The sequence below is a fragment of the Aphelocoma coerulescens genome, chromosome 20, assembly GCF_041296385.1.
Source record: "Aphelocoma coerulescens isolate FSJ_1873_10779 chromosome 20, UR_Acoe_1.0, whole genome shotgun sequence".
Taxonomy (NCBI): domain Eukaryota; kingdom Metazoa; phylum Chordata; class Aves; order Passeriformes; family Corvidae; genus Aphelocoma; species Aphelocoma coerulescens.
In genome coordinates this window covers 8,260,896-8,395,814 of record NC_091033.1, presented here as the reverse complement: position 1 = coordinate 8,395,814, position 134,919 = coordinate 8,260,896, and the positions used below count along the sequence as shown (strand labels likewise).

At 53.4% G+C, this 134,919-nt stretch overlaps 5 protein-coding genes and 1 long non-coding RNA gene across 10 annotated transcripts; 4 read left to right on the top strand and 2 right to left on the bottom strand.

Moving 5' to 3' along the window:
- Positions 1 to 3,798: 3,798 nt before the first annotated feature.
- PLAGL2 (PLAG1 like zinc finger 2) lies at positions 3,799 to 11,498 on the bottom strand. 2 transcript variants are annotated; one of them, XM_069034013.1, is made up of 4 exons: positions 11,430 to 11,498; positions 10,859 to 10,968; positions 9,014 to 9,409; positions 3,799 to 8,192 (listed from the first exon to the last, which is right to left on the bottom strand). In XM_069034013.1, exons 3-4 carry the CDS (start codon positions 9,274 to 9,276, stop codon positions 6,971 to 6,973), a joined length of 1,485 nt encoding a protein of 494 aa, XP_068890114.1. In that variant the 5' UTR covers positions 9,277 to 9,409; positions 10,859 to 10,968; positions 11,430 to 11,498; the 3' UTR covers positions 3,799 to 6,970. The 2 variants fall into 2 exon arrangements, with proteins under 2 accessions (XP_068890114.1, XP_068890115.1); XM_069034014.1 differs by having other exon boundaries at positions 9,014 to 10,968.
- Positions 11,499 to 11,531: 33 nt separating this feature from the next.
- On the top strand, positions 11,532 to 16,938 carry POFUT1 (protein O-fucosyltransferase 1). The gene is made up of 7 exons (XM_069034015.1): positions 11,532 to 11,720; positions 11,984 to 12,105; positions 12,230 to 12,412; positions 12,966 to 13,078; positions 13,737 to 13,929; positions 14,450 to 14,692; positions 15,134 to 16,938. Exons 1-7 carry the CDS (start codon positions 11,561 to 11,563, stop codon positions 15,320 to 15,322), a joined length of 1,203 nt encoding a protein of 400 aa, XP_068890116.1. The 5' UTR covers positions 11,532 to 11,560; the 3' UTR covers positions 15,323 to 16,938.
- A 374-nt stretch (positions 16,939 to 17,312) lies between these two features.
- Positions 17,313 to 27,644, top strand: KIF3B (kinesin family member 3B). Its single transcript, XM_069034196.1, has 9 exons — positions 17,313 to 17,367; positions 20,636 to 22,074; positions 22,654 to 22,755; positions 23,418 to 23,540; positions 23,653 to 23,771; positions 24,002 to 24,115; positions 24,573 to 24,678; positions 24,887 to 25,065; positions 25,641 to 27,644. The coding sequence occupies exons 2-9, from the start codon at positions 20,692 to 20,694 to the stop codon at positions 25,735 to 25,737; spliced, it is 2,223 nt and encodes a 740-aa protein (XP_068890297.1). The 5' UTR covers positions 17,313 to 17,367; positions 20,636 to 20,691; the 3' UTR covers positions 25,738 to 27,644.
- A 2,931-nt stretch (positions 27,645 to 30,575) lies between these two features.
- ASXL1 (ASXL transcriptional regulator 1) lies at positions 30,576 to 49,073 on the top strand. Of its 2 annotated transcripts, none has more exons than XM_069034136.1 (12): positions 30,576 to 30,683; positions 35,265 to 35,347; positions 38,419 to 38,527; positions 39,649 to 39,754; positions 39,829 to 39,923; positions 40,260 to 40,353; positions 40,629 to 40,781; positions 41,178 to 41,341; positions 41,439 to 41,535; positions 41,983 to 42,088; positions 42,504 to 43,119; positions 43,828 to 49,073. In XM_069034136.1, the coding sequence occupies exons 1-12, from the start codon at positions 30,624 to 30,626 to the stop codon at positions 46,705 to 46,707; spliced, it is 4,563 nt and encodes a 1,520-aa protein (XP_068890237.1). In that variant the 5' UTR covers positions 30,576 to 30,623; the 3' UTR covers positions 46,708 to 49,073. The 2 variants fall into 2 exon arrangements, with proteins under 2 accessions (XP_068890237.1, XP_068890236.1); XM_069034135.1 differs by having other exon boundaries at positions 39,634 to 39,754; positions 43,828 to 49,072.
- Positions 49,074 to 54,666: 5,593 nt separating this feature from the next.
- Positions 54,667 to 114,550, bottom strand: NOL4L (nucleolar protein 4 like). Of its 3 annotated transcripts, XM_069034113.1 has the most exons (11): positions 114,242 to 114,550; positions 96,132 to 96,287; positions 92,423 to 92,534; positions 87,731 to 87,840; positions 71,407 to 71,548; positions 59,765 to 60,036; positions 59,164 to 59,349; positions 58,893 to 59,084; positions 58,688 to 58,810; positions 58,220 to 58,421; positions 54,667 to 55,407 (listed from the first exon to the last, which is right to left on the bottom strand). In XM_069034113.1, the coding sequence occupies exons 1-11, from the start codon at positions 114,548 to 114,550 to the stop codon at positions 55,208 to 55,210; spliced, it is 2,004 nt and encodes a 667-aa protein (XP_068890214.1). In that variant the 3' UTR covers positions 54,667 to 55,207. The 3 variants fall into 3 exon arrangements, with proteins under 3 accessions (XP_068890214.1, XP_068890216.1, XP_068890215.1); XM_069034115.1 differs by lacking the exons at positions 87,731 to 87,840; positions 92,423 to 92,534; positions 96,132 to 96,287; positions 114,242 to 114,550 and adding an exon at positions 77,533 to 77,613; XM_069034114.1 differs by lacking the exons at positions 87,731 to 87,840; positions 92,423 to 92,534; positions 96,132 to 96,287; positions 114,242 to 114,550 and adding an exon at positions 77,063 to 77,145.
- On the top strand, positions 76,801 to 79,110 carry LOC138120977 (uncharacterized). Its single transcript, XR_011156018.1, has 2 exons — positions 76,801 to 76,974; positions 78,811 to 79,110. It is a non-coding gene; the product is annotated as an uncharacterized lncRNA (long non-coding RNA).
- Positions 114,551 to 134,919: the final 20,369 nt, after the last annotated feature.

Genomic DNA, 134,919 nt, shown 5'->3' with positions numbered 1-134,919 from the left:
TCGTTTTTGGCAGATGAGTGTATTCATGTCCTGCCACAGCCCTCAGCTCCAGGGGAAAGCTGCTGAGGAAAGGGCACGTTGTAATGGTGGCTGAATTAGGAATGAAAACTAGAACTGAAAACTAGATCATTCTTAGACAAGCACTTAACACTGATCATGGCTGTCAGCTTTTAATCCATGTTCTGAAGGAGAATCCCAAGAGGGCACCGTGTGCTTTGCCCTGTTTTATCTTCAAATGCTGCCGGTGCCTGCAGCCAGTTGTAGCTTAAGCTGAGGTTTGGTCCTGGTTCTCCTGCCTGTGGGGAGCGGAGGATGTTGGGGTTATTTGGGAGGGGGAGTGGGCTGGACTTGTCTGAAATGCTGCCACATGGGCTGGAAATTTTAGTGAAACCAAGTGACCAGAACTTTCTGTCTAACAAACATTATTCTCCTTGACAGGGGATAATGGTGTCTGCTGTGGCTGCCTCCCCTGTGGGGTGCTGGGTCTTTTTCTTGTGGGTCTAATTCTTTGCTTGGAAGAAATTTAAAAACCTCAGTGACTTCATGTAGGGAACTGTGTCTTTGACCTGCCTTATGATTCTATCTTGTCTTAATCCAACCAAAACTCCCAACTCCCCCCCCATGAAGACACCCAGGGTAGATCATCCAAATGCTTTTAATAAACAGCTTCATTATAAAAGATGCTTTCAATTTGAACTTCATTTTGCAAGAGCTAATTTTAGTGATGAACCATACATTTCCTAATGGCACTTAATTACAATTTAAAAACCTTGTTTACAGTCCTCAAAATACTCCATTAAAAGAGGTTATTCACTCTGTATAAAAGTGCTAGAAAGTTTGTTTTTAGAAAACTAGTTGAGCTTTAACAATGGAAAGTTTCTGGCTTTGGCAGCTGTAGCTGCAGGGAGGGAGGTCAGGCACAGGGCCTGTCCAGAACCAGCGCAAGAAGGGACAGCGTGAATGGCAGCCCCAGGGAGGGACACTGTGGCTTTCCCACCCCCTCCCATGGCTAATCCCAAACCCTTCACCTTCCAATGGGATGTTTACTGGCTCCTGTGGGAGATGGCAGAGCTTGTGCTGGGAGAGGGTTCTGGGAGAGGCATGACTTGTGCCTGCAAAGACCACTCACTAGCTTTTATTCCAGCAGCAGTTTCAGAGTTTGGCTGCTCCCAGGGGTTCCACAGGTTCCTTTTTGTCCTTCCTGTACCCCCCCAGGTCTCAAGAGTACATCAGCAGACAGCTCTGTGTTCTTCAATATCCTTGTTTAAGGAAAACACTGGTTCAAATGTTACAAAACAATCTTTCTAAAAATTGCTCCTAGATATCAGGAATCACTAAAGTAGGAAAGCTCCACAAAGCATCAACGCTGAGGCACTCAGTAGGGTGAGGAGAACTCAAACTCCAGAGAGGTTTCTAGCAGAAATTCGGGGATGTGCTGGAGTGTGCAGGCTCCTGTACCCATGCGTGGCACCCTGAGTGGCTTGTGCTGCTGAGGGCTGTGAGCAAAGCTCATGTGTTGTTACCTTCAGGTGCAAGACACTACAGAGGGAGAAGGGCTGCAGGCAGGTCCCTGGCCTGTTCACCTGGACACTCAGCCAGCCTGGCCTGTGCCAGGTGCTGGAGGCTGTCCCTGTCCTGCAGGCCTTGGAGCTGTCCCCAGTCCACTCAGTACATTCCATGCTAGAGCTGGTTATTCCCTTGCACAGTAGTTTGAAACATGGAAACAGTTTCTGAACAGAGGGCGAGACTGAAGGTGAAGAGAGCTGTGAAAGTGAGGGATGGTTGCTTTGTAACGAGACACTTCAATGTTGAGGATTCTTCCCCCGACTGAAGAGCTGACCTATTTATAGTAATAAAATTAATTCCAAATTCCCTGGTTATCTTTTGCAATGCTTTTAACTTTCCTTGTCACTGTGATCTGATACAGAGAAGCTCCCTCTGTGTCATGTATGCTCTTACTTCCATGCTGGTATTTAGGCACTGGTGGAAAGGACCACACAGACCTGGTTTCAACCACAGCAGCGAGGAGGGTGCTTCAGGCTCCTCCTGCAGCCCACCTGTGCACGTGGAAATAAAATGTACTTTGAACAGGAAAGCCAAGCTCATCTCCTGGTGTGGATTTGTGAGAAGCAGAATGTGATCTGTTTTCTGGTCTCATTTCTGATCACCAGTTCTATTTTTGCTCCACCTGTTTGCATGCCAGTCTGAAGCATTTAGTGGTGTTTGGCCTGTGGGAAGATGAGAGCTGGCTCCAGGTAGAGATTGCAGACTGTACTCTGGGAGAAAACACCTTACCTGCAGCCACAAGAATAGCTGAAACGTGTAGGATTCCTAGAGGATCCCAGTTAGTCACTAGAAGGAAGCAAGTCCATCACTGGGAATAGCTAGAGGTGAGCCTAATGTGAGTGTGCCTGGATTGTGCAGCAGGGATAACAGAACCTGAGAGGTGGTGAGGAATAGGAACAGTGGTCCTGTAAGGCAGCTGGATCAGTGGTAATGGCACCTCCCTGGCAGCTTCCACCTGCTTTCCAAGAGAGGCTCAGTATGGCTGTGGCACTACAGGTAAACAGGCATGGAAAGGGTGAGAGGTGCCAGAGCTGGGGATTGGGGTGAAAAGAACCTGGGCTTCCCAGATCCAGCAGACCAGGCTAAACCAAACCACCTTCTCCTACCACACAGGGGTCGGCCAGGATGGGAATCAGAGCTTCAGATGGCAACTCCCATCTCTGGGAACTGGGAAAAAGACAAGAAATAAGTTATGGAAAAGACACAAATTTTGGGTGAGGATGGAAACTTGAAGTGGTTCTGTTTGAGCCATTCATCCACTTCACTGTTCAGTGGCAGAACAGCTCCAGGGCTTGGGCAGGCAATTAACTAAAAATAGGCACCTGAGGGAGAATTCAGTCAGCCTGACTAACTGGGATTAGAGGATAAGCAAGAAGGTAGGGTGATGGGAAGCACATCTTTGAAGATTTATTTGTGGAAATTTTAATTGCAGGCAGCAGAAAATGCCTCTGTGGTGTTGTTCTGTCCAGAGAGCAAAGGTGGTGCAATGGTAGAGAAAGGAAAAGGGGATTTTTTTCAGTGAACTGCAGGAAATCTTCCCAGCAGCTGCTATTCACCTGTCAGCAAGGAAGGAATTAAAGAACAAAGAGCTGAGCTCAACAAAAGTACTGAAATCATCAATCTACCAGAGGCGAAAAAAGGATTCCAGTTGAAGTGACACCGTTTTTCAACACTGAGGCTAAAGAGCAGCAATGTTGTGAGACAGAGAATGGGACCTGTCACAACGTGGTGTGTGGGTATTCTGTCATGAAATTCAGTGGAAGCAAATGCAAGGTAACATGTTGTTCCTTCCTACAAATGGATTTGGAGTGAGCTGTAATCCCAGGGGAAAAAAGATCTTCAGCCTTTCACAGGGTTCTGGCAATCTAAACCTGGAAGGATGGGCAAGAGTTAACCCTCTGCTGCCAGGGAGTGGCTTGGCTTGGCTATTTGTTAGTTCTTATTTCTAGGGGGACGTTAAGTCCCTGGCTTTCTGAGAATCCAGGGTCTGATTTATAAGGGCTGGCAAGATCATGTCCTGTCCTTTTGCTGACTGGAGGTCTCTGGGTTTATATCTTAGTTGACTGCACTGTTCCTATTGCTTTGGACACCCCCCAAGCCAGCCAATTTAAAATATTCCTTTATTTAACTAAACCCTCCTGACCAATTATGTGCTGTAGTTGCTGCCCTTGGGCTTGATCTGATGCCATCTTCCTGATACAGGTGTGCCAGGAACAGAGGGATCACAGTGGGATGGTTTGCTGGGCTCTGCCTGGCTGACTCACAGCTGTTTCCTGGACCTGCAGCCCCAAACTTGTGGTCCAAAAAAAAAAAAATCAAACTCAAACTCTTTCTGGGATGATTTTTTTTTTTAATCACATAAGCAGCACAGTGGCTGCCACAGCCCTGCACATACACCACAGAACAGATCGTAGGCTGGGCTGCAGCAATCACCCTCACAGCATGCCAAGGTTACCCTTGTCCCTTACCTCCAGCTGCATGAGCAGGAGCTTGGCTAAGCTGACTTCCACTGACTTGCCTAACAGCTTGGTGCACATGTCCTAACAGACTGGAATTCCCAAGTGCTGTAAGCTTGGATGCTCAAAGCTTTTTTCTTATGAACAGGTAAAAGTTGTTCACCATAATTTGTTCTGTGAATTGCACACTTGCTATTTCAAATGGAATTAGTCTCATTAGTTTTAGACTGATAAAATACTTTCAGATTAAAAACCGTTGTGGTAGAGGAACTTTGAATCCATTTTCCTGTGCAAACACCTGGAATCAGCTCCAATGCTGTCTCTGACCCAGCTGCCTTTGCTGGGTTAGATTTTCCTTGTACTGACAAAGGTTATTGCAGTTCTGCTTGCTAAAGTAGCTGTGGAAAGCAAATCACACGTGCAAATCATAGCAAAATGAATTCCATTTATTCTTTGACAGACTACTGGTAGGAAAAAGATGTCTGGCTCTAAGTTTAGCTACCACTGCTAAAGGAATTCCAGTGATGACATCTGTTCAGAGTACAATGCAGGCAGGAAGCAAGAAAGCTGAATGTTCCGCAGTGGGAGAAGGTGTGTGATGGCATTGCATAAATCTGATAATCCTCACTGGCAGTGAGTCATCAGTTCTGACCATTTATTTCTCAAAAAATAATAATCCTCTCAACTGAAGACAGGGATAAGGCTTGCATATAATTGATAACAGTGTGAAACTCTTTAATTTGCAAAGAGCAAAGCAATAGGAGACAGGCCTGAGGTATTCAATGCTGGTAAACAGACTGGCTGCAATGCCCTGTTTACCTTTGCTAGGTTAGAGAACAAGAAGGCACTCGTTGGACTTGGAAAGGCAACATTTTCCAGTGGAGAAAAGGAAAAAGTACTGCATTCAACTCAGGGAGATCATTGCCACAGGATATTGCTGAGGTAAATAAATCTTATATTACATTTTGATACAAAAGTCTTATTTGCAGCATTGCTGGCTAACCTAAAACAACCGATCTATGTTCTGGAGAATCAATGGATTGCTAAAGAGTCATTCTGGGAAGAATTACTACGCTAAATTAAAAATAAAATTCTGGAGTAAAATGGAAGGGGGACAAGCCTGTGACCAAAAGAGGCACAGCTGATGTCACACGGGGGGATCATGGCTCAGCAGGAAGGAATCTGCATCAACTGAGGTGGATGTGCTCTGGGGAGATGAGAGAGGAGTATCTGGCTTCACCCAAGGAGCTAACAGAGTAGAGGTAGGTTTTGCATTTCCTAGATTTATGGAGAACAATATTGACAGATTTCCTGGTTTATATTGGCCTACAATGGTTCCTCTTTGCTGAGGTATGAAGATCTGCCTGTCCATAGTCATAAACATGCACCAATGCAGAGTGAGTGACACCCATATGTCCTCATCTGCAGTGTAAGTGCCCAGGAAAACAGGAGCAGGAGACAATACAGGTGCTAAATGACACCAGCAGCTGGCTGCCACTTCCCAGTATAACCCTTCTGCCCTGGTAGGTAGACAGCCCATGGAAGAGTTTAAGAGGTAGGGCAGGGAGCAAGGGAAGCAGGACTTTAACTTCAGGAGGCAAGGCTTGAGAAGGAGAGAACAAAAAAGGCCAGTGGAACCAAAAAGTGAAAAGTTGACTGCAGGCCCCAAACCTCAGCATTTGTTAGGACTACTGGTGTTGGGGGAAATGCTTCCAATACACTGACAGAGTGTATATGAAGCTGGGACCAATTTTTCCTTGATTCTTGGATGTTACCACCATTGAGGTTAAATTACATCTTTGAGACTGCTTCCTGGATAAGCCAAAAAGGGTGCTGACCTCAATGAATGGCTGTGGTTAAAAAACCCCAAGACCCAGAAACTCATACTCTGTTCTGCATCCCAAGGGAACCTATGGAGCAGGGCCCTGCAGCCTGTTCTCACCCACACCTGGTACGCCAGTGCTCGATGTCCCGAGCTCCTCACCCAGCTCTCTCACGTGCTTTGGTTTCCAGATCTGTTTGCCTGAGGGAGATATTGAAAAGGGCTCTGTCCATACACCGCACACCAAGCTAAGCTGTGAGAGCTGCTCCATCCCCTTCACTCGGGATAGCCAGCAGGAAAAGGCAGGAAGCTGCTGCCTACAGGGGCAGAGGCTGAAGTGGTCCAAAAGCAATGTATTTCCCCATGGGGGAAGAACATGATAAGTGAAGAGAAATCAGTGCAACCTGACTTCGTTGTGTAAACAGTGTTCTAGCTACACCAGAGATGAACCCAGTGTATTCTGGTGCCTCCTATTTTTGCAATGGCAGAAACAGATTTGTGTTGTGTAAACAATGTTCACCATAATGAGTTTATCCTAATGGCTCCGAAGAGGTGATGCTGAATTCACTATGTAAACGGGCTTGTTGCTTAACACTGATGTGGAGTAAGCTGTGTTGGGTGATGGGATGAGAGGTAGCAGGGAAGGACAGCCTCTTCCCCATTGGCTTCATACAGAGCGGTATCCTGACTTCTTCTCCATGTGGAAGTGCTGGCTGGTTTGCCAGAATTGCAGTGTGGTAACATGAAATGGAAGCTGGACTCTTCAAAAGTTTAGCCCAGGATGAGAGTCTCAACTCCTTCTGAGGGACAGTCCTTTCCCAGAGAGGAACATAGCTCCAGCATTCTCAGGGAAGGTCAGTGCTAAGCGCGGCTCCTGATTCACAGATCAAAAATTAGATAAAATATATCCAGTCTATCAGCTGAAATCTTTCCGCTGTACAGGACTGGGACTCGCACGGGGTATCGGCTGTTCCAGTCTACAAGTGCTCCCTCTGAGATCAGAAACCTCCCGTCTGACCCAGCTCTGCCAGAGCTTTCACACCCCCAAGGAAGGAAGAGTTGTGCGTTTTTAAGGCTCTCCACCAAAGGGTGACCGAAAGATCTGTTCTCCAGTGCTATTTCCAGCTTATTGGAATGCCTGGTGGAACCGTGGCAGCGTGGTTGTGCTCAAGCTGGAGGTGAAGACGGGGGGCAACGAATGAAGGGGCCCAAAGTTCAGCGAGGCCCCGGCTCCGGGAGACTCTTGAGGTTGATGTTGCAAAGTGGTGAGCAGTGGCTGCGCCTCCCCCTGCGAGTAGCCCATGACCAATCCTCCCGATGAGACAGGTGGATTGCAAGGAGGAAGATTTAGGGGGAGGAAGCCAAGGAGATGAGAGAAGTCCATGTTAGCAGCACAGAGAGCCTCTGAGAGGTTAGCAGGGCTCTTGGAAAGCAAAGCCTCATCCAGGGCAGGTGGCTGAGGTGAAGAGGACTGAGGATCACCAGATGAGAGAGACAGGCTGCCAGGGAAGTCTGACAAAAAGCTGTCCACCTCTACTTTGGGTAGTTTCTCAGGCAAATATGAGGTAGATCCAAGCTGATACTTTGGAGGAGGTTGCGGTGGGGAGGAGATGGGAGAAGAAGACTCCAGAGGATAGCTCATTCCCATTGGAAGAGAATTAGGAACCAAAGAATGGGGCATCCCTGAGCTTGGCATGGTTTGGAGATGTGTGCTGTACATGCCCACAGGCAGCATGCCAGGGAAACTCTTACCACCCATCATGTCTCTGGATGCCATACACAGGACAGGACTCAGCTCTTCCTTCACTGCCACAGAGGAGCTGCAGCTGAGCAGACCCAACATGTCCACTGGCTCCGTCTTAATCTTCAGCAGTTCCTGGGAGTGGCTTTTCTTCATGTGCCTGGTCAGGTGGTCTTTCCTCCCAAACCTCTGAGCACAGTACTGGCACAAGAAGTCCTTCCGCCCCGTGTGCACTACCAAGTGTCTCCGCACGTCTTTCCGGGTGTAGAAGCGCCGATCGCAGTGGTCACACGGATGCTTCTTCTCCTTCGCCCCACCGGAAGCCCGCCTGGAATGAGCTTTGAGGTGCTCCAGCAGGACCTGGGTGCTCTCAAAGGTCTGGAGGCACACCTTGCAGCTGAGGTCACCGCTGGCAGCCGCATGCATGGCCAGGTGTCGCCTGAAGCCCAGTTTGGTGTTGTAGTTCTTGCCGCACTCGGGACAGTGCAGGGCCTCCTTGTTGGGATCATGGGTCTGCAGGTGGTTCCGAAGGTGATCCTTCCGGTGAAACATCTTCTCGCAGTACATGCACTGGTGAGGCTTCTGAGCAGAGTGCGTGGCCATATGCCTTAGGGGAGAAAAGCAGGAAAGGTCAGACAAACATCCAGCCCCTGAGGGAACACATGCTAGTTTTCCAAAATTCTCCTTGTGTCCTACACTTTACGGCACAAAAATCTCAGATGGCATTTTACCTCCACTAAACAAGGAGCACAGGAACACAATGCTTCAGGCAAAACCTACAGTCTGTCCCAGCAGCTGTCTCTCTCTCCTCAGCTCCTGCTCTCTGCTGAGGCTGCCAAAGGGAAGTTAGCAAAGAAAACCTCCCTAGTTTGTGACACTAGGTGAGAAAACTTCAGTTCATCAGGAGGGTCAGTCTGTGGCCAAGTCTGCTGACAGCTACTGTGCTCTGATTTCACCTTGGTATCTCAAATTCTCCTACAACGTGGTTCATCTGATTTCAAGTTCTCAGTCATCACTGTTTAATTAGTTTGTGTTGTACTTCACTACATAAATGCGAACTCTACTTCTCCATACTGGAGCAACAGCTGCCATGGAATTATCCCTGTGGTTAGAGGCAGGACTTAGGAATGTAAACGCTATTCTAGCTTTTCATTCTGTTTTTTAACCTCTGAACTTCACTTTCTGTTTCTATTTCCTCCTCAGTGAAACAAAAAACAGCCTGAGCTCAGGATAAAGCATGAGCTGAAGTTCTCTGGAAGGCGCCTTAAGAGATGCCAAGTATGGTAATGTCTGGGACTCAACTGCTTTGCAAGGTAAAAGGGCATTTCCCCTCCTCCAGCTTCTCAGAAATTCAACCAAAGACACACGAGGGAGGGGGTTTCCTCTCTCTCCTGGCACTGCTGGGCAGAGGCACTTGCAGATACCTACCTATAGAGCTTGTACTTGGAAGCAAAGGCCTTGCCACAGTGCAGCTGGGGGCAGTTGTAGGGCCTCTGCTCCGAATGGGAAAGTGTGTGAGTTCTCAGCTTGTCCACGTGAGGGAAGGAGGGCTCCGATAGTTCACACTGGCATTTTCCCTGACTTTCAGTCTCTTCACCTCTTGGTCTGGGGACTAATTTCCAGCCTGTCTCTTCCTCCTCCTGCTTTGCATCTTGAATCCAGTTGGGAACACTGGGAAAAAATGCCGTCATGGCAGGTCTAGTAGAACATGGCCATGTCAAGCAGAACTCGACCCTGTGGGCGTCTCGCTGTGATGTTGTCCCGGTGCAGTTTTCTGTTGGAGCCCCCTGTGACCAAACTGCTTTAATAGCAAAACTTCTTCATCTGAAATCACAGAAGGCTGGTGTTAAGACACTGCATCCTTCACCTATGCACACAATGACCATTTGAAGATGTGTGCTCCCAGACATGGGGAACTCCAATCTCCACAACGTTTTTTTGTCTTTATCCCCTTAACCGTTACCTGAATAAAATTAAGTTAAACTTTTTCTGAATTACATTTTTTGCAACTATTAAGAGCCAGTGTTACCTGTTGGATGTACTTTCTCCTGAAAGATCATCGAAAGGTGTCTATTTAAAAGCTCTCAATTCCTTTCACTGTGTGTTTTGTGGATCACTTCTCATCCCATTTTTTCATATTCTCACTTGCTTTTGGTCTCTGCTTACATGGAATTCCCTCCTAGAGGTTCTCAGAGAAACCAAGGTTCTCTTGTACTTTCTTTTCCCATCCTTTCTACTACCAATCTGGTACACTGGACAAGACCATCTCCAAAGCAAACTGACCTGAACCTCCACATGTGGCTGAACAGGGCTGAGGAAGAAAACTTGCAATTATCGTCAATATCACACCTTTTTCTGGAAGGCAACGGATGCTGCTCCTCTTCAGAGTGGGATTACTCATTGTATTTTCACTTTTCGATTGTGAGGCAGATTCTGCCTCTCTGGATTAGCAAGTTTTCTACTGTAATGAGCAATTTTTAACTCTTTTTTTTTTCTTTGACACTCTCATCCATTAATAATGGAAGCTCAGACTGTTTCCTGTTCAACAAAATACACCTCCTGTAAGCTCTTCTGGCTTTCATGTTGACGAGGTTCAACATTAATCTCTCTTAGCAGGTTGTTCTTGAGTTGTGTGGTGGTGAAGTACAGCATTTTTATAGGTTCTAGCGCCAGCTCGACTGGTAAACGGTCAGCTGAAATAAAACCGATCTCTTTCACTCAATTTGGCTGCCTGAGAAACTCTTCTTAAAATAGCATCAAACCCTCAAGCTCTTTCTCACTCCATGATTGCTTCAGAGGAGGAACTTCCTGCTGCACATCAACATGAGCGTGAGTTGTGGGCAGGATGTGCAACTGTGAGGGAACAAACCAACCCCCGGCAAGAAAGTGCTCAAGGAACGTTATGAAGAGCTGAAATAACAATTACTGTGACTACACCATCACCCCCAATACCATGGATGGTTCCCTCAGGGTGGAAAACACTGGGAAATGGGATCACTCCAAGAAAACATGTCACTGTGAGGTTTGGGAATGCCTGTTAAGAACAAAACTTGGTTTTGTGCAGGCTGAATCTACGTGGTCAGAGCAGAACAATAAAGGACCAGAACTGCTGAGGTGCCACTTTGGGACAAATCAGCGTGATGTGACAGCTGCTCTGACCCCTCAGGGTGCAGGAGGCCTGTGGTTCAGAGCAATCTGTCTTTTTGGGTGCTAAAACCATGAGTATTTCACCTCTCTATGAAATAGGTCCCAGAAAATATGAGCGTTCTCTACCTCTTGCTCCAGAGCTGTGCCGGTGTCCCGGGAGTCTCCGCCACTTTCACCAGGGAACTGCTCCTTTCCCTCCAAAAAAGCCCGGCCATCTGGGCCAGTTTCAAAGCTACCTGGAAGAAGACAAGAGTTTGGATTTGGATGTCTTTAATAGTAAGGCGGATACACGACCACACTGGAATTTTAGGGAATTCAGAGGTGCTGTTGCAACCGCCTTGCAAACGGCGGAGGTGCCGGGGGGTGGCCGCGAATTGCCCTCCGGGTAACTCGCTCCCCCACTCCGGCACCTCCACTGTTTGCCTCGGAAGCCAACCGGGAGATCTCCACCGCCGGGAGCGCTCCGTGGATAATGCAACCCCGGCGGAGCGGGACCACACATCCCACCCCCGCCCCACAGCCCGGAGGGGAGGGAGGCGGGCCCGGCCTACGCCCCCCCCCTCCGCCCCGCATCCTCCTCCTCCTCCTCACACGCCCCCCTGTCCCCTGAGGGAACCCCGCCACCGAGGGGAGGGTACGGCCGTGCCACCGCCCCTCCCTGCGGTGCCGCCCCCCTCCCTCGCCCCCCCGCGCTCACCCCGTTCCCCCGGGCCGCGCCAAGCGCGGCTCCGGTCCCGGCCCCGGCGGCGCCATTGCGCGGGGCCTTGTGGGAGTGACGTCACACCTCGGTGGTGGCCGCCAGAGCGGCGCGCCGCGGGGCATGACGGGATGGTGGCGTCGGGCTTTGGCCGCCGACGAGTCGCCATGGCGGTGCCGCCGGTCCCGGTGGTCCTCGTACTCCTCCTGCTCCTCCCGGTGATGGCGGCGGGAGGCGGCGTGGCGCCCGCCTGGGACGAGGCCGGATACCTGCTCTACTGTCCCTGCATGGGTGAGGCTCTCCCGGTGCGGGTCCCCTGTGCATCTCCCGGTTGCATCCCCCGGTGCGACCCCCGGCGCGTGCCCCGGTGTGGTTCCCGTTGCGGTTCCCGTTGCGGTTCCCGTTGCAGACCCTGGTGCAGACCCCGTTTCATCCCCCGGCGAGGTCCGCGGTCCGTCCCCCGCTGCAGTCCCCGGTCCATGTCCCGGCGCATCCCCCGGTCCATGCCCGGTCCATCCCCGGCGCGGTCCCCGCCTGAGCCCCGTCTCTCGCAGGCCGCTTCGGTAACCAAGCCGAGCACTTCCTGGGAGCCCTGGCCTTCGCCCGCGCCCTCAACCGGACCCTGGCCGTGCCGCCCTGGATCGAGTACCGGCACCACCGCCCGCCCTACACCAACGTGAGCCCCCGGCGGGCGCGGGGAGGGAGCGGGGGCGCGGCGGGCAGGGCTCGGACCTCTCCGGGGATGAGCTGCGGGCCCCGGGTGAGGGTACCCCCGGTTCAAGGGCTCTATTCCCCCACAGCTGCACGTCCCCTACTCGGAGCACTTCAGGCTGGAGCCGCTCCGGCGGTACCACCGCGTGATCAGCCTGGAGGAATTCATGGAGCACCTGGCGCCCCGGCACTGGCCGCCCGGCAGGAGAGTGGCTTATTGCTTCGAGGCTGCTGCCCAGAGAAGCGCGGACAAAAGCACGTGTCCCATGAAGGTGAGTTCCTCCCCAGCCCCGCGGGCACGGCTTAATTCCAAAGGCTACGACTGACTCATTCAGGTCGCCATTGATTTGCAAATTTGGGAGTTGCCCACCGCAAATCGGTCTGTGTGGCATTGCTTTCACCACTTGTGGAGTGGCTGCTGTGCCTTCATCAGTTGCCTTTGTCTTCAAGTGCTTGGGGATTGGGAATACAGTCTGTGCAAGTAGATATTATCACTTCAGATTTGCTGGTGACTGTAGCTTATCTCCTGCTCTTTGTTTCCCAGCTGTGGTAGTTTTCCATCTGGTGTTAAAGCAACCTCTCTAACTACAACTTTGGAAGCTGTGGTGTCCTTGTTCTTTAAGACAACCTTTGCAACCTTCTCAGTGAACTTCCCTTAATGTATTTCACTGTCTCCTTCCTGTGGAGCTGGTGTGTCAAACAGGCTGTTGTATTCCAGCTACTTCTGTCCTGGAACAGACTCCTGCTTTGCACCCCAGGATCTTGCTTAGATCATCTTTCAGTCTCTGTGTATGTACTGAATGAACACTTGTCTTTTCTTTGCAGGATGGAAATCCATTTGGTCCCTTCTGGGATCAGTTCCAAGTGGATTTTGATAAGTCTGAGCTCTTCAAGGGAATTTCCTTCAGTCCTGCATACAAGGACCACTGGATCCAAAGGTAGCAAGAAGATGGAAAAGTGCTGTGGGCATTTAGAGTCAGTTGTGAAAGCAGCTGTGACAGTGTATTGTGACTTTACATTCTGGGGGAGAAATTGAAGTGGTTAGTTAGGAATATAATTAAAAATATTAATGCTTTTTCCATTAAATATTTGCTGAGCCCTTCCTGTGGGCATTACTTTAGGTATGAACTCTGTTAGGCTGATTGACTTCTGAGCCGGAATATTTAACTAAAGTATTTATTGATTAAATATGTAATTAATCCTCAAAAAGAATTTGGTTGGTCAGTTGGTGATTATGAACTGTATTGTGCTGGTTACCTCGTGTTTTCAGAGCTACAAGTGACTTTAGTGGTTTTCAGTAAGTTTGGGTGACAGAATTGCTCTAGTCTGGGGTGGAAATGTAACATCTCACTGGTTGGTAGCTCCTTACTGTGTGTATGAGGTTCTTCTCTTTTCGTCTGTCAGATAAAAGGTCTGAGGTAAAATACAGTCCCTGAGATTTCTTCAGTTCAGATGGCAAAACAGCTAAAATTATCTAAATTTGGAGTGATAAATGCTGCATATTTTAGGGTGTTACTGGTTTCCACTCTAACTTTCACAGCAGTCTTTGTGCAGGTTAGGTCATGTTTCAGACTGCTGGGGTTTGGTTTTCCATAGGTTTCCACCCTCTGAGCACCCTGTCCTTGCCTTACCTGGAGCTCCAGCCCAATTTCCTGTCCTGGAGGAGCACCGGCCCCTGCAGAAATACATGGAGTGGTCTGATGCAATGGTGAAGAAGGGAGAAGCCTATATCCAGTCTCTGCTTGTCCGGCCCTACGTCGGCATTCACCTGAGGATCGGCTCGGACTGGGTACGGCAGCGGCTGTAGGCTGGTGACAGTGGGATGTGGACAAAGCTGCACAGAAAGGAGCTGTGCCGGGAGAGCCACCTGATCCCTGCTGGCATTCAGGAGCTCCCTGTGTGTTAGCAGTGCTGCTGGGATTCTTTCAGACAGGCAGATGTGGGGGGATGTAGTGGTGTTTTCTCACTCGAATGTGATACTTTGAAAAGGAAAAAAGGTTGTGGCGAGGTGGGGTTCAGCCTCTTCTCCCAGTGACAGGACAAGGGGAAATGGCCTCAGGTTGCACCAGGGGAGGTTCAGGTTGGACATTAGGGAAAAATTCTTCACTGAAAGAGTGATTGAGCACTGGCTCAGCCTGCCCAGGGCTGTGGTGGAATTGCCATTCCTGGAAGTGCCCACAACACAAGTAGGTGTGGTGCTTTCTGATAAGGTTTAGTGGACATGGGGTATCTGTTCAAAGTTTGGACTTGATGATCTTAGAGGTTTTCAACATTGATGATTCTGTGATTCTCTTTCCCTCTTCCAATAGAAAAATGCCTGCAACATGTTAAAGGACGGGACAGCTGGGCCGCACTTCATGGCTTCACCACAGTGTGTGGGCTACGACCGGAGTGCTGCAGTGCCTCTCACCATGGACATGTGCCTGCCAGACCTCAGAGAGATCAAACGAGCTCTCAAGCTCTGGGTGGCAAAGACTGAAGCTAAATCTGTTTATATTGCTACCGATTCCGAGCCCTACACAACGGAAATACAACAGTTCTTCCAGAAAAAGGTGAGTCTTCCAAAAACCTCTTCTGGCAGGAGGGCTTGGATAAAAACCTCCCTTGGATTCTGGCCTGAGGCTGTCACAGACAGGAGGCAGGCAGTTGTGGAATAGGTTATTCACAGCCAAATATTGGCATCTCAAAGTGAATTTGGCTAAAATTCACTTTGAGCAATAAAAATTATCCTGTAAAACTTTTTTTTTTCCAAGAGGTTGAAGAGCATTATCTGACATGGTAGTAAATATTTCCATGAAAAGGACTTAAATTAAATAAACCTAAGTGATTTTCAGAAATGCTCTGACATTGATCTAATCATAAATGAGTTATAGGGCAGAGAAAGACTAAACTCACTCTCTTTCTGTTGTGTATTCCATTTCTAATATTATGCCAAGACATTGGATTCTGATAATAGCTGACTGGATCCATCTGCTCTCCTCGTTTCTCTGCAGTTCAAGGTTGTCAGCTTGCAGCCAGAAGTGCCTCAGATTGATCTGTACATTCTTGGCCAGTCCGACCACTTCATCGGGAACTGTGTCTCTTCCTTCACTGCCTTTGTGAAAAGAGAGCGGGATGTCCATGGGAAACCCTCCTCGTTTTTTGGCATGGACCACCCACCGAGGCTGCGGGACGAGTTCTGACCGAAGGAGGAAGAGGCTTCGTGGTTCCAGGGCTCTGAGCTGGGTCCTTGGTGCTGCAGCATTCCCTCTGGGCAGTCATTGCTGGGCTGTGGGAGAGCTCCTGCCCTCCAATGCTCCTCACAATCCCTTCGAGACTGTTCTGTCTGATGTATCCTGTGTTTCCAATGTGAGCTCAGATAGAAATTTTAAATAATGTAGTTTATAGGAAACTATAAACTATATATAGTTCTTTAAGATGTAGCTTTTACAGCTCTCCATTCTCACTACTTCGGGTTCACCAGCAATCATGATGAAGCAGCTGCTCAGATTTCCTCCTCTTTTCTTTCTCTGTTAATTCTTAACTCTCACCTGGAGAAGTTTTGAAGCTTCGTATCCAAAACTGACCATAATTGCTTCTTTTTAAGTGCAAAAATATTGTCAGGCATATCAGGTTCCCTGGAAATGGTTTGCAAGGTGAAGCTCAGAACTGAAAAAGCTCTGGGTTTTATCAAGGACCGCTGTTGTCTTACCAGACCTGTGTCACCACAGTGCCTCAGTGTCCCTTCTCCTGTCCAAAGAGATTCCATACTCAGTGCTGTGGGGCCCTGGATCTCTGTGGTGGTGCTGGAGGAGTGCAATGGGACACAGTGTGACATGGCAGCTGCCTGTTCAGCCTCTCTGCATCAACCTGGGGCAACGGGTGTGCAGGGACATGGGAGGAGATCTGTCACAGCCAGTCCAGAGCTGGAGATTGAGGGCTCATAGCTTCTTAGCTGTTGATATCAGTGAGGTTTTTGTTAGGAGAGAAACTTTGAGCCAAGATTATTACAGTAGCTGTAGTGGGGTTGGGTAAGTCATACCTGTGTCTATGGTAGTGGGTTTTGTTTGGTTTTGTACTTTATAAAAGAGCCCCTCTGAGAGCATTACCCTTGTCTGGGGCAGCTCCCAGTGTAGGTAACTGGAAAATTTACTCATTGATAGGGAAGCAACAGCCCAAACCCCTCTGTTTGGCCTGGTACGGTTTGATGCTGGTAACACTGATGATCCCAATGTGGTGAGACTCAACTCGACCAACGCCTTTTGGTGCTTCTGTGACTTCATTTTCTGGTCCAAAGACTGAGTACAGAACTGTTCATTTTTCAAAAATGCCGCTTGGGTAAGTCTATGGTATCAGAGCTGCTGCCTCCAGTGCACTGCTGCAGTCCAGGCAAGGCTGTTATGAGTGGTTAACTCCAAGTGTCTCTTTTTATGGTGGTCTTTTCCTTCTTGAAATGTTTCTGAGCTCTGAAGGAGTTTGAAGGCTTAGGGGAGTGAGTAAAGAGAGCTAAATGAGAAGGTCCCCCAGGTGTCAAGGTGGCAAAAACTCATGTCTTGTTTCCTCAGTGCTGCAAAAATCATGGGATTTGGGGGAAAATACATCAGATTTGGTGCCTTTGGGAGTCAGGCTTTTGAAGACTTTGAACCTCCTTGTGTCATACAGTTTACTGATCTTGGCGATGCCCTTGGGGCTGCCTTGCATTTGCTGGGGAAGCTGTTCCCCCACCTGTTGGGAAGACAAAGTATTAAATATTAGGGTGGGTTGTTTGGGTTTTTTTAAAGGTATTTTTTGTACTAATAAAAACTTGATTTTGTATTCACTCATAGTGCACCGACATTCCTTCCTCCACTGCAGGAGTCTCTGGTACCAGAGCTGGACTGCACTGCTGCGCTCCAGACAGCTCTAGTTAAGGGGATTTAACTCTTTAAATGTCTTTTCTTTATAATGGTCTTTTTCTCGTTGGAAACATTCCCGAGCTTTGGAGCCTGGGAAATATTCCCAGCCCGGGTGCAGCAGAGCGGCGGGACGCGCCCGCCTGGCGCAAAACCCGGCACTTTCGGCGTTGGCGGAGCGCGGGGTGCCCGGTGCGGGGCGCGGCGGGGCCCCTTTGTCCCGGCTCCATCCGGGAGCGGCGGCGCGGGGCGGGCGCGCCCGTTGCCAGGGAAGCGCGTCACGGGCGGGCGGAGCGGCCGCGCCGCTTCCGGGGCCGCGGGAGGAGCGGCCGAGCGGCTCCATGGTGACGGCGCAGGTGAGTCCGGCCCGGCCCCGCGTCGCGCCCGCACCCCGCCCCGAGCATCCCCAAGCCCCCGGGCCGACGCGGCGCGGGCCGCTGACAGCCCGCTGTTCCCCCCGGCCGCCCCCGGTGCCTCGCGTGGGCACGGCCCGGACCGCGGTGGGGCGGCCGGGACAGCGAGCGCGGGAGGCGGCGGGACCCGCCCGCGGCCGGGCTGCGGGGGCGATGCCGCGGCCGGGTGGCCTCGTTCGCGTGGGTGTCCCCCGCTCCCGGTCCTTCTCCCTCGCGGTCCTTCCCCCTCTCCACGGGCCCGCTCCGCTGTCCCCGGGCCCCCTTCCCTGCAGCGCCCGGTGTCGCAGCCGCGAGGGCGGCGGGGGATGCTCGGGTGAATCCGGGAACGAGCCCGCGGTCCCGGCTCTCCGGGGGAAGGAACACCCGTGGGGTGCCGTGCTGAGGCAATAGCGGTGACCACAAGTGACCCCAGACGCTGAGTGAAATCAGGGCACACCGTGGCACAGGTGGCACACGGGGATGTCCTGCCCGGCCTGCGGAGCATTTGGCAGGGAGGCGAGAGGAGAACAGCAGCACAAAGGGTGGTTTGGCTTGGGAAGGACGGAAAGACACAATTCAACCGTGACATTACGAAACCACAAATATTTGAAAGATTTGAATGGCAAGAAGCAATGGAATGTTTCGAGTGGTACCTCGGGATGTGCAGAGACGCAAGGGAAGGGTTTGGGCAGTTCTGAGAAAATCTTTCAGAGATGTTTAAGCTTAAGGCAGGAAGCAGAGCGGCCTCAGGACATCACCTGTCAGGGCAAGTGGCGGGGCTGAGCACAATGCCTGGGACACTGCTGTCCAAGACAGCCCCTCCCAACCCTGGAAGTTTCTGAGGAAAAGTGGTTGCCTCAGTTTGTATTCAGGTTGTGGCATTGGTCATTTTTTCAGGCGCAACCTTGTGTTGACTGAAATAAATGAAAATGCTTCCGTTTCTGCCCATCCTTCCCTCTTGGTCACCAGGGGTACATTTGCAAGTGCCTCCATCTCGACCTTGACTTGTAGGGACCTGGCCCAGGTCACTTCAGGCTGAAGTAATTTCATAAAAAAATTCCCATCTTTGATGGAGGAGAGTGGATGGCACGGCAGCATTCCCAGCTTTCCTGCCATTCATGTCCAGACACTCTGGCAGCTCAAACATTGCCCTGGAGTTTCTGGGGAATACAAACACTGCTAACTAATTGGTTTTATTTTCCAGTTACACACTTGGATAAATCTGAGAAGAACCATAATTTGTTATGCTTCCAGTAAACTTCACCGCAGTAGCTAAAATAATTGGAGATGATTCGTGATGGGTTGTTATGAAAATAGCCCAAATCAGGGGTAAAATCAATTGTTTGTGACTATAAAAAGAGACTTGCAAGCGAAGTGGGGAAAGGTTTTAAAAGCTGATGGCGAGGAGGTACACCCAGATGAGCAGCAAATGTGCAACATAATTTTTGTTCAAGGTGTACCTCTGGCAAGACTAACTGAACTCCGATCATTTAATATTTGTCATAGTTGCTTACAAAAGCGACACTTCTCGTCAGAATGGTATTTTAGATATTCAATATATAAAATAAATCCATGCTCTCCTTGTCAGAACTTGTGCCTAATTCGAGTATTTGCCAGTGTGAACATGCAGATACGTGACACAGTGGTTGTCATGTGACCTTGTCAGAAAATTGTCTCTTGTGAACTTGAATTACAGGAATGTCTCTGGGAGCTGTGGAAGGAGATGCGTATATTAATGTATACAAGTCCTCGGGATGAGAAGAGGGAGGGTTGTTTTTTGTGATTCTGCCAAGATTTGTCCTCGTTTCACTTAGTCTTTCTGTGTTCATGCTCCAGAATTCGTGTTTGCTGTGGGTCAGACAGGAAGGTCACCTTTATCTGGAGCTGTCAGTTAGGAGGGAAATGGTTTCATTCAGTAGCTACCCAAAATTCCTGTAGCAGTTTGAACTCACTGTGCAGGGTGTAGAGTGAATTCTGAATGACTGTCCAGTTCAGTGCTTTTATGGGAAGAATGAGAAGCAAAGAGTTTCCCCCTGCAGATCCAAGGAAATTCCCAAGGCCATACTGAGGTTTTTGTACAGTTTTTAACTATATTTATCTGCTACTTCTGTTTTACTTTTTGCCAGTCTGACTGTCTGTATATTGGGCTAGAATTGTGCTTCCTTTCCCATCCACTAGCTCTGGTCCTGAAGTTCTCTGCCACCTTGTTGGAGAAGCTCTCCTGATTCATGCAATTATCGAGTAAAAAACAATTAGACAAAAATCCCTGTTTCCTGCTGATCCAGCTGGGAAGGGAACAGTGAACACATCCCAAGGAGGCCACACCTGGACATGTGCCAGCACTACCTGGGACTCCCTGTGTGTATTAGTTTTACACTTAGTTCCAGCTGGCAGAAGGACCTCAGGGCTCTTCTTGGAAGATATTTTGGAAATAAAAAGCGCTATTAGAAGCCACATGGCATTCCCCAAGCTGTGCCATTGAGATCTGCCATGTGAGGCTTTAGCAGTGACTGCTTTAGCAGGAACACAGGCTTTTTGCTCCATTTTCAGTGGCAGCTCATCTTGCTGATGACTGGAGGATGGACCAGTGTGTTCTGTCTACCCAGAGTCATGAACAGCTTGGATCCGTGATCTGGGTTTATGCAATGTGAGTTTAGGTTGATGGTGAGTCCTGTAAACCTGATGCAGTTGGAACACCAGAGCAGGAGTGATGTCAGTAGGTCAGCGTAGTTGAGCAGGGCTGGCTTTTGTGGGGAATCCTGATAAAAGTATATTGCCAAAAGAAATTATAATAGCAGACTTGTGCTCCAGAGAGAGCAAGGCTGTACTAGATTTTCAAACTGGGAGATTTAAAACAAAAGGCCTGACTGAAAAAAAAAAAAAAAAAAAAAAAGCATTCTTTTTATAAATAGTTTAAAAAGGTTTATTATTATTTTTGAGGGTCAAGAAAAGGATCTTTACCAACCGTAAAGATGTGATTCAGTGATGAATTTTTGCAGCAGAGCTTGTAAAAATGATACCATTTGATGCACAGCCTTTGGTAAAATTATTCTGTCTCAGTTCAGGCCTTTACAGGGGTTTCATGTTGTACGTTATTTTAGTTCTTCAAAATCCCTTGCAGCTTAATGAATGCAAAATGCTGCTCAAATCAATGAAGCAAGTCTTTGGCTTTGTGAAAAGCTGTCCTTGCAGTAAACTGCCTTCAGACATTCCTGCTTTGTTTTTGTTTCAGGTTTCTAGCACGGGATCATCCATCAGTCGGATCACACCAGCCGCAGCCCCGCTGTCATGTCTAAGTCAAAGAGCTCCGAGTCCGTGCGGGTGGTCGTGCGCTGCCGGCCCATGAACAGCAAAGAGAAAACCGCTTCCTATGAAAAAGTTGTCAATGTGGATGTCAAGTTAGGGCAGGTCTCAGTGAAGAATCCACGGGGATCATCTCATGAACTGCCTAAAACTTTCACCTTTGATGCTGTGTATGACTGGAATTCCAAACAGGTCGAACTCTACGATGAGACCTTCAGACCTCTCGTGGACTCTGTTCTGCAAGGGTTTAATGGGACAATCTTTGCCTATGGGCAGACTGGGACAGGGAAAACATATACAATGGAAGGGGTGCGTGGTGATCCTGAAAAGAGAGGGGTCATCCCCAATTCATTCGACCACATCTTCACCCACATCTCTAGATCTCAAAATCAGCAATACTTAGTTAGAGCGTCTTATTTGGAAATTTACCAAGAAGAAATCAGAGACTTGTTATCAAAGGATCAGTCCAAGCGGCTGGAGTTGAAGGAGAGACCAGACACGGGGGTTTTTGTTAAGGATTTGACCACCATTGTTACGAAAAGCGTCAAAGAGATAGAACACATCATGAATTTGGGAAACCAGAACCGCTCCGTTGGTGCCACCAACATGAACGAGCACAGCTCTCGATCTCACGCCATTTTCCAGATCACTATCGAGTGCAGCGAGTTGGGACTGGATGGAGAGAACCACATCCGTGTTGGGAAGCTCAACCTGGTTGACCTGGCAGGCAGCGAGCGGCAAGCAAAGACCGGAGCACAGGGGGAAAGGCTGAAGGAAGCCACTAAAATCAATCTCTCCCTCTCAGCTTTGGGCAACGTTATCTCTGCACTGGTAGATGGCAAAAGCACGCACATTCCGTACCGGGACTCCAAGCTGACCAGGCTACTCCAGGACTCATTAGGTGGCAACGCCAAAACTGTGATGGTGGCCAATATAGGCCCTGCCTCTTACAATGTAGAGGAGACACTGACCACACTGAGATATGCCAACCGTGCCAAAAACATCAAGAATAAGCCACAAGTGAACGAGGATCCTAAGGAGGCTCTGCTGCGGGAATTCCAGGAAGAGATTGCTCGGCTCAAGGCACAATTGGAAAAACGGTCTATTGGCAAAAGAAAGAGGAGAGAAAGGAGAAGGGAGGGTGGGGAAGAGGAGGAGGACACTGAAGAGGGTGAGGATGAAGGAGATGACAAAGACGATTATTGGAGGGAGCAACAAGAAAAGCTGGAGATTGAGAAGAAAGCTATAGTCGAGGATCACAGCTTGGTAGCAGAAGAAAAGATGAGGCTGCTGAAAGAGAAGGAAAAGAAAATGGAGGACCTGAAGCGAGAGAAGGAAGCAACAGAGATGCTAAGTGCAAAAATCAAGGTAGAATTGTCATTGTCTTCCTTGTCATACTCTTTGAAAGCAGTTTGTTTAGGCTGTGGGGAAAATAAAGGGTTTCCCAATTTGGAAAGATATTTCACAGGAAGTTTCCAGGACAGTGATTTGTGTTTAGTTTGGAAGATTTTAAAATAAACTATTTCTAGCCAGAAGCTGAAGTGTCCACTATTAATTACATGTTTCAATGTTCATGAGTTGTTTCATTGTTCTTATGTGCTGATCTTAAGCAATTGGCACGATAAAAGACAATGCATCTTTTCACAAGCTGTGGCACAGGAAAGGTTTCATCCTTTCACAGATCATTAGCAAGTTCTTTACAGGGGAGCACACATTTTGGTTCTCCAGCTTTGCCACACATTGCAGTGGGGACTTATTCTAAACAAGTTACTGTTGCATTAATCCCACAGTTTTATAGGAATTTTAAGAAATAGGGATTCTTGTAGCAGCTGCCTTGAAAGAGAAGGTTAAATGAGGGAGCTGCCCTGAAGAAGTTGTATCCATAGGAGAGAAAGTTACCTTCTGTGGTCACTGAGAGAAACTTCTGACCCTGGTTTTTCCTTTCAGACAATGGAAAGCAAGCTGCTGGTGGGAGGGAAAAATATTGTGGATCACACAAATGAACAGCAGAAAATCCTGGAACAGAAACGACAGGAAATTGCAGAACAGGTACAAGGAAGGAGATTTGTTATTTTGTATAAAAAGCCTTGCTGCGGAACTTTTGTAAAACATTGTGTTGGGGAAATTACCAGAAAAATTTTCCAGGATTAACCCTAAAATTGGTTTAATGGCAATCATTTATTGAAAAGAAGGGGGAAGGGCTTGTGTCAGATTAGTCATTATTTGAAATATGTAAAGAAGGTTTATCACAGTTTTGTTCTAGCTCTTCATGGTAAAGATTTGCCTCCTATCTTGACTGGAGCTGTTTGTAAGTGAAGAAATATTTCTAAGACATCTAAGAGTACCAGCTTGGCCTTTAGCTCAAGGGAGGGGTCTTTACTCTGCACTAAAAGTTCATTTTCTGCTATGCAAATTCCGTTGGTGATTCTTAAATACAGTAACCAGTACGAACTGATAAAAAGGAAAGAAAAAAACAATCTAAAAATGGCATTTTGTTCCTTTAGTTGAAGCTTGAGCCTTGTTCACACTGTCTGATTTTAACTGCAAAATAAGGACAAATAAGAGTTAATGCTTCTGGTATTTCTATGGCAAGAGATAGGAAGAACTGGAAGGCAGGGAAGGACACCCATCCTGAGCATTAGTATCGTGTGTGTCAGCTAGAGGTGACAAGGTAATTGTGGTCTTTAATGCCATCTTGTCACATTCTTCAGAAACGTCGGGAGCGAGAAATCCAGCAACAGATGGAAAGTCGGGATGAGGAAACACTAGAGCTGAAGGAGACCTATAGTTCTCTGCAGCAAGAGGTGGACATAAAGACCAAAAAACTCAAAAAGGTAAAAAGAAAATGATTCCCTGTCTACCAGGCTGGGAATAAAATCAACTTGTGTGTGAAAGTGAGAGGAGCATTGGCAAGTGACGGATTTTGGCTCTTGTTGTGTGCTTCAGTTATTTTCCAAGCTGCAAGCTGTGAAGGCAGAGATCCATGATCTCCAAGAAGAGCACATCAAGGGGCGCCAGGAAATGGAACAGACCCAGAATGAACTCACCAGGGAACTAAAGCTAAAGTAAGTCCCATCACTCCATTGCCTGCTAATAACTGTAACAGAGAGGGTTTCTCGGGATGGGGAGTGGAGGACTGCCTTGCACATACTTGTGGAATAAGATTTAAACATGAGAAAACTAAATCATTCCTCCTTTTCCAGGGTTGTATTACATCAGTGGGAGAGGAGCAGTGAGGAAAGTCATGTACTAATTATGTCTCTTGTATATCTCTTATTTCTGTGGTTGCATGTAGGCACCTGATTATTGAAAACTTTATTCCCTTGGAAGAAAAGAATAAGATCATGAACAGATCATTCCTTGATGAAGAGGAAGACAACTGGAAACTACATCCCATAACCCGTCTGGAGTGAGTGTACTTCTGCTCTTTTCTTGGGATGGAATTACAGGTCACAGGAAACCCTCTAGCTGTCAAGAACAAAAGAGGGATTGAATTGGGGATTTAAACTGGCCCTTTAGAGTTCACAGCTTCTTGATGCATAATAAAATAAACCAAAACAATTTATTCCTCTTAATAGGTGCTGTAAAACAGAAATGTACAGTTAGGAGAATTCTTGGAAGATTGTGATTTTTCTAATAAACAAACCCAATAATTATATGTAAAATATATGTAATAGTGCATTCACCATTAAAATAGCAGTGCATTCCTATCATATTTCTTTCCTGCTCCTACAAATGCAGCTTGGGTGGTTTCTGCTGTGTTGAAACAGATTTCTGCCTGGAATTTGCAGATGTTGTAGCTCATAAACTCCAAGAGGAGCCTTTGGTTTTAGGATATAACAGACTGAGTCTCTGTTTTCACCTAGTAACCAGCAGATGATGAAAAGACCAGTATCTGCTGTGGGGTACAAAAGGCCCCTGAGCCAACACGCCAGGACGTCCATGATGAGTCACACAGAGGCTCGGTACAGGGTAAGCCCACATGTGGTTGAACCTTTGTCTCTTCAACCTCCTGATCAGGGGAATGTGAATTCCAGAGGGGATTGTGTGTTCTTCTTTGAGATGTAAATTTGTAGTGTCCTGCATACATTTATAAAGTACTTCAGATTAAGTTTCTGGAGGGAAAAGTAGCAGTTAGTATGAAAACATGGAGATTTTGATTGTGCTTTTCCTATCTCAGGCAGAGAACATCGTGTTACTGGAACTGGACGGGCCCAGCCGAACAACAAGGAACTATGAAGGCCCAGCCATTGCTCCCAAGGTTCAGGCAGCTCTGGAAGCAGCTCTGCAGGAAGAAGATGAGATTCAAGTGGACGCCTCAACCTTTGAGAGCACTTCAAATAAAAAATCAAAACCCAGGTGAGTCAGACCTTCCCTGAGCAAACTGGCCCACAGGAGAGGTGCAAGTGCAGTTGCTGTTGGTCAGCACTTCTCATCAGTGAAGCTGAGCTTTGTAGATAAGCAGAGAAAGAAAGGAACATAGAATCATAGAGTCATTAAGGTTGGAAAAGACCTTTAAGATTTGAGGTCAGCCTTCAACCAAATCCCACCATGCCACTAAACCTTATCACAACAACTCATTTTTTGAACACTTCCAGGGATGGAGATTCCACCACTGCCCTGAGCAACCTGTGCCAGGGCTCAACCACTCTTGCAGTGAGGAAATTTTTCCTAATATCGAGCCTGAACCTCCCCTTGTAGGACTTGAGGCTGTTTTACCTTGGTCTGTCACTTGTTACTTAGAAAAGAGGCCAACCCCTGCCTCCCCACAACCTTCTTTCAGGGTGTAGGACATAAGACAGAAAAAAAGCTGAAACTGTTTATTAGAGAAAAACTCCAGTAAAAAAATCAGCTTTTTGAAGATTAATTGTGGAAAGTAATAGGTGACATTGTTAGATCTTTTCTTGTTTATATTTTAATTTTTGCTTCCTCAGACCGAAAACTGGAAGGAAATCGGCGGCATCCTCATCAGGATCAGGCACCCCCAGTTCTCAGCTCTACCCACAGTCACGAGGGCTGGTTCCAAAATAAAACCAGCAACTCCTCTCCAAGGAGGGAACAGCCTTTACCTTCTGGGAGCAGAGACAAGGACAAACCTGCAGAGAGAGCTCCTGGCCAGCCTCCAGCCCCTTTCCCTGGAGATGGCCTTGTTGCTGTTTAACTGACTCAGGCCAGTCCAGGGGCACTGAGCCATGGGAAGATCTGTGCTTGCAACTCAGCATTTGGCCTCTGTGGGAAATGGATTTTAGTTAGGAAATCAAAAATGCATGAGGTACGTTACAGTGTGTTAGGAGCAATGGGAAGCATGGGGATCACCTCACAGCATCACCGTCCTCCTCCTGCACCAGCCCTTCTGCTGCACGAGGCTTTTTGGCTGTTGGGCACTAAGAAGACAGAGTTGGAAGTCATCTCAGCAGAACCACCAATCTCCAGGTCCACAGTGAGAACCAAAAGAGGCTAAAAAGCAGAGGATCTATTCAAACTTGACAAGGTGCATGGTTCTTCCTCTTCCTGCTTGAGAGACTGGCATCATCACCTGGGGTACAGGCACTGGTCTGAACAGGCAGGATGGCAGTGGCCAGCGTGTCCTCACCGCCACACAGCTGTGCCTCCCCATAGGGCTGTAGGACAGAAAAGGGTCTTGAAAACAACTCTGTGGTCTCCAGAAAGGAAGCAGTAGAATCTGAAGTCCTTTCTTTGTTTACAGGCATAAGTGAGAGCTCCTCTAAGCTGACCTACAGACCTTACCCCTACCAACAGAAACCACCTTGTCAAAGAACACCTCTGCACGCCAGTGTCAGCTCCACAGCTTTGCTCCTCTCTCTTGCCTCCATCTTTACCCCTGGCATTTAAAACCAGTCTCCATATGACATCTTTAATGGCATATGGCCATTTTCTCATGCCTCCTACTGTTGATGGAAAACGTAGCATTAGCTCAGAGCTCTCCCTACCAGGCTCAGACTCTCAGCTGGGCAGAGAACTGGAACTTGGAGCTGCCTTTGAGTGTACTCCTGGGAGTTTGGTCCCTTCTCTTGGTGTCTAAGGAGGTTCAGCATTCAGTGCCTCTTGTGCCTCACCTGTTCCATGTTAAGCAGCTTTCTCTCTGCACCTCCCAGCCTACTCAGAGCCCACTCAGAGCCACCTAACCAAGGCTGGTGGTGGAAGCTGGTGTTAATTCCAGGGGTTTTACTTCGAAAACAAGGGAGGAAGAACTGCTTTTGACAGTCTCCTTGCAAAGCTGCCCTATGACTAAAGCAGGCTCGTGTAGCAGGGTAGAGGGAGGTGAACTCCATGCTAAGGACAGAGTAAGGTGTCCCTGTCTAGTGTCCCACAGCTCATTCGTAAGTTTTAGTTCACTGTATATTGAGACTTGGGATGTTACTTTTCCTGGTTGCTCTTGGCTGTCATCCTGTGAACGTTTTTACCCGTTTCCCTCACTGATGACTTCCTCCAGACTGACACGTGTGAGTGTGTGAGGACTTGCCTGGTTGTAGAAATGCTCTGATGTGTGGACTCTGCCTTGTGCTCGTTAAGTGTCCACGGAGTGACTTCACCCAGGCTGGAGAACTCCTTTCTACTGACCCCCTGAGCAGGAGGAACTGAGTGCTCAGCACAGCTCACCTGTGCATCCTGCAGGCACAGTGCCCAGGTGAGCCAGGTGGGCCCCTTGAACACCAACTGGGCTGCTGCAATCCATGGGCTACTTTCCTGGGCCACAGGGTTAATATATGTATACACATATATGCACACATATATATATATTAGTTTTGGTGGAGGAAGGAGGGATTTGCTTTTAATTGAGAGAGCAGGCATATGACCAATTTCTTTCAACCTGAACATGGAAACCCAGCATAATCTTCATTTTTACAAAGCACTGTTTATGTCCAGAGAGCCTTTTAACTGGCTCTTGTTGCATAATATAACATCACCTTCTCTTCCCTCTCCTCCCTCTTTCTCTCCAGCACATAATCTTCTGTACTAGGACATTTTAAAAGATGATTGTATGGTTTAAGTGCTCAGAGACTTGAAATTAAACAAGGCGGGGAGGGGGGGTGGGGGGAAGTGTTTAAAACCCTGAAATAGCAGCACAGTATATAACCACGTCTATGTACATACCTAAGTACACATGTTTTATGTGAATAATGCATACACAGACACATCCATGTCTGCACATGTGCACACTCTTCCTCAGTTGCTACTATTCCATAGGGAATTCTAGTCTATATTAAACTCATATGCTGGAAACTGCCCTCGTGGCAGGGCTGGTACCGTGGAACTCTGCAGTGCAAACCTGTTTTCATGTTGATGAGCCAGCTGGTGTCAGAAAGGCTCTGGTTTTAACTCTGTAGAAATTCATTAGCAAGGTGAAAGAAACTCAGTAGAGTGGAAAAGAAAAAATCTGCATATTTAGTCATTGTATGTAAATTGGGGCTTTGGGTGGTGATTTGGTCAGTGTGTTCATGGGCAATCTCGGCCTGTTACAGAAGCTTTTGGATTCTCATTCCAATGGACTTAACCCTCACCAGATGCTCAGTAGCACTGATATTAAGATACATTGTCTTAAGCTGTACAAAACATACTGAGCTCCGGTTTGAAGCTTTTAAGAAACATTCCTGCCGAGTTTGCCCTTTTCTGGTGTTATCTGAACCATCTGGGCTTCCTGCTGGTTAACCAAAGGCAGGAAATCCAGCTGGAGTCCTGGAAGAGGCCCTGGGACAGCCATGCGCCCGTCACCTTTTCTTCTTAGGAATGTTTAACATTCAACATAATTGTCTTTGCTCTGATCTGTATAATGGGATCTTTTTTTTGAAAAAGTGGCATGGAGCAGGAGTCGGCCCGTGGGAGCAAGCGCCACAAGACACTGAAGCATAGGAATTAAAGCACTTTGTTAAATCCTTAACTTAGGTCTAGCGCCTTTTAAAAAATATTTGCATGCTGCTTGAATCTTCTAAAACACATACCTCTGCCAGAGCACCTGGGGCTGCGCCGGTGCCTTATACAGATCAGAGCAGGCAGTGTTCAGTCAGTTTTAGGTGTGTGAGTCTGCCCTCGCTGAACACGCAGCGCTGGAGTCTCAGTGAGGCACCTGTGTACCTGGACCTGTCCTCTCTCCTGTCTGTGCTGGGCGATGTGCGCCAGTCTTTAAACAGTTCAGTGTAATTCCTGGGGGTCTGTTCCTGCTGTGCTCAAAGACAGATTGGAAAAGAGAACCTGCAAAAGCCATAATTAGCTACGGAGATGGAACTGAAATGAGAACACTGGTCCTGCCTGCTGCACTGTGCAGTGGGGGGTTGACTCTCGGGTCCAGGTGCTTACTGCCTTCTCCAGCCCCCTTTCTTTTTGAAGAGGTGACCCAGGATCCTTCTATGGGCACAGCTGTCGATGACAACTCAGCTCCTTGGAGATACACCCACCTGCGCCTTCTCTTAGGTGATCTGTAGAAAAAGAACCTGTCCATAGTTCTGTCCATAGTTTTACAGCTTATATTTATTTGTATCATCTCTTTTGTCTAGGAATGTAAAGTGATCCTAAAATACGTGTAATAAAGTCAATAAGATTTATTGCATCTATCAAAACGTGTGGTTTTCATTGTTACTTTGGGGCAGGGCTCGGTGATTTCATGTTTTATAAAGCGTCGTGTTATTTTTCTTTAATTAAAAAAAATAAGTGTCCAAAGTAAGTGGAAAAATGTAAATATGAGTAGAACTGCGATGAGCATTGTAAAGTGTGTGTATATAAATATATATATATATAAAATACGAGTAGAAGGTGCTGATGTCTCGCATGTGGCACCTTGGGAACGAGAAGTGCTGGTGAAACCCCGCCTGGATCCCAGTCCAGGGTGGGGCCCCGGCCTCGGTGGTTCATTGCTTGCTACGGCAACGGGTGGTGCCGATTTAAACCAGTCTTTTTCCGGCGCCGTGGGGAGAAAGAACCTCGGGGCATAAGGGAGGAGTATGTCCAGAGAAGGAAGTGTCTGTAGCACATGTCCTGTGAGGAGCGGCCGGAGGAGCTGGGAGTGTTTACCCTGGAGAAAAGGAGGCTCCAGGGTGACCTTATTACTCTCTACAACTCTGTGAAAGGAGGTTGGAGCCAGATGGGGGTCGAGCTCTTCTGCCGACCGGCGACAAGAGGACACAGTGTTAAACTGTGGCAGGGGAGATTTAGTTTGGACATCAGGAAGAATTTCTTAACACAAAGGGTCTTTAGATACTGGCATGCACTGCGGAGGTGTTTAAGGAGAGACTGGACGTGGCGCTCAGTGCCCTGGTCTGGTGGACATTGTGGTGTTGGGTCATAGGTTGGACTCGCTGATCTCAAAGGTCTTTTCCAGCCTAACTGATTCTGTGATAACCGGGATGCTGGAACACGAACAGCCGCAGCGGCTCAGCCTCGAGCGCTCTGCTCCAGCTCGGTCCCGCAGCCGCCCCCGGCCCGGGCGGTGCCGCTTCACCGCCGCGGCCATGCGGCGCCAGCGGCCTCTCCCGCCATGCGGCGCGGCGCCCGCCGGGACTTGTAGTCCGCGGGTCGGAGCGGGGCTGCGTTGGGGTCGCGCACGGGGACTACAACTCCCGGCGGTCTTTGCAGTTTGTTTTCCTTCAAACCAGCCCTAGGCCCGCCCCTCCGGCCCCTCCCCTCCGGTCCCTCCGTGTCCCGCCGCGGCCACCGTCGCCGGGCCCCGCCGCCCCGCCCCGCTCCCGGCCCTTTGACCCCGTTGTTATGCCGGGCCCGAGCCGCCGCCGCCGCCGCCGCCTCCCGTAGCGCCCGGAGCCGCCCCCGCCTCGCGCCCCGCCCGCCGCGCCCGCCGCGTCCACCCCGCCCCGGTCGCCGCCGCCCGCCTGCCGCCCGCGCGCCCAACGGTCCGCGCCCGCCGCGCCCGCCCGCGCGGGAGGAGGAGGAGGAGGAGGAGGAGGAGGATGAAGGAGATGAAGCAGAGGAGGAAGAAGGAGCGCACGTGGGCCGAGGCCGCCCGCCTGGTGAGGCCGGGGGGGCGTCCGGGGAGGGGGCGCGGGGACTCCGCCGTGCCCCAGGGCCTCCCCGCCGCGTCCGGCCCCTCCCCGAGTAACGGGGCCGGCGGCGCCGCCATCGCGTTTGAGGGGGTAAAAGCGGGGGCCGGGTCCGCCTGGAGGGCGCGGGCGATGTTGCCCGTTCCCCGCCCGGTCCCGCGGCTTCCCGCGGTTCCCCCACCGGCCGCTGTGGTCGGGGTCTCCTGCACGGTTGTTTTTCTTCCTCAGCCCGGTGGGAAGGAGATGCGCTCCGGGACGGTGCGAGCGCGGCCCCCGGCCCTCGGTGGCGAGCTGCCCGCCCGCCGGGGGTCCCAGCGGCCTCGGCCGCCTCCCGCCGGGCGGGGCTGCAGCGGGTCCCGGCATGGGACACGGGAGGTGCCGTCCCGCAGCGGTTCAGTGCGTGCCGGGCAGGGCTGCGGGAACGGTCCCGCTCATTCTCTTCCTTTCAAATGATTTAAAGCTCCGTGGGAGGAACCGGAGCCTCCGGAGAGGGCACGGCCGCTGTCAAAAGTTTCCGGTTTGATTACCGAGGGTACGGATTCCTTCTGTGCGCCGGCAGCGCCCGAGGGCCGGTGGCGTGTGTCGGGCTGCCTGAGCAGCAGCTAGACTGAACAACTCTGAATCAGCCCGTATTTGGTCACTTTAGGGTTTAGGAGTTATGGCCGTGGAGATGTCTTAGTCCTTTTGTCTTAAAAAATCTCCTTGTTGATGGCTTCAACTTCCAAGCCCAGCTCTGCTCTGGTGGTGTCTGTGGGAATGCCATTGTCATTGGACCGTTGCAGTGGGAGGAAGGTGACTTCCCTCTGTGAAGCTGGATCTGTCTTGAACCCCAGTTATGAAGTAGGAAATCTGAAAAGAAGAATAACTTCAGTGTCTGTCAGTGAGCTAGTCAGAGTTTGATTTAAGGGCTGTGTGCTGAGGTGTTTAGGCTGGCTGTTTGGCATTTGGGTGGAAGGAGCTGGTTCTCTCCTGGTGTCCCAGTGACACAGGTACAGCAGTGGAGGGATGAAGTAAGGGATGATCCAGCTGCCTGGATGTGAATGGATCCTGCGTTTTCTCCCTGTAGCCGTGTCAGTGGTGTACAACTCGTGAGGATACATGTGTTCCTCCTGTGTAGCCCATGGACTTCTGCAGAAATGGATTTACAGGGCTTGAGTGTGGCTTGTTTCCTTGTTTTGTCTGTTGTGTGTGTTTGTTTTGGTTTTGCCAGCCCAGGTTATGCACTGAAGCATGTAAACATTCAGAAGGAGCAGTGTGGGTGAGTCCAGTGAAGCTCATGTCTCGTACTGAGGATGTTCAGGATAAGTCTTGGTGCTTCTGAGTAAGATTTTTTTGGCTATTGGAGTGTTTTCTTACTGCTTGCCAGGAGGAAACCTAATCAGACAAGCATCTGACTTCCAGCAACTTGCATCATCTTTTGTGTGTAAATGATAATATTTTAGACCCATGTGGCTTTGCTTGAAAAACTGGAGAAGGGCATAAGGCAGCCACTGTGGAACTTCACTGCAGGAGCCTGCTGGTCTCCTTCTCCATCCTGCATTTCTCCTTGGGATCCATGTTCTGTGAACCAGGTGTGTCACTGCAGGTGGCAGGATGCTTTCCTGGTAGGTGACCCTGGGGGCAGAGGCTATGCTATGTGACCTTGCACAAAGTCAGCTCATTCAAACATCCTGGGCTCTGACAGGTAAAAAAAATCAATATTTATAGGCTGCCCAAAGCAGCACATGTGACTGTGACTCTAAAGCAGTCACCTAATACACCTCATCATCCTTGTGTGATGGGGAAGACATCTTTTCACACAGTTCTTCTCACCTGTCTTTTGGCCAGGACCTCAGGCACAGTGGTGCATGAGATGTGTAAGCCTCAACAGCATCTTAGAGCCATTGATGAACCAGAAATAGAACGATCTCATACTAGATTATCCACTTAGAGAGACCTAGAGTTGCGTAGCTGCACTTCCAGCTTGCGGACTGATTGTAAATCCACTAAAAATAGATCTTTATTTCACACTAGTCTTACACATGCTCCCTGTCAAAATGCTTTTAATTTCCCTCTCTGACGTGTGCTGTGTATTTTGTATTCCTCTCAACGTTTCTGAGAATCTTCAGTGTTGCTCCTCCTACAGAGCCAAAACTCTGCACGTTCCATAAAACAAACCTTTAAAGATTCATTTGGATGCCCAAAGCCATGGCAGGATCCCACAAGTGCCGTCAGAGCTAGTTGACCAGTAAACTGAGGAAGTGATGTAAACTTCCATGATTAGGGGCACAGGAACCCTCAGCTATCAGTGCTATAAATAGTGGAGGAGGGAAAATTCTGGTTTGGGGGTAAGGAATAGCCAGTGTTGAAGTTGTAGCTGTGGGTGTAAGGCTGATGTGGTGCTGGGAGTGTCAGGTTGGAGAGGGATAGAAGGGGCAGTGCTGGAGACTGGGGTTTGGTGTCTAAAGCTTGCAGGATCTTCTCTCCCCCAGTTCTTCCATTAAGTGCTCTGTACACTTAATACAGCTCTTGATTGGAAATTGTTCCCCTGAGCGTAGATTCTTTTATCTGTATGTAAATGCTCCTTTGTGCTCAGTTTTAGGCCACATACTTCACTTGCTGTGTCTGTCACTGGAGAGAGGTTTGAATAATTCCCTGATTTTTTGGAACAGACGTGTTGTATTTTGCAGATCTCACTGGGCTCAGGGGCAATGAGTTTCCCTGTGTCAGCTGTCTGCAGCCTTTGAGTGATGGGGTGACAGCTCAGGAGGGAGGCATGGAGACCTCATAACCTATGGAGAGAGGAAAAAGTGTGATGGAGCTGTATGGAATTTAATTAGTTTACTCTCTCTGAATATGGCTCATCACTTGCTTTGATTTTTCTTTACACTCTTCATGTTTTCATTGGGTTTTAACTCTAGTTAGTTCTTGAATTCCCTTCCCCATGAGGTTCTTACCTCATTCGCAGAAGCTTGTGAGCTTCAAGCATCTGCAAAATACCTGTTGGGTGGATGCGATTTAAGAAATTCCATTTGTAGAATCAAGATTTAGATTGGAAGGACCTTAAAGATCATCTCATTCCAACCTCCTGCCACATGCAGGGACAACTTCCACTAGTCCAGGCTGCTCCAAGCCCCATCCAACCTGGCCTTATCACAACATGCAGTTGAAGTGCAGAATTGCAGTTGGCTTTTTCATTACTTGTGGAGGGTGGAGATGGTTTGAGGTGCAAACGTTGCCCTGCACAGCTTTGCGATGATTTTGCACATGTCCGTTTGGCGTGGCTGCTGCAGTGACTCACTTCTAGATTTTGCTGATGGAAATGGGGCATCTGGGTCCTTCCTCTGGCTTCCCACACAAGTCAGACTGAGAGACAGCGCCGTGTTGCTGACTTTTAAAGTGTGGGGACAAATGACACCAGGGCTGTGCATTGTGTGGCCACAATGCTGGGGCAATTTAGACCACGGTTATGATCAAAAAGTTCCTGAGTGAATTCCTGTTGCTGCTTTCCATGCCTGTTCCAGGCCATGGCCTGTGCCTGTCTCACCCTCTTTTTGCTCGTGGCCCCAAGTCTGTGGAGCTGGGTGCCTTTGCATTCCAAGAGCAGCACTGTCTGCTGCCGGCAAAGGCGCAGGAGCTGGCGCATGGTCGGCAGCTGTAGGGTAATCTGCTCCCAAAGAAACTGCGTGGTTTACATCTACTGCTGCTTATTTTTGCTCATTGTTTCCTGTTTATGTGGATAATCTTCTTATCCACAGAAATGTCCGGTCCTCTCTTTGAATCCTTGAGTTCTTGCTTCCAGACATTTTGGAGCAGTAAGTTCCACAGGCTTTGAAAAAAAATAAAGTAATAACCTCTTTACTTCTTCATATATAAGTGGCAATTCTATTATTGATATAATATATGAAAGGATGTGTTGTTATTTTTTGTATTGCCTTTTAATATCTGATTTTCTTCATTTTATGTCAAAGGCAAGCACTCTTAAGTCTCTAGCCAGATTTTTTTTTCCAAATCCTTTACTGTTATTTTGTCCTTTTCTGAATTCTGTCTTTCTCTGACATGAATTCTGACTCTTAACTTGTGATTCCCTTCCTGGGATGAAGTGAAGATAAAATGAATGCAGTAATCTGGGGAAGGTACACTGTTGGATTGTATGGCTGCACAGTAATACTTTTAGTGACAAAAAAATACTGGATGCTTTGTGGAGAGGTAGGAGAAGGTTTTACATCGTTAGAGGTCACTAACCACTGTTCAGTTTGGAAGGTTGATATGGCAGCAGCTCCATCTAATGTATAGTGAAGTCTGGTAAAGCTTCCACTGGGGTCAAGGCCAAATTCTGCTGCTTTTTCTCCTCCATGTTTGTATTTTGGTTAATTAGGGAAGAGATGAAGGTAAAGCCTTTTGTGGCTTTGATCCATGTTCACCGGGATCTTGAGGTAGCCTGAAATTTTACTGTGTGTCTTTGAAGGTGAAGCAAGTTCGAAGAGGCACATTATTGGGTCTGGGCCACAGCTGATGCAGGAGTTTTGGGAATGCAGAAGCCAATGCTGTAATGTCTTTCTGTCTTTTCAGGTGCTGGAAAATTACTCAGATGCTCCTATGACCCCAAAACAGATTCTGCAGGTCATAGAGGCTGAAGGTCTAAAGGAAATGAGGTTAGTATTGATGATTTTGTCTAAACCAGTGTGGAGCATGGGGGAGGCAGTGTATGAAGGCTGGTGTTGCTTCATACAGTTCTGCCTCATCCCCAGCCCACTTTGCTTCCCTTTTTCTCTTTTCAGCCTAGTAATTTGAGATGACAGTACAGACATTTATATACAGATTGTGAGGGTTTTTTTTCTCTGATAATAACTGGAAGATGTTCTTGGATTTTTTGATAATTTACAGAGTCCCTTCATCCATCTATTGTGAAATAAATGCCTCTTGCAGATCAGGCCCCTGCATTGTACTGTACTTACCACTCAGTCACACAGTTCTCACATAAGTAGCTCCTAGCAGTTTCTGCTATTGTGACCTGAGTTTGAGAATAGTTTAAGTTTTGTCTCCTCTGATGCTTCATTTCTAGAGCAGACATTATGTTTTAGAAGAGACAGGCTTTTTCATGTCACTGGCTTATGCTCAGTTTCTTGAGCACCAGGAGAGCACAGTTCACATCACATAGTTGTGGCTCTTGACATTATAGGGAGGAGATGCCCAAGATGCCCATCCCCAGAGTGGGTTTCATGTGGAAAAGAACCTGATGTAGAGCCTTGGAAAGGGCAGAAGTGGGAGACTGCTTTCCTTGGTTAAGTTCCTGTGAGCTTCCCTCTGTTTCCATGACAGTAGTAGAAATACAAAGTGTCTTGCAGCTCAAAGAAAGTGGGTAACTGTGATAGTCAAATGCCTCAGTTACTGCTACCAGGCAAAAAAATAAAGAGGAAGTTTGACTACCAGAGACACGAAAAGCTGCTGTCCAGGGATGGACTTTGGGAAATCCAGATGCAAGGACTGTTTCTAGTCCTGCTTCTCTCTCCCTTTGTTTCTGTGGATGGTTTTTCACTGTGGTATTTGCATTTCCTGAACCTGTACTTTACCTAACTACTGAAGGTAAACTGATTTCTTCTGGGACCTAAATGTTAGCTTGTTTTTGCACCTTGTTTGTGTGAAATCAGGAAACAGCTGGGGTGTTTTGAATAGTCAAAATCTGTGACATGTACGAAGGTGTTGGGTGTGGGACCTGCTGTTGTTTGAAGAGGCATGAGGCTGGTTTGTGCTGCTGCATCGCATTTGGAACTGTTGGAACACCCACCTTCCCTGGGCTTACAAGAAGGCTGGGGAGGGACTTTTCACAGGGGCATGTAGTGATAGGACAAGGGACAATGGCCTTAAGGTGAAGGAGGGTAGATTTAGATTGGATATACGAAAGAAATTCTTCCCCGTGCAGGTGGTGAGATAATGGCACAGGGTGTCCAGAGAAGCTGTGGCCACTCCATCCTTGCAAGTTTCCAAGGCCAGGCTGGACATTGCTTGGTTCAGCCTGATCTGGTGGAAGGTGTCCCTGCCCATGGCAGGGGGTTTGGAACAAGATGGTCTTTAAGGTCCCTTCCAACCCAATTTCATGGTTTGGTGATGCTTGCTGAGATCTTCTCTGGTTTGGATGTGGGCAGTAGGGTCACAGCTCTGAGTAGAATTCAGACAGATTTTAATGAGGACCTTCACAGAGCTTTGCTTTAATCACTCTTCTACGACTCTCTCACATAAGTCCTGTTACCTAAGCAGGCAGTTGAAGATTTCTGTGCACAGGCTGTCCCCTGCCAAAGATAATATCAGGGCTCTTCACACACATAAATTATCCTGTGCTTTCCCAGTTTTTACAAGTGACCTGTCACAGTGTGTAAGTAAAGACCAGACTTTGGAACATGTGTCATGTTAAATCCCACAAAGCCAACTCATTCCTTTAAAGGTCGGTGGTTTCCCTTGGGATATCTGCTTTTCCTTCCCATGTCATTAATTCTCTGCTTTAAGAAAAGATTGTTTTCTTCAGAGCGTGATTGTTCGCAGAATAAAGGCAGTGAGCCTGCCTGGCCAAACGTGCAGCAGGCTTTGCTGGTGCTTGTATAGAAGCTCTTCCTGAAACTCCATTTCCTGAAGGAAATAGCTCAGTGCCTGGACATGTTTTTCCTTCTGAATCAATCCTGAGGTGGGGCTCCCTGGTTTGGGGGTCACGCTGCTCTCCTGGGAGGGCTGTGTTCCATACGGGGCACTGACGTTCCCAGGAGCCAGCACCATGCTGAGTTTAGCTCCTGGCAGAGTTTTAACTGCTTGGTTTTTTTTCTTGTTTCGGGGAAAATTACTTACTTTGCCATTTTAAGAGAGCTCTGTGGCTGGTGAGTGTGCTTGGAGTGTCTGGTAAACACAGAGGGGAAAGCACTGTCTAACAGGACAGAAGGCTGGAAATTTTGTTCACATGATCTAGAAGTGATACAGGGTAACTTTTCCTGTCGCTGTGACATGTGAAGAAATGTCCAAAACCCAAACACATACAGGGTGGAAACTGAAATTGTGCTGTTTTTGATTTCAGAATGATTTTCTTTGAAATATTTTATCTCAGTCCAGTTTTCAGTTTCACTTTTACTAAGAATGCAGTCGATAGTGCTGTAATGTGTCTTCCAGACAACTTTCTTACTGTACATGTGGGACTTGCTGGAAAACACCATATTACGTGGCACAGCAGTTCCATCAGTGTGAGCGTAGGATGGGGCTTTAACCAGGGAGTTATGTAGGACTTAACAAATGAGAACATGAGAGCCTTTGTATTGAGCTCTGCTCAAGCAGTTTGGTCTGTGACATATCAGGGAGACATTGCAGTAACGTGTGTGTACAGTTTGCTTACATCTTTCTACTACTGAATAAATCTCGGGGTTTTGTAAAATCAATCCAACACTGAAGGTTTCCAGGACAGAAGGGGAGGAAACAGGTAATAAAAGTTAGAAATGTCTGAAAACAGACGAGGGTAGCTTTAAAATTGGTCTCACGTTTCCTGTTCGCTGTGATGTGCAAGGCGGATGTACACGTCAAAATGAAATCAGTGACACTGTTCTGACTGAAGTGCCTGTCCCATAAAGTTAATGACATCACCTCTGTTCCCCTGATCAGCTAAAGGATGCCCATTTAACCAGATCTTTCAGGCTGGTTTTTTGATAATCCATTTCTTAAGCTATCTCCTTTCTTCCTTTCTCTGTTGCAGTGGCACGTCTCCCCTGGCCTGCCTCAATGCCATGCTCCACTCCAATTCCCGGGGAGGGGATGGGCTCTTTTACAAACTGCCTGGACGCATCAGCCTTTTCACACTCAAGGTAAATGCTGAGCTCTGCTCCCAGCTGAGGGCTTAGGGGTGAGTTCTGCTCCTTGTGCAGGACTGAGTGTTACTCTATCACTGAGCATCAGGAGCAGTGAGATCATCATGTGAGAGAGGGTCTGGAATTCATTATTTCCGTGGAGCTTGTACCTTTCAGCTATATTCAGCCATCTATGATAAATTCCCTAAAAAACCCCCAACTATTATTTCTTGAATTGCACAAGCAAGATGAATCCTCTTACTGCAGTGCCTGGTGTCCAGCTCAGGTGGCTGCTCATCAGAACAGACCCATGCACTCTCTTGCCACCAGCCACCAGGGAAAACAGCCAGCCAAGGAATTGGTCCAAGAGCTTGTAGTGACAAGTAAAATCTTGATAGGAAAATGTATATTCATTCTTCTTGCTGCTTGTTCTGTGTTCCACTACATTCCATGTTATTTAGCATCAGTATTTTCCTCAGGTCTTGAAATCTCTCTGGAATACTTTTTTTTTTATTTTATTGTTCCAGTAATGTTAAATATTGAAAATGTTTCTGGTCTTGGGCTTTTCTTTTGCATTGTTTTGTACTGTTGGATTCCCTGATAAATATCATCTTGATAGATCCCAGCTATTTCATTTCCATCATTTGTCTGCTGTTAGAAAATCTTGTTGAATTGACACATTTTGCTGAAAATAGATGGCATTGAAATGGCTTTTATTGTACAAGTAGGAAATACATCTCCTAAGCTTGCTGTCTTAGTGTTTGGCCACTCTGATGCTACTTATTCTTTCATAGTGAGGTGCTTCTCTTTAATAGGAACTCATTGCTTGCAGAAAATTGTGACGTATTATGAACCTTCTTATTAAATTATTTATTATTAACCTGATATTTTGGAGATGTATTACTTGTCTAGGAGGGGGCTATTAAGTGTTCTTCGTTTAGGTGACTTCTGTTCCACTGTGAGCCCAAATACACTTTAAAACAGCTTTCTGGATTAAATCAAGGATTAAAATAGGGAAAAAAATTTAGGTTAAAGTATGTATAGGTTAAAGTTAACTGTCTGCTCCCATTGGTGTAGGTTTGGGAGGGAGGGCTGTAGCCACCCCAGTTCTGTTTCCCCTCTAGAAAGATGCCTTGCAGTGGTCCCGGAACCTGTCAGTGCCAGAAGGGGAGGAGCTGGAGGACACAGCAGATGCAGAAAGCTGTGGGTCCAATGAAGCCAGCACTGTGAGTGGTGACAATGATGGTAAGTGTCTGGTGACATTAACCTTAAACTCCAGGACCTACTTCTGTGTCTGACTGAGAGCCCATCTCTTTCAGTGTCTCTTGATGAAACTTCTTCTAATGCCTCGTGTTCCACTGAATCTCAGAGCAAGGGACCTGCTACCAGGGAGAGCTACAGAACCGCTTCCCAGGTAGGAAAAAGTGGGACTAATGGGAAGGGTGAAGCCTCTCAAGGGGAGCTTTCATTACTGTTGGAGTGGTATGACAGGGACTATTTGTGTACAAGTGCCTCAGAGAGAGTTATGAGGCTGTCTCCTTGGGCAAGAAGTGGCAGACTGGGGAGGGATCATGTATGGGAAGGCAGTTTTGAATTCTCTGCTAGTCCTAAATGTAGTGTTGCCTGAAGATTCACCTAGGAGGAGCCAGGTAGCTCTTTAACTGAGGAACATGCTGCTTAGAATATTATTATACCCTTCCATAATGCCTTCATTCCTTTGTTTTGTTTTTGGTTTCTCTCTGGTCTGCAGACATCCAAACAGAAGAAAAAGACAGGTGTGATGCTGCCACGGGTGGTGTTAACCCCACTGAAAGTAAACGGGGCACACATGGAGTCTGCCTCGGGTGAGCATGGCTTTGGGGGGGTCCTAGTGACATCACAGATCTCTCTCAGTCAGTCCCCAGTCATCTGTGTTTGCCTGAGGATTTCTGTAACACCTGCTGAGACCGAGTGACGCTGCACTGTGTGTATGTTTAACTCACTCAACATAGTTGGTACCCGGGCAATACCCTATAATAGCAGATTTGTTACTAACGGAGAATTCCTGTATGTTAAACCACTCTCCCAGTTGGGCTTTGACTGTTCTTTGCATATTTTTATGAACTTGTTTTGCTTTTAGGCTTCACAGGACGGCACGCTGATGGGGAGAGCAGCAGCACATCCAGCAGCAGCAGCAGCTCCTTGGCCCTGTGCAAAACCAGCCTGCGCAGTAGGACAGAGATAAACAGGGATCCTCCACAGCTGCTGAGGGGCATCCGAAAGCCCACGGCAGGTATGTGCTCCTGGTTAAAGGCAGAAGGATAATTGGTGCTGGTGAAGTCCAGGTGTATCTGAGAAGAGCACCAGGAGGCATTCGATGACCTGGGGTCACAAGCCAGGCTTTCCATCTTGAGTGTTAGCGATACAATTGTTTAAAAGTTTGCCTGGTCTGAAGAGCAGCATTGTGAATTGTACCTGAATATGGCAGAACTGTGACCTCTTGTCAGAATTCCAGATGTGTGTCTGTTAATTACTGTGTTGGAGAGTCATTCTTCACACTTGAATACTGCAGTCTTTCTTGTCTCCCTAGCTCCTTTTGCTGTTGTAGTTTGACATAAATTTCAGCCCATAATGCTGAAATACTTCTATACAACAATGTTAATTTTATTTGCCTGTCCTTAAATTCCAGGGCAAATGAAACGGAACAGGGGTGAGGATATTGACTTTGAAACCCCGGGCTCCATCCTTGTCAACACAAACCTGCGAGCGCTGATCAACTCCAGGACCTTTAATGCGCTTCCATCACACTTCCAGCAGCAGCTGCTTTACCTCCTGCCTGAAGTTGATAGACAGGTACAAGCACTTGGGTGTTTTCCCTTCCCTGATTACCTCTTCAGTGTGGAACAGCTGGAGCAGATGAGTTCTGTTTGTCCTGGGTCTGTCCTGCTAGGTGGGGGCTGACGGGCTGATGCGCCTCAGCAGCAGCGCTCTGAACAACGAGTTCTTCACCCACGCTGCACAGAGCTGGAGGGAGCGGCTCGCTGACGGTGAGTGGCTTTGCTTTCCTGAGTGCCTGGGAAATAGGTGCTCATTTCGTAGGATTTTTGGTTTTGCTTTTACAGTTAATGAGCAGGAACTTAGTCCAGCTTTGTTGCATATCTATCTGTGTTGCCCCCAAATTTTTTTTTTTTTTTTTTGTTCTTTAAAATCAAAGATATGATTTCTTCTGGTGCCATGGGACCTTCAAAATTAAGTGATGAAGGTGTAAAGTAGTGTCAGACTTATTTTTCCTTAAATGGTGGCCTGTCTGTTAAAACATCATTTTTTCTGGAGCCACAGGCAGCACATGGATCCAGAGGCAGGATGGGGAGCAGGGTGTTAACAGCAGGTCTGTCTTTCAAATATGCAGCTGCTGTACTGTTCAAACACTAGAGATTGCATTTGCAGAATGAGTTTTGTTTGGAACTGAATTCCAGTCTCTTGCTTCCATGTAGGTGAATTCACCCATGAGATGCAAGTTCGAATCCGGCAGGAGATGGAGAAGGAAAAGAGAGTGGAGCAATGGAAAGAGAAGTTCTTTGAGGACTACTATGGACAAAAGTGAGAAATTTTACCATGTCTATACTGTTTTAGCCATGTTTATGCAGTTGGCAGAGTGTGTTTCTGTTTGTGGATACCTGAGCAGATGCAGCATAAACTCCTTGAAAAACACAGGTTGTGGGGTGAATCGTTCCAACTGTTGGTCTTGGAAAATCCTTAGTGGAATTGGCTGGATTCAGCAGAATTTTGTAGCCCATCTCTTTTGCTTCCAAGAAAAGTTGATAGTGTTTTGTATCACAAATCTTTGGGCATTTTTTCTCATTCCATGTGATAGCAATGTGGGATATGTGGGTTCTCCCCTTGCAGGGTGAGTTAATGAGGCTTTGATGACTCTCTGCCCATGTTGGTGCTATTCGGTAACACTGAAATTGGGCTGAGCTATAGCTTTTAGCTGGCTTTTGTGTTTGCCTTAAAGGTTGGGCTTGACCCAGGAAGAATCCCAGGCGCAGAATTCGGTGCAGGAGGATGCTGAGAACAGGACAGAGCTGTCTGTTAAAGGAGAAGCGAGGCTGCCGCGCGGGCCGACCACGCGCCAGAGGGACGGGCGCTTCCGGAAACGCTCCCGGGCCGACCTGCGGTGCCGGGCCAGGAGGAGCCTGTACAGACTGCGGGAACCCGAGCACACGGAGGCTCCCAAAGAGCCTGCTCCCGTGGGGCCAGATCCCTCTCTTCATAAAGAGCCAAAGCCTGAGACAGACCTGAAGAAAGATGATCTGAGCAGCCCCTCGGCTGCAGGATTGAAGGCAGAGAGTAGCGAGCTGCACCTCTCTCCAGAGACTTCCAAATCAAACAGCAAATCAGAAGATCCATCATTGGCAGCTGCCAGCAGAATTCCCAGTTTGCCCCAGGAGAATTCTGCTCAGGAGTCCAAGGAGCAGAAGAGGAAAAGCTTTGAGGAGGCTGCCTCTGCATCCTTCCCCGAAAAGAAGCCCCGGCTTGAAGATCGTCAGTCCTTTCGTAACACAATTGAAAGTGTTCACCCAGAAAAGCCACAGCCTACTAAAGAGGAGCCCAAAGTCCCACCCATCCGGGTAAGAAAGAGCTTTAGAGCTGCTGTGTCTCAGGGCTGCTGTGCTCAGTAGTATCAAAACATTATTAAAATGTCAGGTGTTGCCATCTTAAGTGAAGGAGTCAAAGGGTTTCATTGGTAGAGCTGGTGAAGTGCCTCTGACTGCCACAGTTTGCTGTCATGTTTAGACAGGCAGAGAATGGAAAATCATCCCAAGGTCTTTGCACAAGAGCACAGGGTAACCTTGACTTACTCCCTTCATTTGCATTTCTGTGGATACAGAAAACACTGCCTGAAATGAGCTGACTTACTGCAAAAGACCTTGAAATTGTGTTCTTTGTCCTGTGTAGTTTCTCAGTTCTTTTCCTTGCAGACAGAATCTCAGTGTTCCTCCTGACTTTTCCCATTTTGACCAGGATACCCATTTTGGTAGCTTCAGGGCAGTCATCCTGGTGTAGAGGAGACCAGTTTGATCTCTGAAGACATGAATATAAATAATTTATTTCATATTTGCCTGCAGGCTCTGGTAAAACAATATTAGTGTGAACTGAGCTTTACAGATCACAGAGCAGAGGTTGTGGGACCATGCTGCTTCTCTGCCTAAATTAGTTTCTAAGTTGGAACTTTTGTTGAATTTTTGTGCTAAGAATTGTGACGAGCGCTTGCCAGTAAAACGCATTTCGCTGGACATGGTCAGCGTTAGAACTTACCGCATTTCCCTTTCTTTCAGATTCAACTTTCACGTATTAAACCACCCTGGGTGGTTAAAGGTCAGCCCACTTACCAGATCTGCCCCCGGATCATCCCCAGCACGGAGCCCTCCGGCCGGGGCCGCCCCGGGGCCCGAACCCTCGCAGACATTAAGGCCCGTGCTCTGCAAGCCCGAGCCCAGCGCGAAGCCGCCACCGCCGCCATTGGAGGAGGGGGCGGCCCCGGCGGGGGGAGAAGCACCGATGAAGGAGGCGGTGGAGGAGAATCCAGCGGCCGTTCCCAGCACAGGAGATCCAAGAGAGCTCATGGAAAACGTGCATCAGATCTACAGCGAGCACAACTACAGCCGTCTGTTCATCTGAGCGGCGGGAAGGCTGACTCCAAAGGGGCTGCTGAGGAAGCCAACGTGAATTCCTGCCTCTCTTCCAGACAAGATCACTCTTCCTCAAAAAGCGAAAGGAGTGGCATTCCGGGCTGTGCCACAGGGTCGGGGGACACTCAGCCTGCTGATGGGTCACCCAGGAGGCTGTTCTGTGTTGCTCTGACTGCGTCATCCTTGGACAATGTGACTCCTGAGAGGCAGGAGGAGAGTCCTGAGCAGCTCCTCCATGACCCAAGGACCAAACTCCCATCTTGTGCTGCATCACAGGAGAGCACAAAGCTGGGATGTGTGGTTCCTGTGGTGACCAGTCTGCCATGTTCTGGGGGGCAGGGAGCTGGGGTCAGTCCCATGGGAGACAAGGGTGTGGTGGAACTTGGAGATGTTGGTGCTCCCACCATACAGCTGGATTATCCTTCTGATGTAAAGCAAAATTCCTCCAGTTGTTCTTTTCCACCAGAATTGTCATCAGGTGGCACAGAACACCATGATCCAGAGAAGGTGTCTGGTTTTAGATATAACAGCTCCAAAACATTTCTGGAAAAATGTGTTGCTGATAGTAATACCTCCAAAACGGTGACTGCTGGAGTGAAGAAAGTGATCCCTGCGGAGGGTGACACTGCACAGCTGCAGGCAGGGAAAGGCAGCGATGGCAAACTGAGCAGTGAGGAACAAAATGCAGAGGCTCTAGTGCAGCCCTCTGTGCATGGTGACTGTATTTCTCAGAATAGGATTGATACCTCTGAAAAACTCCTGCAGCCAAGGCAGAGGTGCCCCAGAACCGAACCAGAAAACGCACATCAGCCCCTGGGAGAGACGCAGGAGTTGAAGAGAAGTGGAGATGAAGAAATACAGAGTACGCACAGTGAAACAACAGACACTGCTTCCGACTGGGAAGGGGACATGGCTGATGAGAATGTGGAGGTGGAGATGTGTTTCAGAAGTGTCAGCTGTAGGGAGGTGGCTGGGAAAGGCTCTTCCTGTCACAGCAGCAGTGAGAAGCGCAATGGGATTAGGTCAAAATTCTCTGTGGAGACAGAGAGTCCAGCCTGTTCTGGGGACTTGGTTGCACCCCCACCTCAGAGGTGGGGACCCCAGAAAGCCGAGCGTCCGGCCGGCTCTGCTCGGCCCGTGTCCTCCATTGAGACCAGCAACCCTTTGGTGATGCAGCTGCTGAAGGGGAAGCTTCCACTGGAAGAAGTTCTCCCAGTGTCTCACGTCAACATCAAGCTGGAAATTGCACAGCCAGTGCTGGAGAAACAGTCAGAAAGCCTCTTCCTGCAACTGGACAGAGGCAGCAGTCACTATTTTGGCAAAGAATCTTCTCCAGATGTAGGAATAAAGATGAGTGCCCAAAGCAGGAGCGAGGATGTTCACTCACTGAGATCTTCCATAGATCCCCAGGAAAAAACCTGTGTACCAGGGGCAGCATTGCCTAGAGCAGAGGGTGAAGAGGATCAGGCTGTCCCAGAAAAACATTCCAAAGTTGGCTCGACTTTAAGCTGCCAAGACCAACTGGCAAACGTGGCAAGTGCCTCTCCGAAGCCTGAAGATGTGGACCCTCGGGAAAGAACATTTTCTTCCTGTAGCTTTGAGGAGCAGAAGGAATTGCCCAAGGTCCACCGGATGCCACAGCACAACCCATTAACGAGTGTCATGGCAAGTAAAAGCCCAGAGAAGCTGAATGCCTCTGCAGAGCCTCGGTTTTTATCTCCAGCTGTAACTTCTCTTGGACCAAACCAGACAGGAGGTGCATTGGTCAATAAAAACTACGGTGGGGTTCAAGGCAAAAAGCTCTTTGGTTCTGGTTTTCCTTCCAACCCCAGCGTGAGGCTGCATCACTCGAGGGCTTTGGATCATGGTTCAGCCATGGGAACCTTGTCCCCCAGCAAACAGATTCCCTTGGACAAGGGCTGTGCATTGGGAGAAGGAATCCCAGCTGCTAGGGAGGAATGGACTTCAAAGCAGCACAGCAGCACCCCAGGAGGGATCAGAAATGAGAAGGTGCTGGTGTGTGGCAGCCCAGCCAAGAGTAATGCAGAGAACCGGGGGGATGCAGCCCAGCAGCCCACAGAACTGGCCGGGCACACGCAGAGAGAGCCACTGGTCATGGACTGGCCCTTCTTTAAGTTTTCAAGGGATCCGGGAAAAGGACAGAGTCACCCTTTGGAGCCTTCGTCCATCCCCTCTCAGCTCAATATCAAGCAAGCATTTTATGGGAAGCTTTCAAAGCTGCAGCTTAATTCCACCAGCTTTAATTATTCATCCAACACTCCAGCTTTCCCCCGAGGCCTTGCTGGGAGCGTGGTGCAGCTCACCCACAAAGCGAACTTTGCTGCGAGCCGGAACACGGCCCTGGCTGTGCAGATGTTTGCTGACAGCAGCAGCGTCGACGAGATCTCGTTCCAGTGCTCGTGCAGCCTCAAAGCCATGATCATGTGCAAAGGCTGCGGCGCCTTCTGCCACGACGACTGTATAGGACCCTCTAAGCTCTGTGTATTGTGCCTTGTGGTGAGATAATAAATTATGGCCATGGGACAGGTTGTATATTCAGTGTGTGTATTTTGATAACGACTGATCCTAACGCCTGTACACAAAAGTACACAAAGTACTCTCTGTTCATAGTAGAAACGCTGTTACACTTCTTTTTGGTGAGGAACGTTGAGCTGCCTTCCCATGGAGATCGACAGTGCAGAGCCTGTTCCTGCTGACGGGGACACCCCGATCCGGGTGGGCTGTGCCCCACCGGAGCGATCCTGCTGCTTCCTGCTATCGTGGAAATTCCAGCTGTGCTCTGGTACCGCGCTGAGGCCGACGCCGGGGGGAGAGGCGGTTCGCTGTGGCAATCCCTGGACCTTCTGTGGAGGAAATCCTTACATCCAAAGGAACTGGAAGATGGTGTTTGCTATTTCAGGGCTGCACAAAGTGAGGCCCTACAGTCTTCCACTCTCCCCTTTTGCCATCTCCATTCCCAGTTTGTGTGGGAAGTGCTGCTGTGCAGCGAGTGTAAGCAGAGAGCTGCCCTGCAGGGATGGTCCCGTGCGGTCTTTGGATGCTACAACAGGATGTGGTGCCCAGGGACGTGCTCTCCAGGGTTGTGGAGCCGTGTACAGCCCACCGTGTGCCACATGGAGCCCACGTGGAGGATGCAAGAAGAGGAAAAAAAATTCGGGGCAAGTGCCAAGCAAATGCCTTCTGCTGGCCTGCAGGAAGCTGTGTGGCTGGGGAACTGTTCCTGGTTGAACTGGCCCAGTGGCTGTGCCTGCCTCCTTTGGCCAACTTCCACAAACTGCTGTGGAATGCTGGAGGTTCCCTGGAGCTCAGTGGTAGGGGCAGTGAGTTCTGCACTGCAGCTCTGTGGTGAGGACCTGAAACCTCAAAGCAGCTGAGCACCTGCGAGCATCGAGCTGTGCATCTGTGTGACCATCACCTAACATTTAAAGCAGTGTTCTTTCCTTTTTTTTTTTTTCCTTTTTTTTATACTTTCGTTCTTGGATGTATAAAGTGAATTATTTGGCTCCTGTAAGTATCCTCTCTGCATCTGTTTGATCATATATTTATATGTTGTACACAGTACTGGCCAACTGTAAATGGATGTAATGTACATAGAGCATAAAGGGGTCTCCTTTTTTTTCCTTGGATTACCAGGCTCTACAGCAGTATTGCATTAAAGTGGTGTTAGTTATTGTCAGAGCCACTGTATTCTGTCTTGCCTGACGTGAGGCTCACCACACTGGGGTCTGAGTTCCGACAGCCTCCCTGTGCCTGTGGTGCCTGGGTGGACTGTGCTATGCAGGCTCAAGGATGTCGAGGTGGGATTTTCTGAGCCAAGCTCACTCCCGGTTGCTCATTTAAGCTCCTGCCAGTTGTTGCTGCACCTGAGCTCCCAGGGCATGGCTGTACCTGCACTGCAGGGAGGTGAACAAACATCCGTGTGCGTCCAGAGAGGGAGAGCAAAACTGCAGTTCTCTTTCTCTTTGGAGCAATTCCTAATCAAGAGTTAATTGCTTCAGTGAGGGGGAGAAGCCGCTGGTTTATTCAAGCGGGCAGTAGCAAGAATTTTAGGGGGTTTATTTTCATTTTGTTTCTTCTCGTCCCTTTTCCAGCTCCATCCTACCTCCCTTCACCATGCACTTTTTTTCAGCCGTGCAAGTTCCTCTTTCAGCCACAATCGTGAGGGGTGCAAGAAGTTCATTCCCTGAGATGGTTTCATCTTCAATGCATCCACCAGCCTCATCCCATGGGAATGAGAGAGCCCGGTGCAGCAGCACCCCGACCTGGGCAGGGCTGCGGTGCCAGTGGGGGCGAGCGGAGGTGTGGAACCTGCTTACCAAAGATGGGGAGCGGAGCAGGGGGCTGCCTCTGCCTCCTGGGGGGCCACTGCAGTGTTCAGCTCGGACTGGTCTGGGGGGCAGAGCCCTCGGGGGGGCCTGCTCGTGTCTGTCCCTTGTGCTATTGGAAAAATAAACACTGTAAAATCTGCTTGTGTGGTTTCAGTCCTTTTTCTGAACTCCTCTTCCTTTCTAAGGCAATGTGGCTTTTCCTTTCCTCTCTTTTAACTGCAGCAGTTCCAGAGTTCTGCTGTGCTCACCAAGGGGAGGGGCTGTGTTGCTGGTTGGCTTTGTTAAATCTGGTTTTATGCACTTGGAGAGCACTGAAGATGGTGCAGCTCCTGCAAAAGTGCCGTGTGGCTCTTGGGGAATGGACACCCTGAAGACTGAGAGCCACAGGGGGGTAGTGGGACACTGCAGGGGCCCCCCACAGTCACAGGGAATCCCTGCCCTGCTGGGGTGATGCCTGTGAGAGCAGCACTGAGACTCTTCCCAGCATCAGGGCAGGTCCTGCTGTTACTGCCCTCATTGTTGGATAAATGGATCTAAAAATGTTTCTCAAGAGCGTAAATGTGATAGCAATTACAGTTTATTGAAGCTACTTGAAAACTCACTTTATGGCCAAGTCCTTTCTCTTTTCTAGGCAGTAAAGAAATAAGATGAACTGTGATGTTACGTGTCTGGGTTCTCACTGCGTGGACATTCTGAAGGGTGAGCAGGGATCTCCTGCCTGGGGCTGTGGGAGTGCCGAGATCCGTGTGGTGACACAGTCCCCGACTTCCTGGCATTCCACAGCGCTGCCGTTGCAGAACAGCAGCGATGGCCTCGTACGGGGAGCCAGGGCTGGGGCAGCGGATGGTCTGGCACCAGCTTTTTGGGGAGAAAAAAGGCTTTTGTGGTTTTTGATGTTCTGACTCTGGCAGGCTGCACACAGTGTAGTTAAACATACCTGGATAATCTAAGTAAACTAAATAAGGGGAATGCAAAAAATGAGTTGTTACTTAGCCAAGCTTTAACATGCAGTAATTAATCCTTCCCTGTTTTATTGGGATGGGAGGTGATGGCATCAGGATTAGCTACCTCTGGAACAAGGGAGCTTGGGGGTTTCAAGAGTAAAACCCATTAACATCAGAATTTCACAAAGAGCAAGTTACCCTTTTTTCTTTTTTTTTTTTTTTTTTTTCCTCTCTGTGATATTTGTGTGCCAAGTAACAGATTTTCTCTCTCCCAGCCCAGCTGCTGTTTGGCTCTGGCTCTGCCGTGCTCGGCGGGGCCATCTGCAGGCATGGGGACATCCTGAGTCAGTCCGGCCACGGGGCTGTGGAGTCCTCAGCAGGTGATGCCAACTGGTTTGCAGCTGGTGGGGCCCGGCACTGCTTCTCCCCGTGGCTTGCAGCCCTCTTCCTTGCTCCCTTGGAAATCTGGAACCAAAGCTCAGCCCGAGGCTCGGTCATAGACCCGACGGTGTCAGGGACACAGGGCCACCGGTGCTGTGCTGCCAGACATTAATGAATTCTGCGGATGCTCCATTTGGGATGTGCTGTCCCAGGTGATCGTTTACAAGCACGAACACTCAGGTGGGTCCTCCTGGCCTCGGTCCCGGCTGCAGCCGCAGCAAATCCCAGGAAGGGGCAGCCCACCCGCCTGGCCAGCCGGCAGCCCCACACCCCTGGGCAGCTGCGTTTCCATGGGAGCTGCAAACCCTTGGGACCCTCCGGGTCTCCGGACGGTGAAACCAGGAGATGGTATCTATACAGCGCTTGAAGAGGAACATTTATGGATGCAAAGGTTTATTATACTTAGTGAATAAAGCTGATAACGAAAAATCAGTATTTTCCATGAGGGAGAACTTTGCACAAACTTCAATGAAAACTTTTTTTTTTTTCTTTTTTTTTTCTCACAAAAACCAGACACTTCACAAAATTAATTTTGTCAAAATATAAGTTAAGCATAAAACTGGTGCCTTGCCCCCTTTGTGAGTGCTGCCACTGCTCTCTCTGGTACCCACGCTGTCTGTTACGGAATGGAAAGCACAGCTTATGTCAACAGGACTGAGAGATGTTTTGGTTTTTTTACTTCCTTTTAACACCTAAATTTAGATCCCGCTCTGGTGACTGATGGCACCGACCTCTCGCACAGGGGCTGGGGCGAGGGGCAGTGCTGGGGCCAGCAGCACCCAGCGGGGCTCGACAGTGGAGGAGAAAGCCCTTTTTGTTATACAGTGTTTATTAAGTAGATTCAGTCTTATATATGATATACAGATTCAAAAGAAAAAAAAAAAGGATTCCACATACTTATGAAATCAGTGCATTTAGCAAGTAATACCATGGAGATAACAGCTCGATTAACAGCTCATTGGTCTTTGTTAAGTGAGGGGACAGGGAGTTGGCCTGTGCTAATCATTCCACAAACAGAACAGAATTAAGTTGCATCACATATATAATAGACACACATTCTAAGAATTAAAATATTAAGCCACATTTACTGGAAAAATCCACAGTATATAACACAAATAACTCTTATCAAGCTCGTTGAGGAGGAAGTGCTCATCTGCTTAAGAGCCACATGAAGTTGCATAGGTGCCTATCTGCAAAAATATCATTTCCAAAGGAATCAATTGATTAAGCAATAAAGTGTCACCTTAGAAGCTGGATTAAGTGCCATACACTTTCTATCTGAGCCCTCGGGAAAGCACCAGCTTCCCAAAGAGCCTCTTCTGCCTCGTTGGGAGCCTCCCGCGGGACCGCGCTCCCACCCTCCATCCCAAGCCAGCGGCCGGCTTGGGCAAGCTCACCCCCTTCCCTAAAGTATTCCCAATTCTGCTCAGGAGTGTTTTCCCCCTGCTCCCTCCACTGCTCCCCTACATCAGTTGGATCCTACAGGCAGTGCCGCCTTCCCGCCCACGTGGGAGCAGGAAGAGGAGGAGGATGGGGAGGCAGCAGCACTGCCCAGATCTGGTGCTTCAGAGCTCCGGATCAGCTCCCGATTGGAATTGCAGCCGATCCGTGCAACTACCAGGGAAAAAGAATACAACAGCTTGTGCAAAACCCAAAATTGCTTAAAGGGTGTCTGGGTTTGGTGGGGTGTCCCTCGGGGCGGGCGCGTGTCGGTGGGTGGGTGAGGCTGTGGCTGGGTTAAGCAGACGAACTGGGTGAGGGGCAGCTTCCTCTTCAACAGCAGGTCTGGCAGAACACACGGGGTCGGGAGTTCTGTACATGTAAACAGTACACTTTCACTGAGTCCAAAATTAGGAGCAAAAATACAAAGGTTCACATTGGTCTTAGGTAGATACAGGCGAAGAACTGAGCTGTACAGCTCCGAAACAACCGAACAAAAGTTTCTAAAGCACCACTAAATTATATAAAAATCAGACCATGGACGGATTGTAGTTGGTGTCTGGTGAAATACTATGCTACCTTGTAAAAAGTTTTACAAAAAATTACAAATCAAAAGTATATTAACCCTCTGAGTTCAAAGCAGCATTTTTTTTTTTTTCATGAACTGGTACTAAATCCGACGGCCGCTCCGGGAGCGAAGTGGCCCTTGGGATCAGGGAGGTACAAGTTACGTCTGCTCACAACCCCGGGAACGCTCTCCCATAGAGAAACAGCGTCATGGGAACCGCATATCCAGGGCAGGATGGGTGTGTTGAAATAAAATTAAATAAAAAAAAAAAATCTCATTTTTCGACCAGTGATCAGCTTTTCTCAACCAAACCCAAGACCATCCAGACCATTTGCTAACCCAGCATTCTCCTTCCACCTCTCAGATATCTGGAAAGCCGGTGTATTCTGCTCCTGCTTGTTCCTTCTTGCTGAGAACACGGACTAGCAATTCCTGACCCCGTCCTGCCCAGTGAGAGCGCAGGAATGTGGCTGTGAACAGTCCTGGAGCACAGGGAGCCACGGTGGAGCACGGAGCAGCTGCAGAGCACGGAGATGTCTGTGGAGCTCATGCCAAAGGAACCAGAACGCTGTGGCTCACAGAATAAAAAAAGAAAAAAAAAAAAAAAAAAAAAAGAAGAAAAAAGATCCCTGACAGAAATTCGGAGTCAATCCCGTTTGTTTCATAACTTGTCCCAGATGTGGCTGTCACCAGGGCTTTGGGAATCTGAGTCTGTACCATTCAGCTGCAGGTTACAAACATCAGGTGCTGGGACAGGGCGGTGGTGGGCACCCTCCTGCACAACGCGGCCTCGGTGTCCTCTACAGCAGTTTGACCATGTGTGAGAGCTCCTGAACTTCCACATGTGCCGAGACAGGTCGGGAATGACTTGGATAAGTAAAACTTAACCCAACTGTGGCTGTTGGTGGTCTGTCCATGTGCCCCCGGGTTACCTCTGTTTCAGTACAAACTGATGGCAAACTTATGGCTAAAGGTTCCGCTGCCTCTGCCGAGGAGAGAGGCACCGGTGTGGGTGGGAGACCACGGAGAGGGAGAATCCCGGGACAGCGATTGTCTCTGCCTCTCCTGCCTGAACGGTAAGACTTTCACAAATGGCTGCGGTTACAGATTTTGTCAAAGGTTTGTTACTTCATGGTATTCACACAAAAATAAATATTTACATAAATTCCAAGTATGGGAGGATGCAGTGGACAAACCAAGCAGGCTTGTGAAGTGCTGGGGAAAATGTTAAGTCTGAGCCCTGGCTGGGGGCTGGCGTCCCCGGGGCCCCCTCCCCGTGCTCCGCTGCTGCGGGCACGAGGGGATGGGTGTGGCCACGATGCTCCCGGTTCCAGCACCGGCTCAGGTCTAAGAGCCACCACCTCGTCTCTGCACTGACCCCTCAGCTGCACCCCGCGGCCAGGGGCTGGGTCCCTTTTCTCCAAATGCTACGGAAAGTTTAAGGTTTGGGGAAAACAGTCAATGCAACGCTTGGTCCCTTCTGCTGTGGGGCCAGGCACATCTGGCCTCAGGAGCCAGCAGCTTTTTCTGTTCTGAGACTAAGACCAGGGTAGTTTTGCTTCTCTTTCCAGTGTGTGGAGCATCATGGGGTACAGAGGGTACAGGGGAACTTCCCGGGCCCGCTTCTGGCCAGACCAAGGCTGCTCAAGCCTGTGCCACCAGCACTGGCCCCTGGAGCAGCAGCCCCCGGCCGCTGGCTCTGAGTGGCTAAAAAATAAGATAAAAGCTGGCTCCAAACTGAGAAAGTTTCTACCTACAAAACAGCTTTACACTTATCAAATTTCTATCTCATGGTGTGGACTTCAGCCAAGTTGGGGGGGCTGCGGGGGGCGGGGAGCAGCGGGACCCTCGCCGGTCTCTGCACAGCTCCAGAGCACGTTGCATTGCTGGGCTGGGCTCAGCACCCCTGGCCGGAGCGAGGTCCCTGGGTTAGCAGCACTGGCAGTAGGTATTGCACTGAGCAAAACGAAGTGCATCGTTGGGGGGGGTGGAAACAGGGCAGAATGGTCATCGGACTACGGTTCTTCCACACTTTGGGAACTGTGGGCTTGTTCCAGGACTGTGAGCAGGGAGGGGGAAGGATCCTGGGCCCCGGAGAGGACTTTGTCAGTTCTGCTGCTCAATGCTGCCCGTCTCTCCTGCAGAAACAGGCGGTCACCACTCCAGCTCACCTTCGGGGTGAGCCCGGGGGCCACCCTGCCTCACATCCCCGCGGGGCCCGGGCGGTTCCTCTCCGGTGCTACCCCGGGGCTGGCTGCGGACGGAGCGGAGCGCACGGCCGGGCACAGCAGGACTCCAGCCGGAGGTTCCAGCCTCCTCGGCACGATCCCCATGTCTGCAACACTCACCGTCCCCCAGGACCGGCGCGGCCAGTCCTGGAAGAAGCCCACAATGGAGTGTGAGGTAGAGTACGGATGGTGACCAGAAGACAGTGTTTCTCAGGTATCTCCTTCCTTTCCTCCTTCCTTCTCTTATCTGCAATGACTTTAATGAGTGCGAGGTGTCCTTCCAGCCGGAGGTCTGCTGAGCTTGCCAAGTCTCTGCGGGAGGTTCAGACCCCACTGCTGCTACGGGACCCCTTAGAACAAAGGCCTAAGCAGGACGCTTGCGCTGCTGTTCAGCTCCCACCTACGCTCACTGGAGGCTGAGCAGCCTCGATGTCAAGGGCTGGATGGCAAACTTGCTCCTTGTGGGACAAGGGTTCACCAGAGAAACAGGCAGAGCTGCCTGGAAATTAGTAGTGTAGTGATATGGAATGTGTTATTTCACAGGAATAAATTCCTTCTGATCAGACAGACAAAAAACTGGCAATCTGTACAAACTCAAAAGAATCCATTTTCAGAAAAATAAATTACTAAGGGGAGAGGAGGGTCCATTTCTCAATAAATATGTGATTCAGCTCACCTAAGACTTGGAAATTATCCGGGGATGGGAATCTAACATTTGGGTCCACAAAGGTTATTCTAAATACATCTGCAGCCCCAAACCTCCCCAGGCTCCCTTCTGCCCTTCAAAGTCCCACATCCTTCCAAGCTGCAGGGCTGGCTTCTGATCAGCCGGAGGCACTGGTGTTGGTACGGTTCCAAAACGTGTCCTTGTGCCTGAAGTCCCAGGTGCTTGGAGTGTAAAAGAGAACAGGTCTTTTGGATCCCACCTTCTAAAACTACATGTGCCCACCGCGTGGCGGGAGGACGATGGTGGTCCTGAGCAGGACACCGCCAGGAGCCTCTTTCTAGCAGGTATAAATTGTCTTCTCGACCGAGGAGCGATGCAGACACAGGGAGTCAGTTCTGCTGTAAAATGAGGTTTTCCAGTTCGTCTGCAGAGCGGAGCAGGAATGCCGCTGACTCCCGGTATCCGGCGATGAGCTGCCGCACGGCGCTGATCTCTGTGGGGCTGAGCTGGGCCGCCTGCATACCCCGGCTGGTGCTGTTGGAGGGGGCTGTGCTGGAGGCCCCACCTTTCATGCTGAGATCAGTCGGACCTGCCAAGAAAAAGTGAGAGGGAAGCTCAGGCATGGCAACCTTTGCCGTGCTCATCCTGTTGTGATTCCAGACCTCTGCACCACTTGGAAGATCCCCACAGTGCCCAGATAAGGTGAGGAGCTCCTGCTCCCAGACATCAGAGCAGCCACTCAGTGCCTCTGCAACAGGAACACAGGTCCAGAGGAGCCCACAGAGATGCTCCAAAGGCTGGAGCACCTCTGCTAGGGGGACAGGCTGAGGGAACTGGGGTTGTTCAGCCTGGAAAAGAGAAGGCTCCGGGGAGACTTGAGAGCCCCTTCCACTGCCTAAAGGGGCTCCAAGAGAGCCAGAGAGGGACTTTGGACATTGGCATGGAGTGACAGAGCAAGGGGCAACAGTTTCAACCTCACAAAGGGCAGGCTTAGATTGGAAATTGGGATGAAATTCTTCCCTGTGAGGTGGTGAGGCCCTGGCACAGGTTGCCCAGAGAAGATGTGGCTGCCCCATCCCTGGAAGTGTTCAAGGCCAGGTTGGACAGGGCTTGGAGCAATCTGCTGTAGTGGAAAGTGTCCCTGCCTGTGGCAGGGGGTTGGAATGAACTCAACTTTACAGTTCCTTCCAACCCAAACAATTCTGCGATTCTATAAAGAGGTCTCAGAGCCAATGTGACAGAAATCCCATCCTGCAGCCTGGCCCACAGCTCTGTGAAGAGAGGGTCTGCTAGGAGCTAAGCCAGCTCCTGAGGGCACCTGCCCCATCAAAATCACCTTCCAGGTTCTGGCTTTCCCTCTGCATATGGGGAGTAACACCCCACATGGGCTGTGCTTCCCTGGTTTATCTTGATGAGTGACCCCAGCAGGTAAAGGTAGGGGAAAAACCAGACCTAGCTTCATGTTGGACAAAGTAAGGGACGCAAAACAAAAAGCAAGAACCACACAATCAACTGGAAATGAGAAGAGCCAAGAGATGTACTAGAGATGTGACAGTAGTCAGGGAGAGGAGGCTGGTGAGGCTGCAGCCTGGAGGGAAGGAGAGAAGACACTGAACTAATCCCTGGGCTGTGAGCTGAAGTGTTGCAGGCGGATGGAGCAGTTGGTGATGCTTTGGGATGGCTGAGCTCCTGCTGGGTGGCCTGACGCAGTCGTGGGACACCGAGCAAGGACCGGTGTTGTGGCTGTTTGCAAACCAGGATGGGAGAGTTCAGCTGCCCCCAAGTCCAGGTGGGTGCCACTGGTGATGGCAGCAGGGAGGGGAGCTCATCACCCCGGGAGGAATGGAAAGCATCCAAGGAAAGCAATGCTGGAGCTGCGGGAGGAGCAGCACCAGCAGAAGTGCTCCATGCCAGGAGAACCAGAGCTTCAAAGTGGGGGAGGAGGAGGAAAAGAAGGAGGAGGAGAAGAAGGAGGAGGAGGCTATCATGCGAAAGCAATTTCACTGGACAGAAAAGGCAGCAGTAAACTGAGCCTGAGCCTGTTTCCCGGCTCACCAAGGGGGAAGGAGCTGGGAGCAGGGATGTGGGCTTGAGCAAGAATTGCCTGAGGTGGGGGATGGAGGGTGAAGACACTTCTGGGCAGCAAAGCTCTGCGGGCCTCTGCTCAGAGGGAGGAGAAGACGCAGCTCCTTGCAGAGTGCTCTTCCCTCTAAAGGCCTGGGCAAGAGCTTGGGAAAAAGAGAACTGCAAAACAGAGGTTTAAAAATCCCCTAGAAAGAAAGAAGGCGAGGTGCTGCTGGCTGCTGTGCACCCAGGGCCTGATTGCTCCCCCTGGGGCTGCTCAGGGACCTTCCTGTATGTTCACTGTCTCACATGGAGGGGCCAAAGGAGGGTGCCTGGCAGTGGGGGGCCGGGTGCCTGTGCTGCTCTGGGCAGGAACCATTGCTGTGAGGATTAGGTCTCAGCAGCTGGAGGCTGGGACGGGATCTTTATTCAGGGTTAAGAAGCATTAGGAAGGGATGATAAGAGTTAATCCCAGACAGGCATCTCTCAGGCCTCCGGAAATCACATCCTTCCAAATCCTGGCTCCCGTCGGGGTGGGCTGGGGCTGGAGCCCAGAGAGGGCACCAGGACAGGCCATGGCAACCAGGGGATTGCAGAAGGACTGGACAAGGACTGGCAAGGGATCCAGCCCCTCCTGCCACCACTGCTGCAGGACAGAGCCAGAGGGAACACTTGGTCTCATCCCATGCCTCTTGCCCCAGGAGTGGGCAAGGCACCAGGTACCTTGGAGCCTTCCCGTGTGCCCTGCTCAGGCTCAGGACACTCTGCTCTGTTCACTTGCTCCTAACCTCAAGTTCTGAGTATGCTCTCCTTCTGCCCTTCCACCCTGCAGCATCAGTCCTGTTTTCTCAACTGTTCCCAGGCAGTCCCCAGCCCCTCAGAGCCCTCCTGAGCTGTGGCAGGAGCTGGCTGTGCCCCTCACCCTGTCCCCATCCCTGAGAGCAGAACAGCTCATACCAGCAGGAGATCAGGGCAGTGATAGGCACCCGCCCCTGTTAATAATTAACAGAGAATCTGGTACATATTCTCCTTTTTTTTTAAATGACACTCCTTCCCTCCACCAGTACCACCCAAACCGTCCTTCCAAGCGCAGTTCAACAATTAACCACCTGCTGATGATGTGAGCAGAGCCACCAGACAGAAGGGACAAGAGGGGATTTTGGAGCAGCTCTGTGCAGTGGTGGGAGAGATGCTGCCATGACTGGGCTCCGTGGGAGCTGCCCCTGCCTCTCCTCCAGCAACCAGCTCAGCTCCACAGCGGGGGATGCCAGGAGCCCCTGGGGCACTGCCCGGGCATGGCAGGGTGGGCTCCCCATGCCCCTGGCACAGCCACTTACCGTTACTGTGGTTGCCTGTCTGGAGGGAGGCGGGGGGCTGCAGGCTGCCCCCCAAGGACCCGTAGCCACGGTAGCTGTAGTTCAGGCTTCCATTGATGTAGACCGGGTCTTGGGAGTAAGATGAAGCTGGCAGTGAGTAGGAGGAGTGGGTGATGGCTGTGGAGTCTCTGGAGTGCTGCTTGTCTAGAGCGATCGGTTCGTCCTGCACAGGGGAAACACAGACTTACTCCAGCGAGGAGCCTGGCTCTCCTCTGCAGCCAGCAGGATGGACAGTGCAGGGATGCCTGGTGTCCTGTGGCTGCAGTGTGGCCAATCCAAACCAGCATTCCCATCCCCACTGGCCTGAGTCTCAGGACACAGCATGGGGTTCCGTTCTGCAGCCCCTCAGACTTTTAGAAAGACTTTTGACCCCACCATAGGACACTGCCAGTTCTGTCCCTCGCCCACCTGCAACTGCCAGCACCGTACCTGGGAGGTCTGGTAGATCTCCAGCCGCATCCTCTTGGCTGCTTTCCGTGTTTCGCTCTCGCAGGCAGCGGCCAGGATGTTCTCCGCCATGGCCGAGGTCAGGTGAGGCGGCGTGGGCCTGGTCTGCAGGGACACAAGCAGAGAGGATGCTCAGGGATGTGCTGCCCTGGGTGCTGGGACAACAGGCACTGGGACAGCCACTCACCATCTCCATCCCGTTCTTCTTCATACGGCGGCAGGACTTGAGGTAGGTGCGGATGCGCTTGCGCGCCCGCTCCTGGAACTCGGGGAACTGCCGGCTGCAGGACTCGATGATGGCCTGGATCTTCTCCTTGGGCTGCTTGGAGATGGGAACCATCCGGTCCAGGTTCTCGTCCACAAAAAGGCGCACGAACATCTGCAAATGAGAAGACAGGTGGTGGGAACCCTGACATGGAAGGCAGTCAGGCTCACCCTCCCCATGGAGCTCTCCTTACGTTGAAGGCCTTTAGCCTCTCCGGGTCCATCCCCTCCGAGTCATTAATCTTATCATTGTCTTCATGGTCATCGTGGTCATCATCATCTTCGTCGGCCGTGGGGGCCCTGCCGACCGTCAGGTCCTCGGGGCAGCCGCTCACCTCTGTCTTGATGGAGTCGTAGCTGCCAGAGCTGTATGGGGGGGACTGAGGGGAGACAGGGATTACCACCAGAAGCTCCTACCTCATGCACCTGCCCTTTCTCCTTGTCTCACTGCATCTGTCCCCTCTCCCAAAGGCCCCCCTGCAACCCAGGGAGATGAACCCATGGTCAGGCTCCCCTGCGTGTCACCTCCTGCCTGCTTTGGGCTGGGGGGAACATGGTGGCCTCAGTGAACCTGTGATAGCCTGATGGCCCAATGGCAGCTTTGGCTGGTTGGGGCCACGGCTCTGCCTGATCCTCTGGGAAACATTGCCTGACCCAGCAGAAATGGGCTCCTCCTCACATGGTGGCCGTGGCATAGCCGGTCAGTGGTGAGGTGAGCCCACTGCAGCGCCCAGCTCTGGGGCAGCTGGGGTGTGGGGGATGGCCCTGGTTCTCCCAGACCATCCTGGGCCGTACCTCTGCCGTGGTCTTCACCGCGTACTTGACCCGGCTGCGCAGCCCGTCGGCACTGCAGCTGTCAGACTGGTAGGAAGGGGTGACGTGGGCAGGCGTGAGCTTGTCGCACAGGTTGATGGGCTGGTCGTCGGCGGAGGCGGTGAAGTCCATGGGGGCTGCGGTGCCATTGCCGTTCATTTCGGGGAAGGCGCTGTCGCCCTGCGTGCTGCTGGAGGTGGAGGGGTTCAGGGTGGAGGAGCCATTCCCACTGCAGCTCTCTGACGAGGAGTCATCTGCAAAGGAGGATGTGTGGTCACCCCCTTGGCACTCTACGACTACCTTCCTGAAGCTGCTCTGGGCTCACTTGGTGGCTGAGTTGCCACTGGGAGCCAGGCTGGCACTGCTGTGCTCTGGGCTCTGGGATGAAGCAGACTGAGTACAGATGCTGGTGTCCATGCCTGCAAGGCATCGTCACAGGGATCCACTCCCTCATCCCTCAAAGCCCGCCAGGTGCTGCCGTGCCCCATGCCTGAGCCACCCATCCCTCTGCAGGTGACAGTCCCTGTGCCTCCACCCTCGGCCATGGTGCCTGGGCTTGAATAAGAACTTTGGAATTTGGTCCTTTTCGGTTTCTGTTTGCATTGCAGGGAGGAGAAAGGGGCACTGCCTCTCCCTGCCAGGTCCCCTGCCGTCCTCCTGGCCCAGTTTGGGGCTGGGTGCAGTGGGAAGCGACGAGTTCCAGCACTGGTGGTTCAGGGATATGCAGCTGCGTAGAGTGCTGGGCCATGGGGATGACACATGAAGACAGGCTCACTCGGGTGGGAAAACCCTGAATCCATGGTGCCTGGAAGCACCATTAGGAGCTTTGCTCACAGCTGGCACACCACCCTCCTTGGGCCAGCTGCTTGGGGCCCTCCTTGGCACGCTGCTGCAGGGAGGGGACAGGCTGCACGATGTCCTTCCTGCCTCACTCAAAGCCCAAGTGACCTATACCCTACATGGGCACTGCTGTTCCTGGTTTCCACACGCCCTAGAGCCATCCCTACAGCATATCCGTGGCCCTTCACCACCACACAAACAGGTCAGGGCCCTGGCAGTGGCGGTGCCACGCACACCCAGTGCACAGATCTTTCTTGGTTGCATTCACACCCCAGGCCCTGGCACCATCCCCCTGCCTGTGCCTGCTCCCACCACGGCGGCTCCCAAAGAACAGCCCAGCAGCGGCAGAGAGCCCGGCACTGCCTGCACCCACCCCTGCCCACACCTGGTCAGGGAGCCCAGCCCTGGGGCCAGGCACGACATTTCAAACTGCTCAGCCTGTTCCCTTCCCTCCCCCTCGCCGCAGTAAATCCTTTATTTCATTAGGTGCCTCCGCGAGAGGGAAAGGGCGAAGCACGTGGGAGCCGCTTCCTGCGCCAGTGTGCGCCGGGCGCTGAACAAAGAAGCTGTCGGCAGCGACGAGCAGATGGCCGTCCCCGCGCCCGGCCCGGCCACCGCGGGACAATGGGCCGGGGCTGTGGGGCGGCCGCAGCCCCGCGCCGGTGGCTCCTGGCACATGGGCACCAGGTCCAAAGGTGTGCGGGTGCAGGGCGGCGGGATGGTGCTGCCATCCACCCTCCTCCCCCTGCTAGCACCTGCGGGAAACTTTCCTGTGAGGCTGGGCGAGTGCTGCGGTGACCCTGCCGCGGCCCAGGACTTTGTATCCCTTAAAATAAACACACTTGAGCACACTTGGGCATCCAAGCTGCCTGTGGGGCCGGCTGCCGCGGTGTGTCCCCAGCCGCCCCGCCACGGGCGCCAGCGCTCGCTGCCCAGCCTCGTGCCTGCGCCAAGGAGGCTCCTGGCCCCACGAGCCCCTAAATTAAAAGGTCCCCATTGGAGCTCCCTGCTCAGCAGAGCTCCCTCCCCCTCCTTTCCCTTGCGCTGATCCACTTACTCGTCTGAGTGATGACCAGAGCTGACCTAATCCCCGGGGTGGTGTTTATGTGCCGGGTGCTCCGAGCCAGTGGCAGGCATCACCCGTCCCACCACTGGGCTGGGTCCTGGCAAAAGCCCTTGGTCCCAGCCAGCTCTGTGAGCCAGGGAGTGCGGGGCTCCAGAGGGGCTCAGCAGCCAGCACTTATCCAGGGGAACCCTCCAAGCCACCTCCCCAAAACGAGCTCCGGTCTCCTGTCCCAGTATTGCAATGGTGGGGCTGCAGTGAGTGGCTGCATCCCAGACCATGTCCACAGGCTTCTGCTGCATCTGGAGAGGCAGGATGTTGGGACACTGCCACCTCCTGCCCCCACACCCCTCCTGGCCCAGGGCACTGGTCTGGTGCTGAGCCCCCCAGGGTTTTGCTGTCCCTCGGCACGGGTGCAGGAGCAATGCTGGCTTGGCTGTGGCTCCAGCAGGAGCAGGCAGGTGGCCGGGGGCACACAGGCCTCCCTGCCCAGGATGGCGGCTGTCCCTCCCCCAGCACTGTTCTCTGCGCCAGGGGAGATGGGGCTCCCAGAGGGAGGCTCCAGTCTCATCCAGTGATGCCTCTCGGAAGGATTAAGGAGAATTATTCCCATGCACAGAGGCACAAGCTGTAGGCCAGGCCCTGCCATCGGCCTGGGCACAGCCACAGCAACAGCGCAGGGCCAATCAGCACTGTGACCAGGATGATGGTGGGGACCTCCTCCCTCAGCTCCTTGGCAGCCCCTGGCATGGCCGCCTGCACCAGCAAGGCTGGGGGCCCACCATGGCACAAAACCCCTGCCAGGCAAGGGCATCAAGAGAGGTGTCACCTGGGAGAAGGATGTGCAGGTGCCCTGAGCATTCCCAACCTGTCCTGTACATCCCAACCTCCTCTGGGCACCCCTGCAGGGATGAAAGCATCCCCAACCTGCTGTGAGCATCCCCAACCTATCCCAGACGCCCCCAGTCTGCCTTAAGTACCCCCACTCCACCCTGGGCATCCCACTCTGCCCTTGCCCATCCACCTCCACCCTCCTCACAGCCCCCAACTCTGGCCCCCCATTCCTGTAGGCGGTGACAGTCCTGCACTGGCTGCTGACACCGGACAGGATCCTGGGGGAGACACCTGGACCGCCCCAATTTCTCCATGTCTCAGGTTTTCTTTTGTGTCACACAAAACACACGCAGCAGCAGCTGCACATCAGGTTTCCACCGGATGCTGCTGCATTTACGAACCCTGGGTTTGCTATAGGCAAAAGATATTTCAAACAAAGAGGAAGATGTCTCTAGGAACCTGCCAGGTGGGATAAGAAAATGAAATGGGAATCTAGTATCAGCGGCCAGCACCTACTAAAAGAACCATTTAGTTTATACAAGGATGGATGTACATAAATAATGAGGTTTTTAAACCCATGAGCTACAGATATTTTCTTATTTCTGTGTTTTTACGTGTTAGGCTCTCCCAGAAGCTCCGCACACAAAGTGGTGGGTTAATCTCAGTATTGTGAGCAGAGAAATGGCCACAAATTCAAATTGGTGAGTGGGAATGGCCTCAGCCAGCTTGAAAATGCTCAGGAGGGAGCTGCAGTCTCCTTTTTGGGATGGATGAGACAGGGATGGGGATGGGGATGGGCAGCTTCACTAGGGTATCTCCAGCACACAGCCATTCTTGAAAGGAGCTGGGGCACCCCACAGCAAAGTGGGACCTGGGGGAGAGGGAGCAGGAGGTGCTCCCACCTTGGGTGCTAGGACCAGATGTAGGCTCCTGTGTTGATTTGGCAGCTGTGTCAGGACTCTGAGCCGTGGTGGGGCTGTGTTGACCACACTCCATTTCGGCAAAGCCCACCAAGCTCCGGAGCTTGGAGAGGTTTTCTGCATCTCTCAGCAGGGCCCAAAGCACATGTCAGGAGCAGGGCTCCAGCAGCAGCAGGCAAGCAAGGCCAGGCTGCGCAGCCATGAATATATTCATTATCAACCAGCACGAGCCTGGTGAGCTCCCTGCTCGCGGCTGGAGCTTGGCTGCACGAGGAGCCCCTCTAATGAGGATAATTGGGAGCCCCCCTGCTCCACCCCCGTGCCCTAATTGAAGCAGATGGAACTGCAAAAACAATGTCACTTCTAACCGGTTTGATCTTTCGGTTGGAAAACGGGACTATCTCGTTCTCCCGTTTAATCCCCTCGAGCTGGGGCTCCAGTGGGCTGGATGGAGGTGGAGCAGACCCTGGCACCGTGCGGGAGAGACTGATGAGGCTGGAGAGCCCACAGAGGCAGCTGGCCCTGAGGTCCATGGAGTGCTGCCCTCTTCGTCCCCTCTGCAGAGGCCAGACCATGACAAGACACGTGGTGAGGCTGGAGAGGTGGCTGTGGGGGACCAGCCTTGTGCCTCTGCTGCAGCTCCGGCATCTCCCCGGCATCAGGCCAGGAGAGCAAGAAGCAAAATGGCTTCTTGGGCCGTGGTGCTGGGGGAGGAGGGGATCAGTCACTTATTAAATGAATTAATCAGGGCTCAGCGTTTTCATTTTGAAGAGGCTGCTGGATTATCCTTGATTTCTGTGGCGCTGGATTTGAGGAGATCAGGAGGGGAAGGGGCGATTTCCAACACCTGCTCCCCAGGAGATTTTACGGCGGGGAAGTGGTTGGGTTTAACGTCTCCGCCGGCGCAGGCCACCACACCACTCTCCAGAGCAGAGTTAAAGATGAATGGGGCAAATTGTTCCTCCTCCTGTCACATCTCCAGAGCGGAGACAAAACCTCTTTTGACTCAGGAAACAATGAGCTTATGTAAGAGCCAGCGGCCCACGGAAACCTCGCCACAGCCCCGCACCACGCAGTGGGCCGGGGTCCACCCGGCTCTGCCCACATCCCGCTGCCATGGGACCCCTGGCCGGCCTTGGGGCAGCCCTCCCTTGGCTGCTGCCCACCTGCCTGGGCAGTTGTGGGTGTCACAGCCACGCCGGGTCCCACCAATGACCCTTGGTGCCCCACAGACCGTCATGGATCCACCAGCCATGGCCCTGCCTGCTTTGCCTCCATGGGCAATGGCAGTAGTTCTGCCACACCTGAGTCTCCCTGCAGCTCCTGGGTGGGTCTGTCCCATTTCCAGCCTGCCGTGGCACCGGAAAAGGATGGAGCTGCACACCCAGCCTGGGAGTGGCTGTCAGGAGGGCACAGAGCATCCCACCGCTGCCCGCCTGGAACAACCGCCAGGAAGATGAAAAGTGCCATAAATTATTCACTCACAAAAGAGATGAGAAGGGCAAAGAAGGGGAGGAGGAAAGCCTGCGAGGAAGGGATACTTAATACAAATTAGAGAGACCGAGTGGGAATGGGGGCCTCATGGGGGGGCCACTGCTGGGTGTTAGTGCCACACTCACCAGGGCCAAGGGAGCAGCACCGCAGGGCTCCCACACCCATGACTGGTGGTGAGTGGCAGGAGAGGCCCTGGCCCCACACCGCTCAGGCAGTCAGAGCATGGAGCCCATTTTCTCCAGGTCTTGCCCAGCATTTTCCTCCAAGATGCATAAGAAAGAAAAAAGCAACGTGGCTGAGGGCCACAGTGCACTGGGGCTGGCCAGGTTCCAGTTAAGATGCTCTATTTCCTGTCTTCCTTCGCTAACGCAAACCTCGTTATGTCCCAGACAAAGTGTCCACCCTCCATGGTCCCTTCCTGGGTCCCTGCCTCGACCAGAGCCCTTGATGAGCCACACATCTGGCACGGCCGGACACAATGCGCGTCTGCAGGGAGAGCCTGGCCGGACAAGGCAGCGCTGTGCCGCCGCCTCCCTGTCCCTTGCCATGAAAGGTGCCCCCCAGTGCCGTCTCCCCCCAGCTCCACTGCCCAGCCCGAGGGAGCAGCTCCCTCCGGCACCGGGATCTCACCGCGCCAGCCCCGTGCTGGACATTTTCCCATGCACCAAAGCTCGTCAGCTCCCGCTGCACAGAGCAGCCTTGTCACAAACACTCTGTCCCTCAGTTTTCCCTTCTCCTCCCAACCACTGTCCCTTTCCTCCCACTGCCGCTCCTCCAGCCACCTTGCAGCTCAAGGAATGCTTGAGCCAGGCCTGGCCCTTGCTCCACATTGAGGAAGGAGGTGGCACAGACCAAGCCTCTCCTTGTGCCACTGCTGCTGGCAGCCACCTGGATCCTGCTGCAGGGAGGGGACATGCCGTGGCCCCATGCTGCCTGGGCACTGCCTCTCCCCACGCCAAACAAACGGGTTTGGTGGGTTTGGGCCGGATTCATGCCGAGCTGGTGCCTGCAGCACAGACCTACCACCAGAGAGACACTGCTGTGCACCCCCAATCCTTTAGGGACTGTCCCTGAGCACTGCAGGGCTCACCCTGCTGTCCCCACTCACCCCCCTTTGGTTGAGGGTACTCAGTTTGGGGAGGAAGGGAGGGACAGAGGTGGTGCTGGCTGTCCATAGCCTGGTGATCATCTCTGCTCCAGATCAAGGAATAGACCCCCAAAACTCTGCTCCGTGCACCAGCAGGACAAACTGACTGACTTGGCAGTGCCTGCACCAGCCATGAGAGAGCTGGAGCCGAGCTCAGTGTACCAGGCTGGAAAAGCCACCACAGCCTCACAGCGTCCCTGCTGCACTCTCCTCAGCCTGGCTGCAGGGAAGGAAAACCTTCAAAGGACACCGCAAGGAAGGTGTTTATCACAGACCAGGGCCTTTGCTCGGGAGGAGCAGATGTGCCCCTGGAAGGGATGGGAATGGAGTCACCAGCCCAGACCGCTCAGGCGAGGCAGGGACATGTTTGTTGACTCCTGCTGTGGTGCCAGCATGGTGTGGGGACACCCTGGAGAAAGAGGAAATATATCCCTAAGGAAAATAAAGTTGTGTCCAGCTGTAGTAAGGCCTGGCTGCTGGTCCTAGTCTTGTTTAGAGCTCAGGCTTTAGGGGGCCAAAATTCAACACTGGTGCAAGAAGTCCTGAAAACAGTGAGGATTTTGCAGCCTCGGCTAAGCAAGTGTCTTGGGGCTCACAGGCCACCTCCTGCACTAGCCAGCCATCAGACAGCTGTCCATAGTCTACTGGGCTCCCCCTGTGGCTTACAAAGGGTGTTTGTGTTCACCTGGAGCAGGGCTGGGCTGGCTGAGGAAAGCCCTGGGAGCTGTGTGACACCCAATGCTGCAGCGGTGACCCTGTGAGGGCACAGCGAGATGGGCACCATGGCCCCGTGGCTGGGTGCCAGCTGTCAGAGGTGCAGCTGTGGACTGGGACATCACTTGGGGACAGAGCCTGGCTTTTGGTCAGCCCTTGGCAAGAGGCTGCTCCTCCCCAGAAAGCTCTGCTAGGCTGGTGGTCTAGGGTAGCTGGTGATGTGCAGCACACCGTGGGCAACTCATCAAGTGCCAGCAGCGTGACCCAGAGCTGTGGGACACATGCCATACCAGCAGAGAGACTGCTGTGCTGGGGACAGCCCTATGCCATCCCTGACATCCCAGGACAAGGTGTCCAGAGGAGTGACATGCCTTACAAGCCCCTGGGACAGGGGGACAAGGACATGCTTGCCCACATGTCCTTGAGGTCCCTCCTTGTAGCATTCCTGAGGAATGTCCCCAACACCCAGAAGCCTCCCCAGCCAGCTGCCTCAAGGGATGCCCCCAAGAAGCACGTGCCTTCACAGTTAAGTAGGTTAAGAAAGTCCTTTCTCCAAGGTCTGGATTAGCCACTGCTGCTCTGGGCAGAACAGACTCAGCAGGGACACTGCCAGTCAAGTGAGGACGGCACGTGGGGATCTCAGAGGAAGGGGATCAGTCCAACATGGTGCCATGAAGCAAGCCCATGCTCCCCATACAGGGTAAGCACACCAGGAGTTTTCCTTGCCCTTCAAAGGAGGCTGGGGAGCAGCAAGCCCTGCCCATGGGCTGAGCACTGCTCCTGGGCAGTGGAGCAGGATATACAGCCAGGGACAAGGCAAGGCAAATCCTATTAGTAGGCAAGACAGAGGCTCTTCTATATGAGTTCAAGCACTTTGCCATGTCACACACACTGAGGTTTGGGGTCTGACTCCTGCTTTACTTTCAAGGGCACTGCACTCGCCAGCAAGTCACAGCAGGCCTGGGGTGGAATACCCCAGCACCCCTGTGGTGGGATACCCCACTCAACCCCACACACCAGACCAAACTGGGAGGTTTGCAGTGCAGTGCTTGCTTGTGGAAGTGGACAGGCTCTGAAGACGGACAGAGTCCAGCTCAAACTGCCACAGCAACACAGCGCCAGGGCCTGGGACCTGCACTCAGCTGGACTGGGCATGGGATGCCTTCAGGAATGGAGAGGGGCACAGACAGCGGGACGGTGCAGCATTCAGGATCCCTTTGCTCCCAGTGTGTGCTGGCTCCCACAGACGTGTCCCTCCAGGATGTCCGGCACAATAGCTTTGCTTCAGCACCAGAGTTTGTGTTGATCTTGCTGTCGCTTTGGGCAGCTGGTGGCTTCCTGCGGGCATGTACGCTGTGAGCAACATCCGACTGGGAAGGGATGTAGTCGGGAGCTTCACGTTTTCCGTGCTGGGGCCCGCAGGATGAGTAACAAAGGAAAATGGAAGGAGCGAGTGTGTGTGTCCAGTGTCACTGCTCAGGGCTGGCCGGTGTGTCCTACGTCCCACCATGTGCCCACTGACGCAGCAGCAACCCCGGCTCTCCTGACAGTGCCTGCTCTGCTCATGACCCACTGAAGTCTTTAGGTGTATTTTGCTCTCTCCCTGCAGTTCCAGGGCTGACACTGGTTGTAGCACAGCCCAAGGCCTCTGGGCACCCAGGACAAAGAAGGTGTTGGCTTTTGCCCCAGCTGCTTTTTAGGCCTCTGAAGATTTAGCAGGTACCTGTTCATCAAAGCATGGGATGACAATTCCCTGCTCTCCCGCCTCTCTGGATTTCAAACCACTCTGCTCTATGCCACAGGAGAACACTTGCCACTCCCAGGCCTTGAAAAGACCTGGAGCTGGTGCTTTGGTCCTTTAAACAAGACTTTTTTAACAAGCGTGTCAGATGATACTGCTCTCCTACTAGGCAACTCTTCATTAAAACTTTATACTTTAGCAAGCCTTTCACTGAAGACACACTCCAAGCATCACACCCGTCAAACAGCAGCAGGCAGGACCAATTTAGTAACTCAAAAGGTTTTCCAGAAGGCGGGGAGTATCCAGTCCTGAACAAGCTCCCAACTGAAGGACGTGGTGTGCAACCAGATCCCTCTGCAGCGCCAGAAGGCCCAGAGTTGAGCCCAGCCTGGCTGCAGGGGATGTGTGGGGCTCACTGCAGCACTGGCTGGAGCTCTGCAGGACTTCTGCAGGGCACAGGGGACAACTGAGCACAGGAGACGTGGACAAACTTCCAGCTTGGGAGTACTTGGGCTGCCCCAGTGCAGGCACACTGTGCCAGCAGCTTGGCCAGCTGGGCTCCAAGGAGGCCACACATCTCATGTGGGCTGGTAACTCACATTTTTTGCACAGCCTTACCAAGCTTGTGTGAACCCGGAAAACACATTTGTTTCCAAAAAAAAAAGAGCTTTCATAGGTCAAGAGACGAGGAAACTGAAGAGTGGTCAACACTTTGATTGTGCACGTTCCCTTCCCCACAGCAGTAATCTGCTTTTCCTCTCATTACACGCTCCTTCTCTGCTCCATGTTCCTTCTCTGCTCCATGTTCCTCTCCTTTAACCACTCACTGCCTTCCTGGGTTGCTCCACTGTCCTTCTTCCCTTCCCACTCTCGTGTATGCTCCATTCCTGGGTGGGAGCATTGGTTTGGCAGAGGGACTGACATGAGACAGCATTAGTCTGTATTTAAGAGCTCTGATAGAGATCATGGACATTCACCACAGGCATAAAACCTCAGTCCATAAAATGCTTCTGAAGTGTGACAGCCTGGTGAAAATCGCAGTTCCTGGGTTTTTCTGTATGGGTCTCATTTGTCACCCTGGGCTTGGCTTGCTTATTTTTTTGACACCATCACTTCTGATTCACCAAAGTCTACCCAGTTCAGCCGATGCTGACACCAGGGACACTTTCATTCCTATGGGACTATTTCCGCTTTATTTCTCATCACTGAACCTTACAAAAGAAATTAAAGGAGCCAAGACGAACCCCAAAGAGGACACCTGCTTCTGAAGGAAAACCACAGGGCATGAAAAATTGGAAGCAATTCCTAAGAGGGCGCAGAGAGAGAGAGGATTTAGATTTAGTGAGAACATCTTGATTTGCCTAAATGTGTGAGTCCCTTATTAAATTACTGTCCTGTTGATTAATAGTGTTCAGCAAAGGGATCAAAACTGTGTCATTCTAGATTGTAAATGAGACTTGGGAATTCAGTGGTGAGGGATAAGCCACAAGCCTGAAATGTCCCAATGGGAGGAGAATGGCAAAGTTCAGGGGGTACAAAGAGACCCAGTCAGGCTGCAGGGATGAGAGGTTGGGCTTGCTGGGGTGGAGGCTGCAGCCTAGTCCTGAAGAGCCAAAAGCTTCTATGGGAGCAACTGTGTCACCACCAAAACACTCTTCCTCCTGCTGAGACACAGCCTCCCTGGGGCCCTGGGCAAGCAGAAGTGCCCGTGCCCATCCCACCGTTGGGACGCGGTGCCACGCAGGCAGGTTTCACATCCTCACCAAGGCTGCCTGGCTCTGGGGCTGGGGCTGGCTACGGAAAACCAGCAGTTTCCCAAAACTGCACATCTGCAATGGAAACTGAAGCACCACAAGTCACTGGACTGAAGAGAGCTGTGTCCCTGCTGTCCCTGGGACTGAAGAGAGCCATGTCCCTGCTGTCCCTGGGACCGAAGAGAGCAGTGTCCCTCTTGCCCTTGCTATCTCTACCATCCCTGCCACTGGCCACACCACCAGCTAAAAGCCACCCCAGGGAGATGTGCCAGCACAAAAGCCTTTCCTTTCCTTGGGGGTGGTTTTCCAGTCCCCTTTCTTAAAGGAGGACCAACCCAGCCTGAGTTGTTCGTCAAATTCCTCTGCTCCTTCCTGCACTGCCAGCAGCAGCCAGGCTGGGACAACGAGGGATTCGACCTCTTGAGCAAAAGCCAGTAACAGTCCAACCACCAAATCCTCTCAAGCATCACGGCGACGAACTCTGACCTGAACTCATACTTCTACCACTTATTTACTTGCTCTTTTATTTTCAACTTGCATGTTTCATAGACGTAACACACCACCTCTCTTCACAAAACTCTTCCACCCAGCCCATGTGTGCTGCTTTCAGCCCTCCCAACCACCTGCCCCGAGAGAGGAGACACCCACATTCACCCCGCACAATATCGCTGTGGCTGCTGCAGATTATTCACAATTTCTTGCCCGGGGGATGCAAGACCTGTCAAAGGTGCAGCTTTCCAAGCACAGAAAGCTGTGACTGTGCTGCAAAAGCCTTGGCATCCTCCCTGTGTTCAGAACTAACAGTGCTCTCCTCATCACCTGGGAAGAGGACTTGGGGAACTAAGTCCCCCCCTTAGAAGGGGATTTAGTGACCTCTTTCTGGAGGAGCTGGGAGACAGCTCCAGGCACAAGGACCATCAGCTCTGAGCTGGACAGGGCCCAGCTGAGCAGGAACCCAGAGGCTAAATGGGAAGGACTGGAAGCCGGTGCTGAGCTGATATGAAATCCATCCCACAGGTGGGACACCTGATCAGAAAGGACTGGTTAATGTTTAATAAGTCACAAAAACATCCTGTGGCAGAGGCGCGGGGCTCTTCCCGCCCGCCGGGGCACTCACCGTCCTCGTGGCCGTGCAGGTTCTGCGGGCTGCGCATGCTCTCGTCCTGGCTGGGGCTCAGGCTGGAGTTCAGGTGCTGGTCAGCTGAGATCCATGTGGAGTCGTTCATATCAAAGTCCTCGCTGCTCACCGACGTCTCATCCTGGAGGCAAGCAGGAAAGGGTTAACTTATGGAGCTATTTCCTTTCCTCCTTTCTCTGGCTTTAACATCTCCTCACCACACTCCTTCCTAAAAACAATTGCGTGGGCAGCTCCTGTCCCCCGCCCTAAGAAGCCTTGCTGGCCCCTTGGGCTTCCCAAGGCCACGGCAAGCAGCCCTTCCCTGTGCAGGGAGAGGTGGCTGCCCCAGTGGGGACCAGGGCTCTGCTTCCTGCCTGAAGACTTGCCTGAGCAATGGCACTGTCTCTAATTGAGGACAATTAGAAAGAGCTCACATCCTGTAGGAGCGGATGGCTGAGCCCTGGAGTTTACCCTTTAATCTCCATCCACCCCAGCGTGCTCCTGGCGAGGCAGCGACATGGGAGAGCTGAGGACAGGCAAGAAACGGCTCCATATAACAACTTGGACTTTTCTGAGATCAAATCATCTGCTACACGAGGAATCACCAGAGGACTGGCAGCAGCAGGAGCAGCTTCTGGGGCGTATCTGAACACAGGTATGAATCCCCAAAGATCTGCACTGCCTGATGCTACAGAGGAGGCTCCTTCAGACCTCTCCAGAGGAATACTGCCTCTGTACCCTGATCAAAAATGACAGCACACACCTTGGAAAGGGGCTGGGGGAGTCAAGTCCCCAGTGAGGCAAGGACACCCCAGCTCAAGCCAGGGACCCCAGCCAGCTGCCTGCTCCCCGACGATGGCATAGATGACATTCCTCTCTCCCACTTCTGCAGCTGAAAGGACATTTTCTCTCTCCCTCTCTCCCTTCTCACTAACCTTTACAGTACTTCGAGACACAGCCCTTGGATCGCTTCCAGCGCCGGAAAGGTCAGCCACAGGATTTCAAAACCATCATCATAAAGGCAGCACTGAGATCCTGAATGAGAGGAGGGGCTGCGGGACCTCCCCAGGCTGAACTCTCCCAGTGCAAAGCTTGGGAGGAAGCAGATACGTGTTCCCGTATGGACACGGTCCTGCTGGTGATCCCTTTATCTGCCTTCCTCTCTCTGCTCCCCTCCCAAAGCCAGGGGCACCGACAGCCCTGGGGTGCAGGGGAACACCGAAAATGTTTCCAGAACCGCTTTCAACTCTGCCTTCCTTTGATTGAAACATTTCAAAGGCTTGTAAACCTCTCCGCTCTTATTTTTTTTCCCTCCCCCTGGTCCTGAGATAAAATACAATCCCCGCTCCCTTTCCGTGTAAGCAGTAATTGGCAGCACCCCTCCAACCTACGCCTGCGGCTCATAAAAACGGCCCTGTCTGGCTGCCGCTGGCTGATAGTTTTTATTGTGAACAAACAAATGTCTTTAAAGACAGGTTTGTGTTTTTCCTCCCAGCTCTTCGTCCCTGCAGACACATCTGCTGGCTCTGGGCTTGCGCCACCCCCAGCCCGCTCCCTCCATGTGCCTCCCAGGGAGTTTCCTGGAATTTACGGCTTGTGAAACCCTGCACGCACCAAGGGACAGACTGATGGACAGACGGACAGGGCTCAGCAGCCCCATGCGTGCCCCCCACGGGGATACCCTGACCCCAGACCTGCCAGGTGCATCCCCCCTGTGCCCAGGTGGAGCTGAGCACGAGGGCAGAAGGTAGAACAGGCACAGCATCCCTGGCTCAGCACAGCTCGACTGCCACACCAGCCACAAAGCAACCCTGCCTCTCCAGAAACTCCATCTTGTACGTACAGGAACAGAACTGCAAAGGTCTCCCTGTTGCAAACTATAAATAGTCTCTTTATTGTAAGCATTTGCAGGGAGGCAGCCACCCTAATATCTGGCCTTCTTCACAAGGCTTATTCAAGATTACTGTCAGGCTTAAGAGACAAATGCAAATGCCAAGGTCCTTGCTGCCCACAGTCTCTCACCTGTCCGGTGAGGAGGAGGAGCCCTGGGAGCAACTCATGATGTTTTCAGGTTGTTCAGGCTCAGCTGCAGAGGACATCCAGACTCAGCACCCAAACCACAGCCTGGGAGGCATCACGTTCTCCGTGCACTCATGCATGGGGGAGAAGCAGTGACACGAAGGATGCCTCACATGCACATGCGATGTAAAGTGCTTTATAAATGTGTACAATTCTCTCGAGGCGCAATAACATTCGCCTATTATTAGAAATAGTCTGGCTATCAAACCAGAAACTGATAAGCTATAAATGACTCAAGTTAAACAAGGCTGTCACACATTCACCAGTCCAGGACTCAGCCACCAGCAGAAAGTCACCCCCTGCTTTCCAGCCAAAACTTTCTGCTTTTCAGCACTAACACCCTTGGCCAAAATGCCAACAGGATGAAATTCCTGGCATCTCACAGCTCCCACTGCACAGCCCATCGCAAGGGAATGCAAAGCCAAACATACAGGTGGCAGCAGGAGAACCCTTCCTGGCAGTGGGAACAGGGGAGAGAGCATCCACTGCCTGCTGAGTCTGGGCAACCACCCGACTCTGCCCACAGCACAGTGCCCCAGGAACTCCTTACATCTTTGTGCCTCTTTACTAAAGAAAGAAAAAAGCCCCAGCCTCAAGTGTGGCTCTGGCCATCCCCATCACTCCAGCTCTGGCATCCTGCACTAGCCCTTGGCTGCATTCCTCACTGCCTGTTGGGACACCAGAGGCCACCAGCAAACTCCCACCTCAGGACACCCCTCGGAGACCAAAGGCTGAGCATTGTGACCTCCAAGTGCTGCCCGTGAACTGCTGGCACTGCCTCCTCATACCAGGGACAGTCCCAGGGACAGGAGGCCCCAGCAGCAGCGTCCAGAGCACCAGCTGCCCAGCCACAGCCCACGGGCAGAGGGACAGCAGCACAGCACAAATCCAGCCTCAAAGCACAGGACACCAGAGCAGGATCAAAATTTCTGGCCGCGTGGGAGCTCTGAATCTCCCTGGAGGCCAGTAACCTGGCTGAAGGCTGAGCCTTGCAGTGGGCTCCCCGTCCAGCCAAACAAGGAAGCGTTTCTCAACAGCAGCAACAGCCACGACTCGGAGCAATACGGTAAATCTAATCTACCCTTCCACCCTCTTTTGGCTTGCAAGTCAGGCAGCTCATTCTTTTTCCTCTCTGGGTTCTCAGGAGAATTCTCTCTGCTAATTTCTTCTTTCCTGTAAACAAACTTCAAATGAAACTTTCATTAGAAAACAGAATGCAATCCATTACCAGTGCTTGTCTCAGGACCTGCTGCCTTTTCCCCAGTTCCACACTACTCATGGCACAGATGGAAGTGCCACTGGCACCCCAAGCAGCCAGCCCAGAGCCAAACCCTGAACCTCAGCACTGCTGCTGCCGCCCTCCTCCTTCCTGCCTTTCCCAGCTCTCCGGAGAGATCTCCTCACCCCGCAGTAAAGTCCCATCGCTTTGTTTCCACTGTTCAAGGGACTGAGCGATCAAGGGTCAGGCAGCAGAGCTCCTCTCTGCAAGGGGAAGTCGGATCCTGCTGCTGCACTCACAGGGCACACCCAAACATCGGAGCAGGGCTCCCGGCACCACTCAGGGTTTGGAAAACAAAATCCTTGCTTCTCTCCTTATCTACAACATTCACAGCTGCTCTACAGACATTTACAGCCAATATTTTCTACCCAGCAGAGGCAGACACTCACATGTGCAGGGCTCACACTCCACATTTCTGTCCCACTTTCCATTCACGATCTTCGAGCACTTTGCCTGCAAGCATCCGCTGAGCTTCCCAACTTCACTCTGAGTTAGAAAACTGCTCCTCCTATTATAGAGCTGAAAACCCCGGGTACTGACAGCCACCCTGGCTGGTCCAAGAACACAGCGAGCCTCTGGCAGATCGAGGAACCCAATCAAGCCCTCCGGACTGCAAGGCTGTAATTGCTAGACAACATCTCTTCACCAAAGCTCTTCTTCCTGGAGAACAACCTCCCACACCACGGGCTGGAGCAGGGCGGGGGGGGAGCTACTCTTATAACCTCGTAAATATATGCAAGACTATCAGTAACCTGCTTATTTTACAGCCAGGCTCAGTTTCTCGGGGACTGCCTTGCAATCTCTCTCCAGTCATTTACATGCTGTGCCTCACGTTTAATATTCCAAGCTCCGAGTCTCAGGACGGTTTATTTTCTCTCTTTAAGTCCTTTTATTTTAAAACATGTCCTTTCACGCCACAGCCTACTATCCCGATGGGATTTCCTTCCGCGGAGCAGGAACCGAGGCTGTGTGCCGTGCAACCTCCCCAGCACACAGCCACGCTCAGCTTCCCACCAGAACCAGCCGTGTTTTTAGAATCAACAAAAGGCAACGCGTGACTGCCAGCCCCCAGAGCTGCTCCACTGCCACGCCGGTGCCGTGCATGACCTGCCCGGCACAGGCAGCCCCCAGACCTGCCAAACCTGGCCAGGGCACAGCACCTTGAGCTGTGACCCACGGCAGCGGCGCGCAGGGACGAGCTCTCAGGAAGGAAGCCTCATCTCAGCCACTGTTTAAACCCAGCCCTCTGAGCATGCCAAGAAGGTATTGAACCAGATTTGACCCTAACTTAACCAGTTCAGCACAGAGAAAGGCTTACTAATGGAAGATAAAACACTCCGGGTCAAAGATTGGTACTGCAGCCACAAATACTGTGGTGGTCATCGCTTCAAAGACCCGAGAAGCCTCACAGCACACGGGTGTACGCGGGCTGTGGCGGCGGTGAGCTGTGACTGCGCTGCCTACTCGTGTGTACAATTCCCACACCAAAGAGAACATCCCCGGCGCTCTTTGTCACGTCACTTACGTCCTTATTTACCGCGATTTCTGCTGATTTCTACGGGACCCGACAACACCCGAGAAATTTGTTAGTTCCCGAAAATGGGCAAAACAGTTAATTTAAACGGCAAACGGCAAATGGAAGAGGAAGGGAAGCTCATCCCCTTCTCCCCCTCCCCCTTCTCTAAGAGCTCTTCTTCTGGGAACCCCCCGAGCATTCCCACAGCCCCGAGGCGCGGGGAGCTGCCAGGGCGGGGGGCGGCCCCGCAGCCCCTTCCCGGAGCCGCTGCCCCATTCCTGCTGTTCAGCGGGGAGGTGCTGAACGCGGGGCAGGGGGGACCGGGCTGCACGACTCCCACCACCACCCTGGAGCCCCGCACCTGCCTCCCCCGCACCTGAACTTGCTCGCAGGCGTTTGCTTTTCCATGCGAGGTGGGGACGGTGCCTGATACCGCGCGGTGTGAAAGGGCACTTTGCTCTTCCCCCAGCACCGGGAAGCGAGTGTCGGGGGGGGGGGGGCCGGACCCGGTTTTGGAGGCGGTGGCCAAGAGGAGCAGCGCTGCGGGCTGAGCGGCCGGGGGTTCCCGTGTCCCCACCCTCCCCGACGGCCACGGGACCCCGGTGGGACGCGGTTCCCACGCGTGTGTCCCCGCAGCCGCGAGGTGCGAGGCGCCGGGCGAGAGTCCCCGTCCCCGTCCTACCCCCGCCCGCAGGTAAATAGATACACCCGCGATGGAGCCCTGCCCGCGCGTGTGCGGGGCTCAGCGTGCGGCGAGGATTGACACGTAAGTAGGGCTTTACCTCCAGGGAGGCGGCTATTTCCAGCACAATCCCCGCCCGGGGCCGGGGCTGGTGGTGATGGCGGCGCGGGGCCGGTGCCCGGGGATGGCTGGGGCCGGTGCCCGGGGATGGCCAGGGACAGAGCACTCCCGCCGCCGCCTCCTCCCACTTTCTTCGGCGCTTTTGTGCTCTTCCGGGCGCGGGGGAGCCGCGCCGGGCACGGGGAAGGACGCGCCGCCCTCCCCCCACCGCCGCCGGGCAGCCGGGCGGGCGACCCGCAACTTCCCGGGGCCGCGGGGCGGCCGCTCCCCCCGGAGTTGGGGCCGGGCCCCGCGGCCACCGCCCCCCCCCGCCCCGCCCCTCCCGCCGGTGGCCCCCCCCCCCCTCCTCCCCAGCCCCGCAGCGCCGCGGCCGCGTGGAGCCCCCGCGCATCCCCCCCCCGCCCGCCGCCCCAGGGCCGGTACCGGAGCCCCCCGCGGGCGGGCGCCTACCTGGAGCGGAGCCCGGGGCCTGCCGGCCTGCGCCAGCCCGGCGGCGCGGCGGGGAGCGCGGGGCGGAGGGACGGAGGGACGGAGGGAGGGGGCCCGGGCTGGCGGCGCTCCGGAGAGGCTGACAGCCAGCTGCTGCCCGGGGAGAGGGGCCGGCGCTGCGGAGCGCGTCACTCCCGGCTCCCGGGGGGGGGGCGGGGAGGCGGAGGGGGGCGAGCGGGGCCCGGCCGCGGGCGGAGGGGGCGGGGGCGGCGGGGGAAGGGGAGCGGGGCCGCGGGGGGCGGGCGCACCGGGCCGGGCGCGGCGGGGGGCGCGGAGCTGCGCCTGGAAGAGCACATTGTGGAGGGCCGGGAGGGCCCTTCCCCGGGAGGAGACAATGTCCAGGGCCGGGCGCCTGCTGGAGAGCGCGAGAATGCGCGGCCGGGGCACGGTACGGATCGGTTCGGATCGGCCGGGAGGGCCGCTACCCGCCCGGGCATCCTCCGCTCCGCACGGCCCGGGGGGCTGCAGCCGATCCGGGGACCCTCCGCTCAGCACAGCACCGGGGGCTGCCGCCCGTCACGGCCCGGCCCGGGGACCCTCTGTCCGCCCGGCTCGGTACGGCCCCGGGAGCTCTGTCCCTGGGTCCGCCCGTGCGCGGGTGCAAGTGCGGGGCCCGTGCAGCGAGCCTCGGGCGCGGTGGGTCCCGCAGCCCCTTCCCCGCGCGGTGGGTGCCGCGGTGCCGAATCCTTTTGTTCCCGATGATTCTCCCTCGCTCCGCGGGAGCAGAAGGACCCCGCGCTGCCGGCAGCACCATCACCCACCGCCGCAGCCTCGGAACGCTGGAGCAGGGCTGCTGGAAAACCAGCAGCTTGCCCAGCACAGCTCTGGGCAGGGCACCGGCTGCCAGATCCCCGGGAGGATGGGGATGCTGTGCCCCAGCTCTGGCAGGGCAGCGCTGGGGGTCCCGGCATCCCCCAGGCTGGTACCCACTCCCAGGCTGGGCTCCGAGGGCAGTGGGTCAATGACCTCTTTCCTAGTTTGGGATCACCATGATGATAGTGATCCCCATCGCAGTGATGGGCGCCAACATTGCAGCATCCCCCTCCCCAGCCCACCTCATGTTTCACTGTTTAATGGTACAAAGGAAATGGTTTATGAAATGAACCAAGTGTAGCGGTTCGGTGTGGAGCCTGCAGTAGGCTGGTGCCAGAAACGGTGCCAGAGCCAGGATGGGAACTGCCAGGTTTGGGTTTATGGCTTGTTAGTGTGGATGTCCAATTATGATGTTATCTGTTCCAGCGTTAACCAGCTCACTGCCAGGGAAGCATGCAAGGGAAGAGGGTGGCTCAGGAAGATCTGAGACCAGAGGTGAAAATGGGCATCACTCAGTACTACATTTCCATCTCCTCCAGGCTGATCATGGAGCCAGGGGCGGAAAGGCGAGAGCGGAGCCCTGGGGGCCTTCCACAGGAAGCGGATGGCTGGGAGGGCAGCAGGCTGTGAGACCCCAGCCACAGGGCCTTCTCCGTGCTCCCTTCCAGCTCCATGACTGCTGCTCCTCCCTGAAGCTAAAATAAAATCCTGACCATTTAAGGTGAACAGGAGCCTTGCCGAGAACCTCAGCAGAGCGGGCTTTAACCCCTTCCCATTGCTGGGCTTTGTTTACTCCTTGCACTTCCTTTGGCTTCAAGCTAGACCGGCTTAAAGCCATTTGGGAAAGCACATCCCCTGGGACCGAAGTGCCTGCCCCTCCGTTTGGTGAGCTTGCAGAGGACACAAACCCATCAGGATGTGAGTTTGAAGCACAGTCACTATTCTGTGCTGCCTCACCATGTGGACACTCTTATTTTATACTAAGTGCCTTTGTGTGGGTTAGCTTAATCCACTTTGGAAATGGATTAACCTAAATTTCACATCGGCAAACTTAGTGTGGAACAGCCGGGTCCACACAGGGAGTGAGGGAGGAAGAGCCATTCAGCAAGAGCTGCTAGGCAGGAGTTGTTCCCCATGCAGGAGAGGGGTCCTGACCCCAAGGGGGGTCACCGCTGTTACAAGTGGGGTCATGAGCCCGACAGAAATGCAATTGTTTGTGCCAGCGCACGGGGTCACGAGGCTGGCAGAAGTGGGGCTCACCAGCGGAAGAGGGGCTGCCTCCAGAAACAGCCAGGGAAGCTCTGGGAAACTGCCCACCAAGCACCTTTCTAGTGGGTATTTTTCGGATTCAAATTGTCTAGGGGGAAGTAACTGGCAATTAGATATAGAATTAGTAATAATCATTTATCGAGTTGTCAGGAACGGGGGTAAGTGCCTTACATGACTACACATTAAAAAAACACACACTGTAACGAACCAGTGCTGCTGTTACTATATCATATATATAATATACATCAAATATATTATTTATAAGTCGCTTCCTTCCCTCTCTCCTCACAATGTGTTCATTACCTCTGGTACCTGCCAGCCCCTTCACATGGACACAGATCTGCCCATGCAGAGAGCCTGGGGCTCCCTGTCCGACTGTGTTGGTCCAGCAGGGTCCTGCTGGATGCCACCAGAGATGGGCTGCAGGTCCTGGGAAGAGCCATGTCCCAGCTGTCACAGCACCCACACCACAGAGCCTGCCCGAGCACCATGCAGTGATGCTTCCAAGGGCATCGCTAACGACGACCTGACCTCATCTGTTGTCATTTCCTAAGGCAAGGCTCCACAAGAATACCAGGGCTGCTGTCAAACCCAGGAATAAACGACATTTAAGGCGCTGCAGGAGCTTAATTGAATGGTTGTGGTGCTGTGGATTGTGGGCACAGGGATCTAGTGGCGGGAGCAGGGACTGCAGGCTCTGGCCATCACGCCAGAGGAGTCACTGACTCATGGACGACCTTGTGCAAGTCACTTGATGTTCTTGTGCCTCTGAAAAGTAGGTTAAATAACAAACGGGACATCCTGCACTGTATCCTCAGTGACCATCAAACTCTGCTGAGGAATAAGCAGTGAAATGCAAATCTCTTGGGGGTGAGGGCCGTAAGGAAACCTCAGGCAGGAGGGACCAAAGGAGGGCATGGCATGAGGGGTAGACACAGCTTTTATCAACACTGTACCTTATCTGCCATCCAGAGCAGAGTCAGGGGAAAAAAAGGAGGGTAAAGATTTGGATAACTTCATTATAGACCAGGTTCCTTGTGGGCTGAGGGCTGTATTCCCACTTCATCCTGGTCACTCCTTCCTTAGAAGCAGCAGTAGTTAGCATCTGTCATAGATATGAATAAAAGGGGTTTTTTTTCTCCCAGGACCTAGGACCAAGAGAAGGAAAGGAAATACAGCTCTGTACTTCACAGGGTACACCAGTCACTGCCAAATACAGACGGTGAAAGATCCCCTAACACTCCTTTCCACAGCCCAAATCAACAGCCCTGGTAGTGATGTCTGCACTGCTCTATTCAGTGAGGATGACCCTCAGAGCTTATCTCTTGGCCCCCCAAATTAGAATTGAGTAACGACAGGCAGAACCCTCACTAAACCCATTTTTGGCCATTCTCAAGCCATTCCACACGATTCAGAATCCATCCTTGTGAGTAAAACTGACTCCTCAGCTCCTTCTGCACACACATGGCTCCTGGTGTAGGTCTGAGGGGGTCTGTGCAAGCAGACAAGGTGCAAACCTGCCCACACAGGTTGAACAGCAGTGGAAACAAAAGCAAGCACACAATTCAAGGTTAAAAAGCTGAACCACACAGCTTCATCTTCTGTAATAACGGAAATCATTAATAACAGTTTGCGCTCTCAAAGTAGTTGCCATCCAAGCTCTTGAAGAGCTTTATTAGTGAGCAAGACCTCAGAAGTCTCTCTAAGGTATTATCCCCTTTTTAAAGGGAGAAGGCAATTAAGAAACAGCCATTTGTGTGACTTGATCAAAGTCAATGTACAGCACGTCAGCACCTGAGCTTTGAGACGATGCAGAACAGTCCACCATGCACAGCTTTCCACAGGAACAGGACAGATGCAACTGGATCCATGAGACTACTCCATGGATGTTGCAATAGTGTTTCCATCACTCTGAGGTTGACATCTTTACTTTTTCCCCTGGGAGTATCTCCCAGCCCCACTTTACAGGCCCTGAACCAAGACCTTGTTTCCAGTTCTACTGGGAACAGCTGCCTTTGATGCTGGTTAACACACAAGGGAATGGGCAGCAGCTCTCCTTACCAAACAGGGAGTGTACTGGGAAGAAATGAGGAATTAAAGAGAGGTAGTGTGGCTTCTGGCCGTACTTATTCAGTGTTCCCAGACACAAGCTCATGCAGCTTGGCTCTAGCAGGCTTCTGAGACCAGATAACGGGCACCAGGATAGGTGTGTGTGGTGGAGAGTGATCAGTCCCAGTTCCCCGTGGGTGGATCTGCATGACAATCACAGCTCCACCAAGAGCCAGAGAAAATTCTAAACATCCCCCAGCCACTCCTCCAGGACCTTAGTTGAGCTGCACAACACCACAGGGAAGTGAAGAGAGAGTGGGGAACGAGAACGGACTGGAGCTGTCACATGCAGCAACTAAATACACCTGAGTAGTTCAGGGGGGTGAATTGTCCCCAGCACCACTGGGAACAGGCAATGCCACCTCCTTTCTTACTAGAAAATAGCATGATTAGCTCCAAAACAGCAAAGAGTTAGAGCCTTGGCATCACTTCTCACTTGAAGACAAGAGCTGCAGTGGCAGGACCGACCCCAGCCAGCCCACGTCAGTCCCACACTGTTTGCTCACAGCACACGTAACACTGAACAAACACAGAGCTCACCTGGAACACTGGGAAAAGTACTGACAGATCCACACTGGAAATAAAAGCTCCCAAGTTTTTACTAGGTGGGAACGTCAGAGTTAATTCCCAGTAACAAAAATGAGTTGCCCTTCACTGAAAGCAACCCATTCACACCAGGGTGAAACCCGGCTAAATGGATTGGTCATCTGACCTTCTGCATCTCATGAGCCGTTAGGCCAAGGATGAAAGTTTTGCTAAAGCATCTTTGCCAGTAAAGAACGCTGGTGTGACAGCTGGACCTGGCTTTGCCTGGACTAACTCTCGTTAAGAGCAGATCCAAAGTTTCCCAGGCAAAGCCGGCTCCCGGCGGCAGCAGCTCTGTCCCCACTAGAGGGCTGTGCTGCCGAGCCCGCCGAGCAGCGAGGAAATTCGTTTCTATCTCGGTGTCTCCCTGTGCCTCCGGCCAGCGGTCCCTTCTGTGCCTAAAGGTGCGTTTAGGCAACTTCTCTAGTGCTCAAAAACGACGTAAAAATTAGCAGCAGGAAACAAAGATCTTCTCAAACCAAGACAAAGCCTCTTGGATGAGAGTTATCTCGCCAAGTTGATCTAGAGGTATTTATTCCCGGAGATGTTTAACACCCTCTTTAATGGACTGGGAAGTACCTTATCATCCTCATGTGATGCAAACACATCATCCCACTTCCTTTCAAGTACTGCCTGCTTCTGCCTTCCTCACCTCTGTCAATACACACAGCTTTTCTTCAGGATGCCTTCATGAAACACTCAGACAGCTAAACCCAGGTCCCAGGGCTCGCCCAGCAGCTGCCAGCTCTGCCTCCTGGTCTCTGGACTATGTGAAATGAGATGTCTGCAATTCTCACTACTGAACTTACAGACTGAACATAAAAACCCAGTGTGCCCTCCTCTGTGGCTGCAGACTCCCCTCCCTGCCTTCTGCACCCCCAGGACCAGCGGGAGATGGCTCCAAAAAAGAAGGAAGCAAGTGAGCTGCCAGGGGAAGATGCATCTTAGCTGCTCTCAGAGCCTCTGAGACACTGAAGTGAGCAAGCACAGTAATGTAAGACCAGGGAAAAAGGAGAGTGGAAGGAGGAGGAATTCACATTGCCAACCAGCCTCTGTTCATGAGGCTCCGTGAGCTCTCGAATCCTGCAGAGGCTTGATCCTCACCAGCACCAGACAAGACCAACCCCATGTATATCAGTGAGATTTAAGCCCCTGAGCCCCCCTTCCAGGATTATCCATCTTTCTGAGCTAAAACACTGCTTGAAATAGTGTTCTGAAAACCGCCTCACATCCACGCACCATCACACACTCCAGGCTTACAAGGAAATTACTGGATGGATGAAATGTGTGATGGTGCAGGACAAGGCTCTGTCCCTCTCAAACACTTACAAGTCAGTGCAGCAAAGCCATAGCAACAAGAAGAACACTCTTCTTATTTCCCATCCAAGAGCAGCTCCTGCCATTCACTGATTGCGTGACCTTCTGCCAGCAGCCACTGAAGCAATCTTTGAAAACGTTTCTGTATCATTTAAACCTGGTTACTCGGCCCTGGACTGTTTCTGCCAAGGTAGCAGCAACAACTCCGGAGCAGAGAGAGAGAGAGAAGGTGGCATTTCAGTGCTGGGATTTGTCCTCTTAAAGTCTTTCTATTCCTCCCGTCACCAGTGGAAACCCTGCCCAACAGCGGCATAAAAAATAAATCCAAAGCTGAGGTTGAGTAACACAAAAAAGACTGTCTGAAAAATTACCACGATAGAATAACCAATCATTTAAAAATGCTAATATTTAGCATTTGAAAATGAGGCGGAAGGATCATTATAGATAAATATCAAATATCTTCTTTTCATTCCTTTTTGCTGCTAGATTGGGAAGGTCAGCAGTTCAGAGATGCTTTAATGCCTTGGTAGATACCATGAAATGGTATTCAGCATGCTGGAAAGGGTAAGGGGCCTGATTTTTTTCGCACATGTGAGAATTGGTAAAAAATGGGGATAAAGGAAGATTCCCACTCCAGAAGAACCTGCATGTCCTACTGAACCCAATATAAACAACACGGGTCTCTGCTGTTTTCTGCTGTGCCAGAACAGATGTTCTGACTCCAACAAAGATATAGAAATATATTCTGTGGCAACTCTTCATTTCATGAGCAACCACGTAAAGAGCTTCTCTTCTGACAGTTTTTTGTCCCTAAGCAGAGATAAAATGCTTTCTTTAAGGTTCTTCTGGCTGTGCTTCCTTCTGGAGACACTGGTGCCCTAATACTGATGTGCTTAGCAGCACTAATAGATTACACTTACATGCACTTTTTTTTTTTCTCCCTGAATAATGAAGTTAAAAGGCCACTTTGGCATAAATTCACTCATTGTTACCCCAAGTGAAGCGAGTTTCTCCTGGTGCTGCTGCATACAAATAATTGCTTTTGGCCAAAGCCAAGGGAAACACGAGTCCATTGCTTAATTTATTTCTATTAACACCATCAAATGTTAGTGAGAGGAAGGCAGCAAAGTAGCACGATGGCAGCGCTCAGCAAGAGCAGCCTGGACATGCTGGTAGATAAAAACCTTGCAGGGGGTATCTGTGTAGTGCAAATTTTAAAAGCAGGTCGTATTTTCTGCCTGTTTTGCCTTTGCATAAAAGTCAGAATTATTTCTACTGTCTTTAGAGGGCTCGTTCAGTTGGCAAACACCTGGAACTCCAAAAGCTGCAACACCTGAACTGTGCAACCCTAACCCAAAGCCTGGGGAAGGGAGAGCAGCAGCCTGTGTCACACAGCCCGTGTCACACAGCCCGTGTTCCATGGGCCATGCTCCACACAGACTGCCAGGTTCCTCCAGGAATAAAGGATGGCACTGTTGTTTTTCCAGTGCAAAGTATGAAGAAGAATAAAATTAGCAGGGGAATGCTTGTGGAGGAAACTGACCCCTGTTATTGGCATTATTACATACATTTTCTTCAGGTAGCCTCAGCATTAGCAGCTCCAGGTCCAGCCACAGCTGTCTCAGGAGTGTGGCACTTGTTTTCACTCAAATTGCACCAAAGGAGGTTTAGGTTGGATTTTAGGAAAAATTTCTTCACCAAAGGAGTTTTCCAGCCCTGGAACAGGCTGCCCACCATCCCAGGAGGGATTTAAGCCGTGTAGATGTAGCACTTGGGGACATTGTTTAGTGGTGGGCTTGGCAGTGCTGGGGGAGTGGTTGGACTCAGTGATCTTGAAGATCTTTTCAACCTAAATAATTCTATTGATTCCCCAGGGGAAGCTGGGGAATGTCCCATGTCAGAAGGGACAGCACTCAAATCCAGCAGGTCCAACCATCTGAATCCTCTCCAGACTTTTGTCACGATGGAAAGTTTTAATGCTTTAGAAGTCTGAGCAATAGCACTGATCTTTTGTTATTTTGCTCTCAGGAATCAGTTTCAGTAACACAGTGAACAGCAAATTTTACTTCTTCCAAACAGGTTTTTCCCTTGGCTGCTACGGCTTGAAAAGCTTCGAAAGCTGCGCTGCAATGTAACGGCAGGAGCACAGGAGAAGGAAAACTTTAGAGGCAGGGAATAACATCAAACCATTTGATTTATGATCTAAACCAACAACTGCTGGTTGCCTCAGCTGGTCCCTTTTTGTTCCCACATGACATACGCTTCTATTTCAATCCCTGCAAGCTTCAGGAGTATTCGTGTTAGCAGCACTTTGTATCGATCTAGTGACAGTTCCAGTGCAAACTGCTGCACCAAAATTCAGGGTATAAACTCTAAATTACCAACCAAAGTTCTCAAAACAAGCACCCCTAAGCAGGCAGCTCCAAAACTCAAGATCCACTACTGAAACCTGCCAGCTTCTGGGTGGTTTGTTTATCCTGGGAATAAGATCAAACTGCAAGGCCAGTTTTCTACCTGTAGAAACTGGGTACAGGAGTTTAATGAAGCTTTGTAGCACACTTCCCTTGAGCAGCTTCAGAGCAAGAGGAACTGGTTGAAAATGCATAAATGGTGACAAGTCAAACCACTCAGTCCTCTGTACACAGCAAACCTAACTTGAAACAACCACCTCAAATGCTGAAAAGCACAGCCAGCTTTCATGGCCTCTGAGTCCCTGACCTTGGTGAAGAACAGCATTGCAGCATCTGCCACACCATGCCACTCTGCCAGGAGCTGCACCAAGCCCCAGCAAACACTGCATAACCCAAAGGTGGTTGGAAGATGTTGGCCTATTTATCCAGAAGTGGTCTCAAAGTAGCCATCAGATGGCACAAAGGGGCACACACTCCATGTCCCCAGCCCAGTTCAGCCCAGTCCAGTTCAGCCCAGCTGCTCCCCAAATTGTCCACAGTTCTACTGCCTGACCCATCATGAGCACAAAACCTGGCACATCAGCCTTTCACCTTTCAAAACCTAAAACAAATCCTGAAACTCACTCAAGTGTCAAACAAGTGCAAAGGAAAAAGCTCTGAGACACAGAAGTGCTTCCCACCAGATGCCATTTTGTCCTCCAGTAAGAAGGTTTCACAATAGAAGTGATGGAGTAGCTTGGTATCCCTCCAGCAAACCCACACTTGGCAGTTTACACCCTGGCAGTGATGCTCTAACCCACATCCCTTTAGGAAGCTGTTGGAGAAAAGTCCCCATCGGGTGCTCAGGCTCCCAGCAATGTTTTCCACCACAGCACCATGCAAATGCTGTCACATCTTGCCACTGGCAGCAATGTGTGAAATCAGGTTCAGGTTTCAGTGTGCTGGAAAGAAAATCCAGCACTGGCTTCCAGTGCAGATTGTGGGGAGCAAGTAAAACATACTTTTCTTTTTATAGACTGTTTCCATGGTGCACAGAGGTTCCCATAGCTAATTCTGCAGCTGCAGAACTTCAGAAAATTGCACAGCCTGGGTATAATCCTGTGGCAGGGTGCCCCATACATCCCCAAAGCAAAATCCAGTGGCTTAACACTGTCACCAAACAACGGTGTCGTGTCCCACTTTGACGTGGGAGCGGAGCGGCTGCAGCTGAACCCCCTCATGTTGCTGAGCAGTTTAAGAGAGCCCCAGAGCAACCAAAGCCAGGTCTGGCCTTCAGACCCCATCTGCTAAAGCTCCCAGACATCAGTGGGAGATAAACAAATTACCACTTGCCATATTTACTTATTTTAAAACAATTTTTTAGAAGAACCGTATGTCTGAAGAACAAGCGGACTGTTAGAAGCAATAACTTAATCAACCCCCCCTCTGCCTCTCTCCACTGGCACGCCTCTGAAGCAGCCCAGTTTGCTTCCCCTGAGCCAGGAGATCCAGGATGCCCCCCAACTTCCATGCCGCAGCACTTGCTGTGCTTGGTCCGAGCCCAACCAGCTCGGACAAACCAGCCATTCCCAAAAACATCCTCTCAGAATCAATGTGCCCGGCACGGTTGCTCTGTTCAGCTCCTCGGCACAGGCAGATCCCGGCGCGTCACTCACCTGCTCCTGTGAATTCATCACCCGCAGCTTCATCTGCTTCAGGTAAGTCGAGGTGAGGGGCATGTTGTAGTCAATGATCCCAGAAACCAAGGAGGAAGGTGGCTCACTCTCTGAAGAACAGAGGAAAAGCTTTACTTAGATGAGGGACCTGCAGTATGTTCTCATAACTGTTACACAGGGGCATTCAGGAGAACTTCAAATCCCTGGAAAGAGCCGCCATCCACTGAGAGAAGGTTCCTCTAAGAACATGACCCCACCAAGAACATAATTACAGGAACAGATGTTGTCTTGGGAAAAAAAAAAAAGAAAACAAGCATTGCTGTCACCTGTGAAAAAACCAACACATAATGTATAATTTTTCAGCATCCCCCAAACTTGAAGAAGAAACTGAGTCTTGCTGAAGCCTCAGAAGCACTTCCATGCACATGGGATTTATGCAGGGGGTGATGAACAAGGATCTGTTTGCAGTTTGCTTCAGCATTGCAAAGTCTTGTCAATTTTGCTGGGATTCCCTCAGGTAGGAGTTAACACTAAGGCAACGTATTAAGTATCTCTATCTGGTGATGAAGATTATTTTTAACATCCTCATTAAAACACAAACTTAATTTTAGAGATCTTTAATTTAAATTGTTCCTGTTGATTCCTCTGGCTACATCACATGAGCTCTAGAGGTGGCTCCAGGTTTGGATGCTCCTGCAAATCGCTCTGTCTGGCCAGGCCAAGAGTCCCCACAATGCAAATTCTCAGTGATTTCTCTGAATTCTCAAAGATTTGTCAGCTCTGCCACCACCACTGTGGATCCTGCAGGATGTAGAACATGAAGGCTGCTGGAATGATCTGTTCTAACACTGAATTTGCAGGGTCATGCAGTGGGTTTGTCCAAGAGGAAAGCTGCCGTTGTTCACAGGGATGGCTGATGGTTACAAGCAAGATTTCTTTGCCGTCAGCATAGGCAGATGCAAGAGAATCTGAGAATTTGGAGAATTAATCCAGCCTTCCAGCACATGCTGAAGAAGGGATGTGTGGTATCCACTAGACAGGGAGCTTAAGCAACAACAGGGGAAGAAGGATTCCCAGGAGCTGAAGGTGAAATGATGCTGGGAGGTTTCCATTCCTGGTTCTGAATCTCCCTGGCTGGCTTGCATTTTCTGGGGTCACTGGTTTCACAGGCACGTGTGACAGAGTCCCTTGAAAAAGAGCCTTCACAAAATGTTTTACAGCACCTCAGAAAAGCCATCAACCCAATCCTAATGGGCCTGCTTCTCAGAAATGCTGAGTGTCAAAAAATCCTGTTGAAACTCAGCAGACCTGAAGATGCTCCACACCTCTGGAAACACCACATCTATCATGTCTGATTAAGAAATTACCTTACTCCAAAACTGTCTGTAATTGACTTAAACATCACAAAGATTTTTGCAAACCTTCTCTGTCAAGTCATTGACAGGGTCCACGGAAATACAGTGCTTTTTCCCAGGTTCATCTACTCCATTCCTGGGGAGATGGAGCATTCCTGCCTGTGGGTGCAGGGAAGGGTGGCTAGTGCCACTCAAGCCATCAACTTGCCCAAATATGAAGGTCCAAAGCTTTTAGGCACCTTGTAAACTGATTCCTCCATCTTTTCTCATGGCTGTATGTCAGCAGTCTCTGTCATGCTTTGACCTACAGATTAGGAGCACTTCTGTCTCTATATATTAAATAAACCCCAAATAAACCCTTATTCTGCTGTGCAAGGATGCTGTGCTGTGATGAAAAGATGCCAAAATCCCAGTGCAAGGGGAGCTTTCCAAAGAAACAAAACCTGCCACCTTCCCCAGCTGGCTGAGTCCCTAAGAGTTTAGGAAAGCATTTGCTAAGAGTAACACGGATAGAGCTGCTCTCTCCTGAAGCACAGGCATGGATGAGGTGAGTGTTTTGGATCTCTGAGGATGATAAGTTGCTCTCCTGCCATTCCCCACTCCACTGCTCAGCGCTGCAGAGATGAATGAAGCTGAACAGGAGCAGCTCAGCAACTTCAGATGGGAGGAAGAGGGGGGTAAGTGATCTTTTAGTGCTTAGATTCTGCCTGAAACCATCCTGATGTAAATTTGGAACAATCCCATTAGAGGCCACAAATTCACTGTGAATTCAGGCAACTGCAACACATAAGGGTTTGAGCCCAAGAAACCAACCCCCTTTTTTTTTTTTTTCTCTAAGTTATCTGGAAAAGAAAGAAAACCTTTGTTTTAAAAGGCCTGGGGGGCTCCATGGGAACAACCCTCACATCCTATGTCACAAGAGGAAGCTCCTGGAGTCCTTTAGCTCATTTTTCAGTTATCTCTATCACATGCCCCACATGGTGGACACACAGATGGAATAAGCAGAAATGGTTTTGATCCCAGCTCCACATTTTTATCACTCCACCGGAATTACTCCTAATTTAATAACACTGTAAAGAGATCCCAGTGAAGTCCAGTGATGTTCAAACTTTCCCACAAGCAAGACACAATTTGCTTTTATGAATGATGTGGGTGCCCTGCAGGGTTTGATGTCAGATATGTTTAATTAGGGATTTTTGTGATCACAAATTAAATGTGCTCAGATTTGTTTCACGTACCAGAGAAGTAGGAAGACATGGAAATTACTCAAATTTTGTCATCTTACTGAGTTAAACGTTACCTGTATATGCTTGTATGTGTGTATGCATGTGCATACACCTCAGTAATTCTTCTATGACCCCAGTGGTTTCTTTAGGTGATTTGCTCCTGATAAATTCCTGACTGTGTTAGTGAAATCAGACACCCTTCCCCAGTAAAAGTAACCTTATCTAATCTACTCAATGCATTTTCACATGTACTTAGTCACTATTTAGGTGCTATTCAGGCAAAGAAGCACTTCTGTCCTTTCATTCCTGGAGGGTAAGTAAGACTTTTTACCTGTGGGATCCTTTGTATTCCTGATTGATTTATTTTTAAGAGAACTGCTAAGGGGAGAAGCTTTATGAAAATAATCAATAATTGATATTAATTTATAAATGTATTCAGGACAGATGGATGTTAACCCTGATCATGGTTCCCACAGCTAGGACCACACTGCAGGGGATATCCAGAACCAGGTGTCCCCGGAGCTGCCTCTGAACTGGGATGGGTGTGTGTTTCTGGGAGAGGCACAGGAGATGCAGGATGGTGGGTGGGTGGAAGCCCCTGAAGGAATACCAGGTTGGACAGGGCTTTGAGCAACCTGATCTAATGGAAGATGTCCCTGCCCACGGCAGGGAGTTGGAATGAGATGGACTTTAAGGTTCCTTCCAAACCAAACCAGTCTGTGAATCTGTGAAGGAACAACAACCCTTTTCATCAGCTGCGTCCTGAAACAGGATCCCAAGCTCTGGAACTGGCAGCTCGGCTACTGCCAGGCATTTAGGAAGGTGTCCTGGTGTGGGTGAAGCCAACAAGTGACATCCCTGTTGGCCTGACTCATCCCATCACCCTTCTCATCCACTGAGCTGGCTGCTGCAGCTGCAGAGCTTGGAATGTCACCTGTGATGGATGCAGTGCAATCAGTGTGAAGGTCAGGTTTGCTCCCAGCAAGGCCAAAGGCCAGAACTTTTCTTGATGTAACTGGAAAGAGGGATCAGGCCCTTAGCTGGCAGAGTGGGAAGGGCTGTAGTAATGGAGCTTCAACTAATAGAATTCACATGGAGTTATTTGGGAGAGTTTTTAAGAAATATAATGAGTACAAAGCGTTTCAGTCACTACCTTTGGATAGATGGAACGTAATCCACTTACACCAAACCTCTGGGATGTCCACAGCTCTGCTCTTAGCAGTAAACAGTTGGCAATCAGTATCTAATACTAGAAATTCTCTATTGTTGGGCCTTTTGTTTCTTAAATTCTGCTTCCCTTCTTGGTAAGAGCTGCCAAATGAGCCAGTTTGCCTTGACATTTTTGAAACAGACCAACTCCCTGCAGCTTGCTTAGGTTTTTTTTTAAGAAGCAATTTTAATGGGGGGAACCAACATCATTTTGATTCTTTGCACTTGATCATGAAAACAAGTTTGTAATTCAGAAAAAAAACAGACAAACATTTAACCTGGAAGAGAATCTGGTCCCATCTTCTTCCCAACCCTGCTCTTAGACCTAAGGAGTTGCAGATTGGACCTGTCTACAAATGAACTGTAACGAGTCAACCACCTCAGTGGCCACACTAATTGTGTGTGTGTACACAGGCACAGTGTAACTGTGATTGCCAAAACACTTGCCATTATCAAACTCAGGATCACATGCTTATCTATTAATTAGTGTAAATTGCTTCTTTATCAGAAACTTCAGCTATTCAGACATATTCTGTGTCTTTCAATACAATATTACTAGTTCCAGGGAAAAACTTAATGTTATTTATTTTAGACATTGAAGTTTCCACCCACACATGGTCATGGGCTGATTGCAGCCATATCTGTGGTATTTTTGACCCATGTTTTGGATGGCACTGGGGAAGCTCTGAAAGAAGGCTAGGCTGCTTCTGCTCCCTAAGCTGAAAGAAGCAGGTTTAAGCAATTATTTCAGCTTGGCTATAAAATGAAAAATAGTCCAGGTTAGGAAAACTCTTAGGTTAAGATGTATCTCCTGGGCAGGACAGTATCTGGCAGCTGTCAGTGGCACCGTGCTGGTACAAAATGCAGTGTCAGCTCTGCTGGCAGAAGTCACTCGCCTTTACCTTTGGGCTCCAGGCCGTTGGAGTTGAAATGCATCCTCTTCTGGCACTCGGTGCAACTCATCAGGAACCTGGTCACAGCCTCTCTCGGGAGGAAAGCATAGGTCTCTGCAATCTGGGGAAACAACAGACAGCTGTATGTCCTGGGAGAGGGAGAAAGGGGCAGAGAGTGTGGGGACCACGGGCACAGCTCATAGCCACGTGTTATTCCCTCCAGTCCTAAATCCCTCCCTCCAGAGCAGCTGCTGGTGGGGGAACACTTTGGGAGGGTAACTCGTGTGCCAGAGAGGCACCAAGACACAAATGAACAGACCTTTGGTATCCCTGCATAGCCACACCTTCCCAGAAATGCCCTCCCATTCCCCCTTGGAGTCTGGGAAGAGCAAAGCTATGAACGTGTAAGAATCAAATGCAAAAGTAAGGCCTTGCCAGCTCTGTTTGCATTGTTAATTACCATCACACCAGTAACCTGAAGAATCCATTAATCTTTTGTAAGGGCAGGTCACTTTTTCCCACAATGACAATCAATTACTGTTAATAATACTTTGCACTTCTGTGACATATTTTATCTAGGGAATTGAAAACATTTTTCCAAACAGTAATGAATTAAGTCTCCTGTACCTTTGTGGGATATGTATTTTACAGATGAGGAAAAGCTAAGGATAAATATTTAAAACTTGGATGCTTCAAGTTAAACACTAGATCCAGACCTAAGCACCCACAGAAGGTGCCTGGCAATCCCAGAGTCCTGTTATTGTAATTAATTCCTGCCAGCGGTAATTTTACGGTATTTCTAAAGATCAAGACTAGGTTATTTGGAGAAGGAATGAGTCAATTTTAATGTAGACTTCTTTAAGGCCATAAAAGACCATCAAATCTTGGAGTCTGACCTGTGTAGCACAAGTCACGAAACTTCACCCAGATTCTCCTGCAGCCCAGTGGCCTGTGGTTTGCCTAAAACATCATCCAGGAAGACATCTGGTCTTAATTGGAAGGCATTAAAAGGTGGAGAGCCCACCTCTTACTTTGGGCTGGTTCCTACGGTTAATCACCCATCCTGTTTGGTCTAAGTGACTTGTCCGAGCACGGCGGTTCCCAAACCAGGGGCCGTGACCCCCACAGGGGTCACAGCACTTACAAGTGGGGTCATAAAGCAGACAGAAATTCAATTGTTTGTGCCAGTCCTCGGGGCTGTGAGCCCGGCAGAAGTGGGGCTCAGAACGGGAAGTGGGGCAGCAATCAGACACCTCGTGGGTGAGGGCTGGTGACGGGGCCGAGCTGGGAGGACAGCCCAGGATGTCCTGATCCCCCTCCTCTGCCCGGTGGGCATCGTCCTCCTTATGTAGTTAACAAATAATACCTAAATTATATAAATCCACATTAAATACAGAAATACCTAAATTCCAAGCATTTTTCCACCCTGAGGGGGTGCTGCTCTAGAAGGAGAGCAGCGGGGCAGGGGCAGGGGCTTTGCAGGATCACGGCTGAGGCAGCGCCGTGCCCGGCCGCTGCGGTGGGAGGGAGCCGCATCCATCTCCACTGCGCGGCAGCAGAGCCCGGGCTTTCACACGCACAGAATGCCAGATGGGTGGAAAGTTCAGGCGGGGACCTTGTCCCAGCGCTCAAATGGAGGCTGCAGTGCCTGGTCCTCATGGGATTCTCCTCCTATTTAGCTGCAGCCCCAGCGAGCTCTGTTGTGGCCGAGCGGATGCCAGCTCAGTCTTCGCCTCTGTGGGATATTTATCGATGCACAAGCACAAGGGATTCCCACAGAAACGCTGGAATGAGGGGCCTGGAAATTGCTGGTGGCAGCCGTGGTGTGGTGGCACAGGCAGGGAACCGTCCCCGCGTGCTGCCCGCCGGGCTCAGCCGTCTCCCTGCCTCTTTTGCTCCAGCAAGCCCACAGTCTCTGCTGCAAATGTTCAGCTAATTTTAGTGATACAGTTGTTATTTCTCAGCTGATTTGACGCTCTGCAGAGCAGACTGCTTCCTTGATGAGTTATCTCCCATCCAAACTCCCTTTCTGATTGCCTCCCTCCGGAGGTCATGGACAAGGGCAAACTCTCCAGTGTCTCTAATCAGAAGCGGTGGGGAAAGGGAGCAGGGAGAAGGAGGCAGAAGACCCTGGAGCCTCCCAACTGGCCACCCAGCAGCGTCCCTTTGTGCACCCGTGCCAGGTGTGGTGTGTGCTCTGCACCATTTCACCTTCCAGCTCAGGCTACAAAGGCGCTCCGGGGAGCAAGGGCAGGAGTGAGGGCAGGAGCGAGGCTGGGCAGCCCAGCCAGCAGCGTCCTGCCAGGTCAGGAGGGGATACACGCTGCTAATGTGATGATCTCAGCTCAAGAGGGAGATGAGGGGTGGAGCATGAAGCTCTCTGACTGCTGTGAGCAGGCCTGGGAAAACAGACGGATCCAGCCTGCTCCCCTGGGGCTGTGTGCAGGGCACAGATTAGTCCTCCAGAGAGATGAATTGAAGGAATTAGGGGAGGGTCGGAGTGGTCTGCTGGGGAAATGAGCAGAAAGTTTTTCAATTGTGGTCATGCTGGTGGGGCTGCCCCCCCTGGACCATAGAGAGGTCGCTTGCCCCCAGCCAGGGAGGGTCAGTGTGTGCCCTGGCCCCATGCTCTGCCACAGGCAGGACTCGAGTGCTCAGGGCAGGGAGCGATGCCATGAGCTCTGTGTGCACAGCCCTGCTCCCTGGGGACTCCCACCATATGTGGGAGGCTGCAGGGCACTGGGCTGCCTCACCAGCACTGCCAGCACCACAGTGTGGATGGAGCACGGACATAGGCAGGCAGGACAGACTCCAACCCTACGCTGACTCTGGCAGCACACTGAGCTGTGCAGAACCTCAGGCATCATCACAGAGACAAGGGCAGCCTGCACAGACCTCTCTGAGACACTGTATACACCAGAGAGATGAGCTGCCAGCAAGCCACTCCTGTCTCTAAGCGACCTGGTCCTTAGGGCTGTTGGATTCAAGGGAGTAGCTTGGTTTTGTACAGTGAATTCAGCTCTTCTTGTAAAAGGAGAGCCCAAATGTTTGCATCGAAGGGCTGTGCAGAGTCAGGAAAAACAGCAAGCTCCCTGGAGAAGCGCACTTCAAGCTAAATTATTCCTGACCTAACTAGAGTGGTGTTTCAGGGTGGATAGAGCTGGTTCTTGGCATCCATAGAGCCAAGACAAGACTTTGCTCGGTGCCTACCTCCATTTTGTAACTGAGGAAACCCAGGATGGGCTGGAGAGGAGGGGAAGGCCACGGCCATGCCCCAGTCCCCCTTTCTGCTGCTCCTGACCTTCAAGGCCCACGCAAGACATTTGCCTCTGGCTGAGGGAGACAGGGAGGCAGATGACCCGGAGCATGCAAGGCACTGGACAAACATTCTCTCGTCCATCACTAATACTGAGGATTTCTCTTCCTTTTCCCTTCAGACATGCACAGTGCCTTTGTATGATTCCCTTGCTCTGTCCTCTCCCAGCAGCCGCGCTGTGCTGCCGCTGCAGCCCGGATTCCCCGAGCACAGCTGCTCTGCCTTTAAACCCCTCCTTCCTCACGCCTCTCCGCACAGGCACACTGGGCTCTGCCTCGCCTCTGCCTCCCGCCAGTGGCTCTGCTTCTACCTGCCCTGTCATCCCCATTCCCGAGGGACTCTCCCTCCCGCAGCCCCTCCGCTCCAGTGCCCTCCCTGCCCGGGGCACGGGGGGACTCTCACCGCTCGGTAGGTTTTCTTCTGCCCGGCATGTTTGGGTGCTTTGCCCGGCTCCGACGAGCTTTCCACATGCATCGAGTAGATGATGTCAAAGAAATCTTCCACCACAGCCACGCGTTTCAGAGAGATGCCCTCGGGCTCCGACAGTCCATCTGCCCCCTACAACAGTGCAGGCAAGTTGAGTTAGTGTCAGCGATGGGTGACAGGGGTGACGAGATCGGCCTGGGGCTAATGCGGTTGGAGGGGGCAGAGTGGCGGTGCTCCTGCCTCGGGCTGCCTTGGGCACGGGGGATGTGGGGGATAAATTAAACATCGCTTCAGGGAGGATCCTGCTGTAGCCAGGGCACTGGCGGCTGCTGCTGTTGTGCTGCTAAAGCTGGCAGTGAAATTGGGCCAGGAATAAAAGCAAGGGAAGAGTCCAGAGTGGAGTCTTAACTGATCAAGAAATTCAATTTCCATAGTATGGGGTGGTTTTGCTAGGTGGGGAACAGGCAGGGGAAGCTCTTTGGACCTGCACATGGTGCTAAACCATCCTGGGAAGCCCTGAGATGTAAGGTACTCTCGCTGGCTGCAGTCCCCGTGGACATGGATCAGCCAGCAGGACAAGGTTTCGCTGTGATGCCAGGATACAGCCCCTAAAGGAAGGAGCCAGCATCCCCTCCTTCCCTGCGCTGACCTTTCCAAGGCTCCCTCCCTCTCACAGACGCAGAGCAGCTGAGCGCTGGCAGCAGCAGCACAGCTCTTTGTGTGTTCGGATGTGCTGGAGAGCAGGAGGCAGTAATTCTGCCACACGACAGTGGTGACAGACTGATGGGAGTGGGAAGCGTGGGGAGCAGTGCTCCTCCGAGCTGACTGGCACCAACGGTGTCAGCTCACACTGGCAGGGTATGCCGTGGGAAGGGGAGGCAGCCTCTGGGACCCGGCAGCTGCTATCGGCACTCAGCACAAAGCACCAAGGCAGGAAGGGTTAGTGGGAGGTGGTCACTGGCTACTGTAATGGCAAGGGGGACTGAGAAAGGGCCAGGCTTTGGGAGGCCACTTAGCTTGCTCCTTGAAAAAATGCCATTTTTACATAGACAAAAAAAATTTTAAAAATATTGTGTGTATATATATATATATATATATATATATATATATATATAAACATCCCTTCAAGGCCTCCTTTCCAAAAGGAATGCATGGATGTTATCCAGTGAGTACCCACCAGGCTGCTAACCAGCAACCTGCACTTCTAAATGACCTGCAAACTATCTTTTTCACGTGCATTCACACATCCCCGAGGGCAGGCAGAGGCTGGCTGGGAGCTGTGGGCAGGGTCTGGCAGGGGTCTGCATGTAAAGGGAACACCCAGTCTCCTAACCTGCGTTTGTGTTGTCCTTGGTTGGGCTCTGTGTATCTTACACAGTCTATAGATTGAATAAATGCTGTTCTTTAAGCCACCAGTCAAGAGCCTCTCAAAAATCAATCACTTAGTGGGCCCACCTTCTGCTAAAGCTACCCAACATCTCAGAGGAGCAGTCATTTAATGTACGGTGCTGCCTATTAGGGTTGGCTCCTCACCCCAATTTCGGAACAGAGACTGCCTGTCCTGGGCACAGGCTGCAGCGGGACGGTCGCTGAGCTCACCCGGGACACGGGCACGAGGATTTTCCAACACAAACCACCTCTGCCCTCTCCGGGGAGCCCCAAGCCGGGTCTGAAGGTGGCTGTAACAAAGAGAATATTGAGAGCGAACACAAGGGGCAGGGTGGCAGCGCTGCGTGGTGGGGGTCGGGAAACTTCGCCCCAGGGAGTGTCTTTGAGGAATATAGATCTAATTTCTTCTGTCACTGTTCAGAGAGTTTCAGTTTAATCGAGGGCATGGGTATTCCCCTGCCAAGGAGGAGCGGGCATTAGGAGGCTTCCTACTGACCAATAATCCTCAGAGCAGGGTTGAAATGAGGATAATTACAGAAACAGGACAAAGGAAAATGCAGCAGGGGAAAAGCACAGTCAGATCTAACAAGCAGAGCCCTCAAAATTAAGGCTGTAACCAACCCTGTATGCAAATCACTGTTTCCAACCGGCTAATATCCTCCTCCCTGCACGGCCAGCAGGTCCCTGTTTCCTCCCCGGTTTCAGAAGGAATGCAGTGAAGGTAACCTCAGGGTCTGGGCATTGCTACAGCCTCCCTGCACACCCAGCAGCGCTTTCCTCTCCACCCCGGCTGGATGCCGGATGCCGGAGCTGCCTCCTCAGCATCCCACTCCCTGCAGCGATCCTCCCCTGACTCCTTGCGTCTCTCCATCCCCTCCTCAGCCTTGTGACTGCTCTCCCCGTGATGATTATTTAGCTTTGGTAAGCAGGTGAGATGCAAACGGTATCAAAGCCACTGGGCATAAGAAGCTGTATCAAGTCAGTGCCTCCAGGATTAGGGAGGTTTATATCTGGCAATATACCCAAATGTTGACCTAGGATTTAAGAGGACACGTGTGCTGTAGAGTACCTCTCTGAGGGGCCCACGCCCCTCGGGTTCCTCCTTCCACACCCAGCATTGCTCACCAGTATTCAAGGCATGAGTCAGAGCCCATAATATCTCAGAAAGGCTTAAAACCCCTCAGGTTTAAATAGCAATAAAAATTCAGTTGGGAAGCAGAATGGGAAGAAGGGATGCTTTTACCCTGTCCTGGTGCTGGGGCTTTATTAGAAGTCACCTGCCCCACAAGGAGTAAAAGATTTCAGGAGCAAAGCTCAGCCCTGACATAGGTGCTTGGAAATGAGTGGCATTTCAGGCGCTGAGGAGTCCCTTTGCCACGTTCCAGTCATCCTCCTTTCCCCTATATTTGCCCAGCACCGGTCTGTCTCTCCCCCTTCCCAGTCTCTCCTTCTCTGTCCCTGTGTACCGTGCCCCACAGTTCTTACCCCCCCTTTCCTCTCATCCTCCCCACCTTCCCAGAGCTGTGAGCACTCTCTCCTCTCACCTCCTCTTCTCCATCAGGTCTTTTTCCTCCCCAGTCCTTTGTCTTACCCATCTCCTCTAGTTCCACATCTCTCAGCACCCGTACCCCCGGGACCCTCTGCCCTGGGACCACCCTCCTGGGCCTCGCTGCCCCTGCATCTCCTCTGTCCCTGCTCCATCCCTCCGACCCCGGCCACCTCCAGCACCCGCGAATCAGTGTCGGGAGGTGCCTCTGCGGGCCGAGGTCCCCTCCCGTGCCCGGCCCCGGGCGGCGACAGCCATTTCAGGCAGCGCTGTCCCGGCTACGGCACGGGCCGGGCAGCGCTTCCCAGGGCCGGGGACCGACCATGGCGCTGCCAGCGCCGAGCCCCGGCACCTTTGTTCTCGGCAGCCGCCCCGGGCACGCTCGGCCCCCGCCCGGCCCGGGACGGGGGCGGTGCGGCGGGAGGGGACAGGGAGCGCCCGGGCAGCCCCGAGTGGCGGCGCGGGGTGACATCTGCCGCGGCGAGGAGGGAGGCAGGGCCGGGCGAGCCCCCCCGCCCGGGCCGGGCTGGGGCCCGCCGGCAGGTAGCGGGTAACCACGGCAACCGGCGGTAATCCGCTCCCCCGGGCCCGCCGCCACCGCCCCGCGCCCGCTGCCCCCGCGCCCGCCGCGCCCCGCCCGGCGCGGACCGGCCCGGGGCAGGCACCGGCGGCGGCGGGGCCCCGCTGTGGCCGGTCCCGCACCTCGCCGAGCCTGGGACGGGCGGGCAGGGGCAGAGTCCGGGGCGGGCTCTTTTCACCCCCAGGCACCGCCATCCCGCCGGAGCTCTGCCCACCTCCCGAGCCCCACTGCAGCCCTACCGTGCTCCCACAGTCCCGCCGCAGCCCCACAGGGACCTGCCCTGGCTCCTACAGCCCTGTCAGGCTCCCCCACGGACCTGCCACGGTTTCCCCAGGGATCTGCCATGGCTCCCTCACGGACCTGCCAAGCTCCCGCAGCTCTGCCATGGCTCCCACAGCTATGCCATGGCTCCCACAGCTCTGCCATGGCTCCCACAGCCCTGCCATGGCTCCCACAGCTCTGCCATGGCTCCCACACCTCTGCCATGGCTCCCACAGCTCTGCCATGGCTCCCACAGCTATGCCATGGCTCCCACAGCCCTGCCATGGCTCCCACAGCTCTGCCATGGCTCCCACACCTCTGCCATGGCTCCCACAGCTCTGCCATGGCTCCCACAGCTATGCCATGGCTCCCACAGCTCTGCCATGCTCCCACAGCCCTGCCATGGCTCCCACAGCTATGCCATGCTCCCACAGCCCTGCCATGTTCCCACAGCTATGCCATGCTCCCACAGTTCTGCCATGGCTCCCACAGCTCTGCCATGGCTCCCACAGCTCTGCCATGGCTCCCATAGCCCTGCCATGGCTCCCACAGCTCTGCCATGCTCCCACAGCCCACAGCCCTGCCATGGCTCCCACAGCTCTGCCATGCTCCCACAGCCCTGCCATGTTCCCACAGCTCTGCCATGTTCCCACAGCCCTGCCATGGCTCCCACAGCTCTGCCATGCCTCCCACAGCTCTGCCATGCCTCCCACAGCTCTGCCATGGCTCCCACAGCCCTGCCATGCTCCCACACAGCCCTGCTATGGCTCCCATAGCTCTGCCATGCTGCCACACAGACCTGCCATGCTCCCACACAGCCCTGCCATCGCTCCTACACAGCCCTGTCCTGCCTTGGAGCCTGGCAGCAGCACCCACACATCTCCGTGACCAGCCTCCTCCACCTGCCCAGCTCCCTCTGCTCCCAGCAACCCGCTGTGTCTCCACCAGGCCCTGTGGCCATTCCTCAGCAGCCTGGCCTGGGTGTGAAAACTACCATAGTGGGAGGTTTTCACAGCCAAAGTGCAGCACTGATGAGCTAACCCTGTTTTCTGTGGGGCAGATCTACGGCCAGCAGCTGCCACCTGATCCAGTCCATGCTGCCCGCGGTGACCTCCACCCCAAGCCCCGGCAAGCTGCCACCACCCCAGCGAAACCAGACTCCCAACCCAGGCAGCTCCAGGGAGGCCAAGGGATGACAGCAGCCTTCATGCACAGGACTTCTCAACCCTGCAAGCCCTTCCCCAACTTGGACTTGGATTTGCAAGAATCTGGGAGCATTTAACCTGAGCTCTCCAAAGCCTGCATGCTCCCAGCTCCTCTTCAGACTGACTGGGGTAGATGTTGCCAGAGGAACTGCCTGTTCTGAGCTCAGCAGCGTGGAGGGTCTTGGCTCTGCCCTTGCACTGGCTGGCAGGGCGATATCTGCCTTCTCCAGTGGGACTGGCAGCTCTTCTGGAGCCCAGGAAGCTACCCCGCTTCACGGCTCCTCAGGGAAGCATCCCTTTTCCAAGGGGGTTTAGCTGGAGGGCCATCAGACTGGGACTGCTGGAGCAGGAGTGGGATGGGAGGGAGTGCCGACTGCTCCCCCATCTGCTGTGCTCAACAGCAGATAAAACACTGCCCTGGCCCTCGCGCGAGGGGCTGATACCAGCCGAATTCAGCTTCCTGTGAGTCAAAAGCCGCTTCCTGCCAGCAGAGCCTTGCCTGATAATGGCTGCGTTCTGCTCTCTGCCCGGGAGCAGACCCTCTGCCCTCGCCTCTCCTTGCACTTCCCACATGAAAGCGTTCCCTTCTGTATCTCCCAACCACAGCATCTCCCCGCCCCAGTACAGAGTCACACGTTAAACTCTAATTTCCTGCTGCTGCCTGGAAGGGCCACTGTCACCCTCATCTCTGGGACAGCCAAGCTGGAGGTTTGGGGCCAGCCGTATCGAGCTGTCCCTCAAGGTCACCTCCCTTGTACACACAGACAGGCCACGTCGTTCTCTCTGCCTGTGCTCCAGCTGCTGCTGGCTGTGGGACACAGCCACTGTCCCCAACCAGGTCAGGAGCAGAGTTTTCCTGTCCCACACTGGAGTCACCCCATGGTGTGACCACAGGTTCCCCAGCCCACACCAGCAGCAGTGCCATTCCCATGGCACTCATCCATCCCTTGCCCTTTCTGCCAGCCCTGGGTGGTTCCTACAGCTGCACAAAGGAGGATCCCTTTTTTGAGATGAGCAAAAGGAGGGTTTGGGTTTTATCTGAGCACTCTGCTGCTCTTTCCTCTCTGAAGTGCCTTTCTAATTTTCTACAAGTTGTATTTTGTTCTAAGGGAAATTTTGGTCTTCTGACAAAAATGCTCAGCTGGACCAGGGAGTGCATGTGCACAGGACAAAGCAATTGGGACCTAGTGGGATCAGAAACTGTGACATACAGGATGGGATGTAATCCTGCCACGATGCTAGAGACATCCCATCAAGTGCTCCAGAGATCACAGAAACATGGAATGGTTTGGATTGGAAGTGACCTTAAAAACCATCTCGTTCCAATCCCTCTGCCATGGGCAGGGACACCTTCCACTAGACCAGATTTCTCCAAGCCCCATCCAGTCTGGCCTGGAACACCTCCAGGGATGGGACAGCCACAGCTTCTCTGGGCAGCCTGTGCCAGTGCCTTGCCACCCTCACAGGCAAGAATTTCCTCTGAACACTGTGATTCCTCAAGTCCATCCCCCCTGAGCAAGCCTGTGGCCTCCCAGTGTCCACCCATGCCAGTGCTGTGGCCACCACCAGCACACAGCCCACCTCTGCAACTACTTCTCCTGCACAGGCTTCAGCACCAAAACAGACGTTTTATTTCAATATGGACTCTTACAACTTTTGATCAAGAAACTGTTCTTGGTACTTCTCATCTCTGGGAAGTCAGCCCTTGATTGGCTTCTATATTTAGACTTCTCCAGGGCTTTAGGAAGTTCACTCCTCATGGTATTTAGGTGTAGGATGAAAGCAGCTTTTGCGGGGGATATGTTAAACCACAGCAGGCTCCCTCTGCTAATGCTGCGAGGAGAAAGAGAAGCTAGATTCCTCGAACTTCCCTCTTCCTCTTGCCCCTCATGTCATGGGCACAGTGTGTGCCTTAGAAATAGGCACCGGGGAGACACTGGGCTGAAAACAGTATCAGCTGTATTGCTCATAATAAAAGAACCCACAAGAAGATGATGGGAAATGCTCTGACTGACAGATTTTGCTCTTTTTTCTCCTGGAAATATTTTGCTCAGAAATTTTTCTGATCATTTCTGGTTGAAAAACGGGAGAAAAGGAGTTGCTAAAATGCTGATGGTGTTTCCCTGTGCTGAGCATTTTGTGTTGTGTCTTGTTGCACCAAGCAAACACAAAGCTCCATCCTGCACTTAGAGCTCCAGCTCTACTCACTGCAGTGAAAACAGCCCCAGCCCTGCTGAGCAGCTGAGCATCCCTCTAGCCCAGGAGGGTTCATTTCTCCTGGGGAAACTGAGGCACAAGAAGAAATCATTTTCCCGACACTCTGTGCTGACTCAGGCCAGGACTGGGGGCATTCACATTGTTTCTCTACCCAGAACTGTACACAATTCTTTTTTTTTTCCCAAAGTAAATACTTCCTCATGAGGGGAGCCGGGTGCTTTATTTTTAGCTGGCAAACACAGCTGAGGTGTGTGTCTTTCACAGGGCACAGGCACCTCTTCAGAGCGAGCTGCTCTTTCAGCCACCGCAGCTGAGCCATGGGGATGGGTCCAGGCCTTTGCTCTGACCTCGGCTTATTCCTCTCCTGGCTCCCAGGCCTGGGAATGAAAACACAGCAGCCTGGGAGGGGCGGGCCTGGAAATGGCAGCCCTGCCTCCAGCTGTGGAGAGGGCCCAGGTGCAGGGTGCCGAGGGGAGGTTGGTGTGCTCGGGGTCTGGTGGGCAGCTGGGGATGGGGCTGTCATCCATCCCAGGGCTGCCACCCATCCCAGGGCTGCCTGAAGGACAGAGGGGAAGCCCAGCAGGAAGAGATTCTTGTTCGGATGCCTGCTTAGAGGCTCCTTGGATGCCTGCTCTGCCCGGGAGGCAGAGGACATTTTGCATGGCGCAAGAGAGCAGAGCTGCCTCCCTGCCAGCACCGGGCTGTGCGCTGGCGGGGAAGCCACAGGAGCAGCTGGATCTGGCAGGCAGAGGCAAGCGCAGTGATCCCCAATAAATGTGACCCTGCACCTGCTGGCCAGGAGCGAGGGGGAGCCGGCTCTTTCAGGGATAACAAAATACTGGGTGCCGTGGGGCAGCCTGAGCTGGTGTTGGAGCACTGTTTCACTTGGGTTTGGTGAGAATGGTTCCTGCAGCCTCGTGAGCGGAGCGCCCGACTGACCTTCCAGGGAAATTGCTCCCTGGGGCTGTGGACTTCCCACTCCCAGTCAGCTGGTGAGCATCACACTCCTCTCTGAGGTGTGCGGGACCTGTGCGGGAGAAGCGCCACGCTGTGGGTGCCAACAGGGAAGAGATCACGAGCATTATTATCTGGGGATTATTATCATGTTGCAGTATTTCTTACTATTTTGAAACAGGCAGGTTTGCACAGAGAAACTATGGATGCTCTGTACCTGAAAGTGCTCAAGGTCAGGTTGGACTGGGCTTGGAGCAACCTGGTCTAGTGGAAGGTGTCCCTGCCCACAGCAGGGGGTTGGAACAAGATGATCTTTAAGGTCCATTTCCACCCAAACCCTTCTAGGATTCTATGATTCTAAAATAGGAGTTTGGGTATTTTTTAAAATATATCTGCAAAGGTGGGCAGCGATTTCTTAATGTCATTTGAATCTTGGTTTAGGTGATTTGGGGGAGAATGCTACCAGAATGGAAAAAAGGGGAGGAAATGGTAAACTGCCTTTCCAAGCAGAAATGTTTTATATTCCATAGCATCCTGAAAAAAATATAAAACTAGGAATCTAAAGAATATTGAAAACACGTAGCTGTAACACAAACTCAGAACATGTCTAGAGGTGGCTCTTCCTTGAAGTAACTTATCACCGTGAGCAATCTGCCCAGCACTGAGCACTAATCTAATAAATATCACCCACAAAGCAAAATCCTTTGAGTCAGAGGGGGCCAAGGCACTGTAACAAGTGATGCGATGACCTGTCACAGCAAGGTGACCCCTCTATGCCTAGGAATAGACCCATCAGGGCAGCCAGGTGACATCATCACACCTACAGTGAGAACACAGTGATGTCAAAATGAAACTGAGGAGGAGGAGATACGGAGCAGCGGCAGCAGTTCAGCTTGTCAGTGGTAAGAAAAATTATGTAAAATCAGTTACAAATGATGCTACAGCGAATCAAGGTCAGGCAGGGCTGAGAGGCTGAGCCCTGGATGTGTGGCATCCTGGTGCCAGCTCCCTGTGCCCTGGCAGTTCCCAGTATGTGGGCCACTGTCGGAGACTCCCACAGGAACAGCGTGATGGGCCTCTAGGGAAATGCTGACAGCTCAGCGGATGTTGGAGGGGGATAAAAAGGCCTGCACGCCCTCCCCTTCCAAACCAGGCTCCTCTTCAGGTCAGGGCACAGCAGGGATTGAGCTGTACCACACCACAGTGGCTTCAGCACAGCCAGGCCCTGATGCCAGAGCCTGGAAACACCAATTGTCACAGCCAAGGACCACCGCATCTGCTCCCTGTGAGCCCACGCTGGGTTCAAGAAATGGGGACGTTATGGAACCATACGGGTCATACTGGAGTCCATCATGCCCTTTCCCGACATGGGAACCCAAGAAAACATATTTCCACTGCCCTCAGTTAGAGCAGGTACTTGTATTTATCCTGGGCTCTGGCTCTGCAAGGCTGGAGGGTCCTATACAGGGAGTCAGGGAAGGGGCCACAGGGGACAGACACAGATGGAAAACTGTTTGTTCTCCCCTTGCAATCAGGTAAACCCCCTCTGTATTCTGATTCATTTCCATCATAACCACTCTAGGTGGACCCCAACCCTTCCAAAAGCCAAACTTGGACTTGTAGATAAGCCCAGGAATGATTTCCCATTAACCTGGGATGACCAAGTGGAATTTTTTTGAGCTCTTAACTGAGACTACACGTGGGGGGAGCAGAAGTCAAGCATGGTCTTAAACACTCTGTCGTGGTAATCTATCCACAGAGATCCCTCTCCAAGGTGTGACACTTCATCCCATCACATGTGGTTTCAGTGCCACATCACTGCAGGCTGGACACGTGGGGCATATGGATTGCCCTCACATCTGGCTCTCCTTGGTCTTTTGTGAGTCTGTGTCTCCAAACAGGGATGCTTTTGGGAGCAGAGGAAAGGGGGGTGGCAAAGCAAGCGGGGTAGGGAAGGCAGACAATTAATACAACCTGCCCTCTGTGTGAGGAATAAATTGGCAGCTGACAGGTTATAATCTGTGCAAGCAGGATCTTCACAGGAGAGGTGAAGGCTCCATTGGGGGCCAATTGGATGGTTAATTAGGAGGACAAAGCAGAGGATTCGTGAAAATGTTTATGAAACAGTGCTTGGCAAGGGAGCCCCTGAGAAACGCTCAGCAGAGAGGAGCTGCTTTGGGCTGGGAGAGGAAACACGAGGGTGAAGCAGCAGAACAAGCCCTGAGAGGGAAAACAGCCATGCAAATGCCCCTGAGAGGACGGGGATTCCCAGGTGCCCTGCGGAGGAGTTCAGGGGAGGACCCGAGGACGCCGAATTTTTTTAGAAATACACGGTCCTCTCTCTTCCTCCTCCCTCCGCCGTCCCCACCCTAGCGCGGTGGGGAGCAGGCTCTGGGTGCCGGCAGGCACCGCTGCCGCAGCCAATCGGCGCTCGCTGGCCGGGCAGAGAAGGGCACGAGGAAAGCAATTAAACCGGAGCTTTGATTGGGCTCACAGATGACTGCTTGTGCTAGAAATGCCTGAGCTTCTTTAAGCGCCTCGGCGGTGGCTGGAGTCGGCCTGATCCCCCATCCCCTCCTCGGCGCGTCGCTGCTGCGGCAGCGGGAGCGTGACTGATGCTCTCTGTCCCACACACGGCTCCGAGAGCTCAGAGGTAGGAACCAGTTGCTAAGAGACAGGACTGTACTTTCCAGCCCACATCCAGACCTTTGTCACCAGCTCAAGGGCTTTCTGCCGGATCCAAACGCCCGGCGCAGGTGAGCGGGAGCAGGCAGGCCTCCTCCCAGCTCTGGGAGTCACACGACCAGCTTTCAAACTGAGGATGGGAACAGCAAACCCATAAGCATGCCCAAGGGACCAGCTTCCCTGGACTGGCTGCTTGTCCCAGTGCTGTGAGACTGCAAACTGGAACACCCTGCAGCACCTGGGAACCAGTGTGGGTGGTACCTGCAGCACCAACACCCAGAAGGTTTTGGATGTCACCACAGAGTGGATGAGCAGATGACTCGGTATTTGCTTTGAGATCCCTCCTTCAAATGCAAGCCAGGAGAGAAGTCCCAAACTTTAGTCTCCTCTTTTTGGGGGGATGCCTGGTAAGTCTGAATTCTTAGCCCAGAGACACCCATAAAAGCAACCCACTACCAACTGGAAAGCTGAGACTTGAGCCACAGAGACTGAGTGACCCCGTCTTTTCCAGAGCACTCCCTCCCACTTGATGAGGAGCAAATCCATCAGAGCCACCAGCATTGCCTTTGCCCGTCTGTTGGAAGGGAAATACATCCTCTGGGGCTGCCAAGCCAAAGCAGAGCAAGGACAGAGAAACCACTCACACAGCATTGTCTTCCTGGCTGTCACTCCGTGAAGGGCCCTGCACCACGCCAGGAAGACACAACCAGCCTCCCCTCCACTTCCAGAGGCTGCTGCCTTGACCTCAGACATGGACACTGTTACCCAAACCTCTGCTCTGCTCTCTGCTCCCACACACTGCACAGACTGTCTGCAATTATTTCTCCTCAAATAAATTGCAATTCTTTGGCACCAGCCATAAAAGTGGAAGTCAGTAGCTTTCCAACAAAGACAATGATTTTGGCCAACAGGTACCTGCCCTTGCTACAATCAGCTAATTAAACCAGACACTTAAGCTCAGGGGTGGCTCTGGCCCATTCTCAATGTGATTCTTTAGAGGTGGGCACAGCTGATATGAGATCAGGGAAAGATAATTAATAATTTGCACTAAAGAAAGAGATATGAATTTGCATCCCTCTGTCATGGCAATGCCAGAGCATCCATGCTGGCCAGGCCGGGTGCATGGACACTCCACCAACGCTCTTCCACACCCCTGGGCTTTCCCTGCCATTTGCTTGTCCACAGCATAAGTTCACAGACTGCTCATATCAAGCCTAAAATAATGGTAAAACCAAAACTGAACAAGTTGTATCAGCGGGAGATTACTGCTGAGAATGGTCCTGAGAGAGTTCTTACTGAAAGGACTGTGGCTGCCTCTCTGGGCTCTCCTGCAGACTTTAGTCAGTGACCAAATTCCCCCTTCTGTCCGTGGTCAGAGCAAGCCCTTCTGAGCCATGACCCACGAGGAGAGCTGAGAACAGCCATGTACTGTCCTTACAGCCAGTCCTCTCTGCTCCTCATTAACTTGGCCCTGAGTGCTTGAATCCTCTTCCTGTGCAAAGATGGGACATAACCTGGAGTGTGGGAACAACAGCCCCTTGTCAGACCTGGGATTCTTTCCATTTCAGCCTCATTGACCAAGGCCTGGCAGAGCTGTGCTTTGGTTATTTGCTTTTGCATCTTCCTCAGAGTGACACCCTTTGAGAACAACAAATATGAAAACAAATGTGGGTCAAAGAGATAACTTTTGGATAAATGTTATCCAAACAATACTTCTCCTCTTGGATCAGCAATGCCATGCCTGTTTCTGGAATCGTGTAGGATGTGTGGTGTAGATGGCAGAGTTAGTTTTTCAGAAACTGTTTGGTCAGACATGTATTGGGAACTGGAACCTTTGCTGACGGGGCTCCAGGTCTCACGAGTGCTGGTGACCAAAGCCAGCACCCAAGGATGAGGGTGGCTGGGATGGTGGGATCTCTGGAGCTGGGACATGGTACTAATGACCACAGTGGGACTGCCTGTAATCAGGCTTGTAGGCTTGGCAGAAATAAAGCAAGGACTGAATGAGATGCTGGTTTCCCCCTTATCCTTAGAAGTGGCTTCAGCAGGCTGTCCTGAAGGGGTGGGAGTGAGCAGGAGCTGAAAGTGGGCTTTGCTGCCAGATCTCCTGCTCCCAGCTCAGTGAGGAACTTCATTCTGCCAGTCTGCGTAACTGCGGATCATCAGAGCTCTTTAAATGCACCTTTCCAAGGCTTCAGCTACTGCCTGGTGAGCCTAAGCCAGCTCTTGGGCCCAGGGGATTGGGTGTCACTGCTCTCTTTGACTCTTACCATGAGCAGCTTCAGATGTAAAATCTGTGACTGATGTTGTGCAAACTTGGAGCTGAATCTGGGGGGGATGCTAATGTGGAAGATTTTCTTTAGATGGGGTTGAATGGGACCATGCACCCAGGCCAGAATTGTTCCAGTCTCCTAAGGGCACCTTTAAATGTAAACCTGCCATGGGTTCCACTCCTCGGAAAAGCTGATGCTGCCCCGTGTGCTCAGGGTGGGATCTCTCCGCAGGTGAAAGCTCTGCATGTTCTAAGTAAGGCTGGTGCAATGGGAGTAATAGACAATTTCTCAGATAATACCCTCAGGCCCATCTGCCTTGTCTAAGACTCTTCTGAACGGTCTTGATTTATTTTTTTTATCACTTGAAGTCCCCAGAAAGTCTGAGTGGTTATTCACGCCGTGAAAACCTTCTGTTGACTGATGTTCTTAGAGGTTATAGATGTGCAGCTTTTTGGGGCACTGAATATGGGCATTGAAGGGTACTTGTATCAGGAAAAATGTAGCCTCTATTAGCTGTTGGAGCAGCATCTTTCTGACATGCCCGGCTCCTCTGCTCCGGCATTCTGCCACTGTGCTGTGCTGTCCCACGGCCTGGCACCGCAGCTTTCACAGCACAACACTCCCTGTCTCTGTAGCTAAAATGAGTTTAGGGATAGGCTGTACTGTGAGATTTATCCGCTGTCCCATGGGATAGTTTTCCTGCTGTCGGAGAAAGCCTCCATCCATTTTGCATTTTGGACTCACCAATTATATTTCCAGTGCTCCCCCCACCCCAGCACCGTTCCTCGGGTGAGTTTCACCAGGTACGATCGTGAAATAATTTTGAACATCTGGTTCCGGGGGAGCTGGCACAGGTGAGCTGTACCTGTACAACAGCAGCAACACACTCGAGCAATGCCCTCATCCTGTTAGCGATGCCTACAGAGCCCCAGAGCCTCGTGTCAGCGCTGCGGGGGACGGGGAGAGAGCAGCAAAGCAGAATCAAACGTGGGCAGTGCTGCAGAGCCTGCCTGGTCCCCTCGGCTCCGCGCAGCCCCTGAAGGGCTGGGCTGACGGCAGGCTTCCCCTGCTCATCCCGCAGCCCCCCAGCCTGCATCACGGCCTGCCAGCACGAATCTGTCCTGGCCGCCGCGCCAGAGTTGTGACAAGCTCCCACCACACACGGCCAAGTACAGCATCGATTTAGAGAGCAGCTAACGCCCGAGCCGAAGTCTGAGGAGAACCCTCCCCTGCACACCCGCTGCTCCGGCCACAGCCATCTGCTCCGCCGGTTGTCACCGAGCGCTGTCCATTTCCCTGCACTGTGGCTCCATCTCGCTCCACGTTTGTCTGGGAAAGACTGTCTAAATGATGCTAAATGCTTAGGACAAGAGGGACATGAGATTATAATGAACTGCATCTTAGCACCTTGTCATGGACAAATTCTCCCACAGTTCTTAGCAAAGCTGGGGAGAAGGATGAGTGCTGCCCATCCAGTGCCAGGATTTGGTCCAGCCCACGGATAATGAGGGGGTTCACACCTTAGTGTGTGTGTCAGCCATGGGAAAGAAGGGCAGATCTGGGCACTTTGGGTTGTATCCATTGTCTGTGCTGCAGTAGCACACAAAGATACCCTCCTCCTCCTCCTCTTCACTACAGCCTAAATGTATTTTTTTCCAGCACTCTGACCTAAAGGATGCAGCGTCCAGCCCGTGTGTGAATAGGGCTGTCAGGCAACAATGTCCTACACCACTAAACCGCCTGTGTTTATCTGTGTAGGGCTTTTTTAATTGTATGTGTTAAATGTCCAGCATCTTTGGGACGTTCATCTGGGAAAAAGAAATGTGAACAGTCTCTGTGCCAGACATCCGTCCGCACTGCTGTTCCTATTCCCAGTGCATTCTTTGAGAAGACCACCATCTGCTCTGACCACCACCTAAGGCAGATGCCCCCTTCTCAGTGCACAGTCCCCGCTCTCAAGCCACCCAAATCTGATTAGGCCTGTTCTGATGAGAGGCCTGGAGGAGGGCAAGGGAAAGTTACTCAGGAGAGAAAATAATAACCACATGTTAATTAATTTTTCACTACAGATGCGCAGAAAATACACAAACCAGCTCAGGGTGCACAAGCCAAAAGGAACAGCTCTGCTGGCTTGCTGGGGGGGGTGTGATTATTTTGGGGGGTTGGGATTATCATTATTATTATTATTATTTTCCAGAGGAGGAGTGGCCCCAGCCCTGTCAGGGAAAGGAAATCTTATCCCCACTGCTGCCCTCTACATGCTCTTTACCACCTCTTTTCCAGTTTTCCCTCCCGGTCCCTCAGATTTCCTGTGGCGACCTGCGGTGAGAGCAGCGCAGGACGCACCCCCCACCACCCCCTCACTGCACCCGGGGTGGGGGCTCCGCCTGTGCCTGCAGCGGGGGACATCCCCAGAACGGTGCTCGCCCACAGATGTGCTCGGGGAAGGACGAGCGGACAGGACGAGCCGGATCAGATTGCTGAGGAGCACAGCCAGGGAAAAGCAACCGAAACACCACTCCAGATGTATTTGGGAAAAGCAGCTGAACAGACATTAAACCAGAATCCAGGCGTTACTGTCCAGCAAAAGCCTCAGATCAGATTCATAAATTATTTGACTGTGTGCCTGAGAGCAAGGAAATACACCCCAAACCCAACCCAAACCACCAAGGATTAGGAGAGCACCGAATTACAAGGAGCTGAAGAAAATCCCTGACAAGTTATCTCTAAATCTGAGAGCCGGTTCTGGCAAAGCCAAACTCCCAACTGCACTCATCTGAAATGGTCCATGGGATTCCTGCCAGGGAATGGCACAGCGGGGTCAGGGAGACCAGGACCAAAGGAACAGGAGGCAACAACTTCTACAGACCCCACTTTGGAAGGTTTTGGGGACTGTGATGACTGCTCTCTCTACAGCCAGTGGCTCTGCAAAGTGCTCCCAGTCCTAACATCTGGCAGGCATCTAAGCACTGGGAAATAAGCTGTATTGTCCCTTGGAAAATTCGGTTGTCCCCCAGGATATATCTGCTTGTGTTTGCTGGTTTAGGGGAGCCTGGGTGTAACGCCTGTCTGTAGCCTGCAGGGACTCTGCCAGGGAGGATGCGGGGGCCTAGGCATGCTCCTCGCTGAAACTTCATCTGTGCAGAGGCCCTTTGGGAATATGCGGGCTTGCACCGGCCTGGTTGAGCCGCTGACCCTCGGGACTTCCTCCCGGACAAAGGGGAGGGGGCGTCTAGCGAGCAGCGGGGTCGAGGGAGTCTGGCTCGGCCTCTCTGGGGTACCATGACTCTGCAGCATTTGGAAGATCTGGGATAGAGTCGCTGACTGGATGGAGAGGACCCGGGAGGGAGTGCTGGGTCTGTGAAAGGGGGTACAGCTCCTAATCCGCTCTCCTCCGGGGCTCCTGGCACAGGGGGAGTGATAGAGGAGGGCTGCTAAGAGGTCTCAAAAAAAAAAAAAAAATCGCAAAGAATTTTTTTGGGGCATGGCATGGGGGAGGGGGGCTGAGAGGGGAGAAAGAAAGGAGCCTCTGAGCACCACGAAGTGAGAGGGAGAAATAATGACCCTTCCCCCTCCCCCCAATAATCAGGCGGACCAGATGGGAGGTAAATAGTGCGTTTAGAAGCATTTGCCACAGATGGGCTGCCCTCAATGGAAGCATCCTCCAGCCACATCAATGCTGGAGTCTGTGTGCACAGAAAACACTGCACCCTTCAGAGCAGCGGCAGCAGCAGCAGCAGCAGCGGGAGAGGCGGGGAGGGACAGGGGGAAAAAAATCCCTGCCAGAGCCCTCCGGTGCCCGCGGTCCCGGCGGGGCGGAGAGGGGCGCGGGGGATGGCGGGGGGCGCGGGGCCGGGGTCGGGGCAGCCCCGCCGGGCGCTCCCTGCGCGGGGCCGGGGCCGCCAAAGTTGCGCGTTTCCCCCCGCGCCGGGGAGCGGGACACGCTCGGGACGGGAACAATGGGGCGGCGGGGCAGCCCCGGGCGGCGGCGGGAGGAGGGAGGGAGGCGGCGGCCGGTGCCCCGCTCCCCGGCCCGGCCGGGCGCCGAACAATGAGGCTCCGGCGGGGGAGTTCCCGGGACAGCGGCCCGCGAGCGGGCGGGGGGGCTGCCCTAATCCGGGCTCTGCCGCTGCCCGCACCCCCCGGGGCACCGGCTGCGGCGGCCGCGCCGGGCGGGCAGCGCCGCGGGACGCCGGGGCCGGGCTCAGCGCGGCGGCCGGGCTCGCCCCGCTCCACTCGGCTCGGCAAGACTCGCCCCGCTCCGCTCCGCTCTTCTCCGCTCCGCTCCGCTCGGCACGGCGCGGCGGCGGGGCGGGCAGGGCGCGGCGGCGGCGCGGGGGGGCGGGGGGTGCCGGCGCCCCCTCCCCGCCGCCCGCTGCCCTTGACTGCAGCCCTGTCCCCGGCCGTGGGGCGGATGGGAAATGCCGGGCGAACGTGATCGGACAGGGCGGGGGGGCGGCGGGGCCCGCACCGGGCGGCGGCGCGGCCCCCCCGCGGGGGCAGGTGCACGGCGGCGGGCGCGGGGCACCGCCGCCCCCCCACCTCCCCCGCGCCGGCAGCGCCCGGGGAAGGCGGCAGCACCGGATGGGACGGGGACGGGGATGGGGATCGGGGGGGCGGCGGAAGGTGCGAGGCTCCGGGCGGGCGCCTCTCCCCATCCGCATCCCGGGCGGGTCGGGGCGGCGGGGGCGCGGCGGCTGCCCCGGGAGCGGCGGGGGCTGCGGGAGCGGCCGGGCCCCGCGTCGCGCCCCGCATGGGGCATGCGCGCTCCCGGCGGCCGGCGGGGCTGGGCCGCCCGGTGCTGACGGGACAGGGCCGGCGCGGCGGTGGAGGGGACCAGGGCCCCGGGGGTGCCCGCCCCCGCCCCGGGCAATTCCACCCCCCCTCCCCGCCCGCACCCCCGGGGAGGACAAACAGACACGGACAGGCAGGCAGACAGACAGACACAGAGCCCCCGGGGCACGGAGCGCACTAACCGTTCCCGTTTTCACCGGCACATATACCACCACTTGACCCATCTTCGTCGCCTCCCTGGTGCCGTTTCCCAGGCGGAAGCCCTTGGACCGGACCCAGAACTGGAACTTGCCTTTCTCCCCCCCGCCGGAGCCGCCGCCGGAGCCGGTTCCCCCCTGCAGCACCTCGGCGATGCGCTGGTACTTGCTCCGGGTCACCGTCTTGGTTTTGGCCGAGTCCCCGTAGGTGCGCAGGCACCAGTCCCGGAACTGCCGCCCCAGCTCGCTGTCCCCGGGGCGGCTCCCCCGCAGCAGTAACGGCGGCTTCGGCATCGCCCGACCGGCGGCGGCGGCGGTAACGGCGGCGGTAGCAGCAGCAGCGGCGGCGCCCGGCCCCGCGCCCTGTCCCGGAGCGGGCGGAGGGGCAGCGGCGCTCCCGGGACGGGCTGCGGGGGCGACGGGCGGGATGGAGCGGGGAGCAAGAGGCGCAGGAGGGGTGGCGGCCTCTGTAACGGGGAGGGGGGGGAGCACCGGGGCTCGGACAGCGACCGGAGGGAGGCACCGGCGGCGCCAGCAGCAGCAGCAGCCGCTCCTGTCACAGGATCACAGGCGGCTCCGGCTCGTCCCCCTCCCTCCCTCCCTCCGCCCGCCCGCCCGCCCGCCCGTCCCTGCCTCCTCCGCCCCCCTCCGGCCGCCTCCTCCTCTCAGCGGGATCCCACCTGTTAGAGCGGCCTCGCCGCCACCGACGGGTCCCCCCCCCCCCCACTTCAACCCCCGGCCCCGGGGCAGCTGCTCCCCCCGCCCCGGCTCCGGTGGGATGCGCTCCCCTGGCTGGGCCGCCCCTTCCCCCCCCCGCTTCCCTGCTCCCCGGCCATACGGCCCCGTACGGCCGGGGAGCGGGGTAGCGGAGCGGGGGGGCGAGCGGCCGAGGCGGGGTAGGGGGTGTCGGTGGGCGCGGGTCCCGGTGCCGGTCCCAGACAAAGGGCCGGCGGGGCGCGGGCGCACGTGTGCGGCGGGACGGGCCGGCGGGGGCGGAGGCGGGCACCTGCCGAGCCGCCGCAGAGCCGGGGAGGAGCCGCGGGGGCAGCGGGAGCGGCGGTGGGAAGGTGAAGAAGGGGGGTCCTCCACCCTCCGCAAAGACCGGGATCGCCCCGCAGCGCCCTCGGTTGACCGGAGCGGCTGCGGCTTGTCCCGCCGGACCGGGAGAGCCGCACCCCGCCCCAAGCCCGGCCCCGGGGCAGCGGAGGTCCTGCCGGCCCCTGGAGCGGGAGACAAAGGCCGGACCCCGGCCCCGGTGCCTCGCTCCGCTCCCCCGCCCTCTGCATCCGCCTCGCGCCCCGCAGCCGCGGCTGTCCCGCGGCGGGACCGAGCGCCACCGCTGCGGGGCGAGCGGGGGGGGTCGGGACGCGGTCCCGCTGCTCCGGCCCCGAAGGGGCGGAGGCGAGGGCGGCCACGGCGGGCCCCGGGGGGGTGAGATGGGGCGGCCCGTCCCGGCCGGCGGCTGCGGCTCGGGCTCTGCCCGGCGCTCACACGCATGTGCCGAGATGCTGGTGGTGCCACACGCGTGCTCCCGGTCTGTCCATCGGTGTCACATGTGTGCTCCATGCCCACTCGGCAGTGCCACGCGCGTGCTCCTGGTCTTCCCACCAATGCCACACATATGCTCCCGGTCTGTTCCTTGGTCCCACGCATGTGTTGCTTGTCCATCAGTGCCACACGTGTGCTCGTGGTCTGTCCATCAGTGCCACATGCATGTTCCATGCCCACTCAGCAGTGTCACGTGTGTGCTCTTCTTCTGTCTGTTGGTGTCATGTGTGCTCTCTGTCTGTCCATCAATGCCATATATGTACTCCTGGTCTGTCTGTTAGTGCCACATGTGTGCTCCATCTGTCCATTGGTCCCTTACCTGTGCTCCCTGTCTGTCAGTGACCTGCATGCTCCCAGTCTGTCCATCAGTGTCATATGTGTGTTTTCTGCCTGTCCAATTAATGCCATGCATGCATGCAGTCTGCCCATTGGGGCCACGTATGTGCTCCGTGTCCACTCAACAGTGCCATGCATGTGCTCCTGCTCTGTCCACCAGTGCCACAAGAGCTTTCTGCCCACCCAGCAGTGCCACACGTGTGATCCATGCCCACCCAGCAGTGCCACACAATTGCTCCATCCCAAGTCGGGGATACAGTAGTGGACCATACGAGGGCTGCCTGCATGGTCAGCAGTGGTATGGCTGGCATGAGGATGTAGGTGCAGGAGCGGGGAGACTGTGGGAATCTGTAAGAGGAATTTGATGTGTCCAGGAGTTGTGAGGGCAGTGCTGGAGATGCTGGGTGTGGCATCGGAGCAGCCAGGGCACAGCCAGCAGCAGTGCCATGCGCCAAGGCTGGAGATGGGGGAAGGTGAGGGCGACTGATGGCTGAAGGGCAGTTTTGTTCACTGTCCCTTACCCTGTGCCAGTCACATGGTGCCCATCCAAAAGATCTTGAGGTGGGAATGGAATGCTGCAGGAGCTGAGCCATGGGTTAGCCATGCCAGAGAGGGTATGGTGAAACCAGGGGATGTCTGTGACATTGGAGCATTGGCATTGCTTATTGCAATATGCCACTGTAGATCATGTCGACCCTCCCTATCCCACTGGATATGTGGACAGCTCTCAAAACATTCTCAGTGTCACCATGCCGTTTGCTCTGGGCCCAACATGATGCCATTGGAGAGGGACTTGGGGAACACAGAGGGTCTTCCCCGTTGTGGAATTTCACCCTAAGGCATGTTGTGCAGGATGCCTAAAGGAACTCACTGGCGTGCTGCTGCAGTATTTCTGATGACTACTACGAACAGGGTGGACATCCTCTGAACCCTCAGCCAGCCATGGAAGCATGGCTTTTTCTGGGGATGGTTGTGAGGAGCAGTGAGTGGATGGAAATGGCAGAAAAGAAAAGGGTGTTCTGCAGAATTTGGGTTCAGTGGATAACTGTCTTGCAACACCTTGGTGGATAAAGTCAGGCTCAGCTCTCAGCCTGCTCCAGTCCCTGGGCATACACTTGTCACAAACAAAGCAGTGACTGGCTGAGCTGTTTTTCAGAGCTGGCTGGCACGGGGGACCCTATGGGGGATCCTATGAGAATTTGGTGAATCAGCATTGTGAGAGAGGTGGAGACCTCTGGATGTCCAGGAGAGTCAGAGTAGATCCTGTTTCTGGAGTCCGGCCGCTTTGCAGGAGATATTGAGCAAAGAAGGGAGTAAAAGAACATTTTGCTTCTGCTGAGGAGTTGCTCCACCCAGGAGTGATGCTGCGTTTTTCACCGTGATCAGTCTCCCTTGCTGAGGTCACCACTGAATTCCCCACCTTGCAGTTGAGCTACTGAGGAGCCAGTGCAAAGGGAATGTCCTCTTGCAGCACCATAGGCAGGGGCAGAAGTCTTCTCCTACCTCAGCCCAACCATTGGAAGGTTTGAGGTCCACCTACAAAGCAACACAGAAGGTCCCTCTCTGGTGAGCATGGACATGAGTTTCCCCAGTTTGTGAATGCAAGGCCAGTCACACCAAGAACTGATGTCCTCTGAGTGAGGATTCTGGGCAGACCATTCACACTTGGCCTAAAGGTTCAGATCAATACTTTAGGTCCAATCCAGCATGGATTCAATGAGGGTTTAACTTGCTCTGCATGAGCAATCTCATGACACTCCAGATTAGAATGCATGATGTTGAGGCACTCTTGTCCTTAAAGGTAGGGAAAAAAGGAAAGTGAAATTGTTTGGTGGCACTGGACCTTCAGCTGTTGGTTCAGGCTGTCATGTACTGGGTGTGTTCAGCACAGGGTGTCTGCTGATGGCTTTTTTATAGACAGACACGGTGACTCCAGGTCCATTGTTATTTATACTGTATTGAAAAAAAGGTTGGATTTGGGTTTTATCTGAGCACTCTGCTGCTCTTTCCTCTTTGAGGTGCCTTTCTAATTTCCTACAAGTTGTGTCTTGTTCTAAAAAAATTTTTGGTCCTCTGACAAAAGTGCTCAGCTGGACCAGGGATTGGACATGCACAGGGCAAAGCAGTTGGGACGTACTGAGGTCTGAACAACATACAGGATGGGAAGAAATCCTGCCATGCTGCCAGAGACATCCCATCAAATACTCCAGAGATCATAGAAACGTAGAATGGTTTGGGTTGGAAGGGACCTTAAAGAACATCTTGTACCAATCCCCCTGCCCTGGACAGGAGCACCTTCCTCGAGATCAGGTTGCTCCAAGCTCTGTCCAACTTGGCCTTGAACACCTGGTCTTGTTGGTCAGCATCTGCTGACCATTGCACTTGAGTAGAGCCAAAACTGGAACTATTTACTGACTGCCCCCGAGTGTTGCTGGGTGGGATCAGAGCCAGACAGAGAGGTGGGCACGGGAGCATCCTACCCACCCATAGGCATTGTTTGGTGCTAAGCAACACAAAGTGAACTCAGGAGTTAATAACCATCCCTTCTGCTGGCATCCAGGAGTGCTTCCTTGGGGAGGGACAGAGAATGTTGAGGTACTTGTGGGATCACTCCGGATGATGTTTGGCTCTTGTAACTTTACATTCCCAGCCGGACAGCCAGTGGTACCTGCGTGTCTCAACTGTCTCTACAGTCAGCGTGAGACAATGAGCACCTACAGAAACCATTCATCCCCATCCTCTGAACACTCCCTGGGGAATGAGATTAATTGCTCACTGGAACTGCCTTATTCTTCCAATCAAACACAAAGAGAGCCTGTGTGTCTCTCAGTCTGCATCTGAGATGTTCACCTGCCCAAGGCTGGGTGGGAGACCTGTGATCCATGGAGAGACCTGTGATCCACCAAGGGGAGACCTGTGATCCACCATCTGGGTAGTTGTGATCCACCAGCAGAATGGAAAAGGGGAATGATTCCAAATCTTCGGAGATTCATTTCAAGGGATGCATAGAGAAGTATGAGGGCTCTGGCGATGCTTCGGGCTGGTTCTGGTGAGCCACACTGAGAGAATTTAGCCTGAAACTAGTGTAGAGAGAGTTTGCTGAATTGTTCAGGAGAGAGGAGAGTGTCTTACAGAGATGACTCAGCTCCCTGATCTCTGAGAAATGCATGCGGAGAAAAGACATGTTTGTGGACAACTGGAGATAGACACATGGAGGGACATGGAGGCACCACCTTGGGACAAGATGAGAAAGAATGAACAGACCACGGATAACCCTGTGTCTGACATGAGGAGATGCTGACCAAGCATTGGAGCCACCAGGGTCTACAGGAGTGCCTCAGAGAAGAATTGGGAAGAGAACCTGGTGGCGGCAAAAAGGAGCTTGGTCAGGTTCTGGGTGACATGGCCCAGCGTGGCTGCCTCTCGCAGCAGGCACTGGGCACTGTCAGGGGTCCCATCGGGGTCTCTGTCCCCAAAGTGAGAAATCAGATTTCATTCTCCTGTAGCTTTTGGTAACTCTGAGCCTAAACAATGAGGTTTTCCCAAGTAGAATTACTCTTGACTTTAATCAAAACTCAATTTAGATCCAGGTCAGATAATAAGTCAAAGCAGCTCAGGGAAGTCAGCAAGGAGTGTGAATTCCTTCTGGAGCCTCTTGGATTGCTGTCCATATCACAGCACCAAGCATCATTTGGTGAGGCCTCTGCTTGGGAGAGGCCTGGGACTAAGAGAAGCAGAGCAGCCAGAGTCACAGATTAAGAGGGGATTTAATAGACATTTTTCCCACCTTCTTATTCTGTCTCCAGCGTGTCTTCAGCGGGCTGGGAATCAAACCACGTGGCCACTGGATTGATGTGCTTGGGGGAAGAGCCACAGAAGGAGTGGGGTAGCCTGGCGCTGTGGGGAAGAACCGAAATACCCAGCAGCTGCCAGAGCTGTGTGGGAGCCCGGGCAGGAACAGCCAGGGAGCTGCAGAGCAGGGCTGAGCTCCATTCCCAGAGCTGCGTGGGGAAGGCTGATGGCACCTGCCCACATCCTCTGTGACTGCACATGATGCCACGTCTCCCTCAGTTTCGAGACCAGCAAATTCACCCTTCCCTGCTTTTTCTCTTCAGGAGAAAGAAGGGGAAAAAAAACCCAACCAGGAGACCACAGATTTCCAGGCTAGGCTGTGCTAAGGCGGCACAAGCTGTCAGCAGGCGCGCCGGGAGCAGCCGGGAGGAGCTGGGGTGCCCTCTGCAAGCTGGAGATCTCATTGTCTGTGTGGCAGAGGACAAGAGGGAAGGAATATGAACCAAAAATAGTCTTACAGTTTAAGAACTAAGACTATTCCTGTGACCTCTCACAGTTGTGTTGGGTTAACAGTTGGACTCGATGATCTTAGAGGTCTTTTCCATCCTTTGCAGTTCTGTGATTCCATGGTTGTCTGGTTCTGTGCTGGGGGGGATCTGTGTTCCTCCACCGGTCCAGAGAAAGGTCCTCTCCATTTTTCCAGGCATGATCTGTTATTCCAGGCACATCTGCTCAGGCTGTCCTACCCAGCGCCTTCGCCCTCCTTTGAAATCCTCACCGTGGGTACACTCCAGCAGCATCTGCAGCTGCAGACATCTGGATGGGGCTTTCCAATGAGCCTGCTCTGAGGTCAGGGGATTGCTCTGCTTTCTGAGGAACCCTGCTGCTTCTGCAGGACCCCTGGGCACAGTTGGCACAGGAGGGGAGAGCTGGGGTGGGCAGCTCTGATCCTTCCAGAAGGGAACTGTGCAGTCCATGGGGGTCTGGCCTTTAGCTTACAACATTTAAATGCCAATGCTGGAAGGAATTCCTGGCAGGTGGAGAAGACACCTTGTGCCTGGGGAGTGCTGCTGGCTCAGCAGGCCCCAGTAATAGCTGGGTTTACATTTTTGGTGTGCTGGAGGGCACAAGGCCCCCTGTGTCAATATTTCTGGGTGAGATTTAATGGACTCAGGCTGAATCCTGGGAACTTGTACAGCAGCAGGATAACGAAATGCCAGCTATTCCTTGGTCTGGCTGCATCCCACTTCCAAATACTTTAAAGGCTTTGACCCAGCTGTTAACTCAGAAGTGGACACTGGTTCATGTGGCTCATCCATCCCCTCCTGCCTAGCTGGGTGCCCAGCAGGGGCTGTGCTGAGGGCACGATGTGGGTGTTGATAGCAGAGCTGCTCGTGGCCGTCCCTGAGCAAGTTCCCGGTGCCATCCATCCCTCTCCAAAGGCTGGGTACCAGCAGAGCTGAAAAACCTCACCTGCAACATCACCCCTAGGAGATGCTGAGATTCAGCCAAGCTACTTCCATGTGGGACAGGGGACAGCAGAGCCCTCCCAGAGCCAGACCCCATCCCATGGGATGCTACTGATTCTCATTCAACTTTCTGTGTCAGACAGTGGCCAAGGAAGCACTGGGGCAATTTCTGCTGGATTAATCTGGGGAAAGTGTGATTGGGTTTTTGCCTGATTTCCTCAGGGATGTCCAAGTATGGGCTGGTCCCAGAATAAAGTGGATTCTGTGCCATCCTAGGGCTGAATGGGTTAATTTTTGTGCTTCCCTCCCCAGCTCGATGCGGACTCTGGCTGGGACAGAACATCTGTCTGTTGCTATGGCTGCAGTACACTTGAAGGGGATGACTGGATAATTATTGCAAACATCCATCCTGCCTGGTGTGCTCCCGGACCCTCCCTGCCCCAGCCAGGGCAGCGGCCGGTGCTCAGGCCCAGCTTCGCTCGCAGGGACCCTACCGAGGGATGGTGAGTTGGCATCACCTTTTCATTTGCATAATTAATGTGGCCGAGGCTGCAGGGCTCCTGGGAAATCCGACGCAGAGCAGCAGAGATGAAATGGCACGGAGGGCTCCAGCCTTCTCGAGGCTCGTTAGAGCTCGGCTCGTTGCTGACGCCCCACTTTGGAGCTACCGGGGAGTCGTTCTTCCATTGCCGTTAATTTACCACCCACTTCTAACCGAACAGATTGCTCTGGGCTGATCCTGCCGTGTCTCCTCCAGGCACAGGATCCCACCTGGCTGCTGCTGAGCAGGACCCTGCCAACTCAGCACAAACCAGGCAGCAGACCCCCGGGACTGCCACGCCATCAGGGGCTTGGGAAGCAGCAAGGTCCTGGGTCACAGCGTGGACCCAAGGCTTTCCCTGGTTCTCCCCTAGGTAGGCTGCTGCTGCTGCCAGCACTGTTGCCTGCGTTCCCTTCCCTGCCTGCACACCCTGCCTGTGTTCCCCTGTTGTGCTCCCTGCCTGGGCTTCCTTCCTGCTCTCCCTGCCTGTGCTGTGCTGCCTGCAGCTCGGTGACTTGCTGGGTTCAGCTGTGCCCACTGCTCACCCTGCAGCAGCCGGGCACTGTCCTGTGTGTGTGGCTGCGGTGCCAGTGCTGGATCCTCAGTCTCCAGCAGAGCCTGCTGCCAGTTGCTGCCTGGTGATCCAGACAGGGTCCCTGGCCTCTCGTGGAGCCCACTGTCAGTCAGTACCTGGTGATGCACCTAGGATCCCCGGCCTCACCTTGCAGCTGCATGTACCAGAACATGGGATGCCCTAACCCCACACCTCCCAGTAACACCTTCCCCTGCTCCTAGCAGTCAGCCTGCCCCAAAATACCCTTTGTTCCTGGGGTTGCTGCTGTTCCTTCGCCTGCTGCCATTTCACCCTGTCTGAGATCTCACCCCAGGGGTGTTCAGAAATCCAGATCTTTCCCTGTGGATTGTCCCTGTTTCAGCAAGTCCCACCTCTGAATTAACAGAGCAAAAGATAATGCAGAAGTTCCCCCTCTGAGCAGCCACTGCTGTTCTGTTTAACTGGGAACTTCAATGCAGCCATTGTACATTTTTTTCTGTTTATCAACACGTGGTGGGTAAGAAGCCCAAGTGGAGCTGGGACCAGGATGAGGGCAGACCTCCACAGCCACTGGTCAGCAAACAGCACCACAGCTGGGACCCTCTGCCACGTCCACTTTCGCTCCGCAGGAATCCAGGTAGGCTGTGCAGGACAAGGCTGCCTCTTGCTTTTCTCATTACCTGTAACATTGTCAACAAAAAATAGTGTTTTCACACAGTGCTTTGGATCTGAAGAGCAGCTATCAAGCACTCACTGGTGTGGAGCATTCTCAGAGGCTCTGTAGGTAGGGGAGGGAAGATGAAGCCAGGTCATAGGAGCATAGATAGGGAGGGATGGAGCCAGGTTATGAGACACTCCATCAGGCAGTGCTGCCTCTTTAAAGTAGGAAGGAGGATGGCGCAGAGATGGAGAGATCTGTGGGCTACTCCTGGGTCCTGTCTGATCCTTATCATCCCAACATTTTTGTGTATGATTCAACAAAGTCCTTTGCTTGCACAACTTACTTGATTCTCATCTCTGTGACTCAGGTGCAAATGGTCTGCTCACATTTGCAGTGAGAGAGTTGAGCCCTGTGGCTACAAAACCTCCAAGAGATTCTCACTTTGATTCAACCTGGAGGACAGAGCCAGGTGCTTCCCTTTTGGAGGCCCTTGCACAGGGAATGGGGTGAATGGGGGTGGCAGGTGGGTAGGTGCCACATGAGCTCTGTGACGTGGCTCCCAGGCACAGACGAGGCTGGCATCTGCTTGCCACACATGCAGAAGGTCTGTTAGAGTGTGTGGGGCTCTTCCCCCAGGAGCTCATCATATCCTGCCCCCAAGGAAGCTCGGAGATCTGCTGTCCTGAGTCAGGCCTTGGGCAGGCTGGGTTCTCAGAGGGATGGGCTCTGCTCCACAGAGCAGGCTGCAGGGAATTGCAGGTGCTCAGCACCTCTGAAAGCCCTGCCGTAGGGTGCCCAAGTCTCCTGGGAGGTCCCTCACTGCTGGGTGCCTGTGCTTGGAGGTGACTCGCCTGACAACACACAGGGTATCCAGGAGCTGCAGGGCTGTGGGAGGATCCAGGCAGGAGGATTGCTGTGACAGGCAGAAACTGCCACTTTCTTCTTGCAGTGGGATCCTGTATCTTGTGGTGGCCTGGAGCAGCTGCAAGGCTTCTCCTTCAGCCCCTGAGCTGCAGGGGCTTTAGGGGACAAGCTGTCTGTGGTGCCCACTCCTGTTGTAATTCTGGGGGAGAGGTAGCAGGGTGCCCTGTCCCGTGACAGGGTGCAGGGCATTACCTCCTGACAACGCCCCAGTGTCAGTCCAGCGGTGACACTTGTGTCCCTTGGCCAGCCCTTAGAGGGAAAAGTGCTCTCAGGGACAGCTTTGGTTTCTGTGCTCCCCCAGGACTGCAGGCAAAGCCACGGCTGAAATGCAGAGCTGTGCCTGGCAGCGGGGCAGTGGCTGCGGGGGGAAGGAGGAGGAGCGGGCACAGGGCTCCCCCAAGGATAGCCCTGGCTTGGAGCTGGCGATGGGGACTGGTGTGGGGATGGAGGCTTGCCACCTCCCCTACCTCCTGGGCTTGGCCCCATTTCCAACGTGTCTTGGCACCATATGGCGCTTGCTTTATTTGTTCTGCTGCGACTTGGGAAGGAGGGCAGTGTTTCATTGTCTGGCAGAGGAGGTGGGACGCAGGCACAGGAATATGCCCGTGTCCCGTGGGATCCCTGCCTGAGCCAGGCGCTTCACATCTCGTCCGAGCTGCAGGTCGGTGTCCTCATCCTTCCCAACAGAGGGGTTTCCCCGGAGAGTCGCTGCCGGAGATTCACCCACCCACGTGGCGCCGGAGCTGAAGCAGCACCGCGTGTGCGGGCGCGTCCCGGTGCGGAGCACGACCGACCCGCCACGGGACGCTGCCTGTAGGAGGAAAACGTGGCAGCGCTGCTCCTGACTCATTGCACAGGCAGCAATCCTGCGACAGCGATGCCGGGCTTGCCCAGCACCAAAAAGTGACAGCATGCTCCACCCACCCCGGCTTGCGGGAGCAGGAGCCTTCTCCGCATGCCCGCGGTCTGGAGGAGCCGCTATCCCGCGCACATCTCCCCGTCCTGCTCCGTGACACACCAAATCTCAATCCCACTGCCGCCTGCCACCCCCGCGCTCCCCCGGCTCTGCCTTTCCCTTCCCTCTGTTGCCCAGGGCTCAGCTCGCCCCACAGAGCTCTGGGATGGGGAGGAAGGGGAGGCAGGGGAGAAAGGCTGCTCGGAGGCTGAGGCCCAGCCCTCCCAGATTTGCATATTTTTTACTGGCTCCCAAACAAGACATTTCTCTGGGGAAGTGAATGCGTCGCCTGCCGTCCCCGAGGGTGCTGTGTGCTGGGACAGCAGCCGCTCTGCGTGGAGAGGCCGCGGTCCCGGCACCCACCGCGATCCTGCTCTACACGCCCGCACTTCTCTGCTGCCGCAGGAAAAGCCTTTTCCTTGGTGATTTCAAAATTCACGGGCTTTAATGCTGCTGCCCTGGGACTAGGTCCGGTCCCTCTTGGCTCGCAGGAGTCCCGGAGGCGGCCGGGCTGCAGCCGCCTGCGCAAATCTGCTCATTCCTATTTTGTCACTAGAATTTCCAGCATGTCCCTCCTCTCGTGTATAATTTAGTCGCATGAAAAGGAACGGCGCGAGGAGGGGAAGAGGATGGGGAAACTTGCAAAGTCAGCCATGGAGAGGGAATCTGTGTCAGGAAGCATCACAAAGGGAGCCGGGGGATTGGCTCCGGTCGCTTCCAGCGGCTGTGTGTGTGCCAGCCCCTCAGGAATCGCCCGGCGGCTCCTTCCCTCCCTGCGTCCCTCTCGCCTTCACTGCGCTGCGGCCGGGCTGGGACAGCCCATCGCCGTTGCCATGGCTGCGGTGTGCGGGAGGGGGGGCTCGGCCGGGTGCCCCCGCCGGAGCATCCCGCGCCTTCCTCCCTCGTCCTCCCCGCCGGCCCCATCGGATCCGCTCCGGCCCCGCCACGGCCAAAGCCGCAGCGTGGATTTGACACCCGTGGGATTAGACAGGGCTGTGCCCGCGGGAGGAGGAGAAGTAGGAGAGGAGGAGGGAGCAGGGCAGCTCCGGGCTGGGCGGCCGCCAGCCGCCCCGGGGAGGGCCGGGAGGGCGGCGGGCAGGTAGGGCGGGCAGGGCGGGCGGTGCGGGGGGGCCCGGGGCCGCTCCCCAGGGAGCGGGGGGGCCCCGGCGGGGCGGCGCGGGGCACAGCTGATCCCCGGCCGCAGCTGATCCCCGCCGCCCCCCGCCAGCTGCCGCAGCGTGGGCGCAGCCGCGGTCCCGCGTGTCCCCGCCGGCACCGCTCAGCCCGGCCCGGCCGAGCGTGGAGCCCCCGCGGCGGGGGGAGCAGCAGAGCCCCGCGGCGGGGAGCGGCCAGTCCCGGTGTCCCTGCGCTGTGCGGGACCGGCGAGGCGGCGGCGGAGGGAACTGCTCGGTCCTGCCCGCGGCCGGGACCGAGGAGGAGGGAACAGGGGCTGCTCCCTCCCCGCAGCCCGGACCGCTCAGCGGGGAGCGGCCGGAGCGGCTCCTGCCCGAGGAAGGGGGGGCCGCGGGCAGCGGGGAGGGGGGGCCCGCGCTGCGGGCAGCTGCCTCCAATCCCGCCAGCTGCGGCCCCGGGACTGGCCCTGCCCGGCTGTGCCCTCCCCGAGCTCTCCTTGGGGCGGCGGCTGCAGCCCGGACACCGGCCTTGCTGCGGGGAGACTCGGGGAGCGGCCGTGGGACCGAGCATCTCCCGAGCCGGGACGCCGAGGACGGCAGCAGCGCGGCGGGCTCGGGACCACGGGGGTCAGTTCACCCAGCCCTCGGTGGGAGCCATCCCCCCCGCACGCCCACGGCTGCGGGGACGGGCAGTGGTGTGCCCCAACGGGGCTGCACCGAACCGCGCTGTGTTCCCTGCCACGGGAATCCTGCGCACCCACTCGGGGATAAGCGAGCAGCGGTTCCGCCAGGGCCGGGGGCGGGGAGCTCCCGTTCGCCTGGGGCGCGCTGGGTCGCTGTGCTGTGCGGGGTCGGGGCGCAGCGAGCCCCGGCAGTCCTGCAGTGCAGGAGAGGGTGTCATGGCCTCTGCGGTGCCACCAGGCTCCCGGTGCTCCCCGCCGTGCAGGCAGGATGCAGGCAGGGTGCCTCCGTGCTCCCGATTACCATCTTGTTTGGAGCCGAGGCAGCGGCTGTAATTTGATGCTCTCAAAGTTGGTGTTTACAAGGGACATGGCAGCCATCAGAGGCTCTTCTTGTTCTCCTGGTGAAAGCATATTCCTGTCTCCGCCGCATGTGGCTGCTCCGTGTGCCAAGCACTGCCCGGGTCACACTGAGCATCCTGCAGAAGCACCTTAGAGGGTCAGAGCCTCCAGAGCCGCTGTGTTGTCCGGCCGGTGGGGTCAGGGCCCCCACACTGGGGGCTTTGGTGGGACGGTGGGTTCAGACCCTCTGGTGCAATCGGCACTTGGGGGCAGCCTGCTCGGGGTGCCTGCAATGCCCGCATGCCGTCAGGAGCCCACCTGCTGGACAGGGGGTGGTGGGAGGAGGGCGAGCTGCCTGCCCGCGGGACTCATCAGCTCCCCGTTGACAAATCCTTTCACTCCCGAGCAAGCAGGGCGGGACAGAGCCCAGCCCGAGGCTTCCCAGTGTCACTCCAGCCCTGCAACTACTGTGTCCTTGCTGGGAGCCCACAAGGCACCCATCTCCCCAGCTGGGGGGTTGGTCTGGCGAGATGCCCCCCACCTGAGCCCTGGCACTCCCCCAAGCTGCCCCCACAACCCCAGCACCCGCAGCCCCACCTGACACGGCTCATCTCCAGAGCCAGGAAACGCCGCTGGCATCTGTGCCCTCATCTTTTCACCAGGGCTGCAAATCGCATCGGTCGCGGCACTCAGAGCCCGGTTCCAGCGCGGGTGCTCCAGCAGGGTCCGGGAGCTTTGGCATGGCTCCCACATCACAGCGTGACACGGGACTGTGCCTGACGAACAGATGGCACCAGCGCAGCCACAGCCAGGTTTGGTGGCAGAGGAGAACCTGCTGCCCTGTGGCCGGGCTGCCGCGGGAGTGGGGAGCTGCGCCCTGGCCCTGGGGAGGGCCCTGGGGCCGCTGTTGGCAGAACGCTGGCTCCAAGGGCAGGCTCTGCTCCAGGCAGGTCTGGGGGAGCTGCGCAGGATCAGCAGCAATAAAAGCTCCATGAGCCCTTTGTGCTGCACTGCCTGTCACAGGACAGCAGAGCCCCTGTTTGGGGATTTTGTGTCCCCAGTCCATGGGGGTCCTGCTGGGAGGGGAACACAGGTCAAAGCCAAACTAGCTGCAATGAGGGAAGCGCTGATGGGAGCTCGTGGGTAGGTGTGGGGATTGCAGATACCTGGGCCAAGGCAGGAGGTTATAAGGTAGGTTGGAAACCAGGGCACGTCATGGCAGGGAACAGCCTTGGGAGGGGATGAGGCTGGAGCTGGAGCACACTGAGCTTGGAGGCCACAGTAAGTGAGCTGTGGTTATTCACGGCGCCATTATTACAGCCACCCATTTCCAACACCCTCGGCAAGGCGGGAGCACAATGTGCTCCAAGGAAATGTGATTGTGGGTCCTGCCCCTTGGCCCGGTGCTCGCTGCACTGTGCAGATGGAGCTGGCAGCGCCTCGGCTCTGCTGCCTGGAGGGAGAGCGAGATGGTGGAGGGGAGGCAGGACTCGTCCTCGCAGGCACAGGCAGAGCTCTGCGGGAGGGGGACAGAGCAGGCGCCACGGGGGATGGAGACAGTGACAGGGAGAGGAGAGGCAGCCCCGGGCTGGCTGCGGTGGCCAGTCTCCCTAATGATCCCTGCCCCAGCCAGGAGTGCTTTCTCTCTCTTCCTGGAGTGGAAGGAGTGATGGGCGCGTCACCTGCATGGGCTGGATGTGTCACCTGCCAGCTGCTACGGTCGGCAGTGCTGCACTTGCATCTCTGTGTCCCACAACTGTCCAGAGCTGGCCTGGCTTTCCCCTCTGGTCTCTCTGCTCCTGGCTCAGAGGTTCGTTTCTAGACAGAGCCTTAAAAACCACATGCATACAAGTACTAAAAAAAGCATAATTTTATTCAATAACTGCATTGTGTGCTCAGAATTCGCTATATGTGAGATGGAGCAAGTAGAAAAACTGGTGGAAAGGTGGGTGCTCCCCCTCTCCTTCATCTGCTCTGACGGGGCTCTGTCGAACTGCTCCACGCCCGCAGCCCGGGGAGGGGGGCTCCGGCTCCCCCCAAGTCCCACCCCACGCAGCTGGGCCAGCACGTGGGGCTCTGCCTGAGACCGGGTTTCTCTGCACCCAGGGGGGCTCCATCCTGTGCTCCTGCTGCCTCCCTGGAACCCAGCCCTACTGAGGCCACCTGCAGTGGGACAGGCACCCTCCGGCATCCCCCGGGGGGTGTGGGGGGGGGGGAAGGGGGGGCTACACATCGATAAATGCATAAATACAGCTAATTCCTCAGTAGTGGAAGCTGAACGTCCCAGCCTGCCTGGCTGGGAGCAGGCGCCGTGAGCTGGCCCCCAGAGAGGTGACGGATCTCCTCGTTATTGTTGTGATTATTTTTAATCTGCTCTTATCAAAGCCAGCCCGACTGAAGAACTGCCTGACCCAGCACAGCACAGGGTGTGCGGGGTGGGACAGAGGCTCACTCCAGTACCAGCCGTGGGTGACAGAACGGAACAGGGACACTTGGGCTCAGTTTTATTGCTTTTGAATAAATCCAGGGGCTCCTGCCCCCAACCCGGAGCTGAGCCAGCTTGGGGGGTTTTGCCGGAGGCGGTGGGAACCGGTGCTCGGGGCAGGGGCTGCTGCAGGGGCAGTCCGGGGGCGCTGGGGTGGGATGGTCTGGCCAGCCGGTATCTGGGGGTGACGCCCGGCTTTGGGGTGGGCGAGAAAAAGTGTGGCTCCGGGGCTGCCAGCTGGGAAAGCGCTTGTGGGAACTGCGGGGGAGATGGTGTTGCTGGCGGTGGGAGGCGGGGGGTCGAGGTCGGGGGGCTGCCTGCCGGGTGCGGGGAGGGAGGGTCCGTGGGGCCAGGAGGCGGATTGGGGCTGAGGAAGGGATGAGGGAGAGGAATGCGTCGAGGAAAGGGGACGGGGGAGGGAGGGAGGGAGGGAGGGATGCCCGGGGATTGAGGATGCAGGGAGATATCCTGGAGGAGGGCGGGCAGGATGCCCCGGGGAGAGAGGGCGGGGGACGGGAGTGGTGGATGCGGGAACGAAGCCCGGAGAATGGAGGGCGCGGGGCGGGGTGTCCGGAGGGTGGAACGGGGTGGGTGCGGGGAGGGATGGGGGTGTCCGGAGGGTGGGATCGGGGTGGGTGCGGGGAGGGATGGAGGGTGGGAGCGGGGTGGGTGCGGGGAGCGGTGGGGGGCGCGGGGCCCTGCGCGGTGCTCTGGCGCCCTCTGCTGCCCCGCACCGCGCACCGCAGCGGGGGCGGGGCGGGGGGGGCACCGCCCGGCACTGCCGTGAGTTCGCCGGGTCTCAGCAGCGGCGGTGGAAACGAAGGGGCCCTGCCTGGGGACCCCACCCCAATCCCCGCCCCGCGGGGCTGCTGAGCCGGGCGGACAGGGCTGCCCGCGTTGGCGGTCCCTGGGGAGCGCTGCCAGCACCCACCCGTGTCCCAGCCAGCCCTGCAGACGGGGGGTTGTGGGGTGAGTGTGCAGAGACAGTCCCCAGCCCCCCGGGACGGCGGGTCGGGCCACCCTGGTGCTGGCCTGACGCCACGTCCCAGCAAGGGAAGGGCCCTTGACCTTGCTTGCAGCCTTCACATTTTCCCGCAGGAATGTGAGCGGTGCTGTGTCCCTGTGGGCAGCAACAGCCTCGGCCACCCAGCGTCTCCTGCCTGCGCCCTGGCTGCATCCTGCTCCTTATCCACATCCCAGCTGTCGATGTGAAACAAAGCTGAGGGATGCGGACGCGATGGGGACGTGCGCCGTCCTTTCTGCGCTGCTGCCATGGGCACCGGGTGCAAGGTGTGGCCTCAGGGCTTGGTGCTGCTCTCATGGATATGGGGCTGCTCCAAGAGGAAGGATGCTGCGGTGCAAGGGCTGGCATAGGAATGGCACGGGGATCTTCACCTGGTGTTTCACAGCTGCCCATCACCACTGCGGCTTGTTAAGAGCTCTTGCCCAGTGCTGTGGGATGTGTCAGTGGCACAAGGGTTAACTCTGCTTTCCCTCTCTGTCGGTGCCTGGTCTGGGATAACCTCGTTAGCGGTGACAGCGATGCCCCTGGGACAGAGCAGCCCTATAAACTCGAGCCGAGTGCTGGGAAATGGGCTGAGCTGCCTCAGCGGGAGGCTGGTGGGTGCTCCCCCCACCAAGCACCAGCCCGTGGCTGCTCAGGGTGTCGTGGAGAGAAGCTGGATCAGGCTCTTGGGGCCAGGATGGGTTTGTCACTGCAAGGCCTGGCATCCTTTGTGAAGCTGTGTCTGCAAGGGAGTAAATGCCATCAGCCCTGGATAGGACTCCCCGAAGGCACCGGGTGCTGAGAGGGGCTGGCCAAGCCCCGATCCCACAGCTTGGGGGCTCCTCTCTGATCCCCAGGACTCAGCTCTTCCTCCTCAGCCACCTGCAATGCAGGATCACACTGGGACCTTGTCACCATGGCTGTGCCAGCCGTGCCACATGGGGCCTGGGGATGCCCAGCCACCCCCCTCCCGCTTGGTTGTTCCTTGGATGGGCTGAGGAGCACCCACCCCTCTTCCCGGGGCTGGCAGTGGCGCGGGTGCCTGGGCATTGTTTCTGCCTGTGCTGTTGTGCCACAGGCTGGTTTCTGGTGGGCACCTCCCCTTGCTGTGGGAGAAGATGGGTTCCGTATGCCGGAGCATTCATTCCCTCTGCTGATCGACAGCCTGCGGTCTGGCTGAGCAACCCCAATTGTTCCCAGTGTGCTCGGACAAAGAACTGCCTAGAGAGATGGCAAGGCTTAGGAGCAGACGACATGCTAGGAATATTTCCACTGCCTTGGACACCACCGGTCTTTTTCCCCACCTCCTGCAAGAATGGGAGGCAGCAGCTTGGTTTTGCAGGCAGGGTGGGATGCCCTCCCCCTGTTCCAAGCAGAGTGGGTGCAGAATCCTGTCCCAAGGCAGACTGAGGGCTCATCCCTGGGAGTGTGTCCTCAGCTCCAGCACGGTGCCACCCTCGCCTGTCTGCTCCGGCGAGGAGACAGCAAGCACCATGGGAACCCCAGGGAGCCCCACGCAGCCCCTGTGTGTCCCTCTCCCCAAGGATTCATGTGGCACAGCAGGGTGGTGGTGCTGCCCTGGGGCCCTCCAGCGTGCTCAGGGCTGCTGTTCCCAGGCAGACAGAGCAACCTGGGGAGCTGCAGTTCACAGCTGGTGATTTTGCTGGGTGCTGCATCACCCCAAAACCTGGAGGAATTGGGGAAGAAGATGGCATGTGGGGTGAGGAAGGTCAGGATTGTCTTCAGCACTGGGCTGGGCTCCAGCTGCCTTGGAGCCCTTATCTGCCATTTCTGCTCCCTGGCTTGTCTCACCTGCCATGGCTCCCTCCCAGCTATTGGCCAGCCCCGAGATTTGTCACCCTATTTTGCAAATGGGACAGGGATGGAGATCAAGCTGAAAGCCCTCGGCATGGAGTGGCTCCTGGCGAGATCTGTGGAAACCAGGATATCCCAGAGGAGCTCTGTCAGTTCCCACATGACCTGCTCAAGGTCAGGCAGAGCCAGCAGTGAGGAGCCCCAATTCCTTCCTTCCCTGCCTGCCCACGGGCTCGCAGGCACGAGTGGAACCCACATCTGCTCTGCTCCCTCTGAGCAGAGGCTTTTGTTCTCAGGGTTTGGAGGGTTCCTTCACATGTGAAGGGAGCAGCATTGGCATTCCCAGTGCAGAGATGATGCTTCATCTGAGAACATCCCAGTTCCCTTGGTCATTAGCATCTAACATGGCTGAGAATCAAAACAGTGTTGAATCCACGCTGGGAACTGACAGACCCCAGAGTTCAGCCCCTGTTCCCTGCTGCACTGCTGGAGCTGGCGGGGATGAGCAGGGCGATGCCTGGGAGCACAGGATCCGCACTGCAGCCTGGCTCTTGGGGCCACTCTGCCATCTCCCCTGCACTCAGGAGACACCGCCTGGCAGCCCGGGGTGTGGTAAGGCGGCCCCTGAGGCAGCAGAGAGTCCGCAGAGCTGCGAGAGGGGCTGCACGAGCATCTGAACACGCAGGGGGGTGACTGTGTGTGGCTTCGGCACGGCCGAGCTGCCCCGGCTCCCGCTGCAGCCAGGAGGGCCCACGTGTCCCCACGCAGCAGGGACAGGGATGGGGGGGCCGTGGCACAGCCGCCCCAGAGGAAATACACCGGGAAAGACCTTGGGGAGGCAAACGGCTGCAGGAGTACGGTTAGCTGCACCCCAGGCTGGTGAGAGGCCCCTGTTTCCCCTGCGCCCGTTGTCCCGCCGAGATTAGCTCTCGGCTGGCTGGGCTTGACGGGCAGGCGGAAGGGGCCGCGCACACGAGCAGCGCGGGGCCGCCCGGAAACCCGGGCAAAACGGGCACCGCGGCCGCTCTTTCCCTCCCACCATGGCTCGGTCCCGGCTTACAGCTGGGCCAGCTGTGCCCGCTGCCTGCCAGGCCCTGGCGCAGGGGTCTGGACATTCGCCATCACCCCCTGTGCCGGCGGCGAGGCCGGGCCGCGCTGTGCACCGCTGCCACGCTGCATCCCAGAGCCGTCCTCGCTCCTGGCCAGCCCCATTGGGAGGGTGACCCGATTCCCTCGTGGTTGGCGTCACCCCGTGCTGGTGCCGCCAGAGCGGGCACCCCCCTCTACCCCTTCCCCAGGGGCTGCCAGCTCGGCTCATGCACAGCCAAGCGCGTGGGATGAAAGGGCGCTGGCGGTCCCCGGGAGCGCTGGTGGCAGCAGCAAGGTCACACCGCGGCGCAAATGCTGCCCATCAGAGCTGCCCGTGGGGACCGCGGAGCAGCATGGAGGTGACCCCTGCACTCGGGGTCAGCGGGCTCGGCGTGCGTCAGCCCCGAGCGGCTTAATCCCAACCGGGCAGGGGGAGGAGCGCGGGGGGACGGCGGATTCCTGACCCACAACCGAGCCTGGCATCTTCTCCGCAGCGCCGTGGCCACCTCCCGACGTAACCGGATAGGGCTGAGTGGTGCCGCCCTGGCACTGGGAGGGTGAGGAGAAATAATGGGGACAGGCAGCAGAAAACGTAAAGCAAAAAAAAAATTGCTTTTGTCTTGAGGAAGCAGCAGCCTTTTGGACTGCTTCTTCCTCCCTGAAATAGCTTTTCCTGCCACCCAAAAGGAAGCAGAATATTCTGTAGAACATTATTTCAGAGGTTTTGTTTTTTTTTTTTTCATTTTTACACTAATTATGTGACAAAGCTTGAAATGCTTGTGACTGATCTGATATGTGGGAAACTAAATAAATCCATTCCCGGGTTTGCCAGCAGGATTCCCCATTTCCCAAATATATGGCTCAGAGTGTGCCCGCTGTCATTCCCAGTCACTCCTGCAGCACCACAGAAAATACAATGCAGGGACACTCAATGCTGGATTTGCTGCAGCTGGAAACCCACGGGTGGAGCTGTGAGTTGCAGGGAGCTCTGTGATGCTTTTCTCACAGAAATGGTGTGTTTGGGACAGGTTTAACTGGAAGCAGCTGCTGGCGCAGGGAGCCCCACAGTAGAGTGGCAGGATACCCTGGGACAGTGAACCCCTTCAGGTGGAGGCTGGAAAGAGAGTATCTGACTAGGATATTCCCTGTTAATGTGGTTTATTCCCTTCAGTGGAACTGCTGAGTGTGCCAGGGACACAGAGGTGCCTTGGGACATGCCCTGCAAGAGGAGCTTCCTTCATCCCTATGCTGTGGGAAAGGCTTCAGCCAGCTCAGGCTGCTGGACAACTCAACAGTCTGGACATGAGAGGGACTTCAGTGACTGTAACATCACC

Bases quoted from the DNA above. Each gene is read 5' to 3' on its own strand.
- POFUT1 (XM_069034015.1), top strand. From the start codon at position 11,561: ATGGTGGCGTCGGGCTTTGGCCGCCGACGAGTCGCCATGGCGGTGCCG. The intron at 13,930-14,449 runs GTACGGCAGCGG...CTCTTCCAATAG, and splicing joins TGAGGATCGGCTCGGACTGG to AAAAATGCCTGCAACATGTT. The intron at 14,693-15,133 runs GTGAGTCTTCCA...GTTTCTCTGCAG, and splicing joins AACAGTTCTTCCAGAAAAAG to TTCAAGGTTGTCAGCTTGCA.
- PLAGL2 (XM_069034014.1), bottom strand. From the start codon at position 9,276: ATGACGGCATTTTTTCCCAGTGTTCCCAACTGGATTCAAGATGCAAAG. The intron at 8,193-9,013 runs GTAGGTATCTGC...TTCTCCCCTAAG, and splicing joins TCCAAGTACAAGCTCTATAG to GCATATGGCCACGCACTCTG.
- KIF3B (XM_069034196.1), top strand. From the start codon at position 20,692: ATGTCTAAGTCAAAGAGCTCCGAGTCCGTGCGGGTGGTCGTGCGCTGC. The intron at 22,756-23,417 runs GTACAAGGAAGG...CACATTCTTCAG, and splicing joins GACAGGAAATTGCAGAACAG to AAACGTCGGGAGCGAGAAAT. The intron at 23,541-23,652 runs GTAAAAAGAAAA...TGTGTGCTTCAG, and splicing joins AGACCAAAAAACTCAAAAAG to TTATTTTCCAAGCTGCAAGC.
- NOL4L (XM_069034113.1), bottom strand. From the start codon at position 114,550: ATGCCGAAGCCGCCGTTACTGCTGCGGGGGAGCCGCCCCGGGGACAGC. The intron at 60,037-71,406 runs GTGAGTGCCCCG...CCTCCTTTGCAG, and splicing joins CCTGCACGGCCACGAGGACG to ATGACTCCTCGTCAGAGAGC. The intron at 59,085-59,163 runs GTAAGGAGAGCT...TCTCATTTGCAG, and splicing joins AGAGGCTAAAGGCCTTCAAC to ATGTTCGTGCGCCTTTTTGT.
- ASXL1 (XM_069034135.1), top strand. From the start codon at position 30,624: ATGAAGGAGATGAAGCAGAGGAGGAAGAAGGAGCGCACGTGGGCCGAG. The intron at 38,528-39,633 runs GTAAATGCTGAG...TTTCCCCTCTAG, and splicing joins TCAGCCTTTTCACACTCAAG to AAAGATGCCTTGCAGTGGTC. The intron at 41,342-41,438 runs GTACAAGCACTT...CTGTCCTGCTAG, and splicing joins TGCCTGAAGTTGATAGACAG to GTGGGGGCTGACGGGCTGAT.